The sequence below is a fragment of the Miniopterus natalensis genome, chromosome 1, assembly GCF_054644295.1.
Source record: "Miniopterus natalensis isolate mMinNat1 chromosome 1, mMinNat1.hap1, whole genome shotgun sequence".
In the NCBI taxonomy this organism is placed as follows: Eukaryota; Metazoa; Chordata; class Mammalia; order Chiroptera; family Miniopteridae; genus Miniopterus; species Miniopterus natalensis.
Window position 1 is genome coordinate 201009292 of NC_142081.1, and position 136926 is coordinate 201146217.

The 136926-nt window shown below is 61.4% G+C and overlaps 4 protein-coding genes across 5 annotated transcripts; 3 read left to right on the plus strand and 1 right to left on the minus strand.

The window, feature by feature from the left end:
- Positions 1–39207: 39207 nt before the first annotated feature.
- Positions 39208–50678, minus strand: TACC3 (transforming acidic coiled-coil containing protein 3). Its single transcript, XM_087828649.1, has 16 exons — positions 50582–50678; positions 48995–49157; positions 48688–48830; positions 46269–47141; positions 45512–45587; positions 44906–45059; positions 43098–43150; positions 42664–42767; positions 42115–42202; positions 41798–41884; positions 41514–41590; positions 41355–41398; positions 40622–40782; positions 39806–39912; positions 39612–39732; positions 39208–39419 (listed from the first exon to the last, which is right to left on the minus strand). Exons 2-16 carry the CDS (start codon positions 49154–49156, stop codon positions 39354–39356), a joined length of 2316 nt encoding a protein of 771 aa, XP_087684775.1. The 5' UTR covers position 49157; positions 50582–50678; the 3' UTR covers positions 39208–39353.
- A 500-nt stretch (positions 50679–51178) lies between these two features.
- TMEM129 (transmembrane protein 129, E3 ubiquitin ligase) lies at positions 51179–56247 on the plus strand. Its single transcript, XM_087817192.1, has 4 exons — positions 51179–51444; positions 53059–53533; positions 54421–54580; positions 54720–56247. The coding sequence occupies exons 1-4, from the start codon at positions 51240–51242 to the stop codon at positions 54966–54968; spliced, it is 1089 nt and encodes a 362-aa protein (XP_087673318.1). The 5' UTR covers positions 51179–51239; the 3' UTR covers positions 54969–56247.
- Positions 56248–57382: 1135 nt separating this feature from the next.
- SLBP (stem-loop histone mRNA binding protein) lies at positions 57383–67881 on the plus strand. The gene is made up of 8 exons (XM_087829196.1): positions 57383–57441; positions 57551–57661; positions 59751–59855; positions 61558–61617; positions 61914–62051; positions 62603–62752; positions 63971–64055; positions 66969–67881. The coding sequence occupies exons 1-8, from the start codon at positions 57383–57385 to the stop codon at positions 67083–67085; spliced, it is 825 nt and encodes a 274-aa protein (XP_087685322.1). The 3' UTR covers positions 67086–67881.
- Positions 67882–76946: 9065 nt separating this feature from the next.
- Positions 76947–101483, plus strand: FAM53A (family with sequence similarity 53 member A). Of its 2 annotated transcripts, XM_087828656.1 has the most exons (5): positions 76947–79216; positions 80981–81038; positions 82150–82796; positions 86408–86612; positions 101331–101483. In XM_087828656.1, exons 1-5 carry the CDS (start codon positions 79139–79141, stop codon positions 101444–101446), a joined length of 1104 nt encoding a protein of 367 aa, XP_087684782.1. In that variant the 5' UTR covers positions 76947–79138; the 3' UTR covers positions 101447–101483. The 2 variants fall into 2 exon arrangements, with proteins under 2 accessions (XP_087684782.1, XP_016051318.2); XM_016195832.2 differs by lacking the exon at positions 101331–101483 and having other exon boundaries at positions 86408–87206.
- Positions 101484–136926: the final 35443 nt, after the last annotated feature.

Below are 136926 nucleotides of genomic sequence, written 5' to 3' on the forward strand. Positions count from 1 at the left end.
CCTTTTGGAGTTCAGCACGTCTTGGGAGCCTTCTAAATGAGCGTTTTTATTATTATTATTTTTTGAAAAGGCTTCGCTCCCCGCCCCCTCCGGCCCCCAGCACCAGCCTTCCTGCCAAGAATAAACAAGCCCGACTCCGCAGGCTCCGGCTGAATTAGGAATCCGGGCTCGGGCCCTGGGGCCAGCCCCAGTCACACCCTCCTCCCTGCAGCGGGCAGCCTCGCCCTCCCGGGAATGCCCCTTCCGCCCCTTCCTTTGGGTCCTGCTGGCCCATCGCCCGCTCCAGGAAGCCCCTGCGCACTCTGCCCTGAGCCTCAGCCAGAGCCCCCTCGAGGCCTGAGCTCCCTCCGCCCCTGCTGGTCCCGGCTCAGGTCGCTGGTGGACAGACCTCAGCCACAGCGCCAGCTCAGAGTGGCCCTCTTGCTTCCTCAGGCAGCGGGGACCTCGACTTCGGCGATGGACCCCATCCAGGCCATGGCCAGGGGATCTCCCCAAGACGGGTTGGGTGACCCACGCACGTCCCAGGGGGCTGGGAACAGGGGGCCTGAAATTGGTGGTGATGGTGGCTCCTGACAAAGAACCCCCGGGGGCCAATCCTCACACAAGCCCCATATCAGCCCTGTTTGACAGGCGGGGAAACCAAGGCATAGAACCTCGGGTGGCACGGCCTTCCCACGTACACAGTGACCAGGTGCGGCTCCTTTGCCCAAGGTTTCGGCTGAGCTTGGGGAGGGAAGGGTGGGTGTTCTCTGCAGTATTTACGGATCCCAGAGCGTAGGCTGGACCCCCCAGTCTCAGGCAGGCACCCAGCAGCCAGAGGGAGGTCGGCCCCTGCCCCCTTCCCCTGGGCCCAGCCGCCGGATGCTGGCACACAGGGCTACACCAAACTAATTGGAGGAGGCAGCTGTTTGCAGGGCGAACTTGCCGAGGCTGGGCAGAGGCCACTGGCTCACCGAGCCTCCCGCTGTCAGGAGCCCTGCTCTCCCAGTGCACCCCCAGCGGGGCCCACCCTGAGCCACTATCCCCCCAGTGCAGGGGCCAGCTCTCCGCCCAGGAGAACACAGCGTGAGGGACATGGCACCCGCTCCAGGCGGCCCCAGCAGCCAGCGCAGTCCCAGTGCTCTGGGTGACGCCAATGACACTGTGGGCAGTCGGGCCAGAGCTGCAGCAGCACTTGGCCTGGGGTGGACTAGGGGGTGCAAGGTCAAAGCCTGGTGTCCGGGCAGAGTCTTGGATTGGACCCAGCACCACCCTGGTCCAGTCCTGGGGTGTCTGCCTTACACCCAGGGCCTCAGTCTCCCATCTGTAAAAGGCACCACCTGCCCGGAAGGCTGTGGGAGGCAGGAAGCAGCCTGAGAAAAGGGCTCAGGGGGGGCTTGGGGAGGAGGTGAGCCTGTGGGGGTCCTGGGCTGCCCCAGGAAGGGGCCCTGGCTCTGGGGATCCCAGGACAGGAGGCTTTGGCTGGACTCTGCTGGCCCCAGACCCCCATGGCACCCCATTGCACACACCTCTCCAGCTCCCAGGAAGGAGAGATGGGGAGCAGCTGGCTCCCGCAGGACTTCCCCCCAAGCCCAGCTGTTGACCTCTAAGAAGAGAGGCTGTAGCTTGAGTGGGGTCTTGCCAGCCCCCGATTTGGGTCAGGGGGGCAGGGTGATGGCCGAAGCCAGTGCTCCTGCAAGAAGCCTGTTTTGGTCCCATCCACCCAGGAGCTTGGGGCTCCTGTGGGTCTCCCCAGGCGCTGAGGTTCTCAAAACCCTGAGCGGTGGAGACCCGGGGGCAGGCAAGTGTGCCGTCCTGCAGCTCCAGCCGGCACTCGATGGGCACCAGGGGAGGCGTGTTTGTTTAACCCTAATTGTTGCGCAACTCGGTCAGCACGGGACCATTTTACAGATGGGGAAACGGAAGCAGAGCGTGGTTAACCACTTACGAGGGATCTGTCCCTACGACTGTTTGCTGAGGGTCTGCTCAGGCCCTGGGGGACTGTGGCCTCCCCAGGGCACCCCTACTCAGAGGGAGGCGTGAGGTGCGGTGCCTCGGGGGGTCCTGGGGGTGCTGGCCCCCTCGACACCATCACCACGCAGCCCCAGCCTCAGTTTGCGTCTCTGCCTGTTGGGTGAGTGCAGGGGCGAGGGGGCCTGGGGAACAGCGGGCCCTGCCTGCGCCGAGCCTGAGCACTGCTCCCTCGCTGGGCGCTCCTCTCAGCCGCCCCTGGCCCCTGGGCTGAGCGGGGCTGCGGCTCCTAATAGAGATGTCTGCGGACCTCCCTCCCGCCACGCCTGCCTGCCTGCCCGCCGGCTGCTGACAGCTTTATTGGTCAGCTGGCTGCTCTGCAGGGACGGGGATGCGGAGATGACGACCAGCAGAGGGTAGCTGTCGTGCAGAGGGTGCCCTGGCAGCACACACCCGCCCCACTCGGAGCCGGGCCTGCCCCTGTGCCCCCAGGACCGAGGATGCTGCCCAGCAGGCTCCAGCCTGGGAGTGGCCTCTCGGGGGCCCCAGGCTCGGGGTGAAGGCGGGTGGGGACTGGCAGGGAGGCTGGGCAGAGAGGGCTGGACACAGGGAGGCCAGGGCTGGGGGTGGCCTGGGGGACCAGGGTGAGGGTGGGGCAGAGCAGCTCCCGGAGGGGCGTGGGTAGACAAGGCTCCCCTCCCTGTAACCAGGCCGGCTCTGTGGGGTCCCTGCCCAGTCTTGGCTTAAGCCTCCCTGGCCCCAGTTTCCAGCCAAAACTGCCCTGCGGACCAGTCCCCTTCTGGACCAGGGTCTGCCCACGGCTGGGGTAGGAGGGGGTGGGGTGTCCTTGGAGAGGGCCCCTGGGGCTGGAGCCTGGTTCCCAGGCCCAGGTTATCTCAGGATGGGGTCTGTGTTGCCTCAGTGCAGATCAAAGGGGCTTATCGTGGCCAGGGCTCCCTTCCCACGCCAACCTCTGTCCTACCCCGCCCCTCCCTCCTCCAGCAGCCTCTGCCCTGGAAGTATTCCTGCTGCCCCCTGTCCGTCGGACCCTCCCTCCCACCCCTCCTCTGGGACTTCGTCCAGGCCCCTGACTCTGAGGCTGAGCCCAAAATCCATGGTCCCCCAGGCTCCACCACTGGCTCCCAGGAGAGAGGTCAGGGAGGCCACTGGGCTTGGTCCACCCAGAGGCAGACAATGGGGTCGGCAGGACAGCCTGGTGACCACGGCAGGAATTAGAGGCACAAGAACAGGATGTAGGATATAGGTGCGCCCAGCTCGGCCTGAGTCCAGGGAGGCCCCCAGCGGGTCCTGGGTGTGGCCTGGAGCCCTCAGAGGGGGCCCATGGGGACACACCTTTGAGCACATGCCTGTGCCCATGTCCGCGTGTGTGCGCGTGTGCGTGTGCGCGTTCACAGCGAGCAGCCAAGCCCTCAGCGCATCCGACCAGCCAGGTGCCCCCAGGAAGCTGCCGAGAAGCCCGTGAGCTCCCATAGCAATGTTGCCTGCCCTCCCGGGCACGGAGAGCCTGGAAAACTGGGTCAGAGCAAGGCCAGGCAGGCTCTCCACCCCGCCCGAGCACGCACAGCGAGGGCAGGGGCTTCAGGTCCTGGCACACCTGGGGCCCAGGCCGAGTCTGGGTGTCCTTGCGTGCACTCGCCGGAGCGTGTCCTCGGGGCATAAGCAGGGTCCAGGGCTTCAGCCTCTGATCAGGGCTCTGGATGTCCCCCAGCCCCATAGACCCCTGACCTGGCTGAGAGCAACCTTTGGCTAGTGCAGACTCCAGGCCAGCCCAGTTCCCAGCTTAGCTCACAAACGCTGGGAGCTCAGGGACCTAGCCCACCCCGGCCAGCTCAGGAAAGGGCTCCTTTCTCTGGGGCTGCGTGGGACCAAGGGGGTGACTGATCTCAGGTAGACAGGTAAGGAATCTGCTCAGGTTCAAAGAGGGCAGTGACCTGCCCAGGGACACACAGCCAAGCAAGAAGGGCCCCTCCTGTGCACACCTGTGGCCCCTGCAGTGTCGCCATGAGCTGCCCTCCCAAGCACCCCACCTCTGGCTTACATGGCCATGTCTCCTGTGACATTTGCCCTCACCCCCCATCTGGCACATCAGAGGTCTCTAGGGGTTCAGCTAAGCCTGTCCCCTGCAGCCTTGGGGCTGACCCCACCCCTGTGGGGCTCGTTAGGTTTATCCTGCGGGTGATGGGGGCCTCGGGGCCGAGGCGCAGTCCCAGGGTGGGGTGAAGAGGGCGGCCCAGTCCTGGGCTCCACTCACGGGGGGTGAGGGGGTGGGGGTTGCGGCCAGTCCATGGGCCGCTTTCTGCCCCCATAGCTAAGTGTTACGGGGGGCAGACCTCACCACGCTGGTCGGGGGCGTGGGGCCATCCACACACGCAGCTCCTACTTTCGCGCCCCCCTGCTGCATCCATCGCTCTGAAGGGGGAGGGAGCAGCGGATCTCCAAAACCGCGCGTCTTAGGGGCCTTGGAGAGGCCTCACTCTGTGCCCCATCCCTGTCCTGACGCTGTCCTGCCCCCGTCCATGTCCGTCCACCTCACTGTCGGGAGACTGTGAGTCCAGGCCCCAAGACAGGGCAGCCGCCAGGGCCACCCCCAGCCCGGCTCGCAGGCTGACGGGCTCACGCCCCACTCCTGGGAGACCCCTGTGCTGGCCAGCACTGCGGGACCTGGGGAGCTCGGAGGAGCACGCCTACTCCTTTCCCCGTGGCCCAGACACCGTGTTCCCCTTGTAAAGAGCTTAAAGGATTCTGGGCTGTTTGCTGCTGTTGAGCTCACAGAACTGGTAGTGCCAGAAACGCTGCTCCCCGGGCAGGTGTAGACTCGATGGGGGCCAGCCCGCTCCCCTCCCCGGGCCTCTCTCTGCCGGTCCTCCCCAGCCTGCCCTGCCCCCACTCCCTGAAGATGACCCTCAGGAAAGGGGAGCAGGCTGGTGAGCCACCCGCCCCTCTTGGGCAGGACCCCCCCCACACCCAGGGGCCTCAGCCTTAGCACCTCTGGCTCCCCAGGGCCCCTCCCCAGACTCCGTCCTTCCTGTCCAGGGTGGTCCCAGCCCATAAGGCCCTGGTGCAGGGGTCCCAGCTCTGCCAGCATTGTTGAGTGCTCTCGGGCATGTTTGTAAAACTGGGAGGGTAGAGGTGCCACCCAACGGGGTGAGGTAACAGACTTGGGTCTCTATCGGAAGGCCTGGAGCACGCAGCAGAGCCTCCTCACACCCCTGTAGCTCACCCTGCAGTCTCCTGCCCTGGAGAGATCACCCCCAGAGGCCAGACCTGCCCACTGTCGTCCGCCGGAGACCTCAGAGGGGCAGCCCTGAGATGTCCTCAGCTCCGCACCAGCAGCTTGGTGAGTCTGAGACCCCGGGTCCTAGATAAGCTGGCCAGGGGCCTCCAGGGCAGGGTCTCTGAGGTCTCAGGGCTATGTGTGTGTGGCCCTGGTGGTCAGAAACCATTCCAGGGACAGCCATATAGCTTGCCACGTGCGCCGCCAGGGACAGAGGCAGATAGCGCCCCGAGCTATGAAGTCTCTCCTGCAGGGCCGCCCCACCGTGGACAGGACACTTGTTTGGTTCAGCAGGGCTGGCCTTAGGAGAGGCCTGTTCACCCCACCTCCAGGTTTCTAGTGCTGCTCCCAAGGCTCTGTCCTCAGTCCTGGACCACTGAGGTTCTCTTATGTAAGATGGGGGCCTAGGGTGCTGGAGGGCCAAAGGGGTCGGCTGAGCCCCATGCCCCTGCCCAGCCCACACCTGTCCAGCACCCTGGGGCCAGTAGAGGGGGTTTCAGGGCTGGGTAGGAGGACTGGGGCCCCTAAGAGTCAAGACCTCGGTCCCCAGGAAAAGGCTATGGCTATGCGGGCAGGAACGACTGACCGTGTGGGGCTGTTGCCAGCCGCCCACTGTCCCCCTGCCACAGGGGCAGGGAGTGCAGCCTTAGCCCCCGGGACAGCTGGCTGGGTGCAGGGGTGGCAGAGCATGGAGCTCACCCTCTGCACAGGGGGCTCTCAGAACCCTCAGCATGTGCAGAGGAGCCCCCCCATTCTGACCACGTGTAGCTGCCAGCTGCTGCCAGCCGGAGCCGGGGCCTGCCCCACAGACACATCGGTCCTGCCAGGTGAGCAGGGTTAGTGGCCCTTGAGGAGCACAGCAGCCCGTTGACAGTGGCCTGAGCACAGCCATGCTCACCCGGGGTACCTGCCAGGCCATGGGCCCACCGAGCCTCCAGCCGGCTCCCCAAAGCCCAAGGCCCTGCCCTCTGGGAGCATCCAGGCAGGGTGGACTCGGGCCAGACACAGGGGATGCCAGGTGTCAGGGCCTTGCCATCTGGCCATTGCCCACTCAGGGTGTGATACTTTCCTGAGCCCGGCACCTGCCATAGCAGGTCTGCCAGTGTCCTGGCACAATGTTGGCCCTGGCTTGAACCCTTCAGGGACGGGGAGCTCACTCCTGCTCAGGACACCCCTTCCACCCAGGAGTCGGCTGGGGGCTCAGGTAGGTCCCTAGGTTCTTGAAGAGGGAGACCACCTGTGTAGGCAGATGGCCTGTGTGTCTGTGCGTGTTGACGCCCTTGAAACAGGATGGGTTCTGGGGCCCCCCTGGGACCTGAGAACTGGCTTTGCATGAACTCAGGTGAGGCTCAGAGCTGCCCCGCCCCAGCCCCACGCTCGATGGCCAGTCCCGGCCAGAGCCAGGACTGCAGGTTCTGGGGTGGCTGTGTGGAGCCAGGGGCGGAGTGGGGGGCAGGCCGTGGAGCTGGGACAGAAGGACCGTGAGCACCAGGAGGTGGGCACCAGGCATGTCTGGTGTGCAGGTCTGAGCTTTAAGTGCCGAAAAAATACAGCTTTTTCCCAATGAATTCATTTAGGCCAAGAAAAGAGAAACACTCCAGAACCTGGGGAGGAAGAGTTGTTGCTTTTAAGCCCTTGGCTTGATCCTGAACTCCCTGGCAGTTAGGGCAAAGAGAGAAATAAGATGCTGCTGTGGCTCTTCATGTGCAGGAAGGGGCAGCGCAGAAGGGTTCAGCTGGCAGAAGGAGGGCCCCTTGGCATTCCATGGCCACGTTTCCCTTGAAGGCCAAGACCGTGGCCCCCTCCCTGCAGGTGTGCCCTGGAGGGGACGGCAGAGCCACCGCAGTGATCTGACAACAGGACCAGCTCTGAGCCCAGACCCCACCCCAGGTCAGGGGTGGCTGAGGGGTGCCCTGGGGCCAAGGGTCCAGCGGGGCAGGGCTGTGGGGTGGCAGGGTGGTGGGGTGGCAGGGTGGCATGGTCTTCTCAGCAAGCTGGCCCTGGAGGGTCTGGAGCTGAGCTGGGCTGATCTGACCAGGGGTCTCGGGGCTAGGGCAGAGGCTGGAGGCCGGAGGGGTTTCTGGGCTGTGGGCAGCGTAGTGGCGAGGCGGCTGGGCTCTGGGTGTCTTGGTCGAGGGGCTGGGGTGGGGGTGATATGGTGCTGCAGTCCCTGTCTTTAGCTGTGTGGCCCTGGGTCAGGTCCTGAGCATGCGGGTGATGTGGCCAGGCCCCTCGAGGGAGCCCCAGAGGCAGCAGTCCATGTGGGCAGAGCGGCCAGGGCCCGACAGTGTACCTGCCTGGGGCCCTCCCCCTGCTTGTCCCTGGAGGCCTCACAAAGCCCCGTCACACCTTGCTTGTCTGGGGCTCCCTGGCACCTGTCTGGGGAAGGGAGGCTGTCGTGCTCATTTGGAATGTATGCCAGACCTGGCAGGATGCCCACCCTGGCCACAGATGCGCCCCCCGCCCCTAGTGCACCCAGGAGACAGGCTGGTGAGCTCATCTTCCCATGCAGGGCGGAAGGAGGTGTCTGCACAGGGGATGCCCTGCCGCCACGGGCACTGCGCCAGCCTCCCTCCAGCCCCCAGGTTCTCTCCCAGGCAGGGGTGCTGGCAGCCAGGGCTTTGTCCCTCCTGGCCACCCACTGTCCCCTGGGACTACCCCTCTGCGCTCAGGTTCCCAGCATCCTGTCTGACGTCCCTCCACCCTGGCCTGAGACAAGGCTGCTGAAACGACCTGGGGGTGCTGTGCCAGCCACGGAGGGCAGAAAAGCCCAGGCCTGTCCGGGTGGCCCTCCTGGGTAGGACCAGACACTGACGGGCACCGCTCAGGAAGCACCGGCAGAGGGCAGGTCCAGTAGGAGGGAACCTGGCTCTTGGCACACCTTGGGCTGCCTCCACAGACCTCGTGCTGGCCCCCAAGTGGGGCCAGGATGAGGGTTGCCACCGTATCCCTTTCAGCAGGGCCCTACGTGGGTCCCAGGGAACGTGCCAGGCCCTGCTGGTTGGCGTTGGAACCTTGCTTCCTCTGTTCTTGTGGTGCCCTGAGGGACAGGTGCAGGACCCCAGGTCTCCGTGGGGCTGGCAGTGGGGGGGGTGGGCAAGGGACAGAAGTCAGGGGAGGAGTTCAGGCGGGATGAGAGCAGGTTAGGGCGAGGGAGGCGGAGTCCAGGGGTGGGCAAGGGGAGGCAGCGGTCAGCGGGCCTGTGGTGGGAGGAGAAGCCTGCCCTTCGATTCCATTGGGCATTGGGCAGTCCCCAGGGCTCCAGGCAGGAGCGTGACACCATCTGATTAAGATGCGGTCTCTCTGACTGGCGGGAAGGGGTGAGAGGGCAAAGGCCCTGCGGTCAGTCGGTCGGTCAGTTGGGGGACCCAGGCCTGCTCAGGGCCCAGGAGGGTGTGAGCAGCTGATGTCGGTAACGTTGGAAGGGGTGGGACAGAGGAGGGGGATCCAGAGTGGAGGGGCACTGACGGCTCAATCCCGCCCGTCACCGCTCAATGGGCCCTTGTCCCTGGCCATTGAGCACCACATTCCCGGCCCCCTGGCAACGGGCTGGCCATGGCCATCTCCGGGGAGGCAGGAATGTGGCGGGCGGGGCTCCGGCTGGGGATGGGGGCTCCTGTTCTCACGCCCGCTGGCCACTCGGGCCGACTCAATTGGAATTTAAATGCCGACCATTGTTGTCCCCAGAATGGCCAGGAGTCAGTGCTGCCCTGGAGGCTGGACCAGGACTGGACCAGAGCAGGGGCCGGTTGGGCAGGCCAGTCTCTTTTCCCCTGCCAGCCTTTCCCCCAGCTCCCTTCTCCAGGCTGCCCTCCTGGATCCCTCCAACCCACTCTACGGGCTGCCAAGCTCTGGTTCTGTCCGTCCTGAAGCGTCCCTGCCAGGGCTGGGACCGATCATGGCCTCTGCTTTCCTTGGGGAACCAGCTGTCTTCCCAGACTGGCTGGGCCAGGCCCCTCTATGACAAGAAGCCCTTACCCTTCCTGGTACCACACTCCAGGGGCATCAGGAAGCCAGGGCAGTAAGGTGGAGGGCCCAGGGCAGTGCTATTGGGGTTTGGAGTGAGTTTCTGTGCACCCCTGAGTCCAGTGGTGGTGGAGGAGACTGGCGCGGGGACCAGGCAGAGCCCTGAGGGTCCTCTGCCCAGGCGGAAGCCTGACTCGGGCAGGACGGATGTGAGCTCAGCACACAGGTCTCCAACGGGCCGGCCTCCTCCTGCGGCGTCCCCTAAGCGCTGGATTCACAGTGGGGTCCCAGGATCAGGAACACAGCCCTGGCCTCCCACCCTGGAAGGCAGCCCTGGAATCCTGCCTGCCCATCCCAGAGCTCTGCTCCACCAGGAGGGCCCCTCCTCTAGGTTAAGGATTGTCTCCAGGACTAAGCTAGGACCCCAGGAAGGAGAGCAGTCAAGGGTGACACCTGGCTTATAGGGAAACACAGGGGACCGTCACCTGGGCCCCAGGCCTTCCATCCTGTCCTCCCCAGAGTGCCCAGGGTGGGTCTCAGGGCATATCCAACTCCAGACCGAGCCAGCCCGAGCCTTCGTGGGAGCCCTCTGTGTGACACCCTGATTCCCAGGCCTCACCGCCCAATCCCTCCCAAATGCAGCTCGAGGCCCCCAGACTGGGTGGGCATGCCCCTGGCACCCAGGCCACCCTCCTGTCCCAGCCGCTGACAGGAGGACACCGGCCTGGCCCCCAGCCCTGCCTACCACCTCTTCCTCCCCGAGAGCTCATCCATTCATTTATTTGCCCAACTTCTGACGTCCTGAAAGGGTCTTTTGTCCAGGCAGACAATCGATGGCAGAAACGGCTGGAGTTGTGTTTGAGGAAAGTCTAGTGCGTGTTTGTGGGGGTGGGGACAGTGGTCCAGGCCAGAGGTGGGGCGCACGGCCAGCACCAAGCCTGCTGGGTGGGACCTCGAACACTCTCACCCCAGGCCCGGCCGTGAGCAGCAGACCCCATGAGCAGGGGTCACAGGCCCGATCCCTGGCCGGCTAAGCCCCATGGGGGAATATTGCCGAGCGGAATCCTGGGCCACAGCCGTGGTGCTCAGCAGAGCCAGCCAGGCTCCCCGATTTCGTCTTCACAGGGGCAGAACTAGGGCCGGGAAAGGGGACTTTGAGTAAATGCCCAGAGGCCTGGCGCCTGACCACTAGACCAATGACCCTGCTGGGCAGGGAACAGCTCTCAGGCCCACGGAACTGCCCTGCAAGGACCCTGAGGCTGGGGCCTGTTGGCAAGTCTGAGGAACAGTGAGAAACAGAGGCTGGTGGTAGATGAAGGGAGGGGAAAGGAGGCTGCCCCACTTTTATTGGGGTGAGATGGGAGCCCTGGGTTGGGGGAGCTGCCCAAAGTGGGATAGAACCTGATTAAGGTTCTCAAAAGGCCAGGAGAGGAGGAGGGGGCTGGGAGGCCAGGGAGGAGGTGAGGGGATGGAGGGCGAGAGGTGCTAGATCCTGGTTGGCGTGAAGGTAGGTAGAGCCCAGGGCATCTGCTCGCTGCTTAACTGTGGATGCGAGAGACGGGGGCCCGATTAGGAGAAGGTGAGGGATCTGGGTTTAGGCTGGCTGACCGCTCAGCGCTGTCTCCCAACCACCTCATGGAACAAAGGCCCTCGAGGTCAGGACCTGCCTGCTCAGGCTTAGGCACAGTTGTTGAGTGAGGGCCTTGGAGGCACCGGACAAGCTGGGATACAAAGGGCCTTCTCCCCAGAGGGCTTCCTGGTGGAGGCATCCGTGCTGGAGGGAGAAGCACGACAGATGGGCTGTGACCCCACATGTTCTCTCCTGGAATGGCCTGGGCCCTGGGCCCAGAGCGGGTGGGGAAGGGTAGGGGAGGCTCCCTGCCTGCCCTGGGGCTGTGAACAATGCTGACCCAGCACTGGCCGCCTCATCCAGGCCCTGCCCCGGACTCCAGCCCCGGACGCAAACACGACCCATTCACGGGCAGAAGAGCCCAGGAGTCAGGAAGCATTGGCGTCAGCCGCCGGCCTGGCGAAGGGTGAAGGTGGTGGCACTGGCCTGGGCTGTCTGTCCAGTGTCCACTTGTCAGTCTTGTCTGCATCAGGTTGGCTATGCCGCCTGGTTCAGGGTTGCAGGACTTCCGCTGTGACTTCAGCCGCTGTGACTGTGGTCCTGGGAGCTGGGATGGGAAGAGGGGGCTGAGGACAGGGAAAGAGCCCCGCTCCCAGGTCCCCAGCTGGACTTGCCCCCGTGGAGGGGCTGTCTCTCATGGGTGCTGACCACCCCAGGATGGGCACGGCTCAGGACTCAGGCCTCCTCGGGCTGGCTGCTGGTGGCCAGGAGCCCACACTGAGTCCCGAAGGCCTGCTCCCTCTGGGGATACCCCTTGATGCCAAGGACCTCAGGGGGTAAGCCCTGGGGCTGGGGGTCTCACTCGGCCCCTCGTGCACCAGTGTCCCCTGAACCTGAGTGTGCTCAGTCTGCTCCCTGTCAGAGGAAACTAGCTGTCCCCCCCCGCAGCATCTGCCCAGCTCCTGGCTCCTGCAGTGGCACAGCCAAGAGCTCCCCCGTCTCGGGCTGTAGGGCCACTGCAAGGAACGGTGTCCACTCAGGAAGGTGGACACTATCCCTTGGGTGATCTGCATAGGGTCCCAGGGGGCCCCACCCTGCTGTGAACTCTACCCCCCACGGCCCCCAGGCCCCCCAGGCACCATCTGCTGAAGCTTCAGTCCATCCTCGGACTTGGCCCCCGAGGCACCTTCATAAACGAAAGCATGTGGCTTTGATGTGCTCAGGCTGGCAATGGGGGGCAGAACCCAAGTGGAGTGGGGTTTCAGGGATGCTGGAGCTGGACTCTGGGCCACGGGTGGGTCCCACATCGCCCCTCTTCTGGCTTCATCCTGGGACCCAGATGCCTCCTGGGCCTGGAGATGGCTGACAATAGCCAGTGAGACCCACGGTCAGGCTGTGGCTCTGCCCAGGGGCAGGTTGGGGAGAGCAGGCTGAGCCCAGGAGAGGCCTTTGGTCAACCTGGGGGCGGTGTCCATAAAACCCCCACTGTGTGCGTGGCCTGGCAGCAGGTGGGTGGATGACATGTGGGGATAAAGGGGAGGCAAGGGAGAGGCCCCTCAAGCAGAAGACACGCTGGGGTGAAGGCCCACGGAGAGAGGCCCAGCCTGGACCGTGCTGCAGGCAGCAGCTGAACACGGCCCAGTGAGGGCTGTTCCCAAGGATGGAGAACAGGCCGACCCCCACCCCCCTCTGGTTTTGAGGGGTGAACGCCCTCTGTCACAGGCAGTAAGGACAGGGGTGAGGAGTGGGGGGGGACTGGAGGACAGGGTCTTGAGTCAGGGGCTCAGAGGGGGCTCCCCAGAACAGACCGCAGCTGGGCCGGGACCTGGGTAACAAGGACTGTGTGGCCAGTGAAAGGACACTGCCTGGGTGGGCAGCAGGGGAGGCCCCAGGTGGAGGCCACAGCTGGGCAAACGTTGGTGGGCAGTGTGTGCGCTGGCCCAGCAGGGTCACCCCAGGGCCGCCTGGGCCCCTATGCCGGAGGGAGGGGGGGTGAGAGCAGGAAGCCCGCACCCATGCCCGCTGTTCCCGGCCCCTGCCTGACCCAGATCTCACTGCCATCTGAGCAGGAAGGGAGCTGGGATCTGAGATTGGGTCTCCTGGTGCCCCCCCACCTGGGTGCTGAGAGCATGGTCCCCAAGAGCCCTTCCCCTCCCACCCCCACCCTAGCCCTGCTCATTCTGGAAGTGGTCCCAGGCCCCCTGGCCTGGCCCCTGCCGGTATCTGGGGCAGATCGAACTGGGAGGGGCCGGGACAAGGGTCCTGCTAATCTCTCATCTCAGGGGACAGCCTGCCAGGTTTGCAGCGGGCGGGGGGTGGCAGGCGGGGTTGGATTTCGAGTTGGCTCCTTCCCAGGCGCCGACACCTGCCCTGGGTGCGACGGGCCCATTCTGCTGCTGTCACAGATAGCACCTCCAGCGCTCACCGGCTGTCCGGGGAACAAGGGCTGGCACCAGGCTCCGGCCGGGCAGGGAGGTGGGTGCAGTGGGCCAGGACCCAAGGGAGAGGCAGTTGGAGGTGAGAAGCCTGCCCCCTTCCCATCAACTTCTCACAGGGCTCCAACCGCTCCCGGCTCCTGAGTGGCCCCCAGCACCGAAACCCAGGGCCTCCAGAGGTCTGCAGGGAGAGGGGCCTCCCAGAGGGAACGGCACAAGGGGGGGCGAAAGGACTTGGGGAACCAAGGGGGTTCCCTCCTCTCCAGAACACAAACATGACCCAATCCCAGGTCAGATGAGGTGCCCAGAGAAGAGGAGGTGGGGGAGGCTAGGGCCAGCAGCAGGGCACCCAGGTGGGCACAGGTTGGCCCTGCCCACAGCCTGCCTGCTCCCTGCCTGGCCCTGGGAGCAGGGGAGCAGGGTACTCTCCCACGGCCTCCGTGTCTGCCTTGACAGATAGGCTGGCCTGTCCCTGGATCCCCAGGCTTCACTGGGCTTTTGGTGTGTCTCAGTGCCCATGCCTGTATGGACCGGAGCTGGCTTTGGCTGGTCCCCTGACGCCTTAGCCCATCCCGGGCTCTCTGCCTGGCTCAGCTGTCCCAGGAAACTGGGTCATCGTGCGGCCTCCAGATCCCTCTGCACAAATTCTCAGCCTGCTCCACGGCCGCACACCACAAATATTCACTAAGCCCGACCCTGCGGTGGGCCCGGCCCTGGGACCCCTCCCAGGGGCCATGTGCTCACGCGTGTGCTGGCACGTCTGTGTGCACGGAGGGGTCAGGCTGGATAGAGCGCTTGGTGGGGCTTGCTGAGCCCCCTGGCCTGTGGTCGGGCAGCCGAGTCAGGGTCCCCCCATGGAAGCCGAGGCCTGTGCTCCCAGCCAACCCCCTGCACACTGCCGGTTGCTCCCCTCTGGGCCTCTGCAGCCTGAGTTGGGGCCTCTGCCTGCCAAGGCCCCCTTCACCCCCCTTCAAAGTCTGGGGCCCCACAACCAGGTCCGTACTGGAGGGGGTGGGAGTGGGAACGGGGGCTGCACCGCAGGCCAGACCCGGAGGCCCCAGTGAAACGGTGAGGCCGGCCCTGAGAGCCCCCATCTGGCGGCAGGAGTGGGGGGGAGGGGCTCCTGGGCTGCGGTCCCAGCCCCTCAGGGTCCCCACACACCTAGCCCGGCCTCCAGAGAGGGGTGGCTCCTCCAAGGTGGCATAGCACACCAGGCTGGGCAAGCAGAATGGCGGCACTCCCAGCCACAGCAACCCAGCCAGCCACCGTGGCCCACCAGCACCCAATCTGGCCGGGGACCCTCCAATCTCCCCCATACTTGGTGAGTCCTGTGTGCTGCACCAGGTCCCCCATCCCCCTGGGAGATCCCAACTCTGAGCCAGGGACCTGCTCGGGGCCACGGTGCCTGAGTGACCTGAAGCCCTGGGTTAGGGGAAGTTTGCAAAACCCATAAAGCCCCCCAGGGACCTCCCAGGGCCTCCCCTCCCAGTCTGAACTGGCACCCCAGGTCAGCCTCAGAAGTTTCTGGCAAATTCCCTTGGTCCTGCCATCCCCTGTAGCTACCCAGCGCTGCAGAGGCTGGAATGCCAGGACTGGGTCCCTCTGGCCCCTCAGCCTCTGATCCCCAGGCCTCAAGATGGTCCTTGGAGTGAAATGCAGAGGGCACACCCCCCTTGTCTAAGCCCCACAAGGTGTCAAACACCAGCTAGACACCAGCCATACACGTCCCTTGGCTGATATCCCCGGGGCCATTGTCCCAGTGAGAGGAAGCTCCTTGCCAGGCCACAGACCTCACTAGGATCCTCCGGACCCCAGCCCCTGCCCAGCTCCTGCCCTGAGCGTGGGCGTCCTGACTTCTGAGCACCTTTCCACCCTTCCTGCGGCCTGTCAGGGGGCTCTGCCCTGGGGGTGGGCTTTCCCCAGTCAGGTGTTTCTCCTTCCTGGGGGTAAGGGTCACAGACCCCTACCAGCAGATGGACACAGATAGGGGGAGTCCCTTGGGCCTCTCCTCAGGAGTAGTCCCAAGTCACCCCACCCAAGCCAACTCCGTCCCCACTACCCCCGCCCCCGCCCCGTGCTCCCCTGGCGTGGAGCCCAACGGCCCGCGGAGCTCATTAGCGGCGGCAGCCCGGCAGAGCTCGCTTTAATTGGGGCCTGCGGGACGTGAGAACCTGGGGACCCGGTGCCCGGCTGCGGGGGGAGGGGGCACCCGCCTGAGCCTCCCGTGGTGGCAGCCCCGGATTAGCGCGGCTCAATGGGCCCAGCGAGCGGTAATTAAAGCTGCCCGCGGACTGCAGCAGCGGAGGGAGGCTCTGGAGCCCATCCCGGGGCCAGTCCAGCAGTGCCTGCCCAGGCCCACGAGTCCTGGGAGTCCACGTCTGCTGTCCTGTCCTGGCCAGTCCCCCATCTTCCTTGCTGGAGTGACCAGGGCCTTGAAAGTTAGACTGAGGTGGCCTGCTGGTCACAGAGTGCGGCCAATGGGAGCTCAGGAGTGGCTTCTGGCTTCTGAATGGGGGTATTGTCGTGGCTGGCCACTCCAGGACCCTCTGGGACCCCCGCAGGCCTGCCCCTGTCTCAGATCTCCTCAGGAGCTACCTGAAGGCCCGGCTGGGTAGCTAGACCCGAAGGGGTCGAGCCTAGACCCCCGACTCTAACAGAGGGGCAGCCCTAAGGGGGCTGTGTCCATGTGTGGGTCCCTGCGTATGTCTGTGGGGCTGGGCTGCTGGGGCCGGTCCAGCGGGGCTAGTGGCTGCAGGACACTCGTGACTTTTGTGTCTCTTACTTCACGTGAGTTCCCTCCTGCTGTCCCAGGCCCTCACCTCGGAGCCTTGGGGCCTGGAGGCACCTGAGGGCTGGGACAGAGAGACCAGACTGGCCCACAGAGGGGTGCAGGTGACAGTGCAGGGTGTATAGCTCCCCCTTGGCCTGACACCCCTCCTGGGGTTGATTTCAGAAGAGCAGTCCCAGAAGCTCCAGAAGGTTCCGGGAGGGGCCCTGGTGTGGGCTGGGGTTGGAGGTAGGTGGCCAGGCTGAGTGAGAGGCTGGGGGCCAGCAAGGGAAAAGGCAGAGGGGGACCATGAGCGGGCCTCGGGGCCTGGCTGTCAGTGGGAAGTGGAGGGGTATGGGGGTTCTCACTGCTGAGAGGCCAGTGGGGGGCGGCTCCCTCAGCCGGTCACCCCCACACCAACCCTGTCATTACTCGATCGGGTTTCCCACTGCAAACCCCAGGCTCTGCGTGGTTTCTCCAGAGTCATAGGATCTGGCTGGGTCTGTCTTAGCCCTGGCCAGGGGGTGGGGGCCCCTGACGGAGGGGTGGGGTGCTGCCTCTCTCCTGCTTTTCCGGAGGCCAAGAGGTCAGGGTCAGTCACGACCTCCAGCAGCCAGCAAAGGTAGGAAGGACTCTTGGACTCAGCGTCATCCCAGGGGGCCCAGGACCCAGGGAGCCCCTGTCTTGGGCCTCCCACAGCCAGGGTGCCCCTCAAACCCCACGGGCCCCACGCCTGCCTACAGCTGGTCCTGAGCCACCTGGGCACAGGGATGGTGGTGTGCAAGGAGACACAAGCAGCTGGGCCGTGGGCCCTCGGGCAGGGCAGCCTGGTTTCCTCTCAGGCAAGATCCTAGGGGTTGCCCTGGGGGCCAGAGAGGCCTCGATGGTCACTCCTTGAGGGGGGTGGGGGACTCGCAGTGGCCCACCCACAGGTGCCTCTCAGACACCAGCACCTGTGGTGAGGGCCTGCCCAGCCCCAGGCTCCACAACACCAGCCCGTGTGGGTGCCAGGCCTGGGGTGGCAGCAATGTTTTATCACCACGCTCAGAGGCCATTGTGACTCTGGGGCGGCCTGGGTCTGGTTTGGCCACATTTTTTCTCTTGGGAGACAGGCCTGTCGCCTCCTCTGGAGGAGATGTTTACTCTTCTCAAGCTGGAGCCCTTGCAGTGCATGCGTGTGTGTGCGCGTGTGCATGTGTGCGCGCGTGTGCATGTGTGTGCATGTGCGTGCAGGCTGGTGCATGTGTACACGTGTGCATCCCTGTGCATGGGTCCCAGGTGGCCGTTCCCCAACAAATCGGAATGGGGGCTCAGAGAGCGGAGGCCCAGTCCAGGCCGAGACCTGGGGAGATGTTGCGAGCCTGTGGGCCAACAGGTGCCCCAAGCAGGCAGGTGGCGGGTGCGGGTGAGAGAGAAGGCCCTGGGGGTGGGCGCTGAGGAGCACATCTCTGCTCCACACCCACTGGCAGTGACCGTGGCTGCTTCCCTAAGCTGCCCCTCAGCTTCCCCATCAGTTAAATGGGGTAATAGTTTTACCTTCTTCTTAATTTAATCCAGGCCAGGTGTGGGCGCCGACTTCCACCTGGGATAGGACCTCTCCCTCTTGCAGCCTCCTCTCCGGCCGCTCGGGAGTCACGGGCCCCAGGGCCCAGGAATTATTTAGAGAGGAAAGAGTCAGGTGCGCGCTGGGGGGGGGGGGCTGCTAACCCGCCTGTGTGACCTTAGAGCCAGGGGCTCCGGGAGGAAAAGAGGGTGGTCTCGGGGACACGGGCGCCTGGAGCTCAGCTTGGGAAACCCAGGCAGGCAGCTCTTTGGGCTGGTGGGAGAGGCCGGGACCCAGGGCCTGGAGGTGGGTGTGCGGGGCCTGGGGCACCCTGAGCCGGGCCAGCCCCGCCTAGGAAGGGGCAGGCGGGCCTGACCACCTTGGACGGAAGGCGCTGGGTCTCCGCAGGTCAGGTCGGTCCCTGGAGGCCGCAGAGGACAAGGGGCCTGCCCGGGGGTGCGCGCCCTGCTCCCCAGGCTGCGGGGTGCGCGTCCTGCCCCCAGGCTGCGGCCTCCTGCCCGCGGGGTGCGCGTCCTGCCCCCCAGGCTGCGGGGTGCGCGCCCTGCTCCCCAGGCTGCGGGGTGCGCGTCCTGCCCCCAGGCTGCGGGGTGCGCGCCCTGCTCCCCAGGCTGCGGCCTCCTGCCCGCGGGGTGCGCGTCCTGCCCCCCAGGCTGCGGGGTGCGCGCCCTGCTCCCCAGGCTGCGGCCTCCTGCCCGCGGGGTGCGCGCCCTGCTCCCCAGGCTGCGCCCCCCCCCGCCCCCCCGCGCTTCGCCCTCCGGCTCCCGACGCGGGCAGAGCCCCGACCCCAGGCCGTCGCCCCCGCGGGTGGGCAGGCGGGGCGGCCGCGGAAGGGGCGCCCCGGGCGCCGCTCAAAGGGCCGCTAATGTTCGCTAATCCCGGCCTTTCAGGCGGCCGGGCGGCTGTTGGCCCAACAACAGGCGAGTGAAAGGCGAGCGCGGGGCGCCGGGGGCGCTGCCCCCGCCCCGCCCCGACCCCGCGGCCTCCCGCCCGGACCGAGCCGAGCCGGGGCCGGGGCGCAGGTGCCGCGCGCTCCCGCCGAGCGCCCCGTCGGGGCTGCGCGCGGGGCCCGGGGGGCGGGGGGCCCGGGGGACCCCGGGGGCGGGGGTCCCGGGGGCGGGGTCCCGGGGGCGGGGGCGGGCGGTTCCCAGGCCCGGGAGGGGCGGGGGCCCCCGCGCGGACGCCCGGCCCCTCGGGAGCGTGACCCCCGCGCGCCCTGGCGCGGCCCCAGCGCTCGTTAGGGGTTTAATTAGGGAGCCGCGGGATTTGCATAATCTCGGGCCGGCGGGCCGGGGTCTCCCGGGTCCGGGAGGCCGGGGGCGGGCCCCGGAATTCCCAGCCAGCCGAGGGTCCCCCCTCCCCAGCAGCTCCGAGCTGTGGACTCAGCTGCGCCCGGCCCCCAGGAGTGGGAGGGCCCCAGGAGGGGCTAGGGGCACCCCCTTGGGCAAACAGTGAGTGCAAACATTCCAGCCCCGGCCCAGCCCTGGGGAGCAACAGGCCCTGCCCCCGCCCCCAGGTCCCCTCATGTCTGCCCCCGTCCCAGGTGGCAGCAGGGCTGTGCCATCAGGGGTCCCCAGTGGGAGCTGGTCATGGGGGGCTGCCCACCCTCCCAGGGCAGGGCGTCTCTCTCCAGGCACAGGGTCGGGGCTCTGGGCTCTGCACCCCAATTCTGGCTGCAGCTTCTGTGCTGACCACCAAGTGGTGGTGGTAGTTCTAAGATGTGTCCTTGGCCCCGGGGCCTTTGAGTGGAGGGTAGAGAAAGGCCTCTGGGGCCTGCCTCCTCCTGAGCGCTGTGGTCTGCAAGGCTGACGCTGGGGGTGGGGTGGGGGTAGTCTGGCTTCCCTGCCCCCCAACCCCAACATTGGGAGAACCTCCCTCTATCCAGCAGTCCGGACCTGAGGCTGAGGCCCCAGTCGTAGGCTGGTTCTTTGCAGCGGTGTCATGGAAGGTGGCATCTCAGGCAGGGCAAAGGCCTGAGAGTGTGGCCTTGGGAGGGTGGCCAGCGCTCCTCCAGGAGGCCTTTTGGGTCACAGTCCCAGCACAAACAGCCCCCTCCCAGTTCCTAGCACCATCTGCCTACAGACATGGCGACAGTCTTCAAAGGGCACTGTGGGGCCCGGCATGGGCAAGGCCTTGCGTCTCCTGTGTGGTGAGCTGGGGGCTGGATGACCCCTGGCCTGGTCACTGCCCAGCCTCTTTCCCCCAGCAACCTGGTAGGACCTGGCACCCTAGCCCAGCCTGGGTTCCTCCTGCCACATCAGGGAGGAGTGCCAGGGCAGGGGAAGAGCCGGCAGTCCCCTGGCCCAGTGCCCTGGCCCATGGGTGACCCAGCCCCCAGCCCCTCCGCAGGCCTGTGCTGCGCTGCTTGGGCCCTGCCCCTCCACCCGGGTGCAGCTCTGTACTTGCAGTGGCTCCTGTGGCCTCTGAGTCAAAGCCTGTAGTGCCCAAGAGGCCGTAGTACCCGGTGCCCTGTGGCCCCAGACCTATCCCCTCACCCAACCTAACCTCTCTCTGCTCCGGCCACCAGGTGTCACATCACTACCTGAATCCCTTGTGGGTCTTTTCCACAGGCTGTGGTCTGTCCCCACTGGGAGGTTGGCCCCACCCCTGGCCAGCCTCGATCACGGGACCCCTACCCCAAGTTGGAGGGCAGATGTGAGTCACTGGTGATCCCTGAGAGCCCATTTCTTCAGCCTGGGTTTCTGAATCCCCACAGGGAACAAACAGAGGTCCCCGCAAGCGGGGCACATAGCACGTGCTCAGATGGGCTTGGGGCTGCTGCATGCCGCACCCCCCCACCCCCACGACAGCCCAGTGGGGACCACACCCAGGACCACTGTAGGGCTGGCCTGCTTGGTCCCTTCCCTGTGAAGTCTCTCAGGACACAGGGCAGGGGGACAAGACACCAGGGGGGCTGTGGTCCACCATGAGCCACGGTGCCCTGCCCTGGCCTGGTCAAGTCAGGAAGGTGTGAGGGGCGACATAGGAAGAGGGCCAGGCAGGGGGGCCCGGGTTTTGGGACTCAGGTTGTCCCTGGAACTTTGCCTGGCCCCAGGGACCCTGGGGACAAGTTGCTGCCTGGGCATGTCATGTTTGGTCCTGGCAGCCCCTCCTGGCACTGGGCCGAGGCTCTGTCCAGTCTGTGCCTCTGGGAACCTGCACTCACCTGAGATCTGGAGCTGGGGGACAGGAGGACCAGACCAGGAAGCCAGACGGAACCAGGGTGAGAACAGCCCTGGGCCAGGCCTAGGGCTCAGGGTGGGTATTACGGCCTGTGACAGGGTGGGCTCCCGCTGTGGGCAGAGGGGCTCTGAGACTGGTAGACTTCAGAGTGAGCCCCAACCCTGACCGCCTGGCCCTGTTTTCAGCTGAGGTGTTTGGACAGAGAAGCCTGATGACCCTCTGCCCCAAACTAGCCCTCACTCGCCGGACTCGGTGCCCGAGGACCCCTGCCACGGCTGGTGTTCCACCAGGCACCCATCCTCCCAGGGTCTGGAGTGTAGGGAGGAGGGAGACAGATGGGCCCACTGTGGTGTGAGGGGCTGGGGGTGCTTTGAGGGAGGCTCTGGGGGAGGCAGAGGACCACGCTCAGGGGGACACCCTACAAGGGCAAGCACATGGGGGTCAGGGCTGTGGACCACCAGAGGCCTCCTTCAGGGGGTGACTCGTGTCAGGAGAAGCCCACACTCACAGCCCCCTGTGTCCTCAGCCACCAGCCACCTGCCACATGGGGTCTGCAGGACCCCCAGTGCCTTTCTGGCCCAGGAAGAATGGAGATAAGCCTCCTAGTTTTCATTTATTTCCACTTAAATTGTCTAAATATTATCCTAGGCAGTTCCCAAAGCCCCCTGGTCTCCCTAGAACAGCCAGGAGTGGGGGCTGCACCCAAATGAGGCTCCTCTGAGCAGGGCCTGACCCCACTGGGGCTGAGCACGGGGCCTGGGTCTCCCTCCTACTTCCTTCTCCGACCCCAGACTGGCCTCGTCCGGCTCAGACCCTGAAGGGAAGACACAGCTATTGGCGGTGGAAGTGGCTCACCAGACCCCCCACTCTGTGTGCAGGCCCCTCCAATCAGGCCCAGGTTGGCTCAGGGGTCCCCTATGGCCCCCAGCAATGTCTTGGGATTGGGGGACAAGGGTGAGGCCACCAGAGAGCCCACAGCCGTGGGCCGGCCATGCTGGGTACAGGAGGGAGCCCCAGCCCCCCTGGCTGGAGCTGGTCTCTCCTGAAGGGGCCTTTCTCCCAGGCCTGGGGTGCGGCAGGAGCCCCCTGCCTGCTGGTGCCCAGCCCTGCTGCTGGCGCCTCCCGGCCGGGCGGCCACAACCCTGATGTTGCTTTAATAAAACAAAGTTTTTCTTTCGTGCGCGGCCTCCAGCGGTGAAAGGGCCGATTTACGGAGCCCCGAGCCCCCTCCGGGCCGCCCCGCCCACCCTGCGGTGAAGCTGGCCGCAGCCCGGGGTAATTTATAGCTTCAACTTAGCGCACTCGCGCTGGGCCAGCCAGCGGCATGACTGGGGCCATTTATCCCGGGCCCCCCGGCCGGTCGGCCGCAGAGGACCGCCTTTCTCCGGCGCTCACAGGCGCCATTCACAGCCCGGCCGCCAGCTCCCGCCCAGGCCACGTTCCTTATTAAGACGTTGGAAACCCGGCGGAACCCCGCGGGTGAAAACAAGCCGGCTGTTTGTGCCTTGGCAGCACGCGGCCACCCCTAACCCGGCGCCCGCCCCCGCCCCCGCCAGCGCCAGGGACAGCCAGGCCCCCCGGGCCAGCCGGGCCACAGGTGAGTGACCTGGGCGGCCACTGCGGGGCTGGTTTCTTTTCTTTTCTGTTCAGTTTCCTCCCAGAAATATGGGCTGACATATTCAATCACGTCCAGGAAACGTCGTCCTGTTAGGAGACTCCCGCTGGAGGCCTGCTTGCCCGAGGCCAGGAAGTGGCTCCATTCACAGGGCTCATTGACAGGACAGTGTGTGGGGACCCCCATCCCTGCACCCCCTCCCCAAGGAGGAAGGGTAGGGATTGAGGGCCCAGAGACTGGCCGAAGCTCATGGCCCTGAAGAAGGCGCAGAACGCAGGTCCCCCAGGGAGGACCGTTGGCGCGACCACTCAGAGGGAACCGTTGCCCACGATTCGGGCACACACCATGAATGCTGGATGTCAGCGCCCGCCACGCACAGCCACCCCGATGACGGCGTTGCGGGCCCAGGCCAGCTCTGGGTTGGCACACACAGGCCCGTGAGCACACGCAGAGGGACACACAGACACGGACACACAAGCACATGCATGGATGTGGAGGAATGTGCCCTCCACTCAGTGTCTGCACTGGGACCCAGCTCATGGCTGTCTTGATGGGGCACCCCCTTGAGTCTGACCACACTCTAAAAACCAGGGCACCTGCCAGACCTTGGCCACCCTCCCCACCCCTCCCTGGCCTGGTCCACACTCTCCTGGGCCTGAGGCGATACGAGTGGGTCACAGTGTCCTCTGCAGACAGCTTGGCACTGGGGTCCCTGAGAGCAGGGAAGCCCTGACCTCTGCCTGCCGCCCAGGCTGCAGGACTCCCCAACTTGAGCCCACCTCCAAAAGCGAGCCCTGCATCCCCACCCAGCCCGCTGCAGGGAGCAAGCCCAGGGTGGGCTCAGGCCCCGGAAGAAGGTTCTCCTGCAAGGGACCTGGTGTCTGGGAGAGACGCGCTCCCCCAGGACCTCAGGCTCCCCGTCGGACCGAGAGCAGGGAGCTGCTGGGGCTCAGTGCTTCCAAGGGTGCCTCCTCCCACCGCCACCCCTGGGCTGCCCACCTCCTGGGGGCTGCTCACGCCCACCCCCACCCTTGGGGCTCCTATGGGTTGCCCAGTGTGGCTGGGACTGGAAACTTCCATCCGCTGTCTCACTTCTACACCTTCCCCTCCAGGAAAACAAGGCTCCGGGCACCCAGGTGCTTGCCAAGGGCCCCAGGCAAGTCCAAGGCCGCAGTGGGTGACGGACCCAGGCTCCGGTCCGCACCTGACAGCAGGGGTGCAGGTGGTGAGGGGGCAATGGCATGAGCGGGGCAGTGGGGGTGGCAGTGCTTTTGAGAACCGCAGGGGAGCTAGGAGCAGCAAGGGACTGAACGTAGGGGCTGTTGGGGTGCCCCCCACAGGCCTCTTTCCCCCGGGACTCCCTCCCGGGACCTGGGGTAGATCATTCCCATCGCTCAGAGGTGGCCCACGCCACGTGGCCCTGTTAGGGGCAGGGAGGCTCCTGGACGGTGTGGCCTAGGCGGGAGCTGCTGTCTCAGCCGTCTCAGGCCCCAGCTCTGCGGCCCACACAGGGCTCCCCGTGTGCTCTGCCCTGTGAGCAGGGCTGTGCCCGGGAACTGGGGAGGGGAGGGCAGGTTCCCGGGAGGCAGACGACTGCAGGGCGGAGTTCAGCTCCTGGTTGGAGGTCAGCGAGCGGGCAAGTCCCAGGTACAGAGGGCAGTGATGCCCAGGGGGTGTCCTGTGCCTGTGTCTGCCCTGTTCGGGCCCTCACCGCACTCAGCGCCTTTGGTGGGGGACTGGGGCACAGGTCCCCTGGGTGGGGCGTCGGGGACTCTCCTTGGAGGGGAGACTTTAACTCTGTTCCCAGCCCCTTGGGGTCAGTGATGGGGGCCTGGCTGGCGGGGGCCTCCCCAGTGTGAGGACCCGACAGGGTTAACGAGCTGCCTGGCTGCCACGGTATAGTTGGGTCATTAAAACCCCATCTCCTGCCTGTGTCCCAGCCTCCCGGGGCCTCCCGGGCCTTTGTCTCGCTTTCTAAGGCTGTGACAGGATCACCGGGTGGGGGCCCAGGAAGAGAGAGGGGCCCAGCCTACAAAGCCCCCCGCCCCGGGCCTGGCGCCTCCTCTGCCAGGATGCTAGCCCGAGCCCCTCCCAGGATGCCCTCCTGGGGGGCTGGCATGGCCCTGCGGGACAGGCACCCCCAAGTCCAAGCTGGGGCGGTCCGCACAGCCGCGCCCCAGGGCCACCCTTGCGCTGTTCCCAGGCCCGTGGTGCAGCCCCCGGCCCCTCTCGGATTTGCCCACGCTTGGCTGCTGGTTGCTAGGAGCTGGGTGGGGGTGGGGGCGTGTGGCAATGGCCCGGCTGGTGTAGGATCCGCGCCGGGCAGGCGCACAGGGGACAAAGCCCGCCTGTGATTAAGTCATCTGCCCGACGGCACCGCGAAAGCCCCCAGCCAACAGAGGGCCACTGCCGCCCACACCCACAGCCCAGCAGCCCAGCAGCCTCCTGCTCCGGGCCAGGCGTGAGGCCCCCCGCCATGCTCAGGGCTGCTTCCTCCTTGGCCCCCCCACCGTGTGACCCTGCTACCCAGGTGCCCGCAGTGCCCTGCCAGCCCTGTTCTGACCTGCAGGCAACCACAGCCAAGACCCCTTTTCCTTGGGCCAGACAGACATCTGAGGACACCAGTGTCAGAGCTGCACTGTCCCCCCACACCCAGCTGTCCGACCCTCTTCCCGGCGCCACCCTGCTGCCAGAGCTCCAGTCTGAGCTGGGGGTGCTGCTTTGGGGCCCCAGGAGCCGGCTGGGCGGGTGGATAGGTCACCTTTACTCAAGGGAAGGAAGCAGGGGGATCCCCATGCCCCCAGCTGCCTTTCCCGATGTTCCCAGTGCCTCCCCCCAGGTCTCCTCCCCTCCTGGGGGCCTCTGGGTGGGCTGGCCTCTGCCAGTCCCACCTCCCACAGTCAGGTCTATAGAACGGGACCACGTGGGACCTCCCTGCACAACTCCCCAACACTTCAAAGGAGGAGTCCAGCTTTGGGGGGGACCCTGGAGGGGACTGTGTCTGAGACACAAGAAACATAGCCTTCCTTACTGACCTCTCATCATGGGACCCCGCTGGCTCCACTGGGCACTTAGGGGCCTTGGCCACAGCAAGGCCAGGTCCTCCCTTTGGCCTCTGAAGAGTGGGTGCCCCAAAGGCCTTTCCTTTGTTTCAGAGCAAATACTGAAGGGGGAGTCTCGGGGCAGACAAGCTCCTGGACCCCTCAGTCATCCCATCCCCTCAGGCCAGCTCCTGGACCCCTCAGCCATCCAATCCCTGAGGGGGATGTGCCGCCCTCCCTCCAGGAGGCTGGGGCCTCAGGGAGGGGCGCTGGGGCCCGCCTGCCCGGATGGGTGGGATCCCTGCCCGCTTGAGCCAGGCTCCAGATGGGGTTTCAGGATGGGGCGGGAACTTCCTGGGATTTGCGGGCAGTGAGGGCTTCGGGCAGGCGAAGAGGTTTATCTCTCACTCCTCGAACAAACGTTATCTCTGCCTGGGGCAGGGGGCAGGGTGGAGGCCTAGCTGGGGCAGGGGGAGGGGACACAGAGCTTCCTGGTGGGGTCCAGCCCTTCTTTCTTTCAAAGGCCCCAGCGCCGCCCAGGGGTGAAAAGGCTGGTGGGCTCCCAGACCCAGAAGGCCCTGGAGGGCAGCTGGCCAGGATCCCAGGGCCCCCTCTCCCCAGCGAACTGCTCAGGGGATGAGTGGGCCTGGATGAGATGTCCAGCGAGCGGGCGGGTGACAAGACAGACCGTCCCCGGGCCTGACAAGGGCCACAGGGACACTCACCCACCCTGACAAGCCAGAGAGGGGCTGTCACAACCCTCAGGTGCTATGGCCACATCCCATGGCCCGCAGACCTCTGTAGAGGAAAGCCAGCCCAAGGGGTGGGTGCTCTCGGTGGATGCCGACTCTATAGCCAGTTTGGCCTATGCTGACCCCTGCAGCCTCGCTGAGCTGGTCCCGGCCTGCGACCCGGGCAGGCAGGGGCTGACATCCAAGGGGAGGGGGCTTTCCTGAACCAGTGCCCTTGAGATCCATGTTGGGGGTCACCCTCAAACTGAGGCATGAAAGGCAGCTCTGGGGCATGGGATGATGGGGACCCTCCGGCCACTCCCTGAGGCTGGCTTCTGGTCATGCAGCCGTGGCAGAGCTGGAGAAGGGCCTGAAGTGAGTGGTCATCCGCAGGGGAGCAGTCAAGGGTGCAGATGAAGGTGTCAGCCCTTGTCCCTGTTCCCTGGCAGAAAGAGCGGGATGGAGGGAGGTGTGCCCGAGCTCCAGGCGGTCAGCAGCCTGCCAGCTTCAGACCTGCTCAGGCCTGGGCAGCGGGGCTGTGGGCTGGAGTGGCCCACCTCCTGTCATCTCACACCCACTTGTATTTGTCAAGAGCCGGGGCTTCATTCACTGCAGGCCCCTGCCTGGGTGGGGGCTCTGACATAGAAGGGCCTCTCCCGGCAGCACCTGGGGCCACACGCGGGTCAGTAAACGCTGGTTGGGGACGGACGGAGCCGGGGAATTGATGTAGGGAAGGGGTGCAAGGATGCAGAGTGGCAGGTGGCCAGAGGAGTGGACATAGGTGCCTGGTGAGTCCATAGGTCTAGAGGCCAAGAGGTGTGCAGATGGCTGAGTGACCACTGCAGGGTGAAGAGATGGGGATGGCCAGTGGGCACTTGGGGCTCACACGGTGGGGGGTGGGGTGGAGGGAAGGGTGAGTCTATGGAGTATGGGACATAGAAATGAGAGTTGGCATCTCCCAGAATCCTGGGAGCTGGCGCCTGGAGTGGGTGTGTTTTTGAGATGCCAGGAAGGTGGTGAAAGTGGGCATGACCTATCCAATCTCCTGTCAGAGAGTGTGGCCTTGGGCTGGGAGGCGGCTGCTGGGTTAGCAATGTGGGGCCCCAGGCAAACACCAGGAGGCTGGCGCCCCCAGGGGCAGCTGGAGGACTGGCCTCAGCAGGCATCCCTCTGCCTCTCCACCTGGAGCAGAGCTGGGGATGAGGTGGGTGGGGAGAAGGTGAGTCATCGGCCTTGGGGAGCCCGGGGTGAACCAGCACCCACGCCTGCCTCGGTGGGCCCAGCAGATGACGTCACGTCTGCTGTGGGTGCCCTGGGGCCTGGCACAGAGCCCAGGGGCATCTCTGCTGGGTGCCTGGCCCAGGGCTGGGCCCAGTCCCACCTTGACCCCAAAGCCTCAGCTCACTCAGTGTCATCCTGGGGTCACCAAGTGGGCGGGCCACGAGGAGGAAGGAGCCTTCCGCCGTCTTCCTTGGCCAGCTTGCCACTGCACTGTGGCCGCCCGGCCTGGGCCAAGCCTGTCTCCCCTCTAGGCCCCTGACTGGCGTTATTTAGGAGTCAGGCTCTGCTGGGTCACCTCTGGGGGCACCAGCTGTGACAGAAGGCAGAGGGGCCATGGCGGAAGCTGCCCCAAGAGCAGGGCCTGGAGAGGCAAAGCCTTCGCACTGGATGTCAGGGTCCCATAAGACACGGCTAGCTCCCTGTACCTTCCTAGAAGCTCTGGGAGGGAACCTCTGTGCCCATTTTACAGGTGGGACACTGAGGCCAAGTAGTGGGAGGGCCAGGGACTGCCTGTGGTGCTGGCTCCAGAGCCCCTGATCTGACCGGCAGGTGCCCCCAGCCTGGGCTAGGTCAGCAGGGCCAGGGGAGGGCCCAGCTGGCCAGGGTCACCCTGGCCCACTGCCGCTGACACCCGGAGTGTGAAGGGAACCCTACCTGCAGACTCTTGGAGCTGCTGTCCCCACACTGTCTGCCATCATGTTCACCCACTTCCCCCCCCGACCCCTGGGGTGGGGGGTCCCAGGCCAGTGCACAGGCAGAAATGGGGTCTGGGCCCCTCAAGGTCCCTGCCATTCCCACCTCCATCTCCTGATCACCGAACAGGGAGCCATGGCCTGTGTCTGTCCTGCCCTTTCAGGCTGGGCCGAGCAGGGGTGGGGGACACAGCCGGGCAGCAGAGAGGAACCGTCCTGGCAGACGCCAGAGCCAGGAAAGCTGACGGGCAAATAGTGTTAGCTGGCCGACTTCCGAAGCCCCAGCGTTGACCGCCCGGCGACCTCCCTCCACCACGCGCCTGTGCGCGCACCCAGGGGGCTGGGACTTGCCAGCAGGTAGCACCAGGGCCTCCAGCTCCCAGCAGGGCCCTGGGCCAGGCTGCAGCCACCCTGGTCTGCACCGGGCCCCCAGTTCTCACTCAGGATCCGGGAAGGCTGCTGGTCCCCGGGCACCTCCCTGCCTGGACGGTAGCTAAAGGGCCTGCAGGAGGCTATCCAGCTCCGGGTCCCACAGCAGGCAGGACAGGGAAGTCTCGGGACCAGCCCCGCTCACCTGGGGCCAGGATGCGACGGCAGCCGGTGCTGGCTGGGTCCATCCCCGTGGAGATGGCTTTCCTAAGCAGCGTGGCTCAGGCCCTCCCCTGGCCTGGGGCCTGGACAAGGGACCCACATCCCTGACACACTGTGTCTCCGCTGGCCCCTGCTGCAGGGCCCGGTCCGGTCCACCCCAGGGTCTTCCCAGCTGGGCAGGGCCCCAGGGTCATGGTACCACCCCTGTGCTTCAGTCTATGGGGACCAGCAGGACTGAACCTCAGTTTCCCGTCTGTAAAATGGGAATTATGGCCAATAACTGCCACTCTGGTCCTGGCATGAGCTGGGCAGTGAGCTCTGGGCCACAGGGCCTCCATCACCCTCCAGGGGGCCTGGCCCCTGTTCCCCCTGCCTAGGCCTAGCACAGTGCGGCCGTCAACAGGGTCCCCATCTGGAAACGATTGAGCCTGTGGCCCTCAAAGATATAATTAAAATATATTGGGTTTTTATGCTCCTTCCTCGGCTGGGGCGGAATCCAGGCCGGTTATGAAACCGGATCGCGCTGACGTTGGCATGGGGAGCATCCGACCCCCACCTTCCCGCCTCCAGGGCCTGCTTCAGAGCACGCAGCAGGGGGCCTCTGGGGCCCGCTGGACAGGGCTGCGCTGTGCCCGCTGCCCCTTGTCCCCAGTGACCCTGTTCACAAGGGGGACGTACTCCGCACCAGCTGTTCCCAGGCCTTGGGCAGCGTCCTGCCCTCTGCAGGGTCTGCCCCCTCCCGTCAGCATCGCCCCGAGTGCTGGTCAGTGAGACGTCCCGGCTCCGTCCTGCCCCCTCCCAGGGAGCATCCTCTCCTCTCCCGGCTCTTCATTCCCTAGGCCTCGCCTCGCCCGGGAAGCCCCGTCACTGGATGGGGGCCTCCCTCCCCATATGCCCTGACTGTGAGATCTAAGGTTCATCCTGGCCCCCCAAGGAGTGTGCGGGCCCAGGACAAGCTTGGGGGGTGAGGGGGCCTCAGAGGGGTGCCCGCCTGGCTGAGGCCAGCCCCTCCCCCAGCCCAGGAGCCTCCGCCAAACCACGGGCTCCAGGGTTCTGAGGAGAACTGCCCGCCCAAGGCTCGGAACTGGAGGCCCAAGGGGAAGGAGTGGGGTGGGCTCTGGGCAGGCTGCCTCCTCCTCCGGGGAGCCTTCCTGCCCCTCTCTCAGCCTGCAGTGCTGGGCCCCTCATCCCACCTGAGCTCAAGGTCCCCTGAGGGGCCCAAGGTAGTCTAAGGCCCTGTCCCCACCCTACCAACCTCAAGTAGCAGTGGAACCTCAGGCTCTCCCAATTGGAAGGCGGCCCCAGAGGTCAGCAGAGTGCTGGTCATTACCCAGGGAGAGCCAGCTGGACATGGCCTGGACAACCCGCCTTTGGCAGGTTCTTGCTGGGGGGCAGCAGGCCCAGCTCCTATGTGGCCACCTCACCTGCCCTCACCTGAGGGAGTGGTGGCTCAGAGATCTTTAGTCACTGTGACTATTGCTCCCCTGGGGTCCTGGTGGCTGCTGCCCCTCGGGCACTGACCATGCCCCGCCAGCCCAGCTCCAGTGCCCACACCCCAGACCCAGTGACACCCCCCAGCTCCCCAGCACCTCCCACAGCACAGGGCCTGAAGGTCACCGTCCTGGCCACCCGTCCTTCAGAACCCTCCTCCCCCCACACTCGGCCCTACCTGAGGCCTCCCGCATCTCCGGACTTGGGTCCCAGGCCAGGTGTCCACCCAGGTGCAGCAATGTGCTGACCTCCCCCCTGCCGCAGTCTCCATCCTGGTCCCCAGCTGCAGGACCGGCCCTGAGCCTTGGACCCTGGGTCTGGACAGCTGGAGGGCCTGTCCCTGGCTGTGTGGGTGCGGGGGTGGGGTGTCTGTGGGCGCTTGTGTGGAGGGGCTCCTCTGAGGGCCCCCAGCCCGCTCGAGGCAGGAACAGGGGGCACAGCTGGCCCGACCAGCGGGAGGGTTTGGCTAAGCCAGTCATTGTCTCTGTCACATCACTGCCCTGGTGGAGGCAAGGAGCTCTGGTTTTGGGGTCTGGGGCTTCAGTGTGAAGACGGGGTCCAGCCCTGGCTGCTGGCTCAGTTGGTGGAGCATTGTCCAGTATACACCAAAAATGTTTCTGGTTGAGTCCCGGTTGGGGCACATGAGGGAAGCAACTGACTGATCCTTCTCTATCACATTGATGTTTCTCTCTCTCCCTCTTCCTCTCTATAAAATCAATAAACGTAATCTCAAAGGAGGATTTAAAAAAACAAAGACGGTCCAGCCAGACGTGGCTCAGGGTTTGAGCGTCGACCTAGGATCCAGGCGATCAGGGTTCGATTCCCGGTCAGGGCACATGCCCGGGTTGCGGGCTCGATCACTGACTCTCTCATCATTGATGTTTCTGTCTCTCTCTCCCTCTCCTTCCCTCTCTCTGAAATCAATAAAGATATATTTTTTAAAAAACTTAAAAAAAAATAAAAAATAAAAAAACCAAGATGGGTGCAGAGCCTGGCCAGGAAGGAGGGAGCAGCGAGAGAGCGAAGCCCCCACCTGGGGCTCCAGAGTCCTGCCGCAGGGTCCCTGTCTGCCCCCCCGACCTCCTCCGCTGCCTGAGGGGAGCCCCCACCCCGAGTCCTGGCCCACCAGCCTCCCCTCTGGTCTGGCCTCTGGGAGGCCCGAGGCACCTCCTCCAGGAAGCCGGCCTCGTCCAGCTTGGGGGGCAGAGGTGTGTCAGGCTGGGCTGGTGGGGCACCTGGGGCCAGGCAAGCCTGGGCGCAGGGCAAGGGCACATTCCTGCTTCCTTAGCATGTGGGGAGGGGGTTCCCAGAAGTCAAGGAGGCCTGGCCAGTGGCCCGCAGGGACTTCCTGCTTGGTGAGAGGAGGGCTCCAGTGCAGGACAGGATCTTGACCACGCGGGGCCCAGCCCTGTGTCCCATGGGGCAGCCGGCACCCATCACTGCATCCTTCCTTCAGTGCCACCCAACTTGCGCCGGGCCCCTTCCCACCAGGCCTGCCAACCGCCCCCCTGCCCTGGGCTGCCCTGGTTGTCGCTGTCCATGCGAGGATAGGACAGGCGGGCTCAGGGGCCCCCGGGCAGTTCCAGGAAGCAGAGGAAGGCGGGTGGGGGAGCAGGGTGGGGAGCCACGGGGATGCCTACGGGACCTTGAGCAAGTCACGTCGTCGCCTGTGGGGTGGGGTGTCGCCTGGACCCACCCTGCCTGCGAAGGGGGAGAAATGAGCTCACGCTCCTGGCAGGCCAGCCAGCACCTGGCGCAGGGAGTGCTCCCGGAGGGGAGCGGCACACGGGCACGTTGGGGCGGGCGCAGACCCGGCCTGCACTCGCCTGGCCCGCGTGGCCCTCTGCAGGGTGGGGCCTCCCAGGAGGGCATGGCTATCCCCCCGGGCAGCTGAGAGACTGGCCACATGGAGCACCCACCAGCATTTAAAGCTTCTTCTAAGAGAGAGGCCCCAGCCTGGCAACGACGACTCCCCCTCCAGAGCCCAGCTCAGGAGCCCCTTCCTCCCGGAGCCCCTCAAAGCTGGGCTGGCCTGCGAGGTGTCCCCCCTCACACACACACAGAGGAGGGGTGAGCAGTGTGGCCTAGTCTGGAGGGCGGGGTCTCAGCAGCAGCGTGGGGTGACCAGGGCCTGGACTCTGCCCGCTGCTCTGGAGGCAGGCTGCGCTCAGGAACCAGGTGTTATCAGAGGGAAAGGAAGCCCCGCACCCGCCTCCCGGCTAGAGTGCAGCCAAGTTGGTGAATGAGTGCTCAGGGGGGGCTGGGCTCACGGTGGCTGGGGGGGCTGTGTGCCTTTGATTCACTCCTTGGACCCTGGAGGCCTGGGTCATCCAGATGCCAGGCTCCTGGAGCAGGAGGGGCACTGCCTGTGAGCAGCCTGGCCTCTTGGTTCTAGGGACCCACCTCCACCTGACAAGGCGAGGTGCAGTCATGAGCCTCCAGGTGGAGGCAGTAAGCAAGCCCAGCTGGGTGATGCCGGGCTGAGACCAGAGGGCGTGTGCCTGGTGGAGCGGGAGAGTAGGGGAAGGAAGGCCGGGCAGATCCCCGCCATCTGGGGCCTGTCTTGGCTCCGCTCTGCGGGTGAGCTGCCTGAGGGCTGGACGCAGGGACACAGGGACGCTGGGCTGGCCTGGCCATGTGTTTCTGATTCCTTGAGGCCTCCCCAGAGTGGCACTTATGCAAGAGACACCCCCTGCCTCTGGCCCGCCCAGTGCCCGGCTGCCATTGTCTGACTGGCCTGGTGCAGAACGACCAACCCTGAGCTGTGGCCCCTGCCCATCTGCGGGAGTAGGGGTGCTGGACCCCGGTGGGAGGACGCCTTCCAGGTCCAAAGGAGCCTGAGGGTCATCAGCCCCCAACCTCTGTGCAAAACAGACAGGATGAGGGGCCCGCCTGGGTCCCAGAGCAGAGGGCAGAGCTGGCCAGCTGGGGATGGGGACTGCCTGCACCCCGTGGGAATGTTGTGCCTTGCCAGGGCCTGGGGTGGGGGTAAGATCTCCCTGGGCCCAATCTTGTGCTCCCTGCTGCTCTGGCCTTGAACATGGCAGGGACCTTGGAGCCTCTGCCTGGTTGGCATGGGTGGGGAGCGAGCACCCAGTCCAGGGAGCTTAAGAGAGGTGGGTAGGTGGGTGACCCTCCCTCCATGGTGTGGAGGGGCTGGGCAGGGGATGCCCACTTTCTCCCCATTCTCTGCCTCCCCAACTGTCACCTGCCGGTATGTTCTGGATTGACCGTTTATTCCTTCCCTGTCTGCTCCCCGACTCCACCCCCAGCCAGAAGGTCGGCTCTGCCAGGGCAGGGACTGGGCTGGGCTGTCCCCGGCTGTCCCCCAGGGCCTGGAACAGAGAGGGCTCTCAGCACATGTTGTCATGTGAATGAACGAATGACCAAGTGTGAGAAGCAACCTTAGAGCCTCAGGGTCCCACCCCCTTGCTGACTGATGGGGACACTGGGCTTGGGGACTGGTAGGGGGCTGGGTGGAGGGGTCTACCCAGAGCTAACGGCCCCTGCCCCAGTCCCAACCCCCCGGTACCACCATTGCCTCCTGGAGCCAGCCCTGCTGTCCTACACCCAGGGGTGACAGTCCCCAGCTGATGAGCCACCCCAGGTGGAAGCCCCGGCCCGGTAGGCTCCCCTCAGCCTCTTTGCTGCTGTGGCTCCACAGGCCACGGTGGAGACGCTGCTTGTTTGTGCGGTGCCCCTGGTTCAGACTTTGGGACTGTCCTTGGCTGGCTCCACGCACCGCCCTGGAATCCCCCTGCCAGCCGGGCACACAGGGAAGCGAGCGCCCTCTGGTGGGCCCCTCAGGCTAGGGGTGACCTCCATCCCTACCACGCTGCACAGGCCCCACAGCCCATCCCGCAGAGCCCCCCTGGAGGTTCAGGCCACACAGCAGCTACTGCCAGGAGAGCCCCCAAGCAGGCCCTGTCTGGCCCCCAGAGTGGACACACACTGAGCCTTTGGAGACCTGGCATGTAGACAGCAGCCCAGGCAGTGTCACCTACACCCCACCCGGCATCAGTGCCCCAGGCGGGCCCCTCTGCCCACACACAGGAGCCCTTTCTCCAGGGCCCGAGGCTCTGGGCCGACTGTCTCGCACACTCTCCTATCAAAAATAAACACACAGCCCTCCCCACAGCCCCCCTGCCCCCATCCCTGCCCCCTGCAGAGTGGGCCTGGCCCCTGGGAGCCCAGGCTGGGGTGGGCCCAGCTGGTGCCAGCAGGGCTAAGGAGCGGGTGTGGGGGGACAAGGAAGGAGGTGCAGGAGAGGGGACATGGGCACCCCCATGCTGGGCACAGCCTTGCTCATTCGTTCACTCCATTCATTCATTCTTCAAATGTCCTCTTATCCCACTCGCTGCCTGCAGGGGGCATAATGCCCTCAAATTACCCCCTGCCCTGGAGAGAGGGGCCTGGGGGGCACTCCTGGGGCAGCACATCCATCCGTCCACTCATTCATTCATTGTACAGACACCGGCGAACCTTCCAGCTCAGTGCCCAGGGCCAGGCTGGGGCAGGGGTGTTTCTGAGGGTCCTCCCCAGTCCTGAACAACGGCAGAGGGGGGGCCATGAGCCCATCACACCTGGGCCTGGCTGGCGTTTCAAAGGGCCAGGGCGCCGTGTCCACCCCACCAGGGGGTGGCCCAGAACACTGCTGGACAAGGGCTGGGCCTGGGAGGGAGGGTCCTGGACCTGGTCAAAGACCCTGCCCTGCAGCCCCACCCCAGGCTTGCCCAGAGCCTCAGCCGGCAATGGTGCTGTCCTGGGCCTGGGCCCTCCCCACCCATCGTACCTACAGTGGCAGCCTGGCCTCCATGAGGTCCGGGTGGAGGCCATCCCTCAATTCTCCAGCGTGGGGGTCTGGGAGACCCCGCTCCCACCCCTGCACAGGAGGCGGGGCTGGACATCTGGACATGTTGCTTCTGGGCCAGAGGCTCTGACCGGTTCATCGGTGCCCCCTGCAGGCCTCCCAGCTCAACAAAGCCAGCTTGGCCCTAGTGGCTCGGGGCCTCAGAATTTGGGGGTGGGGCACTTGGGGGTCAGTAGAGCTGGGGCCAGGGAAGCACAGGGGTCCTGGGATCCAGGGTCTGGAGGCCACTAGGAGCCAGGGCCAGGATGTGCATGCCAAAGGCCCTGTCCTCTGGCCTCCTCCAGCCCCAGCTGCTATGGGGATGCTCCTGCCTCCTGAGTGGCGTGGCGGCCTGCTGGGCCTTCGCTCTGGTACATCCTGAACAGGGACACAAGGGACATGAGCCCAGTGCTCCCAGGGCACACATGGGCACAAACATCACCAGCGGGTCCTCCCCTGTGGTGACTCAGCCACGTGGCTGGCAGCCCCAGGCCACCGAGGGACTGGCTGGACGGAGACATGGGGGAGGTGCCAGCGTGCACTCAGCCCCAGAGGGGAGGGATGGGCAGTGATGCCCCACAGACCCAGGCTTCTCCACCAGGGCTGGAGCCCTCGTGGGCCACAGCCCAGGGAGGACAGCTGGGCAGTGGGTGGCCTTGGGCGTGGCAGCCACAGTCTTCGTGGCTGCCTTCGTCAGCACCTGCCGCTGTAACATAAAAACACGGACAACAGGCATTTATTTCCCGTAGTCTGGATGCTGGACGTCCACCGTCAAGGTGGCAGTCAGTTCGGTTTCAGTGAGGCCGCGTCCTGGCCTGCAGCCTGTCGCCATCCTCACACAGCGGAGAGGGTGCTCTGGTCTCAGCAGGGCACGGGTCCCATCAGAGGGCCCCACCTCATGGCCTCACCTAACCCCACTCGCCTCCACATCTCATCCCACTGGGCCGGGGCTTCAAGACATGAATTTGGGGGAACACAGAAATTCAGTCGAGGCTGGTGGGGCCTTGGTCCAGGTCCCCAAGTTCTGGCTCCCAGGCCCACCACACCAGGGGGCAGGGGGTCAGCGACCCTCACCTCCTGTGCGCAGGGATCAGCCCTGAGCCTGGGAGGCAGCCCTTGGGGGCTCAGTCCACAAGGTCTCGCTGCTCAGTGATGGGGACCCGGAATCATGCCCCCAGGACAGCTTCCCCCTCCCTGTTTCCTCACGTCCCCATTCTGGCGGGAGGCCCCATGACGCTGGTGTGTCGATGCGCAGGAAATGCAGGGGGCAGGAGTCCAGGCCGCTGCTGAATGCCCAGCTCCGGTCATGTTTACCTGCGGGAGGCCGGTGCCAGGGCCCCCGCCTGGCCTCACGGCCCCGAGTTAACTCGGGCTCCAGGATAAACACCCATTCAGCCGCACAAGGCCCCTTTGTCCCAGAGAGGCTCCCGGCCCAGGACGCTGCCCCCCGGCCTGTGGCCTTAGCGCCGCCAGCCGCCCTGAGTGGCCTTCTGCAGGAGTCCTGGTCTGGCTCAGAGGCCCCAGCTGGAGACAGGGCACTGGGCAGTTCTCAGAGTGGCCAGAGAGGCCAGACAGGCAGAGCTGGGTGAGGACGATGTCCCTCCAGGGCCCTTCAGAGCAGCCCTGACTGCAGCAGAAGGGGCAGTCCTGAGGCCACGTGGCCGCTTGCCCTCTGCCAGGTGTGGCAAGGGTGGGGGGGGCGCTGAGGATCAGCGGGGCAGCGGGGCAGCAGGCGAGCCCAGAGGCTGCAGGCCCCCCTCCTCCCCGCCGTCCCACCCAACCCCAGGCACCCTGTCCCACCTCTCCCCAGCCATGGTCACTGTCCCCATGTGTCTGTTTTCTTGCCTGTGATGTGGGCCCTGGCAGGCTCCTGAAGGCCCCTGAGCTTCTCAGCTCCGTTTCTGTCTAGGGCGGCGGGTAGGGTGGGGGGTCCCTGTGCAGAGTGGATAGGTTCTTGTCCAGGGGCGAATGGAAGGGGTGCCAGGGGTGGGGTGGTGCTTCAATGGGGGTGAGGGAAGGGAAGTAGTTATCACTTTGGGGTGAGGGACTACATGTGGAGGGCAGGAGCCTGGGTCATTCCAGGGAAGGGGCCCAGAGCTCTGCTTTGAGTAGGACTTTTGGGGTTTCTGGCCTGCCTTGGAGGGTCCCAACCCATCTCCCACACCCCTGCAGCCAGCACCTGGGGCCTGGTAAAGTTGAAGACACACATCCTGTGATATCACGTCCGCTCTTGAGGGGTGCCTTCCTGGGGGTGAGTCCCCCTAAACCGACCACTCTGCACAGGACAAGGGCCATAGAGGATCAGAGCCCTGAGCAGGGAGGCTGGAGGGTCAGCCTGGGCGGCTGGAATGCCGGCTGGAGGGGGAACACTTGTGCTGAGGCCTGAGTGCCCTGGATCAGCTGGTTCGGGTGAGGGTGTCAAGGAAGCCCTCCTGAGAAGTGGCTCTTAAGCAGAGAAGTGAGGGCTTGGGGCAGCATCTGGCTGGAGGCCTGAGGGCTTGGCACTTACACCTGGAGCTGGAGCCACTGCAGGTTGGTCCTTGAGCCAGGAGGGAAGTGACTCTGCTCATAAAAGGACCTCCCGAGGCTGTACTGACAGTGGGAGCAGCAGGGGCCCTGAAGGCGAACAGGAGCTGCCACAGGGGTGAGACCACAGGGCTGGAGCACAGGGGGCCACGGGGAGCAGGGAGCAGAGCGGCCCCTAGGTTCCTGCCATCAGCCTGGCCTTCTGTCCCCATACCAGGCACTCTCCTGAAAATGTGCTGAGAACAAACACACCCTCCACCTGTGGAGTCTGGGATGCCCACTGGCCAGCCAGAGCCACAGCGCGTCCCCAGCCAGGACGTCACCACAGGGTCCCGACCCTGCACAGCGGCCAGTGGCCAGCAGCACCCCCTGGTGGCAGCCAGGCGCATCACCGCTGCCCACCTTCAGGCTGGTCAGTCAAGTTCAGAAGCTGGTCCAAACCTCCAAACTCGGCCCTCATGGGAGGTCTGACTGGGCAGGTCTCAGATGGGACCTGCCCAGGGACCCCATTCCCATTGACGAGAAAATACCCCTTTGGTGATTTTCCCCCTAGGCCTGAGCCTGAGCACAGCCTCTGCCCCGTCTGGGTGGTGGTCACTCCCTGGAGCAGTGAGGTCTCGGCCCAGCAGCACCAGCCTCACTTGGGAGCAGTTAGATATGCAGAGCTCGGCCTGCCCATTCCTATTGGCTCAGCACGAAGGAGCCCTGTGCCCTCCAGCTGGATCTGGGGGGCACAGGGGTGCAGACACGGCTCCAGGGCACAGAGCCACGTCTCATCTTGCGACCAGGGACCAGCCAGCTCTATGCCCATCTGCATCCAGGGGCTGGGCCCTGTGATGTCCCTGCAGGCTGAGCCTCTGCCCTGCTCAGAAGGGCTCCTAGGGCTGCCTTCCTCCTGCCTGTGCCTGTTCCAGGGCTTCACCACCACCCTACAAGTGCACCCCCTCTGGGCCCCATGCCCTGTACAACATGGTCCTGGAAGAGGGACCAAGGGTCCAAGAGTCACGCAAGCATGTCTGACAGGCTCCTCTGAGCAGGCCCTGGTATGCAGCCTGATGCCCACTGGACCCAGACGTCCACTCAGACATTTTCTATGAGCTTTCAGAACTCCTGTCACAGCTGCAAACATCTGCAAACATCTGCTCTGGTCGGGGTTCTCAGAGCAGAGCCGGAGATCTCATCCCAGCTGCTGGATAGAACCCGTCTCCTACGAGCCTCATCTGGCAGCACTGGCTCAGGTGGCTGTGGACCCAGCTGGGGAACCTGAAGTCCGCGGGGCAGACAGGCCTCCTTCCTCTTAAGCTTCAAGGGACTGGACGAGGCCACCGCAGCAGCCAGGACACTGCCGGCCAGGTGTGAATAAGCCTTGGCCTCCACATCCCTCAGCCACACCTCAGGGAGTGCTCTGACCTCGGGCTGCAGCCTTGCCCGGCAACACAGGCCCACCATCCCCTTGCGTGTTTGCGTTTTTACATTAAAACTTTGGTCCGTTGGACTCTGACCTGTGGTCAGGAGGCAGACTGAACAGAAGCAGGATGCCTGCCCACCTGGCAGCTGAGGTGTGGGCGGGGCAAGGACCAAGGGCATGGTGGGTGACGGCGGCTGTGGAAGATTCAGTCACGGCTAGAAACCTTTGTTTTCATCAACAGAGCGACTTCAGCACTGAACTCAAAGGAAACTTTATTTAGTCTTGTTTCTAAAGCAACCTAGTTTAAAAATAAGCTGAAATTAGGAGAGAAGGAAAAACATGCAACCTAACAGGCAGACAGACAGACAGGAGGGCAGGTGGGCACAGGCGGGGACCCCACGTCAGATCTTCTCCATCTTGGAAATGAGGTCGTCACAGATCCTGGTCAGCTCGTCATTTTCTTTAGTCTGAAGGAGAAATGTCAAACCCCTCGGTCTCCCAGTGCTCAGTCGTGGTAGCAGGGGCTCAGCCGGCACCTGGCCTGGCCTGAGAGGAGTCTGGGAGGAGCACAGTGGCCTGGCCTGGGATCCAGCAGGCCACAGGGCCTTGGGACAGGGCAGGTCCCATCCAGAAGGGCTGTCCCTCAGGCCCGCACCCACCTTTTGCTCCACGGTCTTCTCCAGCGAGTGGACACGCATCTGCTCCTTCCTCAGGCTCGCCTGGAAGGCCATTGCCTCCGCCTGGGCCTTGCTCCGGACTTGGGCAATCTCCTCGTTGGCCCTGGACATTCAAAGGGCGGGGTCAGCCTCACCTTCCTCCCTCTCCCGGCTGCCCATGGCTTCCCCATACTCACAGCTGGAGTTTCTCCTCCGCATGGGCCTTCAGCGCCTGGTACCTCTGGCCTTCCTTCTGGATTCTAACAATGTAGTCCTCAACACACTTCTTCAGGGACTCTTCATTCTTTAAGGAGAGAGGTGCGTTATTGCTGCCAGTTTGCACCTCTGGGAGACGGTTCCCAGGGTCGGGTGTGGACAGGTCCCTATCCAGGCTCTTTGGGATGTTCGTGAAGCAGCAGCTCAGACAAGGAAAGCCGCAGGGAAGCTGCACTTGCTGTCTGTTTTTTGAAAAAGGTCCCTCCACACACAGCCCAGGCCTCCCCATCCCTGGACACCAGGCCTGACCCCCTACTCCTCTGGCCACCATTACCTCTTGGCCCCTCAGCCTGCCTGGAAACAGACCTATCCCTCGCCTGGCAGCCCTCTCTGTGGCCGGGGCTCCTGCTGCCCCCACCCAGGGGGCCCCTGAGGTTGAACTGGGCCAGGCCCTCCTCCAGAAGGCAGCAGCTGGCTCCGTGGGTGCCTACTGTCATCAGGGCATCCACTGTACCATCAGGGTCCTGCCTCCAGGCTGTGCCCTACAGTTCTTCTGCTCACATGCCCAGGCCTCCCCAGGCTGACAGCACTCCCACCCCACCCTAGGCCCACCGATGAGACTGGCCTCACAGCCCTGGCGCAGGGCAAGGCTCAGCCGGCTGCCAAGTTTAAGGGACAAGGATGCGGTGGGGAGAGCTGCCTCCTGCCCGATGGGCTTGGGACTAGGCCATTACAAGGTAGGGACACCAGAGAGCCCAGCTGGGTCCCACTGCAGGAGGCGACACAGCCCCACCTACCGTACGATAGCCTTCGATCGCCTCCCTCTGCTTCTCAAACCGCTTGAAGAGGTCAGAGAATGACTTTTCCATGGAGTTCAGATCCGCAGTCAGCTGCTCCTTTTCTTTCAGAACCTTCTGGATCTCGGCTTTGGCAAGGTCCTGCTGTTTCTGAGCCTCCTCTTGAAAAGAGAGAAACACGTAAGGTTAGGGGGGCAGCCTCCACACTGGTGCCACAAGTGACCCAGAGCAGGAGGCAGTGAGATGGAGAAGAGGTGGGCAGCGTCAGCCGCAACATGCCAAGGTCCCACTAGAGGAAGGTGACAAAGCCCCTTCCCACCCTGTCCTCCCAGAGCAACATCTGGGGGAACAAGTGCCCAGAACACAGCCATTTCCTCAACATTAGGTCCACCGGAGCCCAAGGGGCTGGACATGAACCCAGGGACCAACAGCAGAGCCTGCGATGACCCTGTGCCCACATATGGGGGCCTCTGGAGCCTGAGTCCCTTCCTGGGTGGAGGCAAGTGCTCCCACCCTCCAGCCTCAGCCTGGACACACCCAGAGGCTGAAGCTGGACACACAGAGCTCAGGTTCTGGCCAATTTGGGGGCCGACAAGAGTCAGCCCCACAGCCTGACCCGGGCTCCCTGACCCCAGCTGCATCTGCACTGGTCTTGGCTGCTCTACGGCTGAGGGCTGTGGTGGCCAAGGCGGGAGCTGCTATTAGAAAGAGGAGCCCACAGGCTCCCGCTTACCCATCGCCTGGTACATGAAGCTCTCGTACCCGTCCATGACCTTCCTGTGGGAGGAGCAGATGTGTGGCTGAGAGCCGTGCTGTTCCACCTCTGCCACCCCATCTCCAGGTTCTCCCCGCAGGCCTCACCCCATCTCCAGGTTCTCCCTGCAGGCCTCACCCCATCTCCAGGTTCTTCTGGTGCAGCTCCTCACACCTGCTCCTCAGCTGCAGGACCTCCTTCTGCGCTGCCTCCACCTACACAAACCATACCCCATGCCTCACGGGCTGGACATCGCCAGGCCAGCAGGCGCCCGCTGAGAGCCCGGGTCCCTCAGAGCTGGGTAACAGCCAGGGCTGAGTGATACCTGCGGCACCACCTGCAGCAGCACCAGGGCGGCCAGCACTCAGGGCTGCAGCCAACAGGCGGGGACAGCGTGACATGACCCCCCCCCCCCCCCTCACCGCTGCGTCCAGGTCCTTCTGGCTGTACTGCAGCACATCCACGATGAGGCCCCCGGGCCCGAGGACACATGGAGGTGGGTCCGGCACCTGTGGGGCGACAGAGACCAGCTGGGCCCCAAGCTCCTCTCGCATTCACTCTGCCCCAGGGAGGACAGGTCCTCAGAGGCAGGAGGAGGCTGCAGGACAGCAAGGCAGTGACCAGAGACAAGGAGTGGCAACCGCAGACCTCCAGCCCACTGACCTCTGAACCTTCAGAACCCTGAACGTAAAACCCAGGCCCTTAACAGACAGGTGTCTCTACAGGCTGAGGCACTCACAGGAAGGTCCGGTGTTCCCAGGAAGTCCAAGTCCACCAGCGTGGCCTCAGGTGGGCCTCCCAAAGAAGGTACGTCAATGTCCTGCGCACTGGAACCAGGACAGAAATACATGCACCGTTTTCCTTCAGAGCTGGGTCTGCCCAGGCTCCCCCCACAGGGCCAGTCAACATTTTAGGAATTGTGGGCCACATGGCTGTCACATCTAGCAACCCTGCTGTCTTAGAACGAGAGCAGCCTGACGGATGCGGGCAGGAAGGCGTCACTGTGCCCACAGAGCTTGTGTGGAGGAGCAGGCAGTGAGCAGGTGGACCTACCACAGGTCCCGCTGTCCTGCCCCCTAGCTGTCCCTCACTGTGGGTATTCCAGTTCAGACTTCCCACACGTCCTTTTCAAACTCAAAGGGAGGTGGCATCGCCTCCTGCACCTGAAGGGTGTCAGCTCAGAGCCTGCCGCTCAGAAGCTGGGTCATGACTGCCCCCTTAGTCTGGAGGTCTCTGATCACCGGCATACCTGCCAACCGTGCACTGAGCCACTGCAGAGGACATGTACCTGCTGGTCTTGGGGGCCACAGGGGCCAGTCTCTCAGGACTGTCCTTCAGGAGCGGGTCAAACTTGAGGTACAATGACTGCTTCCTCAGGGCTGACTCCTTAAACTGAAGGGGGTGGCACATCAGCAGGGTCCTGGTCGCCCTGATGAGGCGACCAAAGGGCCCGGAGAGATCACTACTCACTGAGCTGCCTCCCAGGTGGGACTGACCCCAGCACAGAGCAGTATGCTCTGGTGGCCCTGGATAGGACTCTGTTGGGACCATGGGATGTGGCTAAGAAAAGCAGCTGCAGGAAGGGGCCCCAGAGAGGCCCAGTGCAGCCTGACATTTGGCCTGAAGAACCATCCCAGCTGCCCAGGTGTGACAGCTGATCCAGGGAAAGTCCCTCCTTGAGACCCACCCTCAGGAAAGGCTGTGGCAGGTGCGGGTACTCACCTGGGATGTCCCAAACTGCTCCAGGTAGTCCACATCGGCCACTGTGCCTAGAACTGAGGGGAGCACGTCAGCACCACTGCCACCAGCACCCCACACGTGGTGGACTGTGCTTCCTCCGTGAAGCAGAGGCCAGCCCAGCAGCTTCACCGCATGGGGGGCATCCCAGAGCCCCCAGCACTCAGACTGTGCCAACACTGTGCCCTGCCCACTGCCCATCCTGGACCTGGGACCAGATTGTTTTTTGGGGCTGTGCTGTGCACTATTCAGTGTTGAGAAGCAACCCCGACAGGTGGAAACCAAAAGTGTCCCCTGAGGGCTAAACCATCCTGGTCGAGAACCACTATTTAAAACTACCCCAGAAAAGTCCTTTAGTTTCTGATAACATGAACCTTGCTTAAAAACCGTTTAAGGGGACCTCAAGCCATACATAAAAATTAATTCAAAGTGGGTGAAAGACCTAAACATAAGAGCCAAGATTATAAAATTCCTAAAAGAAAACAAGGATAAATCTTCATGGCTTTGTTTTGGGCAATGATCTCTTAGATTAGACACTGAAATCACAAGCAACAAATGGAAAAACAGAAACAGGCTTCAAAGTTAGAGTCTGTGCTCCAGGTATACAGTAAACAAGGCGCAAAGACAGCCACAGGCTGAGAAAAACTGTAAATCATGTATCTGACCAGGACCTTTTCTTTAGGAGATATAAACCTGGTAACAGAAAGAAAAATAAACACGGACAAAGGATCTGAGCAGATGTTTCTCCACAGCAAGGACGTGAAAGGTGCTCACCGTCACTGTCACCGGGGGACGCAAATCAGAGCACACAGGTCATGCTGCACACCCACTGGGGCAGCGAGGACCAAGAGTCAGACAGCGAGTTTGGTGAGGACAAGGAGAGGCGGGACCACCTTGCCCCTGGGGATGAGACGGAGGGGAAGTCCCCAGTCCCTCAAGAAGTTAAGACAGTTACCTGGGAGCAGGTACTTACACCCAAAAGCAGAGAAAATGCACGTCTGCCCACCGCGGGTGCACGCATGTTCACGCAGCTGGAAGTGCAGCCGCACGGAAGCCCAACCACCGGGGCGTGAACGACAAGCTGCTCTGTCTGTCTATATGCAGGTCACTCACGCTCCAACACGGTCGACCTGACGTGCTCAGTGAGAGCAGCCGGACTCAAAACCATGGGGGTTGCGGGCCTGCCCTAGCGGAGTCTCTCCATGGCTCCTGGCGCACCTGTGTGAGGACATGTGCTTGTCCTGCCAGGTGAGCCCCACCCCGTTTCCCATCTCCTCTCCGCCTGCAGTTTTCAAGCACCTCGAACAGAGATGCTGTCGAGCAGCCTCACGTCTTTTAAATCGAGTCAGTCACGTGTCCTCACTGAGCCCACCTTGGGTCAGCGACCAGCCCCTCCCTGTACGGAAGCGCCAACTTAACCGCATCAGCACCACGAGGGAGGTTTGAGCTCCTGGGCTCCTCCTTGTGGGGTCGAGGTTCCAACAGTGTTTCTCTCATGACCACTGAGCCCAGGGGTCCGTGCACCTGTAGCTGCCACAGCCTCACTCGTACCTTTGCATACTGTTCTAGGTGAGTCTACAGTTTCCATTTCCAGAGTCCTTCACATCAAAGGGACCTCCTGGAAATGCCCATCTTGATAAACCAGTTTCTGCATGAGCCCCACTTATAGTCAGGAGACCCAGCTGCCTGTAGAAGGCTCATCTGCAAACACCACTCAACATACACACTCATGAGACATGTTTCAGGCAAACCAACAGCAGGGACAGAGGAGTGATGACTCAGGGGCAACGTACCCTCAGCTGGGTCTCTGAAAAGCTCCTCACTCAGGTCCGAGGTAGACTCTGGCCCCTGCACAGCAGGGTGTGCTGGGTCAGCAGGTGAGGCTGTGGGCTCATTGCCCAGACTGCTGGGGGGAGCCCCTGGCTCTGAAGAAGTCACGGTTCCCTCCTGAAAGGAAGAAGGTGGTCATCTGGGTGGTACAGTTTGAGTATCTCTTGAAGTTGAGGGTCCCGGGTGGGGCCTCTGCCTCACCCAAGTCTTGTCAAGGTGAGGGGTGTGGGGGTAGAGGATGGGGGGAAGCAATGTGTACCAACTGGTCACCACTGGCCTCCCTCTCCTTTATTTTTTAAAAATGTATCTATTGATTTCAGGGAGAGGGAGAGAAACATCAATGATGAGAGTCGTCATTGATCGGCTGCCTCCTGCACGCCCCCTGCCGGGGATTGAGCCCACACCCAGGCATGTGCCGACTGGGAATCGAATCCTGATCGCCTGGATCCTAGGTCGACCGACACTCAACTGCTGAGCCACGCCCGGCAGGGCTCTCTTTTATTTCGATATGCAAACAGTGGCAAGAGTGCAAAGATGTGCTCATGCTCAGACACACACACACTTCATACCTGGCCCACCGGTCCCAAGGCTCCTGCTGTGGTCTGCAGCACAGGTGTGCCATCTGCTGAGGCTGGAGGCACCTGCCTGAAGAGATGGGGCCTGCTCAACAGGGCCTGCTCCCCCGCCTCCCTAGGAACTGAGCTGCTACCTTCCCTGTGCGCCCTCACCTAGAAAGCCAGGCACTGGGGCTAAGACGGGTGGCCAGCAAAGCCCACCACCCTCGCCTGCAAGAGAATCTGAGCCTTGGAGGAGGCCTTGGAAGCAGGTGGGGGATCTGAGGGCTTTTCAGCTCAATGTCAGCAACCCCAAGAATCACTTGTCCTTTTTACCAGAAACCCAAGTAAAGAAGCCAGTGGGTGGGGGGCAGCCTTGCCAGGCAGTTCCAGGACTTGGGGGGGGGGGGAGCTAGGGACGGTCAGGGGCTCTGCCTACAAGTGTGAGTACAGGTACTGGCTAAGCCTCTCTTATCACCCAACACTGGGTGGCCACTAAGCAAGGAGCAGGGAGAGATTCACACACCCAGACTCTCGCCTGAGGACCCACATGCATAGGGGCTGACAGCCCTCACTCGGTGCCCTTGGAACTACAGAAGTTTCCTTCTCTAGGTAACTTTTGGGGGAGGGAACCTAACAGGACATGGCCCTGCTCTCTTTCCTCGATCTCACAACAGCCCTCTGCCCTGAGGACCCTTCTCAAGGGGGTGTAAGTGGCATTTCTGGTGCCGGGTTCTCCCACAGTCACCCCGACATCACCACCCTCACTTACTTGCTCGGAGAAGAGTCCCCTGCAGCCCCAGGCCCTGCCGGCCTGCTCTGAGGACATTCTGGGGAACAGGCCTCCCCACTGCCTCCGAATGGGTTGAAGTTTGGGTCATCAAGCTTGTCCCAGTCCAGGTCGTAGGAGCCCCGGGGAGGAGGAACAGAACCCTCCTCTGCCTCCTTCGGGGCCTTTTCCTGCCTCACCTGTGGTCTCTTCCCCAGTTTCCTTGGTGGGGGTGGCTTTTTGCTGGCAGCAACATCAGAAAAGTCAAATTCTAGCCTTATGGGACCATTCCTCGAAGAGTTGGCTGTTTGGCAGCTGGTCTCTTCTTTCCAAGGACTTGGGGCTGTTGCCCCTCCAGCCTTCAGAGGGCCTACTGGGGCAGTGTTCTCAGGACCAGATGTATCCTCAGGGCTGGCCAGGGCCCCGGGCAGGTCTGCGAGGGGGTCTTCTCTGAGGGCTACTGTGGGGCAAGTACCAGGGGGTGAAGTGGCCCCAGCTGAGGAGGCAGGGGGTCTGTTTGAGCTTTCTCCTGAGGCTCTGTGAGGGTCCTCTGTTCTGTCTGGGGATGTGATCCTGGGAGGATCTAGAACTTCAGAGGTGGATGTCGTGGTTTTCTCCAGGGAATAAGAACTAAGGTTTTCCTGCAGACCTTGCCCAGGGCCATCAGACATCCCGTGTGGAGATGCCAGCTGGTTTTTAAGACTCGCCGGGGTCTGCGGACAGCTTGAGGGGTCCAGGCATCCCTGGGGAGTGGAGGTGGGCCCGTCGTCAGAGGCTGGTCTCACGAGCTCTGGAGGGGCGTGGGTGTCAGCCACTGCAGGTTTCTGCAGGATTCCATCTGTTGCTTTGGTGTCCACTTCCTGGGTGAACTGTTGGCTTTCAGAAATAGACTTAGTTAACACTAGTGAACCCACTGGCTTTTTAAGCGGATTTTTGTCTACACTGAAAGCATTAGCTAAAACAGAAAAAAAGGACATTCAGTGAACCCTCTCTTCACACTAAACTTTCACAAGTATGTATTCCCATAAGTCACTGCTGGGGGGCCAGCTGGGGACACACAGGTCACTGAGAGACAGAAGAAATGTGATAGACCCAAGGTCAGGTTTTCTGTGCTAGCCTATTTTGCCTCATGGTTCAGGCCCCTAGCTACATAGCCCAGGACAATCAGCCAGCTTTTCACTGAGGAGAGGAAGGCAAGGATAGGACGGCTGTCTCCAGCTACAGCAGGGCCTGGCTCCCAGGACCGCCTTCCCTGGGTTCTCTCCTGGTTTCCCCAGGCCTCTGCTCTGTGGTCTTTGAAGCAGGTGACACCCCAAAGCCAGGAGGCAGGGTCTCAGCAAGTGGGTTTTCCTTCCTTCTTGGGGTTGTTATAAAAGAACAATATTGCAGTCACTCTAATCTCTTTCAGTTGAATTTCAAAAAGAAAAGTACAGCTCTGGCCTGTGTGGCTCAGTGATTAGGGCATTGGCCAACCCACCGAAGGGCTGCAGGTCGGATCCCCAGTCCTGGTTGGGGTGCTTGCAGGAGTCAACCAATTGATGTGTCTCTCTCACATTAGATTTTCTTTCTCCCTCCCTTCCTCTCTCTCTCAAAATCAATGGGGGGAAATATCCTCGAGTGACGATTAACAAAAAGAAAAAACTCAGGTTTGAGAAGCTTCCACAGGGAAACGGGAACACAGTGTAGAGAATGTTTTACTCAAGTTGGGTGAAGGATACAATAATGATATTTTGCTTAAATATCTTTCACTGTACACCTGAAATCTGCTTAAGAGAAAAAGCAAGTTTTAACAGCTTAAGTCAGCAAAAGTCAGAATAAAAATGTGCAGTGAAGCCCCTCCCCACTCTGGATGCAGAGGGTCCCTGGAAGCCCATCGGGTCAGTGCAGCTTAATTTAAGAGAGCTGCCGGCAGGGTCCTCTTTCCTAGACAGGCTAAAATTAAAGCTGCGGCAGCTGCTCAGTCAACCACCACCCAAGTCAAATACCTAAGGCCTAGTAAGGCTGCACAGAAGCTGCTCCTGGTTAAAGTCAAGTGTTTAAAACCCAACCCCCAGGCTAGGATGCTGACTAGGTTACACAAAGACAATTCCTCTGCCTCTGAGAGTAAGACCTAACTGTGAGCTTTCTCCAAGGCTTGATATTAAGAACATAATATGTAAGTAAAAGAGAGATCCCAGTGGATGCAAAAAAGATGAAACCCAGAGGTGTGGTCAGGACACTTTATGAAGTCAGAGAGACAAAAACTAAGGCCAATTTGCTGGCAAGGGCACTGAGATGCCAAGTGCTCTGGGTCACGCACTGCACAATCCCAGAGCAGAGACCAGGAGAAACCAACCAAGGCGACAGACAACAAAACACAACTGTCCTCCATATCCCTCAGAGATGTTACAAAGTGTAGGACGTCAAAAGCACTGACACTTACTTCTCTTTTTGGGTCCAGATGCGAGGAGAGTTTTCTAATCCATTGGTGTCACCCAGAGCAAAACAAGCCTCAAGTTTGCTGCTCATGCTGGGACTTAAAATCTTGTGTGTCTGGGGATCCCGCAGAGGTGTCTGAAAAGTCACCTGTTGGGGAGGGAGGAGAGCACCTGTTCAATAATGCAAGTCTTCAGCCACACTAGCCAGGCTGCACACTGCCTGCCAGCTAGGTTAAATCACCAGAAAAGCAGATCCCAGGGTGACCCAAGGTGTGGCAGAAGGCCAGCCTTACACAGGCAAAGCATACTCACCTTCATAGCTCTGGCTATGTTCTTGGGTGGCACATTTTCTTTCTGTGACAGACGGAGAACAGGCGATCTTCTGCTAAGTTCCGGTGGTGAAAACAGGAAGTTACAGTTTTCTGCACTTTTGTCATCAGTAACATTTTCGTCACTGAAGATCAGCAGACTCATCCTGGGGAAGCAGACGGTTTGTGTCACTGCGAGGGCCGTATCACCCGGAAGCACAGGCCTGACAGTGAGAGCTGGCCCCGCAGGGAGGGCCACTCCACAAGCAGTGTCCTCTGCCAGGCAGCCCCTGTCCTACTTCAGGGGACTGTGACTCTTCAGTGGGGCTGGGGTGCTGCCACCTCCCAAGACCAAGAGCTAGAAGGGCCTTCAGTGAGGGAGAAGAACCAGGCTCTCACTCAGACTCTGAGGGTAAGTCAGGAGACAGGTAAGCGCTGGCCTGGGAGAAAACTGGAGAAAGCCCAGCCCCCCGACAGGCTGCAGCTGGAGGAGCCGGCCAAGTTAGCAGAGAACAGAAAGGCACTGGGCTGGAAAGTGGGGACTGCAGAGGGCAGCAGGAGGGCCCAGCCCCGAGGAGCTGGGGAAGAAAACAAGCAGCGAGGAGTAGGATTACTATGTGGGTGGGGAGTGGAGCTTCTACATGGGGCCTGGAGTCTCAGAAACACACCAGGGGTCCCCAGCTACGCCCAGACCTGCTCTTCCCTCCCCCAGTCCTTGTGATGGTCACCAACATGGCATTTCCAATCTAGGAGCCACCGGAGCGCTGGGCATTGACCTACCGGGGGAGGGGGGGGCATCACAGGTTCCCGCTGGCGGTGGGGTCCTGGGGGCTGTGGCTGGAGGGGCAAGGCCATGGGGGCTGGGGCAGGGGGAGCAAAGGCGGCCTGGAAAGAACGGTCTGGGTGGGAGGGGAGGGAAATTGGACGCCTTAGAGGGCGTGGGGGCGGCCAGAGAGCCGGCAGCGGGCAGCCGGGCATCAGCCCCGGCTTGGCCAGCGGCCACCACGCTCCGGGCGGAAGCAGGAAAGTCAACGGTGACTCTTGATCGTCGCCTGAGCCGCTGGGACGAGCGGCGCGGGGGCCCCTTTGCGGCAGTTCCCCGCGGGGGCGGAGGGCAGCAGAGCGCCCGGGCCTCGGTCTCGATCAGGCTCGGCTCCTGCGGCCCGCGGGGAGCACGGGAAGGGCGCCCGAGCGGAGGCGGCCTGCGCTCCAGGGGGCGGGCGCGAGCCCTCGGCGCAGCTGGTGCACCTGAGCCCGGGAGGGGGCGGCTCCCAGCGGACGGAGCCCCCGGTGAGCAGGCGGGTGTCGGGCGACGGCCGGGGGCTGGGGCGGGCGGAGGCGAGCCCGGGGGGGGGCAGCTACGGGCGGGACCTGAGACTGGACGAGGTCCTGGGGGGGAGGGGAGGCCCACGGACCGCGCCAGACGGACGAACCGTCCCGAACGACAAGCCGGGGAGGCCGGGGCCAGAACCGGCGGCGGGGTCCGGGGAGGGGCGGTTCGCGGTCGGGGTGGAAGTCGGCCGGCGCCCTCCTGCGGGCGGAGGGGCGGGAGGCTGGACCGGAGCCCCGAGCCCGGGCGCCCGCCGCTTACCTGCCGGCCGCCGCGCGAAGCCGAGGACACAGCCGGAGGCGCCGATCCCGGAGGCGCCCAGAGCCCGAGTCCGCCCGCCCGCCCGCCGCCTATTCAAATACCGACGGTTGGTGCGTCTGGCCAATCGGCGCGCGGTCGGGGGCAGGACGCCGGGGCGCCCGCGGCCAATAGAAGGACGTGCCGGTCGGCCACGCCCCCGGCGCGCCGAGGGTCTGCTTCCGGGGCGAGGGGCACGTGGGCGCGGCGGGAGCCGGAAGTCCTCGGGGGCCGGGCCGCCGGGCTCGTGAAGGGGCAGGGCTGCGGGCCCTGGGACCTCGGGCTCGGGAAGGCTGGGGCCTGAGCGCCGCTCCCCGGGCTCGCAGCGTCCCCAGCTGTAAAATGGCACCAGGTGCGGCGCCGCCCTCAAGGCGGGTCCGGAGGAGCCGGGGCCTCGCGAGGCCCGAGAGAGCGGGTCGCGACCCCGGGCCGGGCGCCGGGCGCGGGAACTGCACTTCCCGGCGTGCCCCGCGGGGACGCCGCCTCCCAGGGTTCCGCGCGCGGGCCCGAGCGCGACTCCATCTCCCAGGGCGCCCCGCGCGGCCCGGCGCCTCCCGGCCCTGGACGCCCGGGCCTCCCTCGCGCCCTGGGCGGCGGCCGGGCCGCAGGTGTGGGCGGCGCGATGGACAGCCCCGAGGTCACCTTCACCCTGGCCTACCTGGTGCTGGCCGTGTGCTTCGTGTTCACGCCCACCGAGTTCCACTCGGCCGGGCTCACCGTGCAGAACCTGCTGTCGGGCTGGCTGGGCAGCGAGGACGCCGCCTTCGTGCGCTACCACCAGCGCCGCACGGCCGCCACGCTGCTGTGCCACTCGCTGCTGCCGCTGGGTGAGCCTCGGGGGTCGCGGGAGGGTCGCGGGACCCGCCCCCCCCAGTCGAGGCTGCGGGCCCGCCGCCCGCGTGACCCCCGCTGGCGGCAGCTGGTTCGCGGGGGGCGGGACGCAGGCCCCGAGCCCGGGCGGGGAGGGGCGCGGCCGCTAGGGCTGGTCGCGGACTGTCCTGCGGGCGGCGGTTCCCGGGAGAGGAGCGCAGGGTAGTGACGCCGGGAGGGGGGCCGTGGCCTCGGCCCGGGCCTTGGGAAGCGGGCCTGGGAAGGGCGTGCGGAGGCGGGGTCGCAGGTGCAGGGACTGGGAAGCCCGCGCGCTCAGACCTCGCCCGGGGGCTGTGCGGGGCAGACCCGGGTGCTCGCCGGCCCGGGGCGCGTCTGCCAGCTGCTTGGTCGGGGCCTGGCTGAGAGGGCGGCGCCAGGCCGGGGGTCGCTGAAGGACTTGGGGGCAGAGTCAGGTCTGGGGCAGCAGGGGGCGGGTGGCTGTCCCACCCGCAGGGCCGTGGACCCAGGGAGGGGCTTTCAGCTGGCCTGGTGCGTGGGGGGAGTCCCGGGGGGCGGGGCTGGGGCCGGAAGCGCCAGCGGCTGTCTGTGGCTTTTTATTTACTTATTTATTTTTATTTTTTTAAATATGTTTTTATTGATTTCAGAGAGAGGAAAGGAGAGAGAGAGAGAGAGAAACGTGAAGGATGAGAGAGTCATTGATCGAGCCCGCAACCCGGGCATGTACCCTGAACGGGAATCGAACCTCGGTCGCCTGGATCCTCGGTCGACGCTCAACCGCTGAGCCTCCCCAGGCCGGGCAGCTTTTTATTTTTCAATTACAAGTTGGTGTACAATATTACATTAGTTTCAGGTATACGCCTAGTGATTAGATGTTTAACTTATGAAGTGATTGCCCTGTAAGTCTAGTGACCACCTGGCACGTACATGGTTAATACAGTACCATTGAGTATATTCCCTATGCTGTACTTTGCATGCCCCTGACTATTCTGTAACTACCGATTTGTACTTCTTAATCTCTTCACTTTTTCACCCAACTCTGCCCCCTCCCCCCCAATATAGCATCTGTCAAAATGTTGGTGAAGCCTATCTTGCAGCCAGACACTGGACCTTGTTTTTTGCCCCCCCCCCCATTTGTTTGAAAAGCTTTGAAACTTTATAGACATAATATCTATGGCAACACAACAGGTTACCCTAAAATGTAGTGACAGCCACCTCTGATCTGCCTTCTCAGAGGTGGTGGGATCAGGAGGCCCAGAGAAGGGCCAGTGGGCAGCTCCGTGGTGGGTGACACCAGGGCCTTGTTTATTTTCACCTTTCTAGGTTTTGCTAGTTTTTTTATTACACGTGTAAAACTAAATGGCAAGTTAAAAATGCTTTTTTCTTGCCTGTGGTATCAGTGCTGTGGGCAAGGGCTGAGCTGGGCCAGCTGTGGAGATGGGTGAGATCCACCTGGGGTACTGACCAGTGCAGAAGCCAGTCCAGGGGTGGGGATGAGAGGAAATGGCCCCTGGGAGGTGCAGGGACAGCACTGTGGCCCTTGGTGGGCACCACCAGGGGAGGATGAGGCTCTGGCAGTCCAACTTCTACTGAGGACACTCCATCTCTTGCAGGCTACTATGTGGGCATGTGCTTTGCAGCCTCAGAAAAGCGGCTCTACTCCCCAAGCCAGGCCCCGGAGGCCTGGCGGCTCTTCCTCCTCCTAGCGGTGACCCTGCCCACCATCGCCTGCACCCTGATCTACTACTGGTCCTGGGACCAGTGGGCCCGCCACCCGCTGGCCCGCACCCTGGCCCTCTATTCCCTCCCACAGTCTGGCTGGCAGGCGGTTGCTTCTTCTGTCAACACCGAGTTCCGACGGATTGACAAGTTTGCCACAGGGGCACCAGGTGCCCGAGTGATCGTGACAGACACGTGGGTGATGAAGGTGACCACGTACCATGTGCATGTGGCCCAGCAGCAAGATGTACACCTGACCGTGACCGAGTCTCAGCAGCACGAGCTCTCGCCAGACTCGAACCTGCCTGTGCAACTCCTCACCATCCGTGTGGCCAGTACCAGCCCTGGGGTGCAGGCCTTTGACATCCGGTAGGTGTGCTTGTGATGGGGCGGGGGCTGGGCTGGGGCTGCACAGAGGCCTTGTGCCCAGCTTGCACCTGGTCTGGTGTTTGTGTACTTCTAGGAGGCGAAGGTGGGTGGGAGTGGCCTCTCCAGTGTGACCCTCCGTCAAGGTCCCCACAACCCACCCCTGGCCTCCTCCCTGGCGTCTCTTCCCCTTGTGCCCCCTCAGGGACCCTCCTACTTCCCCTTTGTTCATGCTGTTCTCTGAGCTGCCATCTGCCACTTTTCAGGGGAGCACACTGAGACGTTTGGGGGCTGGCTGGGACAGAGGCTTGGTGGCTGCCTCACCTCTGAAGCTTAGGCTGGAGCCGAGGTCCTCCCATACTGTTCAGCCATGGCTAGCCTGTGGGGACCCTCCCAGGACATGCTTTCGTCATGAACCTGCCAAGGGCCAGGCTCTGTGTCTCAGCTGCAGTCCTGCCTGCATCCAGTGGGGGCGAGCAGGTGGCAGTTGGTCTGTGGGCTCTGACTTAGGGCCAGCTTTGTTGGCTGGTTTTCATTGGGCAGCTGGGCTAGGCCTGGGCCTCCATGTTCTGTTGGGCTGTGAGCACCCTAGTCACATCCAGGGTGCGAGGGTGCAGCCTTAGCCTCCCTGATACCCACCCCAGGGTGTTTTTTTTAATCCTCACCAGAGGATATTTTTTCCCTTGCGGGGGGGGGGGGGGGGGGGGGGGGATATGTGCCCTTGGCCGGAATCGAACCCAAGACCCTTCAGTCCTCGGACTGACACTCTCCACTGAGCCAAACTGGCTAGGGTCGTCCCAGGGTTCTTGTCAGGCCACCTGGGAACAGGGTCCTGCCCTACAAAGGGGCCTGGGCCTAGTGGCCTTAGCCCAGCAGCCCTTTTTATGCAGGTTGAACTCCACGGAGTATGGCGAGCTGTGTGAGAAGCTCCGGGCGCCCATCCGTAGCGCGGCCAACGTGGTCATCCGCCAGAGCCTGGGCGACCTATTCCTGGAGACGTTTGCCTCCCTGGTGGAGGTCAACCCAGCATACTCGGTCCCTAGCAGCCAGGTGGGGCTGAGCAGGGGTTGGGAGGGCAGGAGGGTAGTTTCCCACTGCTGGGCCCCCATAAGCCAGGTCCTCGGGGTTGTGGGAGATCCCATGGGGGTGTCCAGGCTTGGCTCCTATAACCCCCTTGGGCCACCTGCAGGAGCTGGAGGCGTGTATCGGCTGCATGCAGACACGTGCCAATGTGAAGTTGGTGAAGACTTGCCAGGAGGCAGCTGAGGGCGAGTGCCAGCAGTGTTACTGTCGCCCCATGTGGTGTCTCACCTGCATGGGCAAGTGGTTTGCCAGCCGCCAGGACCCGCAGCGCCCTGACACCTGGCTGGCTAGCCGAGTGCCTTGCCCCACCTGCCGTGCGCGTTTCTGTATCCTGGACGTTTGCTCCGTGCGCTGAGTTGGTCGGGCCAGGGCAAGGGAGTGGCCATGGGGGTCCTGCCAGCCCTGCAAAGCCCCCCCACTGCTGCCTCGGGGAGCAGCCAGGCTCCAGGCCCAGGGCTCCTTACCCAGCTGCAGAAGGATGAAGGCTTTTGTTTAGAGAGGAAGTTCTCTGCTGAAGTTCTGGCAGTGGCAGTGAGATGGGCCTTCAGGGCCCTGTCTCCATTTTCCACTCCTCTGGGTATGGGTGGGTACAGGTCACCGAACATGGCTTGGGTCCATCTCCAGAGTACTCTGGGACCCCTGAGCTGTCTTTGGGAGACCCTGGGGTCTACCCGCCATGGCCCTAACCTGGGCCACTTGCCTTAATTTTATGGAGCACATCTGCCCCTTGGTTAGCCGCCAGACCCAGATTCTCCCAAGACCAGCTGTGGTCGGTCCTCCTGCTTCTGTCCCCAAGCCAGCTGCTGGCCCCATAGAGCCTGATGGTGGAGGATAGACCTAGGGTGCAACTCCAGGATGAGAGCACTACCTGGGGCTTTCTGGTGGCTGCTCCTGGATGAGGTGGCCCCTACTTGCTCCCTGCCCACAGAGACCCTGGGCTTCCCATCAGGAGCTTGGTAAGGGACTGGCTGCTCTGTCACCTGACCCTTAGCCATGTGCTTCTGGGACTACTCATCCCCTGGAGGGTCATTACCTATGTGCCTTCTGCTGCCCCCAAGAGTCCAGGGAAGAGCCAAGCTTTCAGATTCCTGGCTGAGGCGGCATTGAGCTGAAGACCAAGTGCCACAGTGGCAAACTACATCTCCACAAGCTTGTCAGGCTGCAGCACAGGACTGGCCACAGCCCCACAGGGCCCACCTGGTTCAGAAGGGGACATGCCCAGTGGTCAAGGCACCAATTCCTGGTGGGGAGCGGGGAGGGCAGTGCCAGGGCCCAACTCCGACAGTCACGGCTACTGGAGCCCTCACACTCGTCCCTAAGCCCCCCCTAAAACTGGCCATCTTAAGTAGGGGTGATGGACCCAGCTGGTCGAACTCACCCAAGGCTATGCCAAACCCCAGGGATTAGGGAGCAGAGGATTTGTGGGCCCTTGGGGTGCTCAGAAGATGAAGGCATTAGATGGAGGGGCCAGCCACGAGCTACTCCCAGCCTCGGCCTGGAGTTTCAGATGCTGCCTCGGGAGGGCAGGTATGGGGTTTTTACTACAAAAGAATGTTACTTAGTTTTATAAGGATAAGTCTATTGTAGCTAAGCAATATAGTGTTAAATAAAATGTTAGCCTGACGTTAAATATACTTTCTCTAAATCGAATGTTTTGTTTTTTCCTAATATTCAAGCTTTGGTAACAGTTGGGGACAAGTCATCTTAAAAAGAGCAGCATTGCACACTTCAATGTGGGTGTTTTGTTGTGGATCAGCAAGAAAAGGGAGGCAGGTGCCCAAGAACTTCCCCTCTGCATCCCTGCCGGGGGTGGAGGCCCCGGGGGCCTGTTTCCAGGGCACCTGTGGGAGCAGGCCCAGTGGTCCTGGTTGAAGGAGCACGACCAGGGACCCCCCTGGGCCGAGGTCAGCGTGCAGGACCTGCTTACTGGGAGCCCGTGTGGTCACTGGTGACCGAGGGGTGCAGGCCTCCATCCCTGTGCTTTCACCTGTGCCCTGTGGGGTGGCCAGGAGGGCAGCTGCTGCCCAGGCGCGCAGGTGGGCTGGGCTCCCCAGCACTTGCGGCTCCTCCATATCGCTGCCGGGCCCAAAACGTTTTTGGGAAAGGGGTGCCTGTGAGCCATTGGAGCCCTGGCCGGGTGGCCCAGTGGGTGCGAGCCCCGTCCCCGCGCGCCCAGGGGAGGCTCTGTCCCGCCGAGGCGGACGCGGGGGCCGAGGCCGCGGCAACACGTGGAGGCGTCGTGTCCCCTGGGACCCGCGTCTCCCGCGTCCCGGGGCCGCTCCCGCCCGGCCGGGGGCTGCGGGGCGCGGGCGGGCTCTGGAGGGGGCGGCTCCCGGGTCCCCCGCCCCGCCCCGCCGCCGCTTCCGGGCCCCGCTCCCGCCGGCGCCAGGCCCCGCCCAGCCGGGCCAATGGGAGGCCGCCCGCCCCGCGCGCCCCGCGCCCGGCTCTCCCGCCGCCCCGCCCCCCCCGCGCCCGGCTCTCCCGCCCCCCCCCGCGAGGGCGCGTCCATCGCCCGGCCCCGGCCCCTCCGCGCGGGCGGCCTCCCCCCGGCGGCGCCCGTCGGCCCGCGGGGCCCCTGAGCCGGGCGGCGGGGCGAGGGGCGAGGGGCGAGGGGCTCGCGTCGGCCGCGGTCGGGGCCCCTGGCGGCGCTGCGGGCGGGCCCCCCCCGGCCCGATGGTCTCGCCCGCCGGGGGGCGGGGCGGCGGCGGCGCGTAAAGGCGGTTGGGGGCGGGGCGCGCCGTCCGCCCGCGCAGGAGACGCGCCGCCGCCATGGCCTGCAGCCCGCGGAGCCCCGCCGGGGCCCGGAGCCGCGGCGACCGCGACGCCAGGTGAGGCCGCGGGCGGGCGCCCGTCTGTCCGTCTGTCCGTCTGTCCGTCCGTCCGTCCGGTCCCCCGCCCCCCGCCCCCCGCCCCCCTGACGCGGCCTCTCGCCCGCAGCCCGCCCGCGAGATGGAGCCTCGGGCGCAAGCGCGGAGCCGACGGCCAGCAGCGCACCGCCCGCGACGCCGCGGGCCCCGCCCGGCCGGGGGGACGCCGCCGACCCGACAGGTGGGCCGCGGGGGCGGGGGGCTGCGCCCTGATGGCGGCTGGTCCGGGGGAGGCCGGGCGGGGGCGTCGCGGGCGAGCGCCCGGCGTCCCCGAGACGGAGAGGGGGCCCTTCCCGGGGCGCCGGGGGGCGTCGGGGGGGCGAATGGGGCCTGAGGGGGGCGCCGGGGGAGCCCGCAGCGTGTCCGCAGGGCCCGGGCTGGGCCTCGGTGAGGTGCCGGGGGGGGGGGTGCGCGCAGGGGCCGGGTGCCTGGGCCGCTGTGAGGACAGACGGCCCCTGAGGCTCCCAGACCTGCAGTGGGCCCCGCCTAGTTGGGGGTTCAGGCAATCCCCACGGGACTCTAGTTGGGGGTTCAGGCTCTCCCCACGGGACCCTCTGCCACCAGCCAGCCCGCGGCCTCCCCGCTCCTCGGCGTGGTAGGAAGGCTCCTGTCCTGGCCCTGCCGCCCGCCCTGCCCTGCCCTGCGGGGCCCTTCTCCCCAGTCCCTCGGGACCGGGTGGGGCTGCGCGGGTGCCGGGGAGCAGGCCAGCCCCACCCTCAGGGTGCAGGGCAGGTCCCTTTGCAGGGCAGTCGCTCAGCGTGTGCGGCATAGGGGCCATTGGGGCCCTTTCCCCAAAAGCACTCTTGTCCTCGGGTGGGGTGGGCGGGCGATACAACCTGCCCGGTCTGAGAAGTGGGTTCTAGACCCGGGAAGGTGGTTCAGTGTCAAACACGAGACGTCCCAGAAGCTGGTCTACAAGCACCTTTTAAAGCTCAGGAAGCTGCTGTGGCCGGGAGACCCAGACGTGATCCGCCTGGTGGCTCGTGGGGTGTTGGTGCCCACCAGGGACGGGCCTGCGGTTCTCTGTACCTGTGGAGTTACTCAGTCGGCTTAACTTTTTGATTTCACGCCCTGCCGGCCATTCTTAGACTCTGGAAATTAACTTGTGGAGACCCAGCTTGAGTTCCTCTGGGTGGGGTGACTGTGGGCAGAAGTGATAGTTTCTTAGAGGGACAGTCGCTTGTTCCCGCATTTTCAAAGCACAAAACGTGAAGCATGTCGGTCGGCGTCCGGGATGTCAGGTACGGGGTTGCTGGTTGGCGCCCTGGTTTCGATACCCAGGGTTGGCCAATGGGAAATGTCCAAGGGAATGTGAAAGTGCAAGTTTACATCTAATCTGTAGGGACCAGCAATTCTAACTGCCCAGCCCTTGGCATCAAGCCTTATGTTTCCAAGTTGCCTGATCTTGACTAAAGATTTCCCTGAGTTCTAGGTAGGACCGAGCCCCTAGATTCCGTTTAACCCGGCCCTAGGGGGCACCTTTCCCAGCAGGCTAAGTGCCAGTACAGCCAGGGCTCCAATGTCTATTCTTACCCCCCCACTCCAATCTTAATTGTGACGTGGTATATTCTGAATCATTAATTGTGTGCATCTGAAAGTAAATACCAGCCACTGTTTATTTTAATTATTATTTTTTTAATGCATCTATTGATTTCAGAGGGAGGAAGGGAGCGTGAGAGAGAAATGTCAGTGATGAGAGAGTCATTGACCAGCTGCCTCCTGCAAGCCCCCTACTGGGGATTGAGCCTACAACCCCGGGCATGTGCCCTGACCGGGAATCGAACCCTGATCTCCTGGATCCTAGGTCGATGCTCAACCGCTGAGCCACACTGGCCGGGCTAGCCAGTGTTAAGTAACTTTACAGAGCTGGTCACTCTGCTTAGCATTAAGATAGTATCTGAAATCTTTTAAGGTCCTGAAACATTAGCTCAGTTTACAAATAAAAGAGTGAGTTGTATTAGGCACTCCTCTCGATGCTGATGGTGCCTTGCTGACCTTGTCTGCTTCCCGCCCGTCCACCAGTGTACTTGTCCTCACGATTTAGCCAGTGCTGGCACATGGTGGGTGTGCAGGAAAAGTGTAATGGACGGGGCCCAGGGATGCGGTGATCGAACTGCCCAAATTCAGTGAGCTGGTGGGTTTGAGGCGGAGAGTCCCCGGAGCCTGCCCCTCGGCGCTCTCCATACAACCTCTGACCACTTCCTGTTTTCCGACTTGAAAGGAAACGGAGAGTGTGCCAGGGTTCAAGCGCAGGCTTCCTTCTCCCGCAGCTTCACCACCCCGGAAGCCCCGAAGCCCCGGCCTCGATGCTCAGACTGGGCGAGTGCCGTGGAGGAAGATGAAATGAGGACCAAGGTGAACAGGGAGATTGCCAGGTGCGTGTTTCAGCCTCGGCGAGGTGTTGCCGGTGCTGTTTGTTATAAACTGAAACGAGGTATGTGCTAGAGCCCTGGCTCTTTGAAGTCTGGTCCCCCGACTATCACCGCCAGCAGCTCCTGGGAATGTGAGAGGTGTCGGCCCTCAGCTCCCCCACCTCCGGGGCTGCCTTCAGACAGCGCTCGACTGACACCTCATTCAGGTCACAGCCCTGGGGCGTCCAGAGCTCAGGGAGGGGTCCTGACTTGGAGTTTGAACCCCTTGCGGTTACACCTCAAATTGTTGTGTGTCAGGTCTCCCGAACGCCACGCCAGGTCCTCTTTCTGGACTCACGGCTCTTCAGATGACACCTCCTTAACCACTGTTTCTCCCTTATGACACCCTCGCTAGTATTTGGGGGCCTTTCTCCCCTTCGATACGTGCCCCCCACCCCAGCTGAATGACTTGAGTTAAAGTGGGGTGGCTCGTAATTAGTTGAAGTGTGTTGAACCATGAGTGCCTTGGTTCTTGGTCCTGCTGAGAACATGTGGCAGGCATTTGCTGCAGAGCTGGTGGCATCACAGCTGCCTGCCTAGGAAAGGCACCAGCACACGTGGGGGTTGGTGACAACCATTCAGGGGGCATGAAAGTGTGTGTGGGTGTTGACAGAAGTGGGCCCAGTGTTTTGAGTAACTGGTTTTTATGTGGACCTTGATTGGTCAACTGCAAAGTTAGGCTGTTTGTCTTGGTCTGTGCAGTTTCTGTGCTCCGCTCCTGAGGCTTATAACAACTCTTAGAATGTACCCATGTGCTCTGTGTCCCCGTCACCCCACATTGGGGACCATGTGCAGCTCCTGTGCTATGCAGGGGCGCCCCTCTTTGTTCTCGGTTATCTCGCAGGCCTGTCTCTGAAAATTGTCCTACTTTGCAGAGCAGGCCTGCTGTTTGGGGCCACTCCATTGGTACACCCTCTGTGATGGGTGCTGCTGCCTTTAGTAATACCCAGGCTCTTGGACCTGCTGGTGCCTGTAGTCTGCCTTACTCCCCACGTGGGGGCTGGGGGGGGTTGCTGTGAGAATTCAGCTCCCTGTACTCCATGCAGGGATGACAGACAACACAAACCAGCTGCCTGAAAATTTGACAGTGGGTTTTGTCATGCCTGGTCAGTCTCTTTCAGCTGGGGTCCTGGAGAGAGTGAGGCCTTACAGGAAGTGACGAGGGACAGCTTCTCCGTTCCCACAGGAGTTAGGCTTCCTCTTGAGGCCACGAGGAACAGGGGTCAGTCTCTTTCCAAGACCAGAGGAGGAGAGCGGTGCCCAGCAGGCACATAGGTCCCGTTGGCAGGGAATGGTGGTGGTAGAAAGAAAAGCTTTTTATTATATTTTTAAGGCTATAGGGTTTTGGGGGTGGGGGGTTGTTTCTCAGTTGCCTAGATCTCTCTACTTAATCTGAACTGGGAGGGAGCTTGGCCCGCAGGAGCTTGTGTCACACCCAGGCCTGAGGGCCTTGAGGTGCAACTTTAAGCACTTTGTATGATCTTGGCAGATAACCTTTATCATGTAAAAGAAGGGACCTAGGGAGGTCTTATAAAGACAGAATGGGCTCTTACCGACTCCACTCACCCAGACCCACCGCCGGGGGGCTGAGCCTGGGTTGTTCTAAAAGCGTTAGTTGTTAACTCTCACACTTTTTTAAAAACAGCAACGTTTATTTTGCTTCCAGGTATAAAAGAAAACTCCTCATAAATGACTTTGGAAGAGAAAGGAAATCATCATCGGGAAGGTAAATGCCAGGTTATTGTTCCTTTTCTAATTGGACAGACCTGTCGATGGCTCACAAAAAAGATTGTGAGTGAGAGATGCCAGTTGTGCCAACAGCGTTTGCTGATTAGTCTGTCGTCACGGGTTTGGAATGTTGTACCGGTCATGTACTTGATTCCCACACATACAGAGGTTCTGGACTGTTGGGTTCGTGTGGCGTGAAATCCAGGGGACAGTGTCGCCTTCATTTCTGTGCTCCTACATTTCCTCGCCCAGTGATCTTAGAGGCTTGTTCTGGTGTTAATTTCATTCTCCCAGTTGTGACTCGAAGGCATCATCGCCTGCAGTGCCGGCCGACCTGGAGACGGATGAGAGCGTCCTGATGAGGAGACAGAAGCAGATTAACTACGGGAAGAACACCATGGCCTACGACCGCTACATTAGAGAGGTCCCCAGGTAGGCCAGCCGCGGGGCACGTCCAGCCACACGGCGCTGCGGTCTGCGGAGATGCCCAGATAGTGAATCTGATCCTGGGCAGAACCACCTGCTTATGTAAATAAAGAGGGCTGGTGGCGGAAGAACCCAGGAGAGAAGGTTTAAAAAATAACACATTTGCCGTTTAGAGTGTTTGATAAACATTTCATTTCTCAAGACTTACAGCAGTCTTGTGAATGAAAAGTCATTAAAAATGTGATGGGGAGAAAGGGAAAGTCACAGTGAAGGTTCCTGAGAGCGCTGAGCGGCGCCCGGTGGGCAGGCAGCTCCGGCTCCTGGCTCCCTTCTCCTGGGACAAGCCCTGGTCATCGCGGCGCCACCTCTGCAGGGTCCGGACTCAGGTGGCAGAGGAGCGGCAGGGTCAGGTGGTGGTGCTGTTTCCGCCATTACGGTGCCTGTGGTACAGTGTGTGCTGATCTGTAATTTTTAACAAGACTTTTCCTAGAGTTGGGTTAACCTCGGGCTGCGAGCAGCCGTGCGTGGTGTGCGCCAGCATAATCTCCCTCCCACAGGCACCTTCGACAGCCTGGCGTTCACCCCAAGACGCCCAACAAGTTCAAGAAGTATAGTCGGCGCTCGTGGGACCAGCAGATCAAACTCTGGAAGGTGGCCCTGCATTTTTGGGACCCTCCGGCTGAAGAAGGATGTGCTTTTCAAGAAATGTAGGTCTTACCGCCTTGTCGTCTGTCTCTGCAGTGCCCTGACCAGAACAGCACTGCCACCTGCGCGGCAGGCTGGTTATGGCAGCCAGTTGTCACGGCTTCCCGTCCGTTTCTGTGTGCACGAGTGTTCTTTTGTTTTGTTTTTTTAAATATATCTTTATTGATTTCAGAGAGAGGAGAGGGAGAGAGAGAGAGTTGAAGCATCAATGATGAGAGAGTCATTGATCGGCTGCCTCCTGCACACCCCCGACGGGATCGAGCCCACAACCCAGGCCTGTGCCCTGACGAGGAATCGAACCCTGATTGCCTGGATCCTAGTCAACGCTCAGCCGCTGAGCCACGCCCTGCTGGGCTGCACAAGCGTTTAAAGCTGGGGGACAGGCTCTGGGGGGCTGGGGGAGGAGTCTGTTTCCTGGATTGAATTACTTTTTGTAGCTAGAAGAAACAGAGCTTAGAAAACTTCGAAATTATGTGCGGTTTTGTTTATTTGTTTTTAGGGTAAGTAGTCTAAAAATATTTCAGTAATTTATTTTGAACTATGAAAGTGGGTCCTTTAAAAAAAAATTCATGAAGGTTTCTATCTTCGTTCCTGATTGGTTTTTAAACTTGTGCCTGGTTGGGAAGATGTCAGGCCTGAATGTTCGCCAGGTGACCGGGTGCGGGCGGGACCGGGCGGCGGAGAGGGTGCTCTTGTGCTGCCCCCCTGTGCAGTGGCTTCGGTTTTGCTTTGCGCTGGGAAATGTATTAGAAGCTGTTGTGTTTGAAGCGATTTCTAACGAGGCTTTACAAATTTGGCCTCACAAATGTCGTACCAGTTTTTTTCTAGTGTGACGCTATTGTTCCAGTCTCTATAAGTATACAAAGTTGGACAAATTTGTGATGCTGTGTTGTCTGGTCTGTCATGAGGTTCTTTCCCCCGCCACCAGGCTGGGCTGATTATTGGTTCTTCTACTTAGAAGGATGCCCGCTGGTGTACATAGCTCTGCGGAGGTCGAGTTGGGGCAGACTGGTGCTCTGAGCCACGAACTGGCACCATCTGCAGCTCTGGCTGACCCACAGGGGTTCAGTCAGCACCTGGGAGTCCCTGAAGGTGGCTCTCCTCATGGGCATCTTGGTATTGGTGACGTTTGTTTTTAGCTCACAGACTTGGAGAACTTTCCCGTATCGCAGGCCTCCTGGCTTTGTTAAGCGGTGACTGATGCCCGTTTGGTTTCACAGACATCCCGTGGACCTCGGGGAAATGGAGACAGAATCCACAGAGAGCAGCTCCGAGTCCCAGGCCAGCTCTCAGGATAATAACTCCGTGAGTACCTGTCCTTGGTTTTGTCTCAGCGAGGGCCTTTCAGGTCACTTGTTGACAGTATGTGCCCCTTTGTAAACTGAGGTTTCATTCTGATGTCTGTGAGAAAGGGGCTCCCTCCCCTCCCCTTTCTCTGCATAACCATCATCGTGATTTGATTTAATTCAGTAGGTTTTTGGTTCAGTCCAGCTAACGTCATTTTCATTGGAAAGTAAAAGCCTTTTCACTCTGGTTCCGGCATCTACACAGGCAGGGCTGCGGTGGTGATTTGAGGCTGTGTGGAGCCTGTGCTGGTAGCTGCGCATTGTTACGGCAGCACAGCGCTGTGGGCCTGGGGATCTCCCCCACATTTGCCAACTTAAAAAACACACCATGGCCCGGCCAGTGTGGCTAAGAGGTTGAGCGTCAACCTACGATCCAGGAGATTTCGGTTTGATTCCCACTCAGGGCACAGGCCTGGGTTTCAGGCTCAGTCCCCAGGAGGGCGCATGCGGGAGGCAGCCGATCAATGACACTCTCATCATTAATGTTTCTGTCTCTCACTTCCTCTCTCTGAAATCCATAAACACATCATGTTTTTGAGGAGGAAAAATTCCAAGGTGAAAAGCAATTAAAAGAAATGGCCTCATCTCCAAATCTGTAGTTGTTGGGTGGGGGTGCATGTTCTTGCAGACTTTTAAAATTTTTATTTATTTTAGAGGAAGGGAGAGAGAGACATCAATTTTTTTGGTTCCACTTATGCATTTATTGGTTGCTTTTTTAAAAAAAATTTAAAATAGGTTTTCATTGATTTTGTTTAGAGAGATAAGAGACATCGATCTGCTGCCTCCCACATGCCCCCTACTGGGGCTTGAGCCTGTAACCCGGGCCTGTGCCCTGATGGGGGATCGCACTGGCAACCTCTCGTGTGCAGGGCGATGCCTCCTTCCCTTGTTTCCCCTGGTGAGCTGTTCCCTGTCTTCCTGGCTCTGACCGCATGCGCCACACGCTCTGTGACTGACAGTGGGAATGAGGTTAGAAGGGGCACGAATGTCTAGCAGTAGAGGAGTGGCACGTGTAGTTTACAACCTGAGGAATACTGCTCACTATGAGAGATTGTTTTTAAAGACAGTGACGTGGGGGAATTGTCGAGGGGAATAAAAACAGGGTAGTTCACACCAGGACGATCCCAGAAAGGCAAGGATCTCAGCAGGTGGTTTCCTTGGTGTGGATGTATAGTAACCTTGTCCCAGTTCAGGTTCTGAACAGAATTGTGAACTGCAGCTTATAGTCTCAGAAGTTAGGAAGACACACCCAGGCCTTGGATGTTGGGGAGAGGTGAGACTGCACAGGTGCGTGCCAGGAGCCAGACCGTGAAGATGAGAGGCAGGGGCCCTGGCGAGAGTCATGGGGGCACTAGGGCGAGGTGGCTCCGGGATGGCTGGATTTAGTGCGATGAACACCCGGGAGCCGTCTGCTCCTGTGCGTCTTCTTTTTTTAAAATATATCTTTACTGATTTCAGAGAGAGGAAAGGAGAGGGAGAGAGAGAGAGAAACACCAATGATGAGAGAGTCATTGATAGAGCCGGAAACATGGGCATGTACTATGACTGGGAATCGAACCCCGATTGTCTGGATCCCAGGTCGACGCTCAACCTCTGAGCCTCTCCTGGCCCGGCTCCTGTGTGTCTTAACGAGGCAAGTGGGCCGCAGGGTCACGGGACTGCACCACTAAACACTGGACATCCCCACAGGTGATGGCAGCTCCTGTGCTCAGGACATGTAGCACTGGGACCACACTGCTGTGCAGTGCACAGTGCACGTTCAGGATTCTCAGCCGTCCCAGTAATCTTTTTATAGGGTCTTTCTTTTTTTAAATAAATACATCTTTATTGATTTCAGAGAGAGGAAGGGGGGAGAGAGAGAGAGAGAGAAACATCAATGATGAGTCATTGATTGGCTGCCTCCTGCACACCCCCCGCTGGGGATCAAACCCACAACCTGGGCATGTGCCCTGACCAGAGTCAAACCGAAATCTTCTGGATCCTAGGTCGATGCTCAACCGCTGAGCCACGCCCGCCGGGCTCTTTTACTTTTTTAAATTCAGAATTCAGTTAACGGTCACACATTTAAATTGCCATGTTTATCTTAGAATAGTTTTCCTGCCTTTCCCCCCATAACATTGATTTTTTTTAAAACATGTAAAATTTTGGTTTTCGTTGGAATAAACATTGAGCTTCAGTTGGTTTAAACTCCCTAAATTGTAAACATGAACTTTGAATTAAACTTTTTAAATGAAAAAAGCAAAACCTGTTCATTAAAGCAACCAGAAATATATTAAACTGAATGCTCCCTCCTGTCCCGAGACCCACTGTTCGTGTTGTGCAGCCTCTTCGCATTCTCTCTGCGCTTATGAAAAGCAAGGCAGTGTGCACACCCGAACTGTTTACACAGTGCCTTGTATATAGCATATCCAGGGTGTCGGGGGTGGCCTCTGCTTTGGGGGTGAGGTGGGCTTGGGAAGGGGCTGTCCTCGGGCCCTTCTGCTGGTGAGCGGGTGCTGCGTGGTCTGGAGTGACTGTCTCACGCATCAGGTGACAGGTGTCGGCAGGCGTCTAGTGCTCCCTGCACCTCCTGTTCCCCTGTTCAAGGTGAGCGGTGGCAGCTCAGAGGCCTTAAAGAGCCAGTTGGGTTCTAGCTGGGGGGGCGCTGGTGGGTAGGAATGTGACACATTCAGCTAAAATAAAGTCTGATGTGATCTGTGAATCTTTAATCAGCTCTTGTTTTGAATCTCGGGCTCCAGCGTGGCAGCCCTTTGCTGGTAATGACCGGCCTTGGTGTGGTCGGGAAGCTGCACTCCCTCCTTCAGTGGGTTTAGCGCCACCGGTCACAAGTCCTCGGTGAGGAAGCGGCGTGACCTGTGCTTCTGTTTTCTAGGACGTGTTCTCGGGCACACCCACCAAGGTGAGACACGTGGACTGCCAGCTGGAGGACGAGTTTGACCTGGAAGCGTGCTTGACAGAACCCTTGAAGGACTTGTCAGCCATGAGCTAACCGGCGCCGGCCACGCGGAGGCTGCAGCAAGCAAGTCGCCTCGACCTGGCCAGGTGCAGGCCCGCCGAGCACGTGCTGCGCGCTTGTCACACTGCGGGGCTCCTGTTAATAGTTTATTCTCACGTGAATTGCGATCCTGCCTTATTTTCTTACAAGACAAACTTATGTACATTGAGTGTATTTTGCATGTTTTAAATTGTAAATGCAACTAAATCCAATGAAAATTGACTTTGACGGACTGCTTGGTCCCCGCTCTCCCCAGTCCAACCGACAGGCACCTGAGCCGTTTCCACCGCGTTTCAGACGTCAAGGTGCTGCTGGGGGATGCACAGGTGCTGGTGTGGGTTTCACTGTGCAGGGACCGGTCTCGACCAGCTTTCTTACTGATGTCTGAGTTTTCTTACAGTGGGGTCCTTTAATTAATATCTTTATGGAAACTTAATTTTTGGCCTTTTTGTCAATATGTTAAGGTGACTTTTTCCTGCATACAGAGCACTAACTAGTCAAAGATGCTAACGTAGTAGTTTTATGTAAGTTGTGCAGCCTAGATTGGGTACTTGTAAATAGCCAGCAGGCCTTCTACCAATGATCCTCCAAGAGTTAAGGCAGCAAAGGGATTTAGAAAGACCGTTTTACAGTTAACTTACCATGTGAAATTGCTGTGAATGGTAATGTGTGCAGATTTTCTGTTCAAATACTCAGTTGTCAGCTTCTTGTGGAGACTGTTGTTTTTACTGCTTTTGTATGGAATGAAATCACAGAAGTAAAACCTCTGACTGACCGCACTGCCAGGTGAGCCGACTGCGAGGCAGTTCCTGTGTGTGCAGGGCCCCCGGCGCCTCTGTCCTTACCACACGGCCCTGGGGAGGACAGCACGTGGTGGTGACAGTTGTGGCCCAGGCTTGCGTGTGTGTGTCCCCAGCTTAGGAGGACCTACCTCCACTGTGGGTTTAGAGCAGAGCAGTCGCATGCTGGGTGCAGCCAGTAGTCCCCTGCTTGCGGGGACCTAGGATTGACGCTCACTCAGCAACAGGGTGGCAGCCCTTCCTTGTCTCCCGAGACGGCTGCACAGTCGCCCTGGAGCAGAGCGGGTGTTGGGCTAGGTCCCGAGGGGCTCCCCTGTCCACGCATCTTCCAGTCACGTGGACCTGGCCCCAGCCCACAGCCACACGCCCCAAGGATGCTCCCTCGGAAGTGATGCCGCACAACAAGAGGGGTTGGGCTTTGGCCACTTCAAGGTGTTTCTGGGGCAGGAGCCGTCTTTGTTCATTTAATGTGTTGAGCCCACACTGTCAGGCACTGATCAGTGGACACGAACGCGGGATGTGCAGGAAACTGCTCCGAAGTCTGCACTCAGGCCTTGGTGGGGACAGAAGATAGTACATGTGTCAGGCTAAAGGGTGAGGGCGTGGGGAGGGTGGGGGTGACTGGGTGGTGGGACGTCATTTTTTACAGGGTGGTTGGGAGATGCCTGATGGTTGCGTTTCAGCAGCAACAGCCACTGGGGATGAGACCTCACCCCAGAAGGCAGGAGGTGCAAGGCCCTGAGGGGACGGGTGCAGGCTGCCTGCAGTCAGGTGTGGGTGGCTGGGCAGTGGGTGCCTGGGGGTGGGGCTCAGGGAGAGGCTGCTGGGTAATGGGGAGTGACAGGGCGGGACCACCCCAGTGGGACTAGTCAGCTCTGAAGGTGCCTCTGGCTGCCAGCCACTCACACCCAAGGGGAGAGGAGAGCAGCTGAGGGCCCCCGGGCGGAAGCACCCTGGATGGTCTCAGTTGTCAGCCTTTCCAGGTGGCGGGTGAGGCTAGTGCTTAAAAATGGTCTCCAAGCTCAGCTGAGATCAGGTGTCAGCTGGGAAGATGGCTGTGGCCTGACCGACATTTGTTAAGGCCGCTTCAGTGCACTTCTGTCAAACAATACGACTTCTTGTTTCACAGCAGGAGCCCAAGAGGAGGGCTTGTTTTAAGGAGACCTGTGCATGTGCTTGGGGTCAAATGGACCCCAGTAAGATTCACAGGAGACTTGGGAGCTTTTGAAAGAACTCAACCGGCAAGAACGCTGCCAGGTTGGACTATGGACAGGCAGTGTGAAGTGGAAGGCATTTGACCCCCCAGATGCCACAGACAGCATGCAGGCTGAGAGCTGTGCAGCTGCAGATGGGCCCCCTTTCATGGGAAAGGAGGGCTCCAGCGGGCAGGCGCAGGGCACGGGGGCCCCTGACCTCATCCATGGACTGGGTGACTGGTTACACCTGTGCCCTCCCCTCCCTGCCCACCTGCTTCCAGCCGGAGTGTCAGTTCCCCTGGTATGTCTGGGGGGTCCCCGGGGACAGGGGAGCTGGAGACAGGGCAGACACCTTGTCTGTAGCTCAGAGGCCTCCAGGCTGAGGAGCCCCGTCCTAGGAGGTTAATTCAGTGTGAGGTTCTGGACTTGGGGCTGAGGCCTGGGAGGACTGGTCTGCGGCGGAGGGTGGACGTGGGGCCTTAAACTGGTTCAGAGAGATGGGGCTGGCGGGAGCAGGTGAGAGGTCAGAGTCTGGGGGCTGCAGCGTGGACTTGGGCTTCCTTCTGAGCGAGGTGGGCAGCTGGGCGGTCCTGAGCAGGGACACGATACCCGACTCGGGTCCTAGAAGAATCTGCCCTGGCTACTAGCCTTTGCGTCACGTTAAATTCTTGGAATGCTCTTGAGTCCCCAGGAAATCAATCTTCAGGCCTTTTAATGCTGTTAACATAATCTAGTATTTTCTGTATGAGCTACACATACCCAAGAGGCTGGGATTGAGTTGCCTTTATTCCTGACTCTTGTACATTGAACGGAGAGTGTCGGAAGGGAATTAAGTTTGTCCAGCATGATTAATTCTTCCCAGTCCCAGGCCGATCGCTATCTCATGCCCGTCGGTGATTCATTTTCCTATCTTCCCGTGTATAGATGGACGTGGTCAGCTTATCAGGGTTGTCATCCTACGTCCCCCCGCCGCCTTTTCTCATGTATTGTGAAGCCATCTGGTTTCCGCTGGCCCATCAGGATCCTGTCCTTTGCCTGCTCTGTTTCAGCTGTAAAAGTGCTGATTCCTGTCCCTTTGATCGGACGATGTTGACCAGCCTCCCGGTGAGTCAGCGGCCTCGGCCTGGACTCAAGCGGACAGCTCTTCTGATGAATGCAGTTTACAGGGTCTTTCCTTCCCCCACGCAGGCAGATCTGAAAGGCCTGATGGGTAAAGTCACGTTACTGTGCTTGGCCGAGTGCGAGTGCCTTCCCCTGACGAGTGGGGGTGGGGGAGCGGGCCTTTGGATCGTTAGGTGTGTATTAATTTTATGTTTAAGAACCTGGAGTGGCATTTGTTTTGGGCTTTTGTTAATCCTCCCCATAGGGTATTTTTTTTAAAAAAAAATACGTCTTTATTGATTTCAGAGAGAGGAAAGGAGAGGGAGAGAGAAACACCAATGATGAGTCATTGATCGGCTGCCTCCTTCACGCTCCCCACTGAGGATCGAGCCTGAAGCCCGGGCATGTGCCCTGACTGGGAATTGAACTCTGATCTCCTGAGCCACGCCTGGCCGGGCCCAGAGGGTATTTTTTGCATCGATTTTTAGAGTTAAAAGGGAGGGAGGAGAGAGACATTGATGTGAGGGAGACACATCAATTGGTTGCTTCCTCAGTGTGCCCTGACCAGGGCTGGGGGTCGAACCTGCAACCCAGCTACGTGCCCTGGGCCAGAATCGAACCCACGACTCTTCGGTGTGTGGGCCGGTGCTCTAACCACTTAGCACCCCCAGCCAGGGCATTCTGCACATTGCTAATAGGCTGGGCAGGGATGGTCTTCAGACAGGATTAATCAGTTGGGATGTGGGGAGTCCACTATGGAGCAGTCCTAAAGGCTCTATGGAGACTTGGTCGAGTTGGGTGGGCCCCGGAACCTGGTCCAGTGCCTGCTACACCCCATGTGAATGCCCAGCCATGTGAGGTCCTGTGGCAAGTCCCCCGAGGGCCCTGTGATTTTTGAGAGGGTTTCCAGGTGTGGCAGCCATCGGTGCACTTGCTGTGCTCCAGAATTTCCGTTTCCCAAGGAACCTTCATTCCCTCCTTGGGCAGAAGCCACACAGACAGGCTGAGCAAGGCTGTCTTAGTTACCTGTCACTGCATAACACATTTCTCCAAACCTAGTGGCTCGTGAGAGATTTATTATCCCAGCTCCTGTGGCCAAATGGGGTCCTCTCATTCAGGCTGTCATAGACTGTGGTCAAGGTGTCAGCCAGGGCCGGGGCCTCATCTGAAGGCTCGACTGGGGACAGAGCCAGGTCCAGGCTCACTCAGCTGGTTGCTGGCAGGACTTGGCTCCTCACATCCTCGGCGCCCTCTGTCCCTCGCCAGCTGGGCTTCTCCACGTGGCAGCTGGCTTCGTCAGAGCCAGCAAGACGGATGCCAGTCTCATACAGCTGATTTCGGAAATGACAGCCTGTCACTTTTTCGTGAGAAACAAGTCACTGGGCAGCCCATCCTCAAGGAGAGAGGATGACATAGAGTGGACTCCTAGGAGGGGCCCTGTGGGAGCCACTCTGAAAGTCGGCCTACTGTAGGGACCCTTTATGTTCAGTGATTGGACACCCACAGACAGCCCTGAAACCCAGCCTAAATCTCATCCAACCTCGTCCAACAGTTAAGTTAAAACGGGGCACAGACATACGTGTAAGGTGTAAGTGTATCACACTTGTGGAAAACCCAGGGTATTTAAGGGCTAGCGGAGTTCTTAGACTTGGCCTCAAAGCACGACCCATAAAGGGGAAGAACTCTGAACCTGGAACTTGTCAAACGAGGAACTTTTGCTTCGGGAAAGACCCTGTTAGGACAAGACAAACGGCAGATGAAGTCTTTGCGAACCACATGTGGAACCAAGGATTTTATCTGAAATAAAGAACTCAAAACTCTACAGTAAGAAACATCCAATCCTGTGAAAAAACTTTGTGAGTGTATTTGAACCAAACTGTTGACAATTTCCGGGAAGCAGAATCCTAATGGACTGAGAGTGCTCTGGAGGAGGGCAGTTTTGCACCTTGCTTTATGCATTACAATCGAAAGAGGAGTGTAAGTGGGTTACAGGAAATCCACTGGTGGGAGATGAGGGAGGTGGGAGAAAGCATGTCGGGGAGACCTCTGGGGTTGGATGGAAAGTAAAACGACCGACACATACATCTTTGACTTAGGGTTGGGTACAGGACAGTTAACAGTCAACAATTAACATCATAATGGCAGAGGTATGGTCCCGCCCTGGTGGGTGGGTTGTGCCCTGAGGTCTGGGGAAAGGGGCATTACCCTGACATTCCAAAGGACTGTTATCCTAGATGCAAAAGATGCTTGGTTAAGGTAAGACAAATACTATTAGAAAATGAGCCCAGGGGCGTGAAAAGACACGTGGGGCGCTGGGCGAGGACAGCCGTGTACTGTCCTGCTGTCCATGAGGAAGGTGGTTGTGGAGGAAAAGTGGCCACGTGCTAACCTGACGAGCTCAGGGGAGGACTGCGTGGCGACCTCCCAAACTCAGAGACCAAAGTAACCACAGAGGATGGTCCTGGCTTCCAAGGATGTGGCCGAAAAGCCGCTGCTTTTAACAGTTCGGTTGAAGGTGCGGTGCGTCTTCAGTGTGTCTTATCAGGGTCCCACAGAGCGCGGGCCTGCTTGGAAGCCGGGGCCACAAAGTGTTAATCTTGTCGTGGCAGCAGGCATCACAGTGACACTCAGTCACACAAGATGAAGTTACTTATTTCAAATCTAATACACACATCAAACTCATATTCCTCACTCTAATACACACACACATCTATTTCTATAACACTCTGGCACCTTCTCCTTGGGTTGTACTGTATAAAATAAAGCGCAAAGCTGCTGTTCTCAGGAGCACTCTCTCAATCTGACGGGACTCTGCTTCCTGGCAGCTGTGGACGGCTCAGAAACACTGATCTTCCCGGGTCTGCAGGGTCTCCCCTGTCCTGGCAGCTGTGGACGGGCTCACACACACTCACAGATCCTTCCCGGGTCTGCAGGGTCTCCCCTGTCCTGGCAGCTGTGGACGCTCAGACCCACTCATGGATCCTTCCCGGGCTCGCAGGGCCTCGCCGTGCCCCGCGGGTGCCCCTGCAGCGGCGCTGCGGCCTTGCCCACGAAGGCCTCGGGAACCTCGCGGTGGCTCCCAGGCGCCCGCCCCGTCCCGTCCCGCGAGCAGCGTGGCCCCGCCGTGCCCCCGGCCCTGCCCCTGCCCCTGCCCCTGCCCCCCGCCCCCGGGGCCGACTTCCCCTGGCGATTCTCGGCAGAAACGCGTTTGGTACAAGCCGTGGGTTCGGGCTCTTCCCTCCGGCCCGGGGCGGGACGCTGACCCTGCGCCGAGAGCCGCGCCTCCAGCTGCGAGGCCCGGGCGGCGCCCGGGGCCCCCCGCGGGCGTCAGAAGCGCCGCCGGCCCGGCCCGGCTGGGAGCGTCCGCACCGGCCGCCTCGAGGCCCCGACGGGAGTGAGCTCCGGACTGTGGTCCGGGCTCCTGGTCACCGTGGGGACTGACCGCCTCGTTCCTGCACAGGCGCCTGCCCCTGCGCCCCGCCCCCGCCTGCGCCCGCGCGTCCCTCTCCCCGCCGCGCCCCCCACGTGCTCGTCCTCCCACGCAGCACGGGCGGCGGGGGCGGGGCGGCCGCTTTCGGGGACCCCGCCCCCCCGCGCGCCCGAATGAGCCGCTGACCCTGGGCCCGCTCCCGCCTCAGGGCGCCCGCGGGGCGGCGCCAGGCCCGCCGTCCGGGCCCCGCCTCCGCCGGGCGCCTCGTCCTCCGCCGCGCGGCTCTCGCTTCGCGTCTCGAGTGGACGACGGTCCACGGCAGGCTCGGCAAGGCCCTTGCGCAGGCGCACGCTGCTGTCGCCCGCGGGATGGGGACCCCCGGAAGCGGGGACCGCGGGGACGCAAGGGGGTCCCCTGGCGGCGGGCGGCGGCCAATCGTTGGGGCCCCCTGGAGCCACAGGCCCCGCGCCCGTCGCCCCCGCGCACGCCCACGCCGCGCCTGCCCCGCCCTCCCCGGCGCAGCCTCTCCCCTGCGCCTCAGGCCCCGCCCACCAGACGCAGCCCCGCCCCTCCGCCGGCGCTGGCCCGCCCCCCTCCTCAGGCCCCGCCCGCCAACACGCAGCCCCGCCCCTCCGTCGGCGCTGGCCCGCCCCTGGCGCCTCCGGCCCCGCCCACCCAGGCGCAGCCCAGTCCCCGTGCGTGCGGCGCCGCGGAGGGGCGGGCGCTGACCGGCCCGGCGGCCAATGAACGCGGCCGGAGGGGGCGGGGCCGCGTGGTGCGCTCCCCCCGCGGCTGAGGCGCGTCGGCCGTTGCGGGAGGAGCTCGGCGCGCGGGGCCGGCGACTCAGTCGCTCCGCCCGGCCGGCCGTGGCCGCCGCCGCCGCTCGGCCGCGCTCAGGTACCGGCCCAGCGTCGGCCCGCGAGGCGGCGGCCGGGGGCGCGCCCCGTCCCGTGCGTGCGCGCCTCTCGGGGCCGTGCGTGCGCGCGCCTGCGCGGGGCCGCGCGTGAACTTGGGCCGGACGGTCCGGCGGCTGTCAGCGCGCAGAGCCCGGCCCGCGCGGCCCGATGCCCCGCCGCCCGCGTGAGTGCCCAGCGTTTTCGCCGCCGGACCCCGAGAGCGCGGCGGGCGGGTCGCTGAGGGCGCGGGGGCCCCGGGGCCGGGACTCCCGCCGCGCGCCAGGCTCCTCGGACCGGCCCCGGGACCCCTCGTGCGCCCCGGCGCTCCGCGCCCTGCACGCACCGCCCGGCTGTGGGGGGCCGCGCCCGGGCCGCGCCGCCACTTGTTGAGCCGGCGTGGGTGTCGCCCCGGGGCTCGCGCTCGTCACTCCGTAGCGAGGGGGAAGCAGGAAGTTGGACGCGACACGCCGAGCGCTCGGGGCGCCTCCCCGGGGGCCCCGGACGACGTGGGAGGCCCGACCCCCCGGCGACCTGAGCGCGGCGACTGCGCGCGCCGCGGGCGTGTGGCCGACTCCCCGGCGCGGAGCGGAGCGGGGCGCGGCGCGTGGGCGGCGGGCCTGGGCCGCGGGACCTGCCTCTCCACGAGCCCCGCGCTGCGACTCGCGCGGCCCCCGCGGGGCGCCGAACACCCCGCGCTGACCGGGACCGGGCGAGTTTGCGGCGCGCGCGCGGCACCGGGAACTTGCTGCGACCCGGACGCGCGCGGCGCACGGGATTCGAGAGACTCTGCTGCTGCCGACGAGCCGCGGGCACCTCGCTCCCCGGATCGCGGGGGCGGCCCGGCCCCCAGGGCCGCGAGGGCAGAAGGTGGGGCAGCGCCGCGTCCTGGGGCTTTTGAGGTTCTGGACTGTGACTTTGACGTTGGAGCTGAGGTTGTTGAGCAGCGGCGGCTTTGCTTCCGTGGGGCTGGTTAAGTGCAGGGCTCCCGGCAGGTGATTCCTCCGCTTCCAGGAGGTTTCCCCGCCGGGGCTTCCCGGTCCGCCCGGTTCCCCTTCAGCCCCCTCTGGGCTGTGGGCAGTGGTGGCGCGGCCTGGCCCCTCCCGTGGCGCAGCGATGACCCCTCGTGCTCCCCTTCGTGCCCGCGGCCGTGGAACTTGGTCCTGGACCTGTCCTCCCGGCGATGCCGCTTTGAGGGTCGCGCTGCGGCGTGGCCACGTGTGGCATGAATGGGAGCCATTGTGACCCTTCTGCCCGGTGCTGGATCCTTACTTTTTTATTTTATTTTTTTACTTACGTTGGATTTGGGGGCAGAAGGGAGAACAGTCCTTGTTGCCACTGGAAATGCTGATGGAGAGAAGGCCAGAGTTACTGTCTGTTTTAAGTGGATGCACTGGGGCCTTTCCCGGCTATAGGGGCCGTTGCTCGCTGCACTTGTGCGCACGGGGAGCAGGCACCTAAGGAGGCGCATCTGCTTCTACTGGGAGATAAGAGAACCAGGGGGACACTTGGGTATTGTTCACAGGTGCATTGCAAACATTCAGGGGGAAAACTTAAAAAACAAACAAAAACACAGCAAAAATTTCAATATAAATCCTTTCAGCTTTTTCTGCAGCAATATTTCTTAAAGGAAAGTTGACATTCCGTCTTTTAAGCACCGGTTAGAAGTGGTTGTAATTTAAACGTGTGCCAGGAACCCGGGCATTTTCACGCGTGTTGTTTAATGCGATTGCTTGTAGCCTTGGGTGGTGGGTGGTTCTTTCCTGTTTTCAGTCAAGGAAACAGGCTTGGAGAGCCCAGCCAGGGAGCAGGCCAGCCGGAGTCAGAACCCGCATCTCCTGCCCGGGTGATGGGCTCCCGCCCGGCGCCCCTTCCCTCACAGTGGAATCGCTTGCCGTGGCTTTCCCCTGGGTGTGCGGGGCACAGCCTGCTCGCGCCAGGAGAGCCGGAACAAGATGATCTCCATTTTGAGACTCGACTTTCTTCCCCTTTGCTGACTTGGGAGGCTAACACTTCACACATGGTTTCTGTGCCCTTTTAAATGGAATATCCTGCTTTCCAAACCTAGTTGTGGTTTTAGTGTTACCAGGGCATTGGCGGTCAGCACAGGTGGTTTTTGTCTCCGGTGCTGAAGTCTTATTTAGAAAGACTTCAGGAGCCTTGCACACAGTTTAGCAGCTGTGCCAGCTTCGTGGCACTGACCCTGGGCTTTGCCTTAGACTCTTCTAGGCATCACTGAACATGGCACCTCAGTGTGTCCTGTTAAAGAACGGACCGAGCCCCGGAGACCAGCGGCACCCTGGTTCTTGCCAGTCAAAGTAGTCAGGTGATTTTGGTGGTCTGTGGTGGGTTCACCTTTTCTCCCCAGCTTCCGTGTGACGCAGGGGTGGTAATGATGACCAGCCTCAGCAGCGAGGGGCCTGTGGCTCCATCTACCTTGTTAAGTGTCACTGCTTTGGTTACTATGGCAGCATAACAACTTATCTTCAAAATTGGTGGCTTCAGACCATGTTAATCATTTATTACTGCTCATGGTTTAGGGGTCCAGAATTTCGGAGCCGCTCGGCCGGCAGTCCTTGCTCTGGAGTCTCATGCAGGCTGATCAGAGGGGCTGGGATGGATTTTCGCCTCTGGGGCGCCCCCTCTTCATGCCTGGCACCTAGGCGGGAAGACTTGGACAGCAGTGGCTACGGCCTCTCGGGCTCTGGTAGCCCCACATGGTCTTCCAGCCGGGGGCTTCGGGTGTGTCCCAGAGGAGATGACTGTGGCAGTTAGCCACACCTCTTCGTGGGGGAGTGCCAGAGAATCTGCAGTCTTGCGCTAAGCTCACCACACTCACGATCGCCAGTGAATAACTGATGTCCATCTTGATAAGTTATTGTCCAAGTGCTGTTCGAGAGAAAACTAGGCAGAAACAAAGCGCCCCCAAAACAGGCCACCCTGCCGCCGATGGAGTCCTGCTTGCTTCCCTCCTGGTTACCTTATTACTTTATTTTTTTAATCTTCACCTGAGAGGATATGTGTTTTTAAATTGATTTTTAGAGAGAGAGAGAAACAGCCATCAGTTGCCTCCCCTTTGCACCCCAACTGGGGATTGAACCTGCAACCTAGGTATGTGCTCTGACTAGGAATTGAATTAGTGACCAACCGAGCCACTTCGACAGGGCCAGATTACTTTGTTTATGTCAGGGCCTGTTGCTGTCCTGAGCTGCTATGCCTGGGCTCAGCTCTCTGGCCGTGGAGGGGGGACGCTCTGTGACTTACGCATGGCATTGTGGATTGACTCGTGTTCCCCTGAAAGATATGCTCAGGTCCTCACTGTAGGACCTGAGAATTTGTCTATATTTGGGCTGAGGAGGCGTCCGGGAAGGGGGAGCTGCAAGGCCGGGTGGCGGTGGGAACCCAGCTCTGGAGATGCTGGAGATTCTGTCTCTGCCGTGTCTTACTTTCCGAGGTGCTTTCTTTTTTCTCTGCATGCTTCTCATGAGGACGCCCAACCTTCTGTCCTGGACATTCACCTCCTCCTACGGGCGGGTTGGCAGCCGCCCTGGTGCAGGTTCCGTCTTCTTCCGTCAGGTTTGCTCCAGGGCCCTGGCGTCTCCCTTTCTTTTCCCTTGGCTGGGGCACTTGTCAGCTGCTCGAACACACGGAGCCACCAGGAAGCATTGCTGACTGTCCGTGGGGGGTGGGTGACTGTATGCAGGCTCGGTGTCCACAGGAGATGGGTCTCAGCACAATTCCTTTGCCTCTGACTGGGGCTTGGTCTGAGTGTCCACTCCCGGGGCCAGAGGGCTCAGTGCCCATCCTACCGTCTCCTGCGTCACCCCCAGCTGCGCCTGGGCAGACTGTGCGCCCTCCAGCTTCAGTTGGGGAGTGGGGCTTGTGCCCAACTGGATGGAGTGGGAGAGTGGCGTTTAACTCCTTTGGGCCACGGTCAGTGGCAAGCGGGCATTTGGGCAGCAGTCGTCAATGGCAAGGCAGACATCCAGTCAGTGGTCAGCAGTGAGGTGGGCATTCAGGCAGTGGTCAGTGGTGGGTATCCGGGTGGTGGTCAGCGGTGAGGTGGACATCCAGCAGTTTACAGGCAGGCTGTTTTTGGGTTTCTCCACTGCTGCCTAAGACTCGGCTTTCTAGCGCCTTCTACCTTCCATATGTTGTTGCTGTGTCTCATCTCCTGTGCGCTTGCTTGTCTTTTTGGAGCAGTGGGTGGCCTTCCTTGCTGCTTCCATCAGTTGGGGGCTTGGGAGGGGTTGGTTCTCGGTGTGTGCACCCCCCATCCTTCAGCCAGAACACTGCCTTACTAACTTGCCAGGAGAGAACTGTGCAGTCGTGCTAAAGTGGGCGGGCCTTTGTCGGCCGAGATACCAGAAGTATTTTGAAGAGCGGTGCTCAGCATAGAACAGAGGCGGTGACCAGATGGTTTTGCATGTGGTCACGGATGGCGATTCTCTTTAGTATAGGCAGACTGGAAGCTGTGAGAGCCGTTGGAAATGGATCACTTACCTGTGAGACAGAAATGCAGCTGTGAGGGTTAGTGCAGACCCAGCAGCGCCCAGTCTGCTGAGCCCGATGTTCCGGAACTCTGGTGCCCGTCGGTGCGGACGGAGGACCTGGTGGGCCCCCGACCATGGTCACGCTCATCACTGAGAAGCTGCAGAACCAGAGCCTGGATGACCTTGCCCACAAGAGCTACGATGCGCGCCCGGTAAGCCAGAGGCTGGGGCGCTGCTGAGCGTGCGGGCCAAGGTCTATGGGGCAGTGGGGGGCCATGTCCTGGGGCACATCCCCACCCCAGAGCCTGTCAGCATCGTGGTGCTGGGTTTTCAGCATCATTAAAAAAACCCAACTTTATTTTTAATCCTCACTCGAGGATATTTTTTCCATTGCTTTTCAGAGAGAGTGGAAGGGAGAGAAACATCGATGTGAGAGAGACATCAATGGGTTGCCTCTCTAAGCGCCTCGACTGGGGCCGGGGATCGAGCCTGCAACCCAGGTACATGCCGTTGGCCAGACTCTAACCTGGGACCCTTCAGTCCTCAGGCTGATGCTCTAACCACTGAGGCAAACCGGCCAGGGCAACTCCAACTTTTTTTTTAAACTCTCATCAGAGGATATGTTTTTTTTAATTGATTTTTTTCTTTTTTTTTTTTTTAAGAGGGAGAAGGAGAGAGAGGAACATCGATGTGAGAGAGAAGCATTGATTGGTTGCCTCCCTTATGTGCCCCAACTGGGAATTGAACCCGAAACCTTTTGGTGTACAGAACAGCACTCTAACCAACTGAGCCACCCGGTTACGGCACAAAACCCCAATTTTTAGTGAAAGTCTAACCCACACATCCAAGGTGCCAACCCTGAGTGCGCACCCGGTGACCACCCTGATGGTGAGCATGCAGCCGCCCCTCCCGCCTCAGTCTTGACCTGTCGCCATCGTTCACTTCCCCGGGTTTGAACTTTGAGTGCATGGAGCCATTTTCTAGGGTTGTGTCAGTGTGGACTTCGGGACACCACCCTGCCCTGGTTAGGTTGTAGTCCAGGGAAGGTGGCTGTGTGCCTGGCCCCTGTGGGGTACGGGAGTCCTGAACTGGCTCACTAAGATGGGGTGCTCAGAGCTGCCCTGTCTCTGCAGCCAGGCCCCTGGGCTGTGTGTGGCCTGTTGCTCGTTAACATAATGAGAGGGCAGCTATGGATTCTAGGCCCTCCTGCCAGGCATGTGGCCCACTGTCCCAGCAGATGGTTGGGAGGGTCTGAGGCTCTGCTGCAGGTCTCCTTTCTGTGGAGAGGGACAGCCGGGCGGGGTGGGGGGGTGGGTGTGAGCGGGTGCCCGGCTGAGGTGTCTCAGTGCAGGACGAGTTGGGCCTGTATCTACACCTCCCCGCCAAGGACACCCTGGGGGGCCTGGCTTGGGGGCGGGGCCTGTGTGGCGATGTGGCAGTGGGAGGGGGCTGCTGAAGAGGAACTGGGGCACCCAGCTCAGGAACAGGAGGGGACATGTTTGTGACTCCTTGTTCCCTTCGCTCCGCTGAAGGTTGTGGGGTTTTTAAGAACCTTGATTAAGAATAAGGGGGGCTGGGTGAAAAGGGGAAGGGGTTAAGAAGAACAGGAGCAATTACAGAATGGTTGTGGGGTGTAAAGGACAGCACAGGGGTGCAGTTGATAATAGTGTAATAACTACGTGGGGCGCCAGGGGGTACTGGAAATATTGGGGGGGGGCCTTTGGAAAGTATGTGATTGTCTAAATACTATGCTGTGCACCTGAAACTAATACAGAATAATATTGAATGTAAAGTGTAATTGAAAAGTAAAATTTAAAAAGGGGGAAAATTATAAAGTAATCTAGGAGTCCATGCTTTTCTCTTTAGTTACCAAAAGTCAGTGTGGGGAAACTGTAGAAAGCAGAGTAAAGGCAGGACTACCTCTCGAGTTGGTGCTGTCTCTAAAGTCTCCTGTGACCCTCTCTTGTCACTTTCAGCATCCTGCCGAGACACTGAACAACAAAAGTGGCCACTTGTTCCCTTTTGAGACCAATGGTAAGTGTGTAAAGGTCCGGAGGTCTTCAGGGCTTCCGAAGCCTCTGTCGCCAGGGCTGTGAACCCGGCTGCTTCTGGGTGGGCAGCTGAGACGGAAGGGCCTGAAGCGAACTGCCCGTCTTACCTTGTGAGGTGGACGGTCAGCAGGAGCTGGTGTCTCCCTCCTGGCAGATGTGGGTGGGGGCTACCCCCTTGGGTCCTGTGGCCACTAGAGGAAGGACAGGACAGGACAGGACAGGACAGTGGTGCCTGCCCTGCAGCTCTGGTGTGGTTGGTTGGTGCATGCTGGGCCAGCAGTGTGCGTGCGTGTGTGTGTGTGTGTGTGTGTGTGTGTGTGTGTGGTGGGGGAGGGAGGGATGGCCATGCCCCAGAGTGTGTGGCTCTGCCGGACCCTCTGTCCTCCAGGGCAGTACCCCACACATGTGCCCTGTGGTGGGAATGGGGGCAGGTGGCTTAGCTACCCCAGGTGTGAGTGTGTGAGATGTGAGCATGTGTGCATGTGGGGAGTGTGTGCACGTGAGTTTGAACGAGTGGACAAGTGTGCGCAAGAGTACATGTGAGTGTGAGGCTGAGTGTGAATGAGGAGCCTGTTGGCCGTGTGCTCCTGGTAAGCCTTGGTTGGGGTCAGCGGTCACAGTGGAGTGTTAGTTGTGTGACTTTTAGGTGGGACAGACCTGGGCTGAGTCCCATTCCCCTCTGGTCACTGCAGCTGTAGGGCTGCTACTGTGCTAGGCGGTATTGCAAACTAAGATGAATATGATGGGATGGAAGTAGGAGCTGTGGCCAGCACCTGGCTCTGGTCATCCTGTTCTCACCTGGAGTCCCTCCTGTGTGTGGGGACCGTCGTTGCTCACAGCCCACTTGGGCTCTGGCAAGGCCCATGGCACCTGCTCTGTGCCCTGGGAGGAGAGAGGGTGGTGCCAGGGCCAATCTGCCAGGGAAGGCAGGTGGGGCTGACACAGTATACACCTGCTGTGGGGCTCCACTGCCCGGCATGCAGGCCCCTCAGTGCCCATGAGGCCCCAGCTTCATGTCAGTTGGCAGCGTGGCCTCCCCCTGAGGCTGGCAGGTGCCTCCTGCTCACTTGTCTCTCTCCTTCCTCTTTCCTCAGGAGACAGGCGCCCCTGGAAGGCCTTGAGTGGAGGATGGCCCATCAGAAGCCAGGTGGCCTCAGGCCCTGCTCTCCCCTTCCCGCTGGGACCCTGTGGTGTGAGTGCGGGCCTGGGTGCGGTCAGTGCAGTGGACCTCAGGGAGAGCTCGGGGCCACCCTTGGCCCCACCCAGCAAACGACACTGCCGCTCCCTGTCGGAGCCCAATGAGCTCGCCCGATGCCGGTCCCCATGGCGCCCTGGAGGATCCAAGGTCTGGACTGCTGTCTCCAAGAGGCGGTGCCACAGTGGTGGGAGCGCCAGCCTGCCAGGGAGCGCCTTTCCCACGGCTGGTCCCAGCTCGCCACTGGCTCCCCGGCCGGCCTCTGCCAGCAGCGGCTTTGTGGACAGCGGGGGTGGCCCAGGCCTACCCTGGTGTCCTTCTGGGCCCTGCGTGCTGTCCTCTCGGCGCCGCCTGTCCCTATCACAGGAGCACCTGGTGGACACAGATACCCCATCGTCCACACCCGAGCTGGGCTGGCGGCTGGGCCTGCTCCGGAGCCGCTCTCAGCCCTGCGTGCTTGTTGGGAGGAAGAGCCGGCTGAAACGCCCCCGGGAGGAGGACAGTCGGTGGCCACGCCCATCCTTGGACTTTCTGAAGATGACACGGGTGAGGCTTCCTCCTGTGTCCAGGGGCCACGCTGCTGGCGTCCCCCCTTCACTGTGGAATCTGGGAGAGGTTGGCTTGCATGCAGCTGCGATGGTGTGGAGCTGTGTCCTCTGTGCTCCTGGGGGAGGTGGCTGAATTGGGGATGCGCTGTGTCTGTGGCGGGTCAGAGCCGGAGGTCCCAGCAGCAGCTCTGTGGCCATACTGCCTGCCCACCTCTCTTCCAGAAACGGGTGAGAGAGTTGGAGTTGAGGAGCTGTCCCAGGGTCCGAGGCCGCACAGCTGGCTCCACTGTGATCCCAGGCTTCCCCACGTGCACCCTGCTGGCACCTCTTTGGGGGAGTGTGTGTTGGAGTGTTGTGTTGTGGACCAGCTAGAAGATTCTGTGTTCTGGGCCCGCATGCCTGCCCTCCCGCCTTGCTCTGCGCACGGCCGAGGCTCAAGGCAGTGCCAGGCAGGACAGACCGGAGCCTGGCCTGCATGTCCCAGAGGGTCTGTCAATCTCGGCCATTGGGGCTGGAGTGGAACAGGACAGGACAGTCTCCTTGTGACAGTCTCCTTGTCTCAGGACCTTGCATGGGAGAGCACGACGGGGACAGAGGGCAGTGGGGTGGTGCCAGGGTCTCCCTCAGAACACAGGTAGAACCAGGTCTTCCAGGGCAGTGTGGCCGCTCCTGGTGTTTCTGCCATTGTGCGTTCCCTGGACAGTGGGTTTTCTGAAGATTCTTCCCAGGGGCTGGGCTCCCACAGCCAGCGGGGAGCCTATGCAGGGAGAAGGGACATGCTGGCATTTCCTGGTTCCCGCTGGCTGAGGGCAGCTGTCAGGAAACTGGGAGAGCTGGCCGCGAGCTCTAGGCGTGTACCCGCCTCCAGTGCTGCGCGCCTGCGGGGTCAGTGCTGTTGGGACGTGACAGGTGTCTGCAGGGGGGCAGCCAAAGGCATTGCACTGGGGAGATGCGCGACCCCTGGTGAAGGCCTGGGTGTGACCTGGCATGTTGGGGCAGCCATGTTGGGGCTGATGTCGGGGCTCCGCCTGGAAGCAGGGGTGCTCCTGGCAGAGCATGAAGTGTGCACACATGGAGATGCCTCGACAAGGACAAGCAGGCCTCAGGGTGGGGAGGAGGCCTGAGGGGCAGGCTACCGTCATCCCGGGCACGTGTGTGTTGTTTGTCTGGGTTGTATGTGTATGTATGTGTTTGCATGTGTTGTCTGTCTGGGGTGTGTATATCTGTCTGGGGTGTGTGTGTTTGTTATCTATTGGGGGTGTGCATCCATCTGCTGTGTGAGTGGGTGGAAGTGTCAGGATCCTGGCCCTGCCTGTCCCGTTGGTTCTCTACTCCTTGCCCTCCTTTGAGGAACACCTGCCCTGGAGTGAGTGATGGTGCCCTGTGGTCTATAAACCATGGTCACATCTGACTTTGAGGCCACTGTGCACAGAGGAGATAGTGAGGCCAGGACTTGGGCAGCTGGGCTGGAGGAAGATGCAGACCTGGAAGCGATTCTGGGGTCCAGACTGTAAATTAACCAGCAATGAGGGACAGGAAGGCATGCGAACAGGACTGAGACAAAACCAGGTCATCAAAGTCTGCATGTCTTTTAAAAATGCGTTCCTTCTGTTACTGGCACGTTGCTGTGGCCCATCACTGGGCTCTGTGGGAGCTGGGGCCTCAGGGCCTGGCCATTGCCAGCTGTCTGAATGTGTACCCCGGGGACATGGCACCCCCTTTGGGACATGCTGCTCGTTGTGGGAAGGTGGCAGTGTGTGTGGACAGGTTTGTGACTGGAGGCTGAGCGCCCCTTTATTGTGGTTTTCACTCTTACTGAGGCTTTTTAGAGCGCCATTTGCACAGCATGATGGGGGAACAGCCGTGACAGGGCTGACGGTTCTGTGACCTGGATGGTGCGTCTGTCCAGCCTCAGTGAGGAGCCACCCTCGGTGCCGTGGGCAGGTGACTGGAGTGTCAGTGTGGCTTTCCTTGTGCAGGGGCAGCCATGTCCACGTGCTTCCCCCCAGTGACCTGGCCCCTGCCCCCGACATCTGGGGGCTGTTTTGTGCCTTGACTTGAAGCTGGGGAGTGCATGGCCAGGGCAGTGGCCGGAACCAGTGCAGGAATGGGCGCCACTGAGGGGCTGTGTGCTCTGCCTGAGCCCTGTCCTTAAGCCAGCCATGTAGATCCACCTGGATTTGGATAAAGAAGTTATCTCCTGAATCCTCAATTTGTGACAAAGCTGTGTGACCACCAGGATCTTCAAAGCTGCAGCCTTTAGAAAGTCACTTCCCTAACAGGGACTCCTTACAGTAAAAGGCCAGAGACTGGGTGCGGCCTTGGAAGTTCTTTCAGAGAGGAGCTCGCATCCAAGGGGGACCTGGGGTGGTGCTCAGGACTGCAGTGCCCTGGGCTGTTTCCAGGGAGCTTTCTAGCCGCAGAGATTGAGGTTCTGTTATGACATATTTTGTGCCTGGAGTGGTTGGGGTTTGGGGGGACTTCTGGGTGTATAGTCAGTTAGCTTGTCTGTGGCTGGTGTGCTGATACTAAACTAGAGCCCGGGTGTTGGGGCGCTGTGTCCCCGTGGTCAGCGTGAACACGTGCATCGCCACACCTGGTGACGTGGCTGGGGCAGCGTGGGTGTGGTCCAGGGGAGGAGTCCCGAGGTGACACCTGAACGGTGGAGCCAGGTGAGACCAGCAGAGGTGTGGGCATGTGGGGGCCAGCATACCGTGGCCAGCTCATGGTGGATGGCATGCTGATTGAGCACCAGGAGTTTGGGGTGAGGGCTGGGGGTGGTGTCGGGGAAATGGGGTCCTGGTTGTGTCAAGGGAGCTGCTCCTGCTGCACGGCCTGGGATCAGGGCCCCCAAAGGTGGGATAGGGAGGTCTGCTGAGTCTCAGCCCCCATGGGACAGCCAGGGAGGGTGACACTCAAGAGCTGGGGCTCTGCCTGTGGCTGAGGGAGAGCTCTGGTCTGGAGAACGATTGTCTGGGGATCAGGGTTGAGCTCAGGGAGCCCCCTCGTTAACCTCCAGGGGGATTGGCTGTGGGAGTGGAGGGGCTGCAGCAGCTCATCTGGAGAGTTGGTCCCCAGCCAGAGAGGCAGCCCCTGTGTGTAGTGTGTGTCTCAAGTATTTTAAGATGAAAAGAACTTAAGCATGTTCACATTTGAAGAGAAGGAACCGTTGGGGGAGTAGGGCTGAGGAGGGGAGGGGGAAGCTGGGGGAGGCAGGGCCCCCGACACAGGCGGGGGGTGGAGACTGGTCAGGCTCCTGAGCAGGAGGGGCCTTGGACACAGCTGCCCTCGCGTCCCAGGCGTCTCTGCTGCCTCTGTGGTCAGGCTCCCAGTCCTGGTGCGTTGCTCCGGGTGGGGCCAGGACAAGGTCTCCCCTAGGCCCCCTCCCAGCAGAGCTGAGGTGGACGCAGGCCTTCTCAGCCACCTGGTAAAGGCCAGGGACGCGGACCTTCTGGGCTCGAGACGTCTTCCACGAGGGCAGGTGTGTGTCTGAGGTCCAGGGGACCAAGGACTTTTCATATGGCTTGGGGAGCTCTCTCCGGGTCAGCAGGATACCCCTGCAATGGGCCTTCCCAGAAATGTCCTAAGCATGTGTCTTTTCTGTTGCAGACATTAAAAAACTCAAAAAGCCTTGGCTCCCTCGATTGTGAAGGTGAGGATGGCGATGACACCAGAGTGAAGACGGCCGTGTCCTCCCCCCGTGACCAACACAGCCTCACGGGCCTCGTCACCCCAGCCTCCAGCCCCCTGAGCTCATGCCCCAGGCCCCATCCCACCAGCCCCAGCCTGTGGGCCTCTCAGGAGCCGGTGGCCGGTGAGGACGGGAGCGGTGGGGACCCGAGTGACTGGGACAGCGCTGGGGAGGAGGGCCTCTTCCCACTGGACCAGGGCGAGCTGGACCTGGAGCAGATCGAGAACAACTGATGGGTCAGAGGGGAGGTCTAGGGGTGGGACTGTCGCCGCCTGTCTGTTCTCGGGATAGAGACAAAGCAGGTTCCGTGGTATTTTGAACGTTAAGTGTAATTTTGACTCAGTCTTTTCTGAAGGAGTATTTTGCATTTTTATGGCTTTTACAGTTCTGGAGAGAGGGTCTCTATTTTGAAATGCATTTTCAGAGGGCATTTTGTTCCCTGGAGTCTGCGTACAGACCCCAGGGCACTGGTTCCTCCGTAAACACCCATGGTGAAAGGCGCTGTGCGTCGTTCAGCTACGAAACCTGGGGCACCGGAGGCCCAGGCTTTGTCATTGTGTGTGCTGAGTCTACAGCCCACCACCATGTCCCCACCCGCTGTTTGGAGCGAGGGGGGTGAGGGCTGTGCTCTGTGGCCTGGAGGTTCTGGCTGGGCCATGAGGACGTAGTCTTGGTAGCACCTGGTCTCTGACTTCAATAAAAGACATTTGCTCTGCACGCGAGCCTCTGCGGGTTGGTTTTCACTTTCAGGGGTATAGGGGCGGGGGCGGCCTCAGCCCCTGTTCCTGGTGTGGGGGGCTGTCCCGTTTATTCCTGACTTAATAAAATCGGGTTTCTACTAAAGACCTTGACCTAGGAACTCTGGGTAAGAGGAAGGAGTTTGTCACAGTGAAAGGAAAGGTTCATGATCTTTGGTCACTTCTCATGGCAGCCATGTTCTAACTGGTTAGGACTGTTGATCAGAGATGGGTGAAGGTGGGAAGTGGCTTTCAGATGCCTTCCTGAGGCCAAGCCCCTGCCCCCTTGGGGCTCCTTGGGCCCCTGCACCGCTGACCTGTCCACTGGAGGCCATGCCTGTGCAACAGGGTAAACCTCAGCAGCACCTGGTCTGGCAGGTTTACTTGCAGCACTGAAGTGGCCACGTGGTTTCTCCTCTGATTGATGGTCAGTGTTTCCCTCCTTCCTGAGCCGGGTGTTTGTAGAGCTGTGCGGTGCAGAGCCTTGCGACTCCCGGGAGCCCCGGGCAGTGGGAGGTCAGGGCCTCCTGGGTGCAGAGGGAGCCTTGTGCCTTTGTCCTGGATGCTCTCAGCCACTGGGGAGTTTAAGAAATCACTGCTGCCTGGGCCCACCCAGGAGTTGCCTGGACAGCGAGCTTCACTGAAAGGGGCAGAGGAGCTGCCTTTTGTCCTCAGCAGGCCCGTTGTCGTGACCTTGTGATGTTGTCACGTCTTGAGCGTCTGATTTCTGGTCTTGGGTGGGACAGGAGCCAACAGGGCACCTGAAATACAAAGGAGCCTTTGGCAGCTTCTGAAAAGGGACCTTTGGGGCCATGCTAACACCTGAACATGTCACCTGCTCCCCCAGAGGCACCACCTGACTACACGAGGCGGAGGGGCCTGCAGGCAGGTGGGGGGGTTCGTCCTGGGACCTGCCCTGGAGCACTACTGCCAGACTTTGCACTGAGAAGTCATGTTTCGGATTAATTTTGGGGAGATGGGCTCCATGCAGGTACCTGTGTAGTTGGTGGTCACCACCTGGCCACTCACACTGGGCTCTGGGGGTGGGGGGACCCTTCTGCTGTGGGGTCTGCAGGGCACGGCCCACTAATGGCCTGCAGGACAGCAAATTCACACCTCGATCATCTGGTTGGAGATTTTTGATAATCCTTTTAATAGTTAATGGGTCAGGTCGACCGAGAAAAACACAAGAGGTACGGAAGATTCGCTTGCCTGTCGGCGGGTTCGGCGGCTGGCCGTCTGCGGGAGTCGCAGTGATTCCAGGTGCACGCAGAGGCGTCTGAACGAAGAGGTCAGTGAGCCTGTGGACATTGCATCAGTCACTGGATCACATGTTCCCAGCACAACCCAGTAACAAAAGGGCAGCAAAGCCTCAAGTGTTCAGGAGGTTAGAAATGCTCGCTGTGCAGCTCGGGCCAAAGGAGAAGCAACACATGCAGAAGAACTCAGACGTGAATGACCGTGGAAAGGGCGCGTGTTAAAACTCGGCCTGTCTGAAGCTCTCGATGGAAGGAATTTATAACCCCAGCCGGTTGTGTTAGGAAACAAAAGTAAAAAGACAGACAAGCCAAGCATCCAACTTAGGAGATCAGACAGCAGGTGGTGGGCCTTTTCCTGAGAGGGCAGGTAGAATACTCAGGATTTTGAGGGCCACGGGGGGTCTCTCAGAGTTCTCATCTCAACCCCCGGACACCTGGACACCACTCAGCCGCTCTCGCGGTGCCCACTCGGCCACTTGCTGAGCCCCGAATGAGGGGAAGAAAGACAAGCCAAAGAAAAAAGGTGGGACAGGAGAAGGCAACGAGCGAAAATGGTGCTGAGGACAGACCCAGAGTCTGTCCCTCGACTGGCGGCACCACGGACGGGGGTCTTGACAGAGAGATTAAGCAAATAGCCCCGGATTGAGGAGGCAACACCTGAGGTGCAGCAGAGGTCACGGAGGTAACCGAGAGCATCGGACAACCTGGAGGAAACGGCCACGTTCCCGGGAAAACACCCCCACAGCTCACTCAAGAAGTGAGACCCCGGGGATGGTGTTCTAACCATGAACTGCGATGAAACGGGGGCATAACACCCTGCAAACGGCGTCACAGGCAAGTGCCCCAAAGTATCAACCAGACGGACAGGGAGGCTGTGATGGCCGTCCGCTGACCACTGTGGCCGAGGTGTGGAGAAGTCCCGCCCCAGCTGGCCTCTGCTCTCCTTTCCCTGCAGGTGCAGGGGGGACTGGGGAGGGGGGCAGGGACGGACTTCAGCAGGGCCTGGCCGGGCAGTGGCCCCAAAACGTGAGCCCTTCCCACCTGTGTGCCCTGCCTCTCCACCTGCCCCACACCGGGATCCCTTTTGCTCGAAGAAGGGTCATGGGCAAGTGAGGTCCAGGTCCTCCAGCCTCCACCCCAGCCCTAGGCCCTCAGACAGCTGGGAGAAGGCTCTGTCCCCTCGCAGGGCCACCAGCCTGTAGGCACTGACCCCTCACTCCCTCTCCCTGACCCCTGACCTGGGCCCCGCTCCTGAGCAGGTATAACCCCCCATTGCTGGCCTCTGCCCTGGTGTCCTGTAGGATGGCCGAGTCCCACACCTGACCCCTGTCTGCTTCTCTATCCTGCAGTGTGGGCGTAGCTTGTAGAAGGCTCCTTTCTCGTGAATCCTCACCTGAGGATGATTTTCCCATTGCTTTTCAGAGAGCGGGAGGGAAGGAGGGAGGGAGGGAGACATGGATCGGTTGCCTCCCGCACGTGCCCCAGCCAGGATCAAACTTGCACGTGCCCTTGACTGGGAATCGGACCCAAGACCCCTCTGTGCACGGGCCGGTGCTCTCACCACTGAGCCACAGCCGCCAGGGCTGGAAAGTCTCTGTCCGTTAATTTTGGTAATTTATGTTGCTTTAGGGAATCGCCATTTCCTTGGGCATATGCAGCGTGTTGCCCGACCCCGGTCCACGTCTGGTCCTTGCGGCGCCCTCCCCGCCGCCTGGCCGCGGGGTTCGCCTGTTTCATTTCCCTCTTCCGAGGAAGCAGCTCTGCGGTTTGCTGACGGGCACTCCCGCTTTTCCGTTTCCAGTTCATTAATTCGCCTTTGTCTCCACCCCTCCTGCCTCCTGGGTTTACTTTCCTGCTGTTTTCCCTCCTTATGTCGAATGTTTAGTTCATTTATTTTCAGTCTCTCTGGCTGGGTAATAAAAACACTTAAGGCTGTGAATTCTCCGCGAACTCCTGCTGCTGGGACCCTGGACGTGAGCCTCTCCTTCCTGTGGCTGTAACGTCGCCTGTCAGGGCCCCTCTGCTTCTCCCCGACCAAGGAGTCACTTGGGGGCAAACGCCCGGCTTCCCTTTAGAGCCTTGTTAGTCTTAGGTTCCTTGTGCTGATTCAGATGATGATGCCTGTGTTTTACCACTTGTAACCTAGCGACGTATGTGTGCATGTGCGTGCACATATGCATGGTGCATGCCTGTGCGCACACCTGCCCACACATGTACCAATGTACACACGCATGCATTTACATGAATGTGCATGTGTACATGTGCCCACATGTAGGCACACTTGTGCGTGTGTGCCCACCCACTGTGCACACCTGTACTGTGTGTGCAGGTGTGTGTGCACATGCGTGGCTGTGCCCACATGTACACACAGCGTGTAGAATGTGCTGGTGAGCGCCATCCAGGCAGGCTCGTCTGCTGAGGGTTCAGGCCCTCGTCTTCCCTCCAGCCTTGCCCTGCTCCTGGGTCTCTGGGTGAGGTCTGGAGTGTGGAGGGTGGAGTGACAGGCCCCTCCTCGGCGTGGGGCTGGGTCCCCAGTGCTGCTCACGATGGGCACCCCGGCATTGTGCCCCGTGTTTGGGTCTGGCTGGCCAGGACTGCTGGTTAACAGGTGCAAAGGTGTCTGAGCCCACGGGGGTGGCCTGGGAGGGGCTTGCTGGGGACCCAGGTGTTGGAAGGAGCTGAGGGTGGGGTGAGGTGGGTCCTGGGGCCCCATGTCCTCCCTCCAACCTGGATGAATGGGAGCAGGACCAGGCGGACCGGGAGCTGTGCAAACAGCACTTTCAGTGTTACTCCTTGTGAGCTAATTATGAGGAGTCACGAATGGACACTGGGCTTGGTTACACAGATCCATCGACTGCGGTGATCGTGTGACATCTCTCCTTAAACCTGTACTCATTTCCCAGGGTGGCTGTAGCAAGCACCACCGATGGGCTTGAACTACCGGCATCGATCTCTGCCGCCCCGGGGCAGGGCGTCCAGGGTGGAGGGGTGGGCAGGTGGCCCCTCCCGAGGCCTGTCGACGGCCGTCTCCTTGTGTCCCCACAGGGTCGCCCTGCGAGTCTGTGTCTTAATCTCTTCCTCTTACAAGGACCCCAGTCTGGATCAGGGCCACCCCAGTGACCTCATTTTACCTTAACGACCTTGTTAAAAACCTGTCTTCATTTGTTTGATTGTGGTCAAATACGCATAACATAAAACTTAACCACCCTAACCGTTTCCAAGTGCCCAGGTCAGTGGCCTCAGGCACATTCACACTGTTGAACAGCCGTCACCACCATCGTCTCCAGAACTTTCCGTGTTTCCAAACAGACACCCTGCCCCCCTTAAACATGCCCGCCCATTCCCCCCTGTCGCCCCGGCACCACTGCTCTCTGTCTCTGAGCCTGACCCCTGGGTCCCTCGTGTGCGTGGGGTCAGTGTTTGCCCTGTGTGTCTGCTTAGTGTCCTCGAGGCGCGTCCACGCTGCCGCAGGTGCCAGGCTGCCCTTCTTCCTGGGGCTGAGTGATAGTCTGTGACGTGAGGGACCACGCTTTGTCACCATTCACCTGCCAGTGGGCACTTGGGCTGCTTCCGCCTTTTGTCTGTGTGCACGATGCTGGACGTGGGTGAGCAGACAGCCCTTCAGACCCGCTTTCAGTTCTCAGAAGAGGGGCCGCTGGGTCTTCGAGTAATTCTGTTTCAACTTTTCGAGGAAACTCCATCCTGTTTTCCACGGCAGCTGCACCGTCTCACCTTCCCCCCGGCAGTGCACGGGGCCCGGCCCCCCCACGTCCCGGCCAGCACCTGTCATTTTGTTTTTCTCCGAGAGTCCTCCCGGTCTGTCTCGTTCTGGCACCTAACCTAGCTGCGCTGCCGTGAGAAGCTTGTTGACGCGTCACGGCCCGGCGTGCGGCCCGCTTGGTGGGCACTCCGGCCGTGCGCGGGATGCGACGCGCCCGTGGGCGCGGTTCACCGCACAGCCTCTGCCGCCTTCCTGGGCCGCTCGTCCACCTGGGGGCCGAGTGCCGGCTCCGCGCTGGACTCCGGCGGCGGTGCGTCTGCTCCTCGTAGCTCGTGGGCGCGCAGCTTAGAGTTATTACATAAATCTGCACAATCGAACCTTTCACGGTGACAGATGGACCCTGCTTGTCTCTGGGATCGTTTTTGCTTAAATTCTGTTTTGTCTCATGTCGACGTGGACACGGCCTCTTTTTTTTTGTTACCACCCTGGACTTTCGTGGCCCTTCCTTCTTCCTGGGAGGCCTGAGTTTCCCTTGCTGCCGTTTGAATTCAGCCTGAAAAGCTGTATCTTTATTTTAATCAGGGCTGAGGCTCAGCCCTCAGGTATATGGAAACACCCACATTCTGCCTTAATTTTGGAAGGAAAGTTTTGCCAGATCCAGAATTCTAGGTTGTCTTTATAGAGACGGCTCTGTCGTCTCTGGCTTGCGGAGTTTCTGCTGGGAAATCAGTAATATTGCTGCTTTCTGTGTTGATAAAGTGTCAGTTTTTGTTTGTTTGTTGTTGTTTTTCCAGGAAGCTTTGAAGTTTTCGTCCCTTTTTTCGGGATTTCAGCAAGCTGGGGTGGCGTCCCAGGAATGGCTTTCCCTCTGTTGATGCCGCATGGTGGTGGTCGCTCAGGTGTCTATGCACCCAGGGGGTGTTTGGACGTTTCCCAGGCCCTCTCCGCCCCACCCTTGGGCCCTGATTCCACACACGTGAGGCCACCTGGTGGTTCCTGCTGGTGGCCGGCCTGGCTCTGGGCCCCGCCGCCTGTCCTGCGTGTAAACCCTGCGCTGCCGTGGGGGCTGCTCCGGGCTCTGGAATTTGGTTCTCCGAGGTCCCTGCAGGCTCTGCTCTCCCCGTCCTGAAGCAGAGCAGGGATTTCATGGGACCCCAGAGCCGCGTGGACGGCACCAGGCACGTACATAGCCTGTGTCGCTTTATGGGAATCTCTATGGCCCGTGAGCGAGGTCTTGGTGAGCAGACCCCACTGGGCTTTGACCCGGAGCTTTCCATGTGTTTTCACATGTTGTACCGTGTTCTGTCTCCAGGCCTGTCCCTTTCTCGCCTTCTCACTGTGATCTGTAAGTTCTGTTTCTAATCCGTAGGTGGCACCCTAGAAACAGCGAGCTCCCTGTCTCCAGGTCTCTGCCCTCCTTCGGGACAGACCCCGGCCTCGGCCACTCACTCCCCCATTTCCCTCCTGGTTTTCCTGGGTGTCTGGCAGCCTTGTTTTCTCAACCCCACAAGATACGTGCGGTCAGTGGCCCTGGGGTGTTCCCACGTAGGTCGCACTCTGATGGCTCTGCCTTATATCTACGTGGCAGACGCGTCCTCTGGGCCACCCTCGGCTTGTCGTTGTTGTTAACCCTCCCCTGAGGATATTTTTTCCATTGATTTTTAGAGAGAGTGGGAGGGAGGAAAAGAGAGAGAAAGAGAAACTATCTATTGGTCGCCTCCCGCATGCGCCCCAACTGGGACCGGGGATCGAACCTGCAACCCAGGTACGTTCTCTTGATGGGGAATCAAACCTGACACTAACCGCTGAGCGCACTGGCCAGGGCGGCCGTTGGCTTCTGGCACGCGGGCCTCCGCGCAGGAGGCTCTCAGGTGAGCGGGCTGCAGGGGCTGGGCGTGGGCAAGCCTGGCGTCGTGGGACCGGAGCCACGTCCCTGTTACTGTGATGACTGTTTTTAATTGATGTAGAGAGAGGAAGGGAGAGGGGAAGGGAGAGAAACAGAGAGCAGCGTTCGTCGGCTTTTAAGCGGTCTAGCAATTACCTGGACACCTCCCCTCTGGTGTTAGGGTGTGAGAGCTGTGGATCGGGCACCGCTCTAGTTGGTGACTACGCGTCCAGGCCACCTGATCTTTTCTGAATGCTTTTTCAGGTGAACGTCACGTAATAAAATCAACCACTCACGAGGGGCATTTCGCATTCACAGGGCTGTGTGGCCCCCACCTCCGCCTGGTTCCGCACTCGGCCCGCCGCCCTGGAAGCCCCACCTGGACCATGGGCCGTCCTCTTAGCCCCGCAGCCGCCACTCTGCCCTGTTCCCGGGGATTCCCGGGTTTTGGGGCAGCGTCGCCTGCTCTGCCCCTGGTGGCCACTGGGTGGCAGCAAAGATCGCCCCTGGGGCGACTGAGGCATCAACCTGCCCAGGTGGGCCAGGCCTGGGGGGTGCGGGGCCTGGGGGGGAGTTGGGGCTGGGAAGGCGGCCCTGGAGCCTGGGGAGTGGCCCCAGCTGTGGTGGTGATGGGGTTCACTTGTCGGTGGCCCCCCCCCCAAGTGCTCTCAGGTGGCCCCTTCCAATCCCCAGCCAGGCCTGGGTCTGGGGAGGGAATCCAGGCGCTGTCCTCAGAAGAGCACTGGGCATTTTGGGGGGACATACACAGGGAAGGCACACCCCCAGCCTGGGAGGCCCAGCCATCCAGGGGCCTTGTCATGAGCCCAGGGTGGGGGGAGCAGGGTGGGGCCAGTGCAACTGCACCTGGGGGCTGGGGCAGGGCGCCCTTAAAGTTGGTAGCTTCAAGATTGAGCCTCTTCCCTCAGACTGGGGACTGGGGAAACCTAGATTCCCTTACCCTGGGTGGAGTGGCAGTGGCTGGTGGGTCTGTATAGGCTGGTGCTCTCCGCCCATGCCATCCCTCCTGCCAGGGTGGCCATGGGCACGACCATACAGCTGTGGGTGTGGCCCCAGGGTGTAGATGTGGCCCCAAGTGACTGTGGATGTGGCCCCAGGGGTGAGGATATGACCCCCAAGGGTGTGGTTGTGATGCCAGGGGTGGGTATGGCCCGAGGGCCCTGGAACCCTCCACCTCTGCTGCTGGCAGCTGCAGTTTACAGATGGGATCCTGAGCCCAGAGAGGTTTGGGGACTTGCCTGAAGCCACACAGCTCACAGCAGAGCTGGAATCTCCCAGAGACCATCCAGTGAGTGGGGAGCCGGACAGGCCACCCAACTGGACGGTCACCGAGGCCTTTGTAGCTGGCCGGGAGCTGCTGGGGCTGGAAGGCTGGGCCTCACACCCCTCCCTAGGCGGGGGCGATGGCCCTGGGATTCCTGGAGAAAGGGTGCCCCACTGCCCAGGATGGGGCTGCGCCCAGTCGGGCATCTTACCACCCGCAGGAGCCGGAGCCGTCAGTGCTGCCCCCTCGACTTTTCTCCTCCCCAATTAATTAATTTAAATTGACCATTAAGTCAGCCGGGTTTTGATTGATATTTTCATTAGCGGCCCTGTCCGACGCCCCAGGAATGTATGGTAATGTCCAATCCGCGGGCGGGCCGCGCTCCTCCTCGCCGCGCTGAGTTATGGCTGGCACCGCGGCGCGTCTCCCGGGGTAATTTGAATTCAGATGAGCTGCCGCAGTGTTCCAGAGCCTGGCGGCCGGCCCTGACGGATGGCACTCGGGTTATCACAAGGTCACCGGCACAGCCGCGCCCGCCACAGGAGGGGCTGGTGCTGGGGAAGGTGGGCAATCCGGGGGACTCCTGAAAACGCTCGGCCGGTGGCTCACAGGACAGGGCAGTCTCCAGTAAAGCCTGGGCGAGCCCCTGGCCTGTATCACCTGAGGCCCTGGCTGAGCCTCCCAGCCGCTGTCCCTGGAGGGGAATCAAACCTCCTCCATAGTGGGGGAGGGGCCGGCTTGTCCGTGGGGTGGCGCTGCCCAGCCCGGAGCAGGTGCCTCGCGTCCAGGAGAGCTGCAGTCGGGCCAGAGCCAGTGGTGCCCGAGGCAGGGACCTGCCCATGGCTGCGTGTCTCCATCCTGGGGACGGGCTCTGGGGCCTAATCATCGCCAGCTCTGAGAGTGGGACTTGCCTTTCCCCCTGCACCTCAGCATGGGGACGGGACACAAGGCTGGTGGCCACCATGGGAGGCGGTCCAGCTGTGTGACCAGGACCGGTTACTTCAGTGCTCTGTGCCTCAGTTTCTCCATCTGTCCTGTGGGATAACATGGTGCCTCCTCTTTGCTTTGGGGTGAGGGCTGAGGAGCCCCTGTGGGCAGAGCATGAAGTCCTGTCCAGGCTCTGATGTGGGGTCTCTCCCTTCCAGCTTGTGGTGACCTCAGGCCTGGTCAGTAGTGCAGGGAACCCCTGGCGTACTTGGAAATGGGGTGTCTGCTAATGGAGACCCGGAGGGCTGGCAGCTGAGCCAGGCTGGGGTGAGGGAGAGGGCCATGGATGGGATGTGTGGGCAGCCCGTGGGCTCAGAGGGGAGGGGAGCAGGGCTGTGGGGGCAAGGGGGCTGGGGCACCTTGGGGCGCCACCCCTCAGAGGGCCCAGCTGGGAACCTGAGGGGCAACAAGGAGTCCCCCACTGAAGGGGCCACTCAGGCCAGACCCGTCTCTGTCACAGGTGCCCAGGTCACAGCTTTGACCATCACATGGTGACCTGAGGCTGGGCTGTGTCCTGGGCTGGACATAAGGGCACCAGACCCCAGGGTGGCTGCACATTGGCCCTGGACGCAGTGTTGGGACTGTGTAACCGAGGAGTTGGCCCCCATCCGTGTGTCCTGCAGACCTGGGCTGGAGTCTCCAAGCTGGAGAGGGAAGGGCCATGGCAGCCAGGGAGAGGTGCTGGGGTCTGCCCAGGTCCGGCCGGGCTGGTGCTGGCCCCACGTCCTGGGCAGGGACCCTGTGGGGCTTATTCCGCCCCTGACCTCACATTCTGCTGGGTGGGGGGACAGACTTGTCCCACAGGGCCCCACTCGCTTGTCCAGGCCAAGCTGGACGTCCACCCACTCCCAGTCTTCCTTGCCGCTGGGTGTGATCATGAGACTCAGTTCTGGCCAATGAGATGTGAGCACAAGTGTTGGGCAGAACACTGGCTAGTAGTTCCCTCGCCGGGGAAAAGCTCCCTCTGTCCTTCGCATTTCTCTCTCCTGCTTCCTGAACAGAGGTGTGATGGCCAGGGCAATGGCAGCCATTTGAACCATGAGGCGACCTTGAGGCAAGAAGCCATGTGCAAGGAGGTGGAGCAGAAAGACAGAGGTGCCCGGGTCTCTGATGGCCCAGCCCTGGTGGCCACCTCCAGCTCTCATCTGAGAGACGCCCTCCTGCTGGCAGTGGTTTCCTGTGCTGGTGTCTTCAGTGGTGCATGTGGCCAGCAGTTTCCCCCGAGTCAGGAACCAGGGAGAATCCACCCGACGCAGAAACAGCCTCTGCGGAGGCCCCTTGCTGCACATCCTCTGGTGATCACAGGGCCGGACTTGGGCGGGCGGCAGGCAGGACATTCCCTGCCCCGCCTGCTCGGGGCTCCTCTCCTCCCTCCTGCTCGCGCCCAGGTCTGGGTGTCTCCTGTTTGGGTGCAGGTATTCATTGTATTAACTCGGGGCCCACTCGGCTGATGCAGACAAACCCCCTCCCTCAGGTCCCGCAGTCCCGGTTGGTCCTTGCTCTGAGCATCGCCCAGGGATGGTCCTGCTGGTCAGGGACCCGAGGAAGGACCCAGTTCCTCCATCGCCAATGGGAGGCTCCCAAGGTCATGCCAGGGCTGCCCCAGAAGAGGACACGTGGATTTTGCATGACTGGCCACAGTCACAATCTCCTGTCCACCCCTGACTGCAAGGGAGGCTGGACGCAGGGTCCCTGTGTCGGGGGGCACTTAGCAGCCAGCCACAGTCACCCGCAGGTCACCGGAGAGCCTTCCCCCATCTACTCTGCCATGGGAGCCAAGCAGCGTCCCCTGGCCCGTGGGGTCCCCAGCCCAGATGGTGTGTCAGGCCATCTGAAGTGGGCGTTTCGGGGGGCAGAGCCCTACCTACCCACGAGTGTTTGGGGTACAGAGTTGAGGCTCAAAACAGCGGGGTTTTCGTCCTGGGGGCTGGGCCTTGCTGGCCGACCGTCCCCAAGTCTCTGCAGTGGCAGCCACCTCGAGGCCCCACTCAGGCGGGAGGCCATGCCCGAGCTCATCCTGGCCCCAGTGACTGTCACCAAAGATGTTTCCATCTGCCGTCAGTCCCCTCGGCCCACGAGCAGCGTCTGCTGGCTGCTGGGCTCCATGGTAGCCACCCTCTGCCCTGACACCTGAGCCCAGCCCTTCCTGTCCCATTTCTGCCCACATCTGCCTCCCACTTGCCCTGTCCGCCGCCCACCCACCTATAGGACGGCTTGCCAAGGACTTTGCTGTCATGCGGGCTGGACCGTCTCCCTCACGGGCCCTGCTGGGCACCAGCTGACGGGCCTGCTTCAGGTGGGTGTGGGGACACCCGTTCCCTGTTGTGTCCTTGTGGGTGAGACTCTGCCAGCCCGTCCCTGGATGAGCGTCATTCCGTCCATCCTGTGGTCCTGCCGTCTTCGAGCACTGAGAGCAGAGCTGCCAGCCTGGGTTTTATATCCTCAGGGTGAGGGGGGCATCCAACCTTCTCGGAGGAAGGGAGCTAGGAGGTTCCGCCAGCTGACCTGCGGGGAGAGCGTGGCCGGCAGGATGCTGGACGCTGGACAGGACCCTGGACACCACGCGGGAGGGGCTGCAGTTCAGGAAGAAGACAGAGGTGGTGAGCGGGGTACAGCAAACAGGTCGGCTCCCGGGTCTCCCTGTGCCCTGGCGATGGTGACGGGAATCCCGACACGGCCGCTGGGATTCTCAGGGACGGCGAAGGAGACATTTCAGACGAATCACACGGGGGCTCAGAGGTTTGCCCACCTCCCCTGACCTGGCCGTGTGGACAGCAGTAAACGGTGAGCAACTTTGTCTGAAGAGAACCCCAAACGCTCTGTAAAGGGGCCCCTCAAATCACTGTTGGTAAACCCACAAAGGACCCCCAAAGCCAGGAGGATGCTCTCCAGGGGCTTTTTTTTTCTTTCTGGCAGGTTCCTGGTTTGGCTCCTCCCGTGACTCTCTGAGCTAATTTGCCGCCTGTGGGGCGGAGGGAGGCCCAGGCCACCTCCCCGTACTTTTCCCCTGCTGGCCCCTGTGCCATTTTGGGGAAAGGCTTTCGCTCCTCGCTCACGAGCCCTGGCGTCTGGTCAGCCTGAACTGGCCTCGCGGGTGCCTGGGCCTCTCCCTGTCCCGGTCGTCCGTCCACGGCCGGCCGGCCTCCGTCGCGCCTGCTGCCTCCGTTTCTGTGGCAATCGCGGGGCGGCGTCCAGTTTCTTCCTGTCCCAAAATCCAGGCCATTCTAGACGTCCTGCGTTTCCACAGGACTCACTGAGGTTTACAGAAGGCTGTTGGTCATGCGCGCGTGTGTGGTTGTTGTTAATCCTACCCTGAAGATAGTTTTCAATTGACTTTTAGAGAGAGTGGAGGGGGTGGGGAGAGAAGGGCCAGGAGTCGAACCTGCAACCCAGGTACGTGCCGTTGGCCGGGAATCGAACCAGCGGACCCCAGGGTGGAGGATTTGAATAAAATTACTCAGAGACCATTTAACATCCACATGTGTCAAGCTCTGTACTCGGCCGCGGAAGACCCTCTTGCGAGCTCTAAGGAACGTTCATTAAGAAGATGTATCCAACGCCACCCTGCACCGGCTACAAAGTAACAGCTCTGGGCTCGGTGACAGACGGAGCAGGGCCCCGGCCGCTGGCTCCAGGTGTGATCTCTCTCTTCCTTAAGTTACCATCGACCCAGAGAGGAAGCAAAAGCCCCGTCATTACGGGCGATGGAGAAAATGGTGATTTTGAGAATATCACACGTCAAAATTCACGTGCTCTGGTGTTAAATGTGGATGTTAAGTTACACACACAAGAGTAATGACCCGCCTTCGAGCCTCGACTCCTACGGCAGGCTCTGCGGAACCACGGGTGGGGGCGCCGGGCCAGAGGCTCAGGGACAACCTGTGCGTCCCCGTGCTCCGTGCCAGCGGTCACCATGCAGAGCACAGCCCCAAGTGGCGCGCACGGACGCACGCTTGACGCTTACGTGGGTGGCGTGGGCCACACTCCCTTGCTTTCCACGCAACCCTCGTGGTTAAGACCTGCCGTGGCCGCGTCTCCTTCTTCCCTTCCCCTGGTGACAGAGCCCCGGGTGGCCCCTGACTCCACCAGTGGCGCTGGGATCCCATCCCTGGTGGTTCCCTGGGGGCCCCACTTCCCCACACCTCTGGGACCCCCGTTTGGCTGTGTGCAGCCAGCATAGCCAGGCCAACGTTGGCTGTGGCCTGACCGTCTACTGCCCGCTGTTGCGCAGGCCATGGAGCGTCAGGTTTTGCATTTTCCCGGTTCCCGTCGGCGGACCTCTGTGTGGGCGGGAGCCGACGTGCGCTGCCCCCCGGGTTATCCTGCGGGTGCGCCGTTGTTTCTGTCCCTGGATCTCTGCATGTGGCCCAGGGGATGGGTGCCCCTGCTCTTCTCTGTGTGGATTGCCCTAGTTTGGGAGAGATTTTTAAAAAACACAAAGAGAGGCTGAACTTTACCAAATGCACTTCCTGCGTGTTTAAAATAACTATGTGGGTTTTCTGCTTCAGACCCTTGATGGGGCTGAGTCACAGGACAGATTCCCTGAGTGCGTCCTGGAGCCCCTGACCTGCGGGGTTACGAGGTGCCGTTTAGAGAACACTGTGGATCAGTTAGAAGCGTTTCATTAAAATGTGCACCTGTGCTTGTGCCACATACACACCCACACGCGGGGACACATACACCTGTACATTCACACACCTACATACACATACCTATACACACGTGTACACGCACACACATGTACACACATACATATACACATGTATCCACACGCATGTGTGCGTGCACACCTGTGCATATACACATGTACATGTACACACACTTGTGCACACACACCTGCACACACACACCTGGACACACATATTCCTGTACATGTACACACATGTCTGTATCATACACACATGCACGCCTGCACATGTCTCACCATGTTCATGTCTCTTGTGCTGTCTGCATGTGCTTTATTTTGATAGCATCACCCCCACCGTGTGAGTTGCCTTGGATAGAGACGTGGAGAGAGACGGTGTGGAGGGACCCCTGGCGAGAGCTGCAGGGTGAGTGCATGTGCACCTGTGTGTGCATGTGCTAGGGTGTGCATGCTTGCTCACGTGTGCACATGTGCATGCACATGTACACAGCTGCACAAACATATGGACACATATACAAGTCCCTCGAGCGTGCTCAAATCCATGAGCATGTGTGTGCCCATGTACATTTGCATGTGTGCACACGTAGGGTTGTGAGAGTGTGCGTGTGTGCACGTGTGGATGTGTGCCTCTTCGTGAGTGCTGGGTGATGGGTGTATGTGGGGGGCTCTGGCAGTGCCTGGGCTTGACCTCACACGGCCCCTCCTAGCTCCTCGGGAGGGCTCTGTGGCAGGACCCCTGTGGGCTGCGGCTGTAACCTTCACGGGGCAGGGCCGTCAGAGGCCCCCACGTGACCTCGTGTAAATACAGCAATCTGCACCTCAGATAAATACAAGATGCATCAAAAGATTTAAGGCACCTGTTGTGTATTTAAAAGAATTATATCTTGTTTATGGTTCAGTATAAAACGTGCGGCTGATTTATACAGCGGCTGGCCCATTGCGGAGGAAATCTCATTTCAATCATAAATGGCAGGGTTTGATTTAAGAATTCATTCTTTAATGGGTCTGCAATGTTCAAATTTAAACCCATTCAATTCATCAGCCAAATATTCAATATGGGGCACTGGGAACTCATTTAGGCAAACAGAGACTTTAATATAAATTTTCCGGGAGATTTCTCCATCGATCCCACAGTTTAGTGCAGAATGATTTGTGCGATACATTCTCGGGGATCAATGCCTCTGGTCAATGGCCCCTATGAAGCGCCTCCCCCGCCCTTGCAGGTCAAGGAACTTTGGCTCTTGCGGCTGCTCGTGCCCAGCGCGGCCCCGCCTGCACTGAGAGCCAGCGATGACTGGGGACGGCAGGGCCCCCACTGCCCCATGCCGACCTGTTGTCCGCCAGGTGGATGAGACATAGGGACTTGGGAGCCAGGCCTCCACGGTGGCCCCTCTGTGCCATCGACAAGCAGTGGCTGCCCACTGGGCCTCGGTGCCCGTCTGTGTCGGGGACACGAGACTGTGCTTAGCCAGGGATGCTGCCGTCTCCCTGTGAGCCTGGGGCACCTGAGGAGGGGCCCTGTCAGCTGCCCTGGCTGAGGCCAGCAGGTCACCCTGGGAGTGGGTAGAGGGCATTTGGGGCCAGGCTCGAGCTGCCCTTTGTGGCTGGTGGCCAGGCAGAGGACTGGTCCCTGGGACAGACAGGAGAGGTGGGGAGTAGACTGACCACTGACATCAAGGCAGCCAGCTGGGTGTCCTGGACCCTCTGGGCACCCAGGGCACTGGCAGTGGCTGCCCACTGGGCCTCGGTGCCCGTCTTTGTTGGGGACATGAAACTGTGCCCCAGCTGAGCAGGGGCAGGGAGTGGATCCACTGCCTGAGGCAGGAGGAAATGCCCGACCCTGTCGAGGGTTTCCTGTGTGCCCGGCCTGGGCTCTGGGCTCACGGTGGGAGCACAGTGCGGAGACTGGCCAGGGAGGGCCAGGCTTTGAGGGAGGTGGGCGCAAAGCCCGGCTGCCCTGTGAGAGCTGAGGAGGGCATGGACCTGGCCTACTGGGCTAATGGTGCAGGAGCCTCAGAACCCAGGCTCTGCCTCCTGGGGTGAGTGAATCCCAGGCAGGGGACAGACAGTCCCTGCAAGGACCCCAAGGTGAAGGGAACGCTGGACAGCCACCCTCACTGAGGCTCAATGGGTGCTCAGGTCAGGAGCGGGCTATGCAGCCCTGTGGTGGATTCATGGCAAGCCTAGGTCAATTCAGCACCTGCCGGGCCTCCAGGGCCTCCATCCCTCCATCCCAGTGCACAGGGACAGTCCAGGACTGAAAAGCCATATTGATTTCATTTCCAAATTATTAATCAGCTCCACTGCTGCACAGAGATATTGCATGTTCAGCTTGGGCAGGTCCGAATGGCTCCCCTCGGGCGAGGAGCGGGCGCTGAAGGACACTGGGTGACGAACGTCCCAGCCTTCCTGAGCCGGGCCCCAGCCGATGGGAGTGCGAGGTGTCCCCACAGGGTCCTGGGACCCTGAGTGCAGGACCCTTTAGGGGCTTCTGCTGCCTCCTGGGAACCTGGGAAGGGAGCATGGGAGGTAGGGTCCCACTGCGCAGAAGCTGGTGCCCAACTCTGCAGTCTTCCTCTTGGCCAGCTGCCCTCCCCTGTCCCAGCGGCCTCCCCTCCCACCCCACCCCACCGTGGCCACTCTGTCCACCTGTCCACTAGTCTGGGGGTCTGTCCTGATTGCTCAGCTCCTGCCAACCTCTCCCTGGCAGCCGGGTGCCTCCCTGACTGATTCACAGAGGTTTGGAGCGTTGGAAGGCATAGCTGGAGCCGTTGTTGAGCACCTACTCTCGTCCCTGCTCCGGGCTTGCTCGAGCTGGGGCCCGGCTGGGGTTTTGGGTTCTCGACCTTGTACTGTCCAGTCTGCCTGCTGGGCCCTCCTCCCGGGGGTGACTCACTGGCTGCTCACTGACCTCCCTCCCCACAAACCAGCAGGCAGAGCAGGGAGCAGGTGCGGGGGCCGCTTGGCCAGGGAGGGGGCAGTGGGGCCGAGCACTTCAGGGTGTTTTGGGGACGCTGGTGGGGGACTCTGCTCTCCTGGTGCAAGGAGGGTGCCAGTCAGGGGCTCAGACTCGATTTCTCTGCAACACTTGGATCAGGAGACTCAGCAAGGGCCTTGCTCGGTCCTGTGGAGACCAGAGCTGGCGCCTGCCACATGGCCTCCTGTTCTCTCCTGCTCAGGTGGGGCCCATCGCACAACCGGGGCCCTCCTCACGCGGCCAGAGTCCCGAACAGGTGGCAGAGCCCAGGATGATCGACTCCATCTGCTCGGTCCTGCCTCCCGCCCTCTGTGAGCAGGGCCCCTGGCCTCCGGGAGCCCTGTGCTCACCTGCAGAGGGGGTAGCCTCACCTTTGGGCCTCTGTGGTGGGTCTGGGGGGGTGCTCGTGGGTGGCAGGTGTGGGTCTGAGACAAAGACACAGATAAGGGAGCGTGTCTGCCTGGTGCCTACCTCTCAGCCTGCACAGCAGCCCCACACCCGCGGGCTACTGTCCTGTGTCTCACTCAAGGAAACCAAGGCACAGAGAGGTTCCCTGCTGGCTTGTCCCCTGACTGAGACATGCAGAGCTGGGCTTCGGATTGGGCAGCAGGCCCCTCACCTGGCTCTCAGCCTGTGGAATGGGAACTGGTCCTGGGGGGGGGCGAGCTGACCCTGCAGCTGGGTGGGTGGGCTGGTGGGCCCAGTGGTGACGGCCCTGCAGGCGTGTGAGCTGCACTCCTGGCCGGCAGGCAGTCTCCGCGAGGCTGGTGGCTGAACGGTTCACCCTCCCTGACCCCTCCTTCATGGGAGCCCTGGGTTCCCTGGTGCCGGTACCCCCTCCCCACGGGTCTCCGGGGCTCGCTGCCCCCTTGAGGGGAGGGGCAGAGCTGAGGGCTCTGAGCGACCCCCAGAAATAATTCTCTCTCCCCCCAGTGTTGAAGCGAGTCAATTTTTCAGCCACGTTTGTCTCTTATTGTCTATTTTCGGGCAGCAGCAGCAATTTCGACAGCACCTCAGACGCGGCTCGGGTCACTCGTCAATCCTGAAAGGTCAGCCATTCATTTAAAGTTTCATCACTCCTCACGTAAGCAGGCAAAGACCGTTCCGCTCCCGCAGCCCTGTGGCCGGGGCCCAGGGCTGCCTGCTCCCGGGCCTAGGAAATGACAGTCAGCCGTCACCTGGGGTGGGTCCACCCACCCGGCCCCTCAACAGACTTTCATTTAGAGGTAATTCCAGGAGCCGGCCCTGCCTGGCTCGGCCTGTCTCTTAGGTTGGAATTATCCAATTATATGCCCGCCCTGCATGTGGTGCCCCCAGCCCCAGCCCCCCAGCCCCTGGCTCCCAGTCCTGGTCCCCTAGTCCCAACCCCCTAGCCCCTGGCCCCCCTTCCCCGGTCCCCCAGCCCTGGACAATGGCAGGTCTGAGGCCTCCAGAGCAGGCGGCACTGGGGGGTCTGGGTGGACTGAGCTGCCTCATGGGCCCACTGGCCTGTGATAAGGGGGAGAGGGGAGGGAGGGGCAGCAGGTTTGGGGGCACCTGTGTCTACCCTTGGAATGTGTGAGGGAGCATGGCCTCCAGGCTGGGCCAGGCTGGGTTCTTGCAGAGGGGCAGGGAGGCGGAGGGAGAAAGGCATGCGGAGGCCAGAGGAGTCCTTTTTAAAAAGATCCTGCCATTTGCGTAATTATTTTCATTCAAAACACATTCTGGTGCTGGCTAGGGCTGGCAGCTCCACAGGCCTCAGCTGTCCCCGCTGGGGCTGGGCCTGGCCTGCCTCCCATCCAGCTCTGTCCTCACTGCTGAGGTCACTCAGCTGGCCTTTGCCTTATCTCATCTGTGAAATGGGCTGTCATGCGGGACTTGTGTTCTCATCAGCAATCCCCTCGTCCAGGGGACGGTCCAGTCAGTTGGTTCTGGATGGGCTAGACTCTCCCCAGTGGGGCGGAGCTTCCACAAGACTCCAGGACCTCGGTGGGTCCCAGCACCATGCTGAGACCACAGAGGTCTGGCTCTGCTGACCACTCCCACCCTTGTCCCCCCCGTCTCTGCTTTGTGCCCCCCCCAGCTGCCCCTCCTCTCCACCTGCTCCGCTGGCTGAGGAGCCCTGTCCCACAAGTTGGCCCTGAGCCCCTGGCTACCCTCAGGTGCCTGTCAGTCCCTGCCAGTCTCTGCCCCATCCTGGAGCTGACCTGTCCACCTCCTCAAGGACTGGGAGAGAAGGTCAGCTGCAGCACAACCAAAGTGGGTGCGACCAGAGTGGGTGCTGGGAAGGAGTGAACCTCCAGTGGTGGCTGCACAGAGCCAGACTCCTAGCAGGGGAGGTGCCGGGCAAAACAGACCCAGAGAGAGAATGAACCTGTGGGGAGGAGGCCTCTTCCCTGGGGCAAAGGGGAGCCCCTCCTGGTCTGACTCAAGGGCTCCCCAGAACATCCTGCTTCCACACAGTAGCTTCCAACTCAGCCACTGCTCCAGGTTGGCCCTAGGTGTTTCATAGCTCTTCATAATAAGCATCAGTTTATCCCTCCCAACCCCCATCATCTACGCACCCACCCACCCACCACCTATCCACCCTCCCATCCATCCATCTACCCATCCTCTCACCTATCCACTCACCCATCCTCCCATCTACCCACCCACCCACCCATTATCCATCCATCCGTCCACCCATCACCCATCCATCATCCATCCAACCATCACCCATCCATCCATCCATCCATCATCCATCCATCATCCATCCATCATCCATCCATCCATCCATCCATCCATCCATCCATCCATCCATCCATCCATCATCCATCATCCACCCATCATCCATCCATCCATCCATCCATCCATCCATCCATCCATCCATCCATCATCCATCATCCATCATCCACCCATCATCCATCCATCCATCCATCCATCCATCCATCCATCCATCCATCCATCCATCCATCCATCCAGTCATCCACCCACCCATCCTCCCATCCATTCATCTACCCATTCATCCACCCACCTGTTTATCCATCCATCTACCCACCCATCTCTCCATCCATTTACCCATCCAGCTAGCCAGCCATCCACCAACTCACCCACCCACCCACCATCCACCCACCCACCCACCCACCTTCCCATCTATTCACCCTTCTCACAACCCATGTTTCCCTTGTGCCTCACCTCACCAGTGGCTTTCATTTCTCCCCACTCTGGGCCCATCTCTGGGTCAGATGCCCAGGGGGCAGGCTGCCCCTACACCCTCCCTCGAGATCCCACAGGGCACCAGCAGGGCGAGCCTGTTCCCCAGAGAGTGAGGCTCTTGTTACCGTCCGTGGGGTCATTAGAGTGGCTCCCCTGCTAGGGTCCCGCTGTGTGTCTGCTTGGCTGAATGCCAGGTGGGTGCCGGGTGGGGTTCGGGGCGGCTGCCTCTGTGCCCAGGCCCCGCGGGACACGGAACACCTCGTCTTGGTGATGAAGGGCTTGCCCGGCGAGGAAGGGATGGAGGAGCAGGATGGGTGGGGAGAGGCGGCGCCGCCGAGAGGAGAGAGAGATAACGGATGGGTAGTATTTTAAGGCATATTAACCCAATTACAAGTATATTTTTACAATCGTGGCTCCGACATTTATCACGCGACGTTTATTAGCCCCGGAGCTGGGCTGTGTCACGGGAAGGCTGTGAAACGGGAGTGTTTCATTACGCGTTGCCCGCGCCGGGAGCTCGGCCCGCGCCTCTTAAACCACACGATTTTATCAAAATCTTTGGAAATTGAAGCAATCACTAAAAGGTGTCGGGGAATTAAAATGTTCTGTCTCGGGGAGAGAGATACACTTCTTGTAACATATATCAGCGGCTCTTTTTTTTTTTTAAAGACACATTACTATGCAGAGAAAAGGCACCGGACGTGAGGGGGGTTCGGAGGCACCGGCGGCAATTCCTCAAGCTTAAAAATCGCCTCCCCGGGCCGCGGCGCCTGCGCGGCTCCCCCGGGCCTCTCTTTTCTCTCGGGGTTTTTCTGAATTCCTTTTTCACCCCCATGGTTTGGGGGGCACGTCACCCCCCCCCGTCAGCCTCAGGTCTGAGGAAATGAAATCGGGGCGGTGGGAACCAGAGGGGGTGCCGGCCCCTGGCTGCGCCCCTCGCGGCAGGCGTGGGTGGAATCTGCCGTAAATTCCTCAGACATGCGAAGCTGCTGCGGCCTCTGGGCGCCGTCTGGGGGTGGCGCTGCTCCCCCATTGTTCCCGAGCTGAACTGGGAGCTGTTTGCCTTCACCCTGTGACCCCGTGGCCTGGACGGAGGCAAGCAGGGGGTGGTTTGCCCCTCAGAGGGCCCCTTCCGATCTCTCGGTGGGACGGTCTCAGGACAAGGGCCTGTGCCATGGCTCCCCACCTGCCCCCAGGAGTCAGCCTGTCACTTTCGCAAGATCCCCTATTTGCGGAGGACAACTGGCCGCGCACCACCCAGGTCAGTTCTGAGCCTTGAGGGCTCGGGGGTCGGGGGGGTTTGGGGGGGTCTCGGCTGCCTGGCCGGAGACGTGTACAGGGGCCCAGGCCCCGGAGGGTCAGCGGCCCTGCGGAGGTTTGGGCCGTTCTGGCCACTTCCTGCAGACCCACCCGGTGGCAGAGACGCGGCATCGTCTGTGTTCAGTCAGTTCTGAGGGTGGGGCCAGCCGGGCAGGCGGATGCCGTTTGAGGCCCTGTGGTCAGCACCAGTGCCGGTCAGTCCCTGCCATGCGGAGGGCCTGCCTGACCTGGGAGAGGCCCATCCTATCGGCAGGTGTCTGGTGGGGCCGCACAGGGGGCAGAGAGGCTGGTGTGACGCCCTGGGGGTGGCTAGAGGAGGACCCTGGCCAGGCTCTTAGAGCTGGCCTCACGCTGTGGCCTGCGTCAGCCCCGCTGAAGGGCACGAGTCCGGATTTTGGTTTAGGAGCCCCGCCCCCCACCTTGGGACAGGGATAGGGAGAGGCCTGCGGAGGGAGCTGTGGAAGGGGACTGAGCGCGTCCCCTGCCTACGGGACTGAGGTGGCCAGGCCATGCGGCCCTGCACATGTCATGACGGGAGCCCCCCCCCATGTGGGCTATTCAGATGCCCCAGCTCGGGTGCCAGCTCTGCCCCGGCCCCTGGGCTGCCCTCGGGGGAGCTGTCGGCTCCTCAGTGCGGGTGCCGCCCGGCTGATGGGCTCGGATGGGGCGCGGGCAGAGGGCCCGGTGCTGCCACAGGGCGGCCCCTTTCTCTCTCTGGGCCTCTGTCTCTGTCTCTCCCTGTCTCTCTGTTTGTCTCTGTGTCTCTCTGCCCCGTCTCTCTTTTTTGTTTTTTGGTTAATCTTCACCTGGGGATATTTTTCCATTGATTTTTTTTTTTTAGAGAGACTGGAAGGGAGAGAGGGAGGGAGAGAGAGAAACATCAATGTGAGAGACACATCCACTGGTTGCCTCCCTCCCGCTCCCCAACCGGGGCCAGGGATCGAGCCTGCAACAGAGGTACATGCCCTTGACCAGGAATCGAACCCAGGACCCTTCAGTGCTCGGGCGGATGCTCTAACCCCTTGACCACACCAGCCAGGGCCCTGTGTCTCCTTTCAAAGGACGGCCGTATCAGAAGCAGCCCGACCCCATCAGTGGGGAGAGGTCCGCACCAGGGAGGAGGGCAGCAGACGGGAGCCCGCGGGCTGGGAGCTCTCCGGGGACACCGCAGAGCCTGTCCCCCAGGCACGTCCCTCGTGAGCCCCCTCCTAGGGTCTTGCTGACACGGCGGAGCTGTGGAGATGGACAGCGGTCAGCAGTTGCCGGGGCTGGCGGCGGGCACAGCTGGCGGGGCGCGTGTGGGGCCGTAGGGTTCTGTGTCCTGGCTGTGATGGGGCAGTTCTGGGGGGAAGTGGGAAAGGGTGTAACTGGATTCCTTTATATAGTTTCTTGTAACTTCATGTGAATCTATAATTTTCTGAAAATTACCTTTAATTATAAACAAGTTCTGCCCTGACCAGTTTGGCTCAGTGGTTAGAGCATCGGCCTGTGGACTGAAGGGTCCCGGGTTCGATTCCGGCCAAGGGCATGTACCTCGGTTGCAGGCTCGATCCCTGACCCCGGACCCCGGTGGGAGGCAGCCAGTGGGTGTACCTCTCACGTCGATGCTTCTCTCTCTCACCCCCTCTAAAAATCAATGGACAAAATAGTCTCAGGTGAGGGTTGAAAAGAATGTCCGTGGGCCCCAGGGTGCCAAAGCACCCATGAAGGCCTGGGGGAGGGGCAGGGTACCTCGTCCTGTGCAGGGAGTCGGGGTGACTGACCAGAGGAGGGCCAGGCCTGCCGTCCCTTCACCTGGCCCAGGACAGGTGCCGGTGGCTGTGGGCCTGCTCCCTCGGGTGCCCCTTCCTCAGCCTTCAGCGGCAAAGGCCTTGTTTCACTCGCCTCGGCGGCCGCCAGCTCCCCCTCTCTCCTTGAGCTGAGGGCCCCTGGGTGCCTGTCCTGCCCTCTGTCCCCAGGAGGGTGCTGGGCTCTGTGGTCCAGCCAGCACGTTCACCCCGGCTGCAGCCCCTGAGGGTGAGGCCCGGCCTCTGGGAAGAAGGCACGTTCCCTGCGCCCAGGGCGCCTCCCGCACTGCAGGGGACGCTTGTGGAGGAGACCAGACCTTGTAGACCTTAAACGCCGCCCACAACTCTGACGTCAGAGGCCCATGTCCCGGGGAGTTTGCGAAAAAGAGAGATAAAGACCCAAACCAGCCCTGGCCGGTGTGCTCAGGGGTCTGAGGGGTCCTGGGTTCGATTCCGGTCAGGGGCACGTACCTCAGTTGCAGGCTCGATCCCCGGCCCTGGTTGGGGAGAGTGCGGGAGGCAGCCGCTGATGTGTCTGTCCATCGATGTTTCTCCCGCTCTCCCTCCCTCTCTCTCTGAAAAGCCCTGGAAAAAATATCCTCGGGTGAGGGTTGAAAAAAGGCCCCAACTAACAATTGTCACAGAGCTAGAAGCCACTCGGTCCCTGCGCCCGCGTGCGTCCCGGCAGGCTCGGGATGCTGTCTGCCATCACCCTTCCTCCCTGGACCCCAGGCCCTGTGTCCAGAGTCCCTTCGGGCGCTAAGGGTTGCATTCAGCCCTGGGCATGTGCTCGGTCCCTCCCCTTCCTCCTCTCACTCCCACCCTGTCTGTCTGTCTGTCTGCCCCTCCAGGCTGACCCTCCCCACCACCTCCAGGAAGCCTTCCAGGCTGTGCCATGAGTTGAAAGCTCTTGTGTTTGCTCACCCTGCCTCTGGGGCCTTGGAGTGGGAGGCCCTGGAGGCCGGGCCAGCTGCCCGTCTCTTTAACCAGGGCCTGAGGGAACAGGGCTTGGGGACGGTGGAGGGGCTGCTCCCCAGGTGCTGGTCCCGCTGGTCTGGTCTGTGGGGGAATGTGGGGGGCTCTGAGGCACCCCTCCCTGCAGCCAGGGCGCTCGGGCTCCCGGCCCCCGCCCCCGAGCTGGCACGCTGCCGGGGGACCTCCAGCCGGCCTCTCCGCCCCGCGCGTTTCTAGTGGACGCAGTGCCGCCCAGACTGTATCTCCTGCTTGTTGGTGTCACAGACTTTGCCACGCTGGGGTCAAGAGTTATCCTGCCCGTCCTTTGTGTTCTAAATTTAATTGTTCCACTCCTTTTCTCCCTTAAAAAGATCAGTAAAAACTGTTAATTTGATCAATACTTAATTTTTTCACCCGGAGCGCGTTTCTTCTGCTGGCCCGTGATAAGCAGGCGGCGGGGCACAGGGACAAGTAAATTGTCAGGAGTGCTCCCCTCTCCCGCGGCCACTCCGCCACTTAGAGCCGTGTAATTTATACCCTGGCCGTCGCTCCGCAATTACCCTGTCTATTGCTGTCGACAGTATCACACTATCTTTTAAATAGATCCGGCTCGGCTGGTCCAGACGAGCCAGCAGGACAAATGACGCCATCCCTCATCCCGCGGGCCCTAAAGAGATAAGTCCCTTAAAGAGGGGCCCATTTATCAGCTGATACAAGCTGGGTACTTACAAGCCTACTTCTTTGTTTGGGCTCTTTTCAGATTTCCGAAGCTATTGATCTACCCAGGGCCAGCCAAGCCGGGGCGTGGGGCGGGGCCGAGGGGCCCTGTGGGGAGCCGGGCAGGGGCCATGGGGCACCCCTGCCGCCCCTGGGCCTGGCCTGGCGACTCGGGGGCGAGGAGGTGGCCCTGCCCCAGAGGCAGGCTGGGTGCGCCGCTGACCCTCCGGCCTTGCAGGTTGCAACATGGCCGGCCACCCCCTAGACACCCCGAGACCTGGTTGGGGGCTGGGAGGGGCTGACTGACGCCACTGGGCCCCCCACCTGGTACCTGCTCCCTGCTCACTGCCCCCTGGCATGGGCGCTGCGGCCTGTGGGGTCTGCACCTGAGACCATAGGACTGCATTAGGGAGGACGTGAGACAGGGCGAGGGCCGGGTGCTGGGGGCTGCGCAGAGGGCAGGTGTGGGGGCCAGGCAGGGGTGGGAGGACAGGTGCCTGAGGCAGGCCCAGGCGGGGAGCAGTGAGCGGGAGAGCTTGATGGGGTGCAGCCGCAGGCCCCCTGATGCCTGTCGGGACTCAGCGAATGGAGGAATGCTGATGGTTACCCCAGCTTCCGGTCCACAGCCCTGGGAGCCTGCAAGGCCGTGGTGCCGCTTGGGTGCTGCGAGGTCAGGGACACGGAGGCAGGAGGTGCCTCAGGCTCCTGGGGGCCTCGGGGAGGCGGGCACTTGTGAACACGCTGGGAGCAAAGACCACCCTGGATACCAGCCTCTGCCCCCTCAGGCAGGGTGGGGCTTTTCCCAGGCCGCATCCCCACGGCCATGGGCTGACTGCTGTGACCAGCACCCCTGGAGGGCAGCACCCTGATCTCATCAGCAAGGGCAGGTGGGCGCTGACCAGGGGCTCCCGGCCTCAGGTGTCTCTACGGTGGGTCTCTCTTCCCTCTGGGCACCTCTGGCTGGTGCCCACCTGACCCCCGACCCTGTGGCTTCCAGATTCTCTGGGTTCCTGCCGCCTGGCCTGGTCTGGAGTGGAGCTGGGCCTGGGGGTGTGGGAATGTGGGTTATACGGGGCTGCAGGAGGAGAGGTGTCACCTGGGGGTCGATCATCGCCACTGGCTGTTCCTAAGTGGCCTCTGCACCCTCCCAGGACCCACTTCTGAGTCCTGAGTGATTGGCGGGTCCCTGATTGGGCAGGCCTGCTATTCCTGGCCTCAGTGTCCTGCAGTCAGGCCCTTTCCTGCCAGCAAATTTGGGGATGATCTGTGTGGCCTCCCACAGGAGCCAGGCCCTCTCTTCCACACCAGACACCTCCGGGGCCACGTGAGTGACACGCAGACCTCGTGGCGAGGTTGCCTCCTGAGCCTCACTCTCGTCTGCGGAGATGGATGGGAGCAGTGTGTCGGACGTGGCTGATGCCGCGATACACTGCGGGTCATCTGTTTGGTCTTAATTTAGAAAACCTTCACCAGATTATTACGTGGCACTTTTTTGCTGTGGTGCTCGATGGTATCAGGGGTCCGGGGCTCAGCTTTCCAGTTCGTCTTCCTCAGAGAGCAGCATTAATACGTCTGCACAGCGGCCCAGACGAGACCCCACAGGAACAAATAGGAATGATCTGCACAGTGTCTCTCTTTAAAAATAGCATCCATTTGTCATCCCGCTGATGGTGCTGGGCTCATGCCTGGGGTCTGGGGTGACTGACGGCTCTGGGCTTAAATCTCTCTCGCCATTTAACTCTCTTTCTAACAGTCTTTGCTTCCTGCTCTGCACCCAAAAGGGTGCCCTGGACACCTGTGCTGGCTGCCAGGCAGGGTGGGCACAGGGCCCGGTGCTCTTGGCTGAGCACCTCCACTTGTGAACAAGGGGGAGCCCCAAGGGCGGCCTCTCGGGTTCTCTGCTGAAGTCCTAGCCCAGGGACTCTGGCTCCTCCCTCTGCTGAGACCCCTCCCATACCACCTCTGGAGGGACTCACATTCCTGTCTCCTGGGAGTCCCAGGCCTGAATGGACTCTGGACCCACACCTGGAAGGAGTCACAGGTGAGGTTGGGTCTCAGGGAAGGCCAGGTGTCCAAACTGAATGAGGACCTACTTATTCACACATTCACTCACACTAATATGGACTGAGGTCGTGGGTGTACAGGTGAGCACCAGACTGACTGCCACCCTGGCCTTGCTGAGCCCACCTCACCCAGGTTGGCACCCTCTGCAGGAATGGCATCGTGGGGCATGCACTCTCTTGACTGTCCCTGGCAAGCACAGGGATGGCAGGCTCTTCTAGGTGGATGGAGGGTCCTGGGTGCAGAGAGGGGCGAGCATGGGGAGGAACACCTGTGAGGCCCAGGCTGCTCAGCCCGGAGGGAGAGGGGCAGGGCCTTTGCAACCCTGGAGAAATAGAAAAGGAAAATAAATAAATAAGTAAACCGAGTAGAGAAGTTAAGCCCCACAAGATGGCATAAATCAACTCAAACAGAACAAGAAGTACAATAAACGTAAATGAGTTAGAATCAATGATCTGGCAGCAGAGACCCACAGATCGGATGGGAAACAGGAGGCTGCAGTGTGTTGCTTATAGAGAAACATTTTAAAGGAAGGGGCACAGAGAAGTTGAAAACCAAGGGATGGAGAAAAGATACACCAGGCAAACAAGAACCAAAAGGAATCTAAAGTAGTAATTTGAATATCAGGTGACATAGAATTAAGGAAAAAAATCGTAAGGGACAAAGAAGAATATTAGACCTTGGTTCAAAGGAACAATAGGTCAGGAAGATAAATGATCACAAATGTGTGCATTAGGTAATATAGTCTTGCGATATAAGAAACTACAACTGAGAAAATTACCAGGAGAAATATGTGACTAAATTATGGTACTTTTAACAAACTCCTTTTATAAAATGATAGATTAAATACACAAAAGGGAAGTATGGGTATTTAAATCTGAATGGCATAGTGAATGAATTTATCTCTACTATCCCTCTATCAGTTTACGTATCCACTGATGTAAAGAACATGGGTTCATTTCGTGCATAATTTATTATTCACAACAGCAGGCCATGTACTAGTCCCCTGTGTGGTCACCTGCAGAGGCAGGCAGAGCCCACCCAAAATTTGGTTCAAATATTGAGACTGGAAAGGACACACACACACCGAGAGGGTGTGAAAAAGACTGGATCACTTGTGCAGCATGGCACTTGTTCCTAGAGAGAAATTATGGTTTTTAAACACATCATTTGTCAGAAGACAAATATTAAGAAGGAGTGAGATAAGTGTCCAGCTCAAGAGGCTATGGGAGGAACTAAAGCAGCCCGGCCGGCGTGGCTCGGCGGTTGAGCACCGACTGGGATCCAGGCGATCGGGGTTCCATCCGGGTCGGGGCAGAGGCCCGGGCTGCGGGCTGACCTCCAGCAGGGGGCGCACAGGAGGCAGCCGCTCAGTGACTCTCCCCACTGATGTTCCTCTCTCTCCCTCTCCCTTCCTCTCTCCGAAATCAATAAAACATATTTTTAAAAAGAACTACAAAATACATCTAAAAAACAAGAGGGAAATAAAAAAAGATAAGAGCGGGAGTCACTGAGGTAGAGAACATCTTTAACAAGCCAGAAAACATTTACGAAGCTAAAACTGATCCTTTTCAATGTAATAAAACAGGCAGGCTCCGGGCAAGACGGACGACAAAGCAGAGGAGAGGCAAATAAAATAAACCCAGAGTGAAGAATGGAAAATAAATTTAAAAAGAATAAAGAAAAATTTTGAAAGACTACACACCAATACATTAAAAAAAAACCTAGATAAGATGGATAAGTTTCTGGAAGGATGTAAAATGCCAAAATGGACACCCAAGTAAATAAAACACTAAATAGACCCAAATCCATTAAAGAGCCTGAAATAGGGAACAAATAATTTCTCACTAAAAACCTTCACGAAAGGTAGACTATTTCTTATGCAAACTCTTCCAGAGGACAGGAAACAAGGACGTCTCTTAACTCATTTTACGAGTCATAGTAACACCCTTGCAAAGTCGAAAAAGACAATTTTAAAAGTCTTAAGTAAAATATAACCACTCTGAGTGTCTATTTTAAAGAATTTTGGTCACGTGGGTTTATTCTAGGAATGCAAAGATTGTTTGACCCCAGAAGACCCATCCATGCGGTTTACTCCCTGAATGGATAGGAGGGGACCAGTCATAATAGATGCAAAAAAGGAGGATTTGGTTGTTATGATGGTTACTTTTTTTTTTTAACCCTCACCTGAGGATAGTTTTTCCATCGCTTTTCAGAGAGAGTGGAGGGGAGAGAGAGACACACACGTTGACGGTTGCCTCCCGAACAAGCCCCAACCAGGCCAAGGTATGTGCCTTGGCTGGAATCGAACCCGGGACCCTCCGGTCCACAGGCTGATGGTCTAACCACTGAGCAAAACTGGCTCAAGCTTACGATGGTTGATTTTATGTGTCACCCTGACTGGGCCGTGGGCATTTGGTCAAACGCGATTCTCGGGCCGTGTCTGGATGGGATGAAGACTTGAGTCGAGCAGATGGGCCTCCCCAGGGTGGTGGGCGTCGTGCCATCAACCGAAGCCTGACCAGAACAAGAAGACGGAGTACAGACGGTGCCATTCTTTCACTTCTTCCCATGGCCTCGATCGGCTGTCTTGGCTGAGGGTGCAGCGTCCAGGCCCATGACGGCAGCTCTTCCTCTGGGGCGGGGTAAGCGAGGGTCTGCCTGTTCTCACCCATGTCCTTCGGGGGCTGGAAGGCTAACGGGGCAGGTGGTCCTGCTATGAGCCAGACTTGACAGGGCCCTGTGTGTCACTTGCTCCCACACGTCCCTGCTCCATGTCCCCCAGGACTGTCTCCAGACGCCTTCAAACTCAGGCTGCAGCATCGCTCGGCCCTGGTCTGCAGGCTGCTGGTCTACTCAGAGGAGTTTGGCCCCTCCGGCCCCACAATCCGATGAGCTGATTCCTTAAAGAGCACAATTTCTCTCGATATACACAATATATGTGCACGTACACACATGTACACACATACACACATGCACACACATACATGTGCGCACACGCGTACACGCACATATACATATGCATGCACACACATATACACACATGCACTCACACATATATACATGCACACATGCCTGTGTGTGTATACACACGTGCACACACACGCTCGGACACATATACACATGCACATGCACACACATACAGATGCACAGCCATTCCTCGCTTCATTGCACGTCACAGAGGTGTGGCCTTTACAAATGGAAGGCAAGACCCTCCACCAGCATAAAGATTACTCCTGGCTTTACTGCCAGGTCTGGAACCCAACCCGCAGTGCCCTTGAGGTGCACGTGCACATGTGCACACACGTACGAAAGCTCAGAATGGGTTTTGTCTCCAGCTGTCACTTCTCTAAGGGGGGGGCACAATTACAGAATTCTGCTCAGTCCAAGCACCAAATACAAGGCCCCCCCCCCCCCCGCAGGGAACAAGACGACCGGGAGAGAGGGCCTGCCTGGAGGAGGGGGCCTCCGCCAGGAGGAAGAGTTGCCTGCTCGGCCCAGGGACAGTTTCTGTCCACCCGCGCACGGACCCCACCCCGCCTTAGGTTCCAGGAGACCTTCCTGGCCACACGGGACATGCCCCCCCCGGCACCGTCCTCTCCTCGCCCAGAATGCGGTGGGGGGGGTTGCGGTGGGGGGCAGGGGGCAGGGACAGAGGGCGCCTCCCTGTCATGGGGGCAGCCTGTTACCCGAGTGGACCCGACCCGGTGGCCAGGTGACCGGCTGCCCGCCTGGCCCAGGGCCCGGCCTCCCTCGGACCGGGCTTGGCTTCAGCTCGGCGGCAGTGCCCGGCGCCGGCGGCAGCCCATCGCACTCCATCATCGACGGATGACAGCGGGAACGGTGGGAGTTCATTACAGGGACCATGAATTGTTGGAGGTAATTTAGATTACAATTTAAAGTTTAATTTAAAAATCTATCAACAAATGTGAAAGTGCTGGGGGAACATTTTAAAATGCACTTTAATCTCAGCAGCACAAATAGCTTTTCGGGGCTCTAAACATCATCACCTGGAAAAACAGTAAAACTTTACTGCATCTTTAATTAAATTACAAACACAAAGGATAATTAACTTTTTTATTTTTATTTTATTCGTGCCATTGTTTCTCCTCGAGTCAATATCTTCCGGCTGCAGGAGCAGCTGTTATGGGGAAGTTTACAGTCAAGCCGCTGATGTGATGCTGCTGCCTGGAGGGGGGATGTCCCAGGGCCACGTGGGGAGCACAGAGTCCGCAGGGGGTGATCCCCCAGGGCTGTGCCCGGTGTCCCCCAGCCTCCCCGCAGGTCTGGGGGGGCGGTGAGCTGGGGCCCTGAGCCCAGCCACAGCCCCTGCCCTGTGCTCACACCCGGGTGGGAGTGAGAACGGCTCACGGGTGCCACGTGACAGCTCGTGGGCGCCAGGCGTTCTGCGTGGTCTGAGTATCAACTCACTCAACCCTGTCAGCACCCCTGGGACGTCTCCTCTCCTTCCACAGACGGGGAAGCTGAGGCACGGGGACGTTGGGAACCTCCCCCGTCACACAGCTGGTAAGTCTGTGCAGAATCTGGCCCAGGTGTGCGGTGTGTAGAAGACGCTACCTGGGCAGAGAGGGTGGGGGTGCGCGGGGTGGGCTCATGGCCCCTAAGGGGGGCATGCGGGTCCCCAAGCCGCAGGATGGGGTGGGAGGGGCCTGGGGGACCCTGAGGGGCTCTGCCTTGGTTCTCTGTCGCAGGGCCCAGCGTGGCCACCAGGGGCCTCTGCAGATGCGGAGGGGAGGGCGGGTGGGGACTGGGGGTGGGCCCCCCCGGGGTGCCTGGGGGCTCAGGGTTGAGAACCCCAGGGAGCCTTATGGAGACAGCTCCTCCCAGGTGGGAGGGTCCATGAAGGGACACCCTGAGCAGGAGCTCGGTGGGAATACGGTGGGGGGTTTGGGGGGCTCCGGTGGACCGGCCCTCCCTGTGCCTGCGGGTTCTGGGGAGATGCAGGGGTGTGGGGGACCCCTCTTCTCCCCTCCCCTCCCCCTCCCTAGCTTCCTCCCTTCCGGTTGGGGTGAGTGGGGGGGGCGTGGCTTTGGCACCTTCCTTCCTTGTCTGTGGCTGTTTTCTCCCCTCATCTGCGGTGGGGTTTGGGGTCCCAAACATTCAGGGCACACATGGCGCAGGGAGCTCTCACCTGGGGCACAGGCACCTGGCAGGTCTCGCCTGGGGTGCAGAACAACTGGGCCAGTCCTGGGCTGTGGTTGTTCTTGGGCCAAATCACAGCCCCAGTAACTGGGGTGACCCCCCCTCGGTAACACCTGCCCCTCTCCCGGGTCCCCCTAGAGCCCCAGCCCCGCCCTGCCCCTGGATTGGGTTGTCACTTGAGCTATCATGTCCCCCAACCCAAACCGAGGGTCCCCCCACCTCCTACCCCCACCAGGCTCCTGGGGGGCTTCCAAGCTGGGCCCGGGGTCACCCACGGGAGCACACTCGTGGGCTCACATTCACACACGTGGGCAGCGACGCTCACAGGCCGACACCCCCCCCCCGCCCCTCCAGGGGCACACTCCTGCCCTCAGGGCGCCCAGGCCCACAGGCTCTCGCACACCCTCCCGGGCCCACCCGGGTCTGCAGGGCTTGGCCCAGCGGCAAGGTCACCAGGAGGGGGGCCAGCGGGGGTTCCTGGGGCGGGTCCCGCCACCCGGTGCCTGGGCAGTGTCCCTGGCCCCCCCCCCCCCGGCTGGCACAGCGCAGCCCCCGGTGCGGAGGCAGGGGGGCGGCCGGCTGCAAGGGGTATTCAGTTTTAGTGCGGTGGCTGCTTAATTATTGGTTAATCTAGCAATTTAGCATGCTTCATTTAATTCTAATTAGGAGAATTAATAGGCAGGGACTAGCGATTCAATAGAGTGGCACAAAACAAAACCCAGCCGACCGGTCCAGCCGGGAGGGCGTCGGGGCCTGGGCGCCAGCAGCAGACCTGCGGAGACAGAAGGTCGAGCTGGGGGGCTGCGGGGGGCCTGGGCTGCCTCTGGCCCGGCCTCGAGGGCGAGGGCGCCGGTCCCCGGACAGCCTGGCCGCCGGGCGGCAGCCGCCCCCGCCCCCGCCTCCTGGGCCGGCCGCCTGTTTGTCTGCTCATCAAGCGGCTCCCTGACAAGGCCCGACATTGGACGGGACTGTTCCTCTAATTAAGGTGCTAATTGAATTAAATGGCCGCGGTAATGAGCAGATGAGCTGCATAAAAAGTAAAGAGTCAGATAGGCCAATTAACAAGCACCCGAGCATAATTATAACAGCGCGGACACGTGCGCCGGGCGCCAACATCGCTAATTGTTACCGCGGGATTTATGGTAATTGGCCCCACAACAGGCAGCGGCCGAACCTGCCCAGGCCCGGTAATTAAAAAAATGATATTCTACACAAATACCGGATGGGCTAATTAGGCCTTGATTTACATAAAGGCCTGCCTGCAAGGAGGCTCCGCCGGCCACCCCGGCAGGCCCGAGCCCCAGACCAGCTCTCCCTGCTCCCCGGCGGCCCCCCTTCTGCAGCCACCCAGGCCCTGCCACCCCCCCGGCAGCGAGGGCCTCTGGCCCGGCTGTGCTGGTCTCGGGGGTGCGGGGGGGTCACAGTCTCCCTCGGGGGCCAGCTCGCCCCTCCCTCCTCTCTGCCTGCACCTGGGCAGGCTGTCCTTGCTCAGAGTGACCCTCGTGAATGAGCCGGATCCGGGGACTCGCCAAGGTCATGGGCACATGGCCAGTTAGACAGACCCGGGCCTCCTGCCCCGAGTCCCCGAGGCGGACTGTGGCCGCCCCTCCATGCTGCCCCCTTGAAGGGCAGCTCCAGGCCCGCCCCTGGGGTCAGACGCATGCCCCCTCCAGCCTGGGTCAGAGAGGACCCGAGGGGACCCCCAGTCATGGTCAGACGCGGGGTGGCCGGAGGCGGCCAGAGACAGATGTGTGGAGGGGGGAGAGGGAGGCAGGGGTGGGGCACCCCGGGAGGCTCTGACACCTCTGTGCCCCAGCCCTGCCCCTCCTCCCCCTCGGGGCCACCCTGTCCTCATAGTGGAGACGGCCGTGGGGCCCAGGGGTGCTGTCCAGGGCCCACCCCAGGCAGGCGGGACCGGCCTGCGTGCCGCCCTGAGGTGTTTTTCTCTCCGGAGCGGTCCCCTGGGGGCCACCGCGTCCCAGCCGCCCCCCCCCCCCTGGCCTGCGCCCACCTCTGCCGACGACTTCTCAGGCAGAGTTCCCGTGACGTCCCCGCTCCGGGCAGAGAACTCTGCCTCATTTACAAATGTAATTTCAATTGAGGGTCGTTTTCCAATCTCCTTTCATTTGAGTCCCAATTGGGCCCCCTTCTCTCGCTGATGGCGTGATTAGGCGGCGCTCGCTGGCGGCTTGGCCAGGCGCGGCCGTAAATTGGGAAGGATGTTTTATCAGGACGCGCCGGCAGCCGTGGGGTGCTGCGGGCTGTCCCCTCAAATCACGGTTATGGAATAATTTAGCCTCGACGCCGAGGGGCGGCGTTGGGGCGAGCGCTCCCTCCTGCGCCGCTCAGCCGGGCCGCTCCGCCGCGGTAATGAGCAGAAAGAGGGCGCGACGTCGCCGTGATAGATAGGCGCGAGATTAAATAGGATCTTTATGACTCCTGCAGCCATCAGTTCTGACTGTGCGATAAGACCAGTCAACTTCGGTCCTGATTTGCTCTTTATTGGAGCCAATATTAGCGCGAGCTCACCGGTGCGCGGGCCGATCGCAGCCGCTTAAGGTGGAATCGCGGGATAAGGTGGCTGCGGGGGCCGGAGGGGCTCCCATCCGCGCAGGACGGCCGGTCCCGTCCGCCTAGGGTGTCAGGGTGCCCGGCTGCACCCCCACCTACCACGGGCAGCCCCTCTTTCCCGGCCCACCCTCGGGCCCCAGGTCTGGCTAATACGCCGGCCGGGGGGGGGGGGTGTTCATTTTGGACGGGAGGGCACCCAACCACTTCCTGGGTGGGGACAGGAAATGGGCCGCACAGGCCCTCGGGCCTCCCCATTGCCTGCCGGGGGAGCCCTGGGTCAGCACTCAGCACGACCCTCTGCTGTGTCCGCCAGACCCCTGCCTGCTGGACGGCGCTCATCCCGCCTGTCCTCGGGCGGCGGCCACGGGTGAGGCCCTCGGGTGACGGTGTCACTGGCCGGACACAGCCCAGGAGCCCACAGAGTCCCAGTCCTGTCTCTTTCCCGGGGGACAGGGCCGGCTGGCCAGGGGGCTGCCATGTCCAGTTCCCCAGCAGGGGCGGGTGGGCAGTGGCTGCCCGGCGGGCTCCGTGCCCTGTTCCTCCTGCCGGCCCATGGGCCCCGTTCCTGGGCGGGGGCGACGCTCTCCCTTAGACGGTCTCAGGGCCTCCCGGTCACCTTCCTGGGAAGCCTGCTGGTAACTCGCCCCATCCTGTCCTGTTTGTGAGACTGTGAGAGGGGGAAACAATGAAGTTCCGTGGGGCCGAGGGGCCCACACAGCTTACGTCTATGGGGGTCCACCTCCCCGACGTCCAGGTGTCCAACCCCAGCCCCGCGCCCCGGCCCCAGCTGCCCCGAGCCTCCGTCGTCTGCTGACCTCCGTCGTCAGCCCTGCCGTCCGTCCCGTGTCCCTCTCACCGCTGCAGCCGACGGCCTGGCCCACCACACTCCCCAGGGCGTGTGAGAGTCAGGGGGCAGCGTCCTCCAAGGGCCAGCAGGCTGAGTAACAGCAGCACCCTCGCTGGGCTGCTGCGGTGGCCTGAGCCGGGGACGGGGACGGTGCCGCAGCTCCCGGGAGGGTGTCAGCGGGAGAGCAGGAGCCCTGTGAGGGGGCAGCCGGCACGTCTGGCTGGCAGGGCCCGGAGCAGAGGCCGGGTGCAGAGGGTGAAGGGCGTGAGGGGCCTGGAGGGCCTGCTCTGAGAGGTACCAGCTCCCAGGAGGAGGAGCTTGCCCCCCGAGTGGGGGGCACTTGGTGACTGGCCTGGCACAGGGGCTGCGGGGAGAGTGGTCACTGCCCCTGGGCCAGTGACGGGGGGGGCGGCACCCCCTGGGTCCTCTGCGCTGTCTGACTGTGAGGCCAGCATCAGATGCGGCCAGGCTGGGCATCTTTGGACATGGGCAGTGCCCAGCTGCCAGGCCTGAGAGGCTGTGTGGGGTCCGGGGGTGGGGGGTGGCGGGGTGGGGGGGCCCTGGGCCGGAAGAAGGCCCTCTGCGGGGACACAAGTCTGGGTTTAGCTGAGGGTCACGTATGGATGCTGGGTTCTCAGTTGTGACAAAGGTGCCGTGACACAGGGGACCCTGTGGGGCGTGTGGGGCTCTCTGCTGCCCGCAGCTTCTCTCACGTCTAAAGTTGTTCAAAAAGGACAGGTTTTTAAAGACTCTCGCTGGCTCCAGCGCCAGGGGCTGCTGGGCAGGAGGGCCTGGTGGGCGGGCGAGGGGGGCGGGCCTGTGGCGTGAGGGAGGAGGGCCCTCTGGCTTGTGGAGCGTGGTGCGTGCACATGAATTGTGTGTTCATATATGTGGTGTATGAGCATGTTATGTGTGCATATGTGTTGCATGTGTTCACGGGTGTGTTGTGTGTGCAAGCAAGTCATGCGTGAGCATGTTGTGTGTGCATGTGATTTGTGTGTAGGTTGTGAGCACGTTATGTATACATGTGACTTGTGTGTGTTGTATGTATGTGTGAGTTGTGTGTGTTCACATGTAAGTGTGTACGTGTTCATGCATCAGTGTGTACGTGTGTCCTGCACCCGTGAGGAGCTGGCACCTCCGCTCCTGACACCTGCCCCCATGAGGAGTGAGTGGGGACCGGGCACCTCTGCCGCTGGGCACGTCCACAGTGAGGCTCCGGCCCCCACTCAAGCCCAGGCTGCCCCCATAGGGGGTGGCTGGGGTGGGGGCTCAGGGCTCCCGCAGGCTCCTCCCCGCACCCCTTCCCCGCAGCATCCTCCCGCCTGCAGCTCCCAGCCCATCGCTTAACAGAAACCCCTTAGCATCCCCACCTGCTCATGTGACAGTTTGGGGCTGATTACGAGCCCCCCAGTCCAACACTTAGAGCTGAAGGAAGTGATCCTGACCCAGACCGGATGAGGGAGGCCGGTTCTGCAGGGCGGCTCCTTGACGGGCGCTTCCCTTTCTAATGCTAGTTTCAAACCCACACCCCCATCAGAGCAGGGACTGTCCCTTCCTTTCATCTTAAATGTCACTGCAGTGGGCGCTCCTCGGGAGGGAGGGCTGAAGGGCTGTAAGGAGGACATAGGGGGCTGGCTGGGGGCTGGGGTGTGGGGGCCTGGACGGTGTGGGGGGGACTCAGCTCCTCCAAGTCCAGCCCTCAGAGCACCTGACTCCACGGCCTCGGGCACTGGGCAGGGCCCCTGTCTCCACGGTACAGGGCCTGCCAGCAGCCAGTGCTCTTAAAAGCATGTGTCTGAGCTCATTCCACGTTTATCGAGCACCTACTGAGTGCTGAGCTGTTCCAAGGGTGAGCAAAACAAAGGTGATTGCTGACTGTACCCCCAAGGGTGCACAGATGCACCCTGGCCCCCCTCAAGCTCCCTGGGGATGGGGGCCCCAAGGCAGCAGGAGGTTGCCCCACCCCTGAGTCCCCCGCTGACTTTCTCCCACCTCAGTGCACCTCTCACCCTTCCCTCCCTCCCTCCGGGGGCACAGAGGGGACCCCTGAATGGCTCGGGGCAGTGGAGGGACAGTGTCAGCTATGCCTGCACAGAGCTGGGGGGAGCTGCTGCCTGGTGCTGGCCCAGCCCCCTTCTCGCCCCTGTGTCCACGGCAGGGCTGCGGGAACTGCAAGGCCTTCGGGCCATGGGGCCATCCACATCACGGGTTCAAAGGTTTCTCAGCAGCTGGAGCCTGGGTGAGCCCTGAGGAGTGGCTGGGCTCTGCTGAGCACCGGGGAGGCCTCTGGGCTCAGCAGGGGCCAAGCAGGAGCCCCCCAGGGGCTGGTCCTGCAGGCCACACGGAGTGGCAGCCACAGCCCCTGCCAGGAGCCTGGCCAGCAAAGCCTAGGGACAAGCCGGCAGTAGGGGTTTGCCGGGCCTGTGCCGGGGTTTCGCTCAGCCGTGCACAGCCCTGGAGTCCGGGTCCCCCCGGGGGCCCCACAGGCAGGCTTGGCCGCTGCAGAACTGCGTTCCAGTGTCTAATTCCTGCCTGAGTCGGGCTTGGGGAGCAGGGGGAGGGCGGCCAGCGTTGTCAGGCAGCTAGAAAATTGGAGGATGCGTCTGGGGCTCCCCTGTGAAGTGCGGTGGCCCCTCACTTCTCTTCCCAGCCCTTTCCTCTCAGACAGCTTCCCGGGGAATGGACGGTGTTTGCGTTGGTGGCGTCTGACAGTGGGATGACGGATGGCCGAGGCGTGCGCGGCTCAGCGCTCCGGGGCTGGGAGAGCGCCTCACTCCGGAGGAGCAGGGTGGGTGTGGTGAGCAGAGGAGGGTGCCTGGGGCTCTGGGGGCAGAGGTGCAGCGGGGACCCCCAGAATGGGCGGGGCGGCCCTGGGGGGACCGGGGTGCCAGTGCCCACGTAGGCCGTGCCGGGGAACAGGCCGTGGGGAGCCAGCCTGGGCACGGTGCACCCAGGACAGCGAGGAGGGGTGCAGGGAACCTGGCACCCGACCACCTGCCTGGCCTGGATCCTGCCCCGCGTCCAGCTGTAGATCCCCATCGGCTTCCATCGCCTCTCCTGCCTTGGTTTCCTCACCTGTGAGGGGGGCTATGTTCCCTGGCCACCAACCAGGGCCGGGCCCAGGGACCAGCCTGCGTGGGTGCAGCCTGCCCGCGAGCCAGGTGCCCTCAGCTGACGGGTGTGGGTGAGGGTGTGGGTGGCCGGCGGGGCCTGCTGCAGGCTTCCACCTTAAGGTGCGCACAGCTGAGCCCCCCTCCGCCCCCGCCACCCTGGTGACAAATACTGATGTCTAAATCAGCAGCCCGCCCGGCCGGCCTGCGCCCGCTCATGTTCTTTGCTGAAATGTCACCTGTTCCTATCTAACGATTTGCATAATGCAAAGCTTCTCACTCGTAAAATACAGATTAAGAGGGGAAGCAGAGTCATTCTGGAACCAGGGAGCCATTTCAAGGGAGCGGGAGGGAGGCCGGCACACTCTTAACCCTGTCCCTGCCGGCCGGCCCCATGCTCCCCGGCTCTGCCTGGACCATCCCCGCAGGGCCTCCCCTCACCGGTGTCTGCGGCCCCCGGCCTGTCCCCAGCTACCCCGGGGCGCAGGCTTGCCCAAGCTGCCCAAGGCCACCCGAGGCCCCTCTGGAAGGGCCAGCTGGCAGGAGGGTGTCTTCTGCTCCCCACCGGGGCCTGTGGCGTCAGGGCGCGAGTTGCACCTGCATATGGAGGCAAAAACGGAAAGGGCGGCTCAGGTGGCTCCTTCCTGGGCTCTGGTGCTTTCAGATGGTTCAACGGTGTCCTTGAGGCTGGGAGGGGCCCCAAACCCTCAGGGGAGCTCAGGACACGCTGCCTAGGAGCTGGGCCCGTGGGCTGCTGCATGGCTCCCTCATTCAGCCTGAGTCACTCGGGGCTTCTGAAGAGGGGCCGAACTCAGGGCTCCGGCCAGCTTGGCCTCATCACCAGGAGGGAGCAGTGGTCTCCACCGTCACACCAAGGCCACACTTGCAGCCACAATGTCCTTCACGTCAAGGTCCCAGCCCTGGGACCCGCCTTCCCTCCTTCTACCATCTGCAGAGCCCCTCCGTCTGGGAAGGAGCCCCGTAGGGGTGCTGTGAAGCCAAGAACTGGGGGGCAGAGTGAATGTGGGGCCTGGGGAAGGGGTCAGGAGGGGAGGGGCAGCCGAGGCTAAAGCTGGCTTCTAGTCTAGACCATGCGTAAATGGGATGGGGGTGCTCAGCTGGGGGTCCCTTGGCCAAGCCCCTGCTCAGGGAGGTGGTCTGGGCATCACAAGGGAGAGGCTGACTTGCTCACAGGAGAGGGGGCCACAGCCCAAGCCGGAATCCCCTGGAGCTCACCCCAACTTGCGGGTCCCGTCTGATCTCAGCCGTGCAGCTGGACTTACCTGCTCACCTGCCCCTCCACCTGGGCTCATCCTCAGTGCAGCCTGATGCTGCATTTATATCATCTCACGGGACCCTCACCACCCCCGGGCTTGTCTTGGCACCAGCCTCATTCTATCACCAGGGAAACTGAGGCAAGGAGGCGTGCAGCTGGGGCTTGGGCTTGGGCGGTCGGGGCCCCGGCCTCTCCCTGTGTAGGGGAAGAAGGTGCTTCCGTCAAACCTGGGAGTTGAGCCCCTGCAGTGACAGGGCCTCCCACTGAGCCTCCACCCAAACCGTTCCTGCTCCAGACCTTGCCTGGGAAAGGGGGACAGGTGAGTCAGGGCCCCCAGCACAAAGGGTGTGACCAAAGTTCAAGGTGCCGCCCTGTCCCTCCCAGGCCTCAGTGCCTGCACCTGCTGCCCAGAAAACCCAGCCAGACCCACACCCACTCTCTGTAAGTGCTACTCCTCTGCAGATGCCCCTCTCTGCAGATGCCCCTCTCTGCAGATGCCCCTCTCTGCAGATGCCCCTCCTCTGCAGATGCCCCTCTCTGCAGATGCCCCTCCTCTGCAGATGCCCCTCCCTGCAGATGCCCCTCTCTGCAGATGCCCCTCCCTGCAGATGCCCCTCTCTGCAGATGCCCCTCCTCTGCAGATGCCCCTCCCTGCAGATGCCCCTCCTCTGCAGATGCCCCTCCCTGCAGATGCCCCTCTCTGCAGATGCCCCTCCCTGCAGATGCCCCTCCTCTGCAGATGCCCCTCTCTGCAGATGCCCCTCCTCTGCAGATGCCCCTCCCTGCAGATGCCCCTCTCTGCAGATGCCCCTCTCTGCAGATGCCCCTCCCTGCAGATGCCCCTCCTCTGCAGATGCCCCTCCTCTGCAGATGCCCCTCCCTGCAGATGCCCCTCCTCTGCAGATGCCCCTCCTCTGCAGATGCCCCTCTCTGCAGATGCCCCTCCTCTGCAGATGCCCCTCCCTGCAGATGCCCCTCTCTGCAGATGCCCCTCTCTGCAGATGCCCCTCCTCTGCAGATGCCCCTCCCTGCAGATGCCCCTCTCTGCAGATGCCCCTCCTCTGCAGATGCCCCTCTCTGCAGATGCCCCTCCCTGCAGATGCCCCTCCTCTGCAGATGCCCCTCTCTGCAGATGCCCCTCCTCTGCAGATGCCCCTCCTCTGCAGATGCCCCTCTCTGCAGATGCCCCTCCTCTGCAGATGCCCCTCCCTGCAGATGCCCCTCCCTGCAGATGCCCCTCTCTGCAGATGCCCCTCTCTGCAGATGCCCCTCTCTGCAGATGCCCCTCCTCTGCAGATGCCCCTCTCTGCAGATGCCCCTCCTCTGCAGATGCCCCTCTCTGCAGATGCCCCTCCTCTGCAGATGCCCCTCTCTGCAGATGCCCCTCCTCTGCAGATGCCCCTCCTCTGCAGATGCCCCTTCTCTGCAGATGCCCCTCTCTGCAGATGCCCCTCCCTGCAGATGCCCCTCCTCTGCAGATGCTCTTTCCCTACAGGTGAGCCTCCTTCCTCTCCCACCCTGGGCACAGAGGGGGTCATTTTTCTGGACCTGAAGTCCTTTCCAGCAATGCAGGGCCCCACCCTTCTCCTTCCTCCCCCGCCCCCTTCCCCTCCACGTGTCCCAGACCCAGCTTGGGGCTTCTGTTCTTATCCGCACCCCCTGTGGGCCCCACTGTGTCACCCCCATCTCTCTGCCTTAAGCCACATCGCCTCTGTCTTGTACCATCCACCCCTCGGGCAGGGACGACCTGTGTGCGGCTGCCCTGGATTGCCCTGTGTCCAGCCCCTGCTTCGTGTCCCCTGCCGCCCTGTGTCCTCCCTCGGTGACGCATTTGCACTTCTCCACGGCCCAGGGTCCTCGCTGTCCCCAGTGCCTGAGGGGGAATCAGGCGTCCTCAACTTCTTGTCCTGCGATCTGTGGGAGCGGCTCCGCATGGCTGAGCTCCATGGGGACCGTCCCTCCCCGGGCAGCTCCGCAACGTCTGGGGCCGTCTCCTGGGACCCCAGCTCAATTCACCCCAAGTTCTGGGCCCCGGTGTGCCCAGGGCAGGGGAGCTGAGGACAGGTCAGGGTCGGGCAGAGGGGTCAAGGGCTCATGTGGCTTCCCCACCAGGACAAGCCACACATCATGGTTGCACCTCCTGCAGGGGGAGGTGGTGGGAGGGGTGGGGCCAGCCCAGAGAACAGCCCGGAGGACAGCCTGGAGGAGGCGGCTGGCCAGGCAGGGTGTGCAGGCCCGAGATTCCTCTAAGCTGCTGCTAACATGCGTTAATGGCTTTTCTCTGATGAGAAGAGCGGGTTGATTGTGACAAGTCTCTGGGACACGCACTGCTCACTGCTGGGTGGGCAGCTGCCCTGCCCACGGCTCAGGCTGCCCCTCAGCCCCTCCTTCCCACCGCGCCCCCTCCCGCCCACTGCATTGCACCCACGCTCCTGGGTGTGGCCCAGGTCTGTTCCTGGGGGGGGCACCCTTGGGATGACTTCACCTGCTGCCCACACCAGGCCCAGGGGCTTCCCAGGCTTTTCCAGCCTTTTCCAGGCAGAAGGAACAGAGTAAAGCCTGACTCAGCCTGAGCTGAGGTGCACGCTGCCGGGAGAGTGAGGGGCACCCCGTCCTGCAGGGAGAGAGGCCGTCCGTCTGGGGGACCCCTGGTGGAGAGGACGGCAGGGCGTGGATGGGGCCCAGGGGCCGTGGAGGCGGAAGTCCCAGGGAGCTGGCCTGATGTTCATGGCTGGGGAGGGTGGCCCACGCTCTTTGCCTCAGTTTCCCAAGGGCACTGAGATGCAGGCCCGTTTCCTTGCCCACACCGGAGGGCGTCTGGCTGGGGAGACACTCAGACTGTTCTGAGTCTGGACCCTTGTTCCTCTCAGGCGGCCACCCCTCAGCTTGGAGGTGGGGGCGTTCGGGGGGGACCTGCAGCAACAAAGATGTGTCCGAGGGCTTTGGGGACCTGAGTGGCCATCCCTCCCCTGCCCTGAGTGTGGCTTCTCATGTGAGCCTCCCACCTGGGCAGAGACTGCCGGCCACCCATCATCCCTCCATCTGTCTGTCTGTCTGTCTGGAGCCCCTACTGGGCACCAAGCCCCTACTGGGAGCCCCTCCTGGGGTGCCCTCGATGCCCAGCGTCGCCCCAGCTGCTGCTCCTCTCCCTCTGGCCTGTCCCGGTCCCACTGTCTCACCTGGTGCTCAACCCCCCCCCCCCCCCCGCATCCTCTCCAGGTCACTGACTGTGGGCTGTTGGACGCGAGGACATACCTCGCGGTGTCCAGCCACAGCTCTGCCACTGACGCTCCCCTTCCCAACACCTCCTGGTCCAGTTTCCGGAGCCTTCTGCTCCGGGGTTGCTTCCCTGCTCTCCCCTTCTCGGCCCTTCCCAGCTCCCCAGCCCCTGGGTGCTGTTGCAGGGCCAGACCCCAGCCCTGGCCTGCGCAGCGGGAGCCCCTGGCCCGTGGCACCAGGGACTTGGGGAGACTTGAGGCCTCTGGGTGGCTGGCCTGTTGGGCGTTGGTTAGAGGGTGAGGGGCCAGGCAGAAGGCGTAATGGGATTTTCCATGTGGAACGATCATCTTATCTCGGGCGCCCGTGTCATCCATTACTGCTAATTACGGCGGCCCGCCCGGCCCAGCCTCGCACCCAGGCCGCTGCCGGCCAGGTGGGCAGCTTGGCTCTCATTGTCCTCTCGGGCCGCCGCTCTCAGCCGGCGGGAAGGGCCGGGGTCTCCCTATCGGGCCGGAGCAGCAGACGAACGTCGTGGGGGCCCCGTGATAGATGAAGCATGGAAATTAGTTCCAGAGTTTAACTGATAAGCGGGGAGCACGCTACACTCGGTTATGGCAGCCCTAATTGATGAGCTCATTAAGTCCATTATTAGAGAAATTGATTTCAAATAGGCACTTAGAGCGGTTGCAGGAGGCAGGTGGGGCGGGAGCGGGGAGGCAGAGGAAGTCGCGAAAATACATAATGAGGCCAGTAATTTTATAGGTTTGTTTAATGAAAAGCCCCAGCCGTGTGCTCTGGCTGTGTGGGTTTTAAACACTCATTTTATGTACTAATAAAGCTCCTGGTGGCGGGGTCCTCCCCGGCCGGCCCCCGTCCTCCGTGCCGCCCCTAATTAATTAATTAACCCGGCCAGGCAATCAATGAGGTAGTCACACCGAGGTGACATCTCGTCGGAGGGAGGCCTGGCGGGCACTTTGGCCGGCTCAGCCCCAGCCCTGCCCACCCCGAGCCCCCGCACTGGCACAGCCGCAGCCAGTGGTGGCCTGGGGCTGGGGCCCGGGGCTGCCGCGGGAACCGCCGGCCAGGCGGACGCGTCCCTGGGGTCTTCCCGCTGGTTTACCCAGCACCATCCCTCCGACCAGTGCTCCGCCTGGGGCTGCCCAGGTGACCCCAACCTGACTCAGCCCACCCTCCGGTCCAGACCCCAGCCTTCTGCCTGGCTCAGCCTGGGCAGTCCGTGGAACCCTGACCCCAGCGTCCACCCTGCTGTCCTCGGACCCAGTGCCCCCCAATGGAAGCAGATACGTGGACACATGCAGGCACACATGTGGACACACATGTGATCACACATGATGGGCGACGCCGAAACGTCACATGGATACATGGACTCCCACAGGCAGGCCCACACAGACACACGCGTGGATGCAGATAGGCACAGGCGTGGACACACACTCAGAGAGATGGGCATACATGGAATCCCACATGCAGATGCACCTGTAAACATGCATACAGGGACACGCAATAGACACACGGACAGAATACACACAGGAACACCCCTCGGGTCAGGGCCGCTCTGCTCGCAGGCCCCGCCACCTGGGGCGGTTCCTCCTGCCCCTCACCTGCTCCCTGCCGGTTCAGGCGGCCCCTGGGCCTCTTCCCCACCCTGCATCTTACCCGTTCGTTCGTCCAGCCACCATTCCTGGGTCCCAGGCCCCTCCACAGCTCCACCTGGGCGTCCAACTGGGAAAGCCAGCCGGGATCCCCCCGCTGCTCCCCCTTCGCCGTCCCTCAGGGAGGGCGCCCAGTGTCCTGGGGAGCACCGTGTCCGTGTTCACGCCTCCCTGCTGTGCTGGTCCCCTCTGCCTGGGGCCATGCGCCCACTCCCTTCTCCACGGCCCACCTTTCTCTGGATGTGGTGAAAGCGTCTGTGTGATGTCCCTGTCCCACTGGCACGTAGCCCCCTGGGAGGGCATTTTGGCCCGGTTTCCCTACCCTGCCGAGACACTCACGTCCCAGAGCAGCGCCCGACTCCTAGGAGACGCTCAGCGAAGCTCCGTGAATGGATGGGGCCCTCGTTTATCTGATTTGTACGCGGGGTCAGGAAATGCTTCCTGTAGCGACACAGCCAGAAGTTAGCGTCGTCGTAGGCGGATGGGATCGTGAAGACGGCGATGGGCCGTGCTGGGAGCGGGGGAGAGAAGGCAGACGCGGGCTGAGCCCGTGGTGTGGGGAACCGGGCGCTGACCCGTTATGGAGAAACGGAGAATTCCGGAAAAGCAGAATAAACACATCAGAGCGGGGGGGGGGGGGGGGTGACTGGAGCAGTGGCCACACGGGTGTCAGGAGAGTGGAAGTCAGACGGCAGGAAGCTGCTGCGTCTGGAGTAGGCAGGGCGGCCGGGCCCCGGGCTTTCTGGCGGGAGCCCCGGCCAGGAGCACCCGTCCTACTTGAAGCCCTCCTTGCTTTGATGGAGGAAGAGAGACCCACGGCATGTGTTCCTTTGTAAAACATAGACCTGAGTCTCTGTAATTTTGTGGACCTGCAAAAAATATAATTATTTAAAAATTATATATTAAAATTAAATATATATATATGTTAATCCTCAGCAGAGGATATTTTTCCGTTGCTTTTCAGAGAGAGAGAGAGGGAGGGGAAGAGAGAGAGAAACACTGATGTGAGAGAGACACTGATTAGTTGCCTCCTGCACAGATCCCAACCGGGGCCGGGGATCGAGCCTGAAACCAAGGTCTGTGCCCTTGGCCAGAATCAAACCTGGGACCCTTCAGTCCGAGGGCCCATGCTCTAACCACTGAGCCAAACCAGCCGGGGCAGAATATACTATACTTTTTGGTGTGCCATGGAATTTTAGTAATTAGTTTGTGTGCCATGATCTGAAAAAGGTTGGAACTGCTGCTCCAGCTGATGCCAGGTGGGTGCAGGGGGCTCTCTAACCGGCCAGGGCCGCTCTCTTCCATTGGTTTATTTGTTTTATCACAGTAGTATTTCTATGGGCAAAAAAAAAAAAAAAAAAGGGAGTCTAGAAAGGCTTAGCATACTGTCGATTGGCACCAGTTCACGGCCTGCTAATAAAGTCTCCTTCCCAGCAGCTGGCCTGGCCCTGGAGGGGGACCGGAGGTGACCGAGGTGGGGAGAGCAGGTCTGGGCCTGGGGGCCGCCACCCGGCCGGCGGGGGGCTCCTTCTGCGTCTCTCACTCCCAGGGACCAGCACGGACACGAGACGGATGACAGAAAAGCGATTTACAACGTGGCCCGCCCCACTTCCAATTAAAGCGCGGACATTAGTTAATACCCAGGGCTGGGAGTCTCCGGCGGCGATCGTGTGAAGATCGCTCCATAAAACTCCGTCAGGAACAAATAATTTTGCACAAATTTGCAAACAGCACGGTTTTTGTAAATAACCCTAATCTTTCTACCGGCCCTGCTGCCGATTACGCGTTTTTCCTTCGTGATAATTTAATGACGACCCAATTTACCTATTGTTGCCTGGCCTTGGGCGCGGGCAACGCGATTGTCCAATTGAGTCCCAAAGCCGTCCTGATTGTGTTCGTTCATATTGACCGAGTGTTTACAAATTGAGCTTTTTCCCTTGTTAGGCCTGACGGTGAACCGCACTAACGAGCCCACCGGTGAACCGGCACAGCCTGCCCGTCCTGAGTGTGCCGGTGGGGCTGCACTTGCTGGAGCTGGGGAGGGGCCGGCGGACACTGCTGGGCGGGCTGGGGAGGGCAGGGGGTGGAGGTGAGCGCCCTACTGTGGGGAGAGAGCAAGACCTGGCCAACTGGACTGGAGCCTCCGGCCAGGAGGGAGAGGGAGGGGGGAGGAGGGAGATGGAAGGGGGGGCTTTGCCAGGTGCATGGAGGGCTCAGGTTTGCTAACCATGCCCGGGCCCCCCGAGCCGTCTCATAGCAAGGGTGGGGAGCGCGGGGTCCTAGGTTGGCCGTGGCTGTCGGCTGAGCTTGCTCAGCCATCAGGCCCTGGGTGACTGTGGAGCGAGTGGGCGGGTGATCGATGACTAGGAAGGGTGTCGGTGCCGCTGGGGCTGGGGTTGCTGGGTGTGGGTCTGGGAGGTGGGTAGGCAGGAAAGCGTGGTCAGAGAGCGGATAGCTGGGTGTATGCGCTTGGGTGGCCCGATGGCCCGGTGGCTGGAGGAATGGGTGAACGATGGGTGGGTGAATGGGTGGACAGCCAGTGGACGGGTGGGTTTGGGCTTCAGTGGACAGGTGAGTGAGCGGGTGGGCTGGGTCCCGGGCTGGGCCGGGGGCAGTGAGGGACAGGGCCTGTCCAGGATGAGGGAGGTCCCAGGGCCCCGAGGGGTAGGTGCTGGGGATGTGTGTAGCGGGAAGCTGGGTGCTGTGGGAGCACACGCTGTCCCCCACCCCCAGCAGTGAGGGCAGAGGGGCAGCCCCGCACTAACCTCGGAGCCGGCACCCCCGGACCTGGGTGAGTCTCCCTTGGGGGGCATAGCCCAGCACGCAGTCCTGTCTACGTGGCCTTGACATGCAGGCTCCCACCTGGCCGTCCTCGCCTGTCCTTGCCCAGCCAGCCTCCCCAGAGGCCCGGGGCCCCACCAGGCACAGGGGCAGGGGATGGGGGGGTGATGCAGGGAAGGGCCTCGGTGGAACATTCACGGGCCGAGGGTCCCTTCCTCACACCCGTGGGCAGGGGGCTCCACCCCACCCCTAGCCCCCCAGGGAGCTGTTCTTGGGGTGCCGCATCACCCCAAGCAGTGGTGGTTGCAGCCCGGGAGCCACGTCCCCCACGCCGGGCAGACCCTCCTGCAGTAAGATTCCTCCTTCCCCAGCAGCCAGGGCTGCCAGGCCCTCTCCTGTGCCCCCTGCCCCCTAACCACGCCTTCCTGCTAACAAGCTAGAATTTCCTACTATTTGTGCTGCTTTTAATCCATAGGAAGTCAATTTCCACTCATATATTAGTTTATTTTATATTTTCAGATTGATTCGAGCATACATTGATTTCCTGTTGTGGGTATTGTGTCCTGAGCGAGGATTACGCCGTTGGGGGAAGTGGAGACTTGTGGCTCATAAAGGTGGCTCGGCACTGGGAGCTCTTATCTTGAAAAGGGAGAGTCCAATTTTATTGAAACAGCTAAAATCCCACTTAATTGAATTTTTTTCCTCTAAGATGTACAAGCTTAGAGACTTTTGCTTCCAATTCAACTCAGGCTCCACGGCGTTTAAATTTCCAAACCCATAAAGACCTTTATGAAAAAGACCCTGCGAATATTGTATTTCTGAGCGAGCGCCGCCGAGCACCCTGGGCGGGAGCGGTGAGATATCAATATTCTGTAGAACAACCTCTGACCGTCCGCCTTTCACGCCCGTTTAATGGATCGTGAGCCTCGGAGGCCGGGAGCCGGCTGCTGGGCTGGGACACTCCTCCCCTCTCAGATGCTCAGGACGGGCATCTTTCCCTGTGGCCCCGAGACTGAGCTAGGAGGGGCACCTGATGGTGGTCACCCAGCCCAGCTCAGAGCTCCTGCCCCGGCTGCGGGCTCTCTGCGCTCCCTCGGGGCCCCTCCTGGGCTCTGCGGCGTGGCACCTGTGCCCCTCACAGTGGCCTGGCCAAGTGGGCCTCGTCCCTCCGGGAGTGACCCTGGTGTCCGGCTCCCAGCCGTCTCCCCTGCCCCCAGCCCCTCAGGGAGGAGGGAGCCACATTCCCTACCTGGTGCTCTGAAGACCAAGTTGTAAGGAGGGCGGCCCTTGTCCCCCAGCTGGCCACACGGCCGGCGGGCCACAGCCAGGGCCGGTGTGCGGTGAGCCTGCGCGCAGGTCCCTTCTGTGCCTGCTGTCCTGCCCTGGACCTGAGCCCCTCAGCTGCCAGCCGCAGGTGGGTGCTGTGGCGTCTGCTAGGTGAGTCTGGGGGACCCTCGGGTGTCTGTTCGGTGAGCTGGGGACCCTCTGGGGGCATATGCTGGTGAGCCTGAGGACCCTCTGTCCGGAGGACCCTGAGAGGCTGGCCACCTCCCGGCCCAGCAGCCCAGCTCAGCCTGCTGGCTACATGCGTGTACTGACTGCATGTGTGCACAGGCATGAGAACACACTCCCACATGCTTTGCTCAGACAGACTCCACCCTCCTACCACATAGTCCTTCTTTCCTTCAGGGGCCCATGGTCAGAATCCCCCCACCTGCCTCTTAACCTCTCTGGGCCTGACCACCTGGGAGCTGGTTGGGGTCTTACAGGGGGGCCTGGGGACCCAGGGTGTCCAGAAGCTCACCCTAGCCTTGCCCCTCAGGGCCCCAGACCCCATGGCCCTGAGACACGCCCAGGGAAGGCAGTGCCTCGAGTGTGGCTCGGTCCCCGGGGGGCCTCCCCTCTGGCTCCCCTCCCCCAGCCTCAGTTTCCCTTCAGCGCCGCACTGCTGCTCCCACTGACTGACTGAGGGTGCTTGGCTTCCAGCCCTGGGGCCTCCCCTGGGGGCTGCAGACTCCAGGGCTGTGCCAGGCCTGAGAGCAGACCCCCAGCTGTTGGGGACCCTCTGGGGGTGCCCTGCCCCTGCCTCCTGCCCTGGCCTCTCCTCCCATCGTCTGCCACCTCCAGGAAGGCCTGGAGCCTGCGGGTCCTGGGGAGCGCCCAGCCTTCCGGGGGGCTGGCAGGGCTCTCCCAGGGCCTCTCCCAGGACACCCTTGGCGGGTTGCGGGCGGCATCGAGACTCGCGCTTGGCCGGGCCTGACCGTTATCTGACGCTCCACGCACAGCCGCCC

Coding starts and splice junctions, on each gene's coding strand:
- SLBP (XM_087829196.1), top strand. CDS start 57,383: ATGGCCTGCAGCCCGCGGAGCCCCGCCGGGGCCCGGAGCCGCGGCGAC. Junction 57,442..57,550: donor CGCGGCGACCGCGACGCCAG/GTGAGGCCGCGG, acceptor TCTCGCCCGCAG/CCCGCCCGCGAGATGGAGCC. Junction 57,662..59,750: donor GGACGCCGCCGACCCGACAG/GTGGGCCGCGGG, acceptor CTTCTCCCGCAG/CTTCACCACCCCGGAAGCCC.
- TACC3 (XM_087828649.1), bottom strand. CDS start 49,156: ATGAGTCTGCTGATCTTCAGTGACGAAAATGTTACTGATGACAAAAGT. Junction 41,885..42,114: donor TGGGAACACCGGACCTTCCT/GTGAGTGCCTCA, acceptor GTCGCCCCACAG/GTGCCGGACCCACCTCCATG. Junction 39,420..39,611: donor AGAAGACCGTGGAGCAAAAG/GTGGGTGCGGGC, acceptor TTTCTCCTTCAG/ACTAAAGAAAATGACGAGCT.
- FAM53A (XM_087828656.1), top strand. CDS start 79,139: ATGGTCACGCTCATCACTGAGAAGCTGCAGAACCAGAGCCTGGATGAC. Junction 79,217..80,980: donor AGAGCTACGATGCGCGCCCG/GTAAGCCAGAGG, acceptor TGTCACTTTCAG/CATCCTGCCGAGACACTGAA. Junction 81,039..82,149: donor GTTCCCTTTTGAGACCAATG/GTAAGTGTGTAA, acceptor CTCTTTCCTCAG/GAGACAGGCGCCCCTGGAAG.
- TMEM129 (XM_087817192.1), top strand. CDS start 51,240: ATGGACAGCCCCGAGGTCACCTTCACCCTGGCCTACCTGGTGCTGGCC. Junction 51,445..53,058: donor CCACTCGCTGCTGCCGCTGG/GTGAGCCTCGGG, acceptor CATCTCTTGCAG/GCTACTATGTGGGCATGTGC. Junction 53,534..54,420: donor GTGCAGGCCTTTGACATCCG/GTAGGTGTGCTT, acceptor CTTTTTATGCAG/GTTGAACTCCACGGAGTATG.